Source organism: Rhinoderma darwinii, chromosome 1 (assembly GCF_050947455.1).
Source record: "Rhinoderma darwinii isolate aRhiDar2 chromosome 1, aRhiDar2.hap1, whole genome shotgun sequence".
Taxonomy (NCBI): Eukaryota; Metazoa; Chordata; class Amphibia; order Anura; family Rhinodermatidae; genus Rhinoderma; species Rhinoderma darwinii.
The window spans coordinates 410,088,142-410,232,320 of NC_134687.1; positions in this window are offsets into that span (position 1 = coordinate 410,088,142).

The window sequence follows — 144,179 nt, forward strand, 5'->3', positions numbered from 1 at the left end:
ACGCTCAGCAAATTTAAAAAATATATTAGCCCCTAGCCGGGTCCATAATATTAAGTCATCTATTCCAAAAACCCTCTCCATTTTAAATGGTTCCTTCAAATGTGGACAAAAACGGTGTCTTTGTTGTATCAATATTTCACATAGAAAACATACTTTTAGTTCTAATATTACTAAGGAAATTTTTCCTATTAGGTCATTCCTCAATTGTGGCAGTGATTATGTCATTTACCTCTTGGAATGTTCGTGTCGGTTACAATACATTGGGAGAACTATTCAATGCCTGCGGAGTAGGATTAATAAACATAGGTACAATGTCTCAAAAGGATTTTTAAAACATAGTGTTTCAAGACACTGTGCCTCGGTTCATAATTGTCAATTTAATAAGATTACTATTACTCCGATAGAGCAAATATCTTGTGACATTCCCAATCGGTTCCAGAAATTAAAACAAAGAGAAAATTTCTGGATTTTTAAATTACTAACACTGCAACCAAATGGTTTAAATGACATTTCTGAAACATCCCTTGACTAATTTTATTCTCTGGGGGTCTATGACTGTGGTTTGTGTTTTTTTAACCCCTTTTTTTTTACATATATATATATATATATATATATATGTATGTATTTTTTATATATATTTTTATGTGTGTTTTTTAGATACATGTTTGTTTGGCAAATTTTCTCATCTCATATCTCCTAATTCTCCAGTTTTTATCATCAATTGTAACTTTTATCTGTGTATGAATTTTCCACGGAATAAATATTTCAGTAAATTATAGTTAGTCCCCCAATGAGGCATATTATATTAATTTGTAATGTTTACATTACAGTATTGGTTCTTAATTAATTTTTTACTTAGTGCATTTTTTATCATGATATGTGTATCCTTTTGTATATTTAATATTTTTCATCATATTTTGCAATTGCCGCATTTACATTATTGAGCATCCGTTTGGATGGTTTGAGGGTTTATGTATATTTTTATATATATATGTGGATTATTTCTTCTTCCATTAAGAGAGGGGTGTGTGTATATATATATATGATTATTCCGATTTCAGATATTAAAATAGTTGTCTTCTTTACGGCATCTCAAACCTTCTTTTGAGTTTTTTGATATCTAGTTCCTCAAGTTCATACACGCTGAGAAATACAAAATATACATGTATTCAGAGGTTTATTCGTTTAAACTGATCCTTTTCTTCTTTTCTATCCTATTTATTAAAGTATTAGATGTTTATTTTGATAAAAATCGTTGTGTTTGTAAATACCACACTTACGCGAATAGCAAATAGTATGTATTTTTTTGCAGGTCCCGACTTCTATTTCTCTGAAATTCCTTGATAGCAATTTCATGGTACAATGTTCTTATTTGTATTGTTCTTTATATTTTTTAACCCATGATGTCACTTATTGTGTTACTATTGGTTTTACACTTGTCTTTCTTTATTTGTGTTTTTTTCTTTTTTATCGATGACGTCACTGATGCACTCTGACCTTGATCACATTGGCGGTTTTTTTGGCAGCATGTTGTATTTAAGGTGTGTTGTTTCAACTGAAATTTATATGGCCTGAGGAAGATGCCGGTGCGGCATTGAAACGCGTAGCCTATTGAATAAAAGATCTTATCATTATAACCATTCCAAGCATCATTCTTGAGTTGCAGCGCCGTTCATATCCCATTTTTTCCTCTGCAATCATTTCTACACGGAGACCCATTGGTGTGACCGTCTGGGATTTCGGCTGCAGCACTTACCATCCTACGTGACTGATCTTACTTCTTGTGGTAAGCCTACACCTGTCACATTTTGACTGCTATTTTTGGGCTTACTTACGCTATGTGGCGCCGTGTGTTTTTTCTTGTATCATCCACTTATAGAATAGATAGTCCTAATTCTTGAGGTCAAATCCTGGAACAATTTACCTAAGTTCCCCTTATCCTGGAAATTTTAACCTAAATTTCCCTTATCTAAGTTCCCCTTATCCTGGAACTTTTTTCACTTTAAGAATGGGTTTCTGACTTTCTGGGATCAATATTTCAAACACAGCTGGAAAAACACCACAATTAAGAACAACACTGCAGCTTCTATTTTGGTTAAATCAATGTAACACCCATGGCCACGGGCCGATGGGATTACTCACCTCCTGACGTCCGCAGCAATGGATCTGTGAGCTGTGGCCCACATCTCTTCCTCAGGGATGACAGTGCTCACTTCCGCTTCATTCTGCTGCACGCTCGTGCCCAGCCTTAAAGGGCCAGCGTGCACACATGAAGTAAATATGTAATTAGCTCATACTCACCCTGGACTATAAGAAGGGCCCTGCCCCTTCCCTCATTGCCTGAGCGCTGTTGTGTTTACCCCTGTTAGTCTTTGCAAATGGTCTATTGGTGTTTTCCAGTTCCCAGTGTTCCCGTACCTGCTACCTGTATCCTTTATCCTGTGCTACCTTGTTCCTGTGCCATAGAGAGTTGGAGTCGTATTGTGCCGTATACTACGCCTTCTGTGTTACACCACACCTGGTGTCTGCCTACTGCCATAGTAGTACACGAGCCTACCATCGCTACTGTCTGAATTACCACAGGTACCCTTATTCGAACTATAGACATTGACTTGGGATCCTGTTTGCCAGCTGCCTTCCCGCTACGGCGGTATGGCGCAGTGGGTCCACATACCCACAGATCGTGACAATCAACAGGAGAGTTTACCATAAATGCCTATATATCCTCTTAATCTCTATCTGTGCATATCAAACACTTTGAAGGGATTGTGTGACAAATAAATGTTACATATACTTGCCCAAATGTAGTAAGATCTTGTTCTGATTCAAACAAAATATTTAAATCTACAAATGCCAATACTCACTTAAAAACTATTATTTTCTAATAAAGATAAATAATATACACATACAGGACAAAACACCTATTGATGTCTGGCTGCAAGCACCTTATATGGGAAATTCACAGAACCACAGAGATTACTTAATCATTCAAGTTACACAGCATTATACACCGCCACTTCTAAAGGCCTCACTGAGTAGATATGACTCATATACATTCACAGAATCATACGCCTATGTATCATTGAGCTGCAAAACACAATTAAGACAGTAACGGTGACTAGCAGTCATTTTCATATTCGTACTTCTGGCCGTCTAAGCCTCATATGGGTCAGAGATCGATACCGCAGAAGAGTTTATCCAGAAATAATGGTCAGGCGTGATTACCTGTCACTTCTCACAGAGTTCTACAAGTGTAGTCCCCTCATGTTTCAATCACACATTCAATCATGCACAAAGCCTACATAAAGCATACACATATAACACATACGGGATCCCAGACAAATTCAGAGATTCTCTCTGCACACCATAACCGAACGGGACTTACCCGACTGACGGAGGGAGAGAGTTAGAAAATAGTAAGACAATTTCCTACTTACCACGTTTTTTTTGTCTTTCCCTTCCTCCAAGGGGTGCTTCACACTTGGTTCAGATAAGGCAGGGGTGATGGGGAATCTCATGGGGGCCTCCAAATTGTTAGAGTAACTATGAATCGCTCCAAACGAGTTCTTCTCCATAACAGAATTTGTCCAGGACCACAGAAATTGACAAGTAAGCTGACCATGACCGGTCGAGAGAGAGCACGCAACTATAATGGTGGGAAAGAGACTCTGAATGGCTTCAGAATCTTTCTTTATTTATAACTTCCGTTACACACATTAATCAGAAAATGACAACCATAAGATACGCATGTCTAGCCTTCGTTCTATATGTAAAGTAACACTTTGCTTCTCAGTTACACTTTAAAAATAATACATCTGGGATGTCTTATGACTGTCATTCCACATCAAAGGGAAAAAGGAGGGAGTGCTCATTTAAACTGTAATTACGTGACTTTAGTGTTTAAACGTCCTAACACAAGGTTGCTTAAATTGTACCTCAGTCCATAAGATCATATGGACATAACCTGCTGGTAGTGGCAGGAAGCTATGATGTAATAATCCAGGAAAAACTACACTCTCCCAGTTGGCGGCACTATGTTTTGCGCTCGCCGTACCGGCAGATGGATCACAAAACACCCAGCCTGTGGTTAAGTGTAGCGATACTGCCACTGTCAGCTGTCACAGCGTTGCTGCTCTGAGAGTTCTCTATTGAGCAGCAAGACCAAGACTGCAGCTTGTGTAGTGCTGCTGGCGGCTAGGATGTTTTCCATGAGTGCTTTGTCATCATCAGTACTCAACGGCTAGGCGGCGTGAGCGAGCGGTGAGCGTGCTATTCTCGCTCGCTCTCGCTGCAGTTAGAAGCAATCAATGGATATCGTAGGATTAGTCTATATTTTACTATACTAATCTCTCCCTCTATAATTGCTTTCCCTATTATAAAGTCGGTATTTTCGCGACATATGTTTCGCTGATCAAGGTCAGCTTCTTCCGGGGGCGGGAGCATTTTGTTTATGGGAGCATTTTATAGGCCAAAAGTTGACTGACAGCAGAATCAGCCAATCAGCATAGTGAGGGTAAATTGTTATTAGTTACGTCTTGTAAAGACATAACGTTGTGAATTTAGTTCTAATAGTAACAGGACATTTGCAACAAAGTACTATCCCATATTTAGACATATAAACAAATAGTAGAGTGTATGTTCTATCTTTTCTTGGACACACAGTCATTTATAATAGATAATTTCAATATTATTATAAATATAAGTTACTTGAAGTCTTGGTCTATAATCAGTGTACTTATTTCTTGGTTGTAATAAATCAATAAAGTGTCATTATATTGATCCTTTTGATTTTATTATAAACATGCATGAGTGTTACAGATCTTTATTTTTAACAGTTTCCACATTATGTCCGAAAGTATGAATTATGTAAGGTAGCAGAAATAGCATTGTATATTATGGGCAAAAAGAAGAATCAGTGTTAGCTGAATCTTCCTTAAGTTGGCCCATAAAATTCCCCATTTACTCAAGGGGTATTCATGTTCTAGAGAATGGACCACATATTTAGAGAAAGCAGACAAAATTAAAGGACTCATTGAGTCCATTGGGGCTCACTGCGTTAATTTTATAGATCCACTTGCTTTCCTCTTTTAGCAAGATGGAATCTATATCACCACCTCTTATCCCTGTGGTAAGGTGACATATGGCCCAGCCCGATAAGGATCTATTCTTACACACAAAACTTTTACATATCTCTTAAATGGTTAAATGCAGATATTTTCCTAACAAATAATATGCATTTTATATTTTTACTCTCACACCCCTGACAATTGAAATTCATCAGGGTTTTTTTAACGGCCATGAAAAACGGATGGCAAACCGATTATAAACGGCCTTTAAAAATGGACGGACTGAAAATGGATGAAAATTTGGAGACACATTGATGCAAAATGGCCATGAAAAGCTGACAGCTGATCAGTTTTTAATGCCCATTTATTTTTTCACTGTCGTGTGAATGTAGCCTAACAATAAAGATGATAGAAACAGAAAAATAAGTTTTTTTTTCCACAAGTATACAAGCAAGACAAAGAAGAGATGAAGCAGGTTCAGGAGTATGCAACCAAAATAATTAAGGGAATGCAATACCCAGATAGGTTATCAAAACAGGTTATTCATTTTGTAAAAAAAGATAGTGTAGGAGGGACCTAATCTCTATGTACAAGTATAAAAGGCTAATAAAGTATCTTCACTATAACAGCAGTGAAACCAATGAAGTAGTCTTTATGCCGTTTTGTTTCCTTTCACATTTCAGTAATTTTCTTCCTCTTGTGGTTTTCTATCTCCAGTTAGACACAGCTGGATTTTGTATGATCTCCTCATTAATTTATGTTAATGTGCTTCTCTCGCACAATTATACATTCCAGTGTCTGTAGTCTCCATGTTATTCATCTGGAGATAGACCTGCTTCTTGGAAGAGTCTCTTGTTGTTGTGGTTCTGCTCTTCAGTGAATCAGCAATAGCAGTTGTACCACCAGCAGTTATCTGTGCAATCCATTCCAGTCCTTTCCCAGGAACGTGTCTGATCCAGTGCACATGATATCTGGTTAACTCAAACCCAGAGACCGTACAGGTCAGTTTCATCTGCTGCGAAGGTCCCACAAGTCCTGGACCTGACTCCCGTATTGTCTGACAGAGGATACCTGAATAAAAACAGTGAAAATAATAAGAAAAATGTGTCTTATAATAGGTTATTATAATTATTATTAAAAATACAATACAAGCTCATTATACACTTACTTATTGGGAGAATCACCAAGAGAAGTAATAAAATGTCCATTGTTACTGGAATAAATTACAAATTGACAAAGATTGCTTACAGGTGAATATGCCAAAACTTTATAAGCTTCAGCATATTTTCATAAGAGGCTCCTCCTTGGGTCACAGTGCTGAATGCAGGAAGTATAAATTAGTCACCATAAAAAAAATAAAAAAAATGAGAATTACAGTATTTAGAAATGTGGGTTACCCTCAAGACTGTGCTAGTTATAGGCCCATAGCCCTTTTGAACTCCGACTTAAATATATTTAAGCATACATATTTTGTCAAATACATGACATGTTTGGTCTTATACATATAGTTTAAGTAGATTTCCTTCCCTTTTGTCAGGGTGGCTATAAGGCTAGACGTATTATTGACTTATTGATGCAAGCAAGCAATCTGATGCAGCCCCCTTGTTTAGAGCTCATACACATGATTATATTTTTCTTCAGTGTGCTATCCGCATTTTTTGCAGATTGCAAGTACCCGCATAAACTACTCTTTTGCCACACCTGGGGCTAAGTCTGAGCACACCAGTGGGAGCCAAGAACTGGCCAAATGTTGTTGAACCCACAGCATCAGTATAAAGGAAGATGTCCACATTACCCACCTCCTCCGGGCATCAGGTACGGTATTATAACCAAAAGAATATCCTTCCAGACCACTAGATCAGCTCGTAATGCTTTTTCAATTCATATCCTGTGGCCTGGGGCCGTCCTTCCCCCGGACAGTGATGTAACTATAGGGGTCGCAGCGGTCGCAATTCTGACCGGGCCCAGAAGCCAGGGGGGACCGCGGCCCCCCGCACCACATCAATGAAAAGTTACTATAGTAACTGGGGCCTATGTAACAAACTACATGGGCCCCTGTTGCTATAGTAACTGACAGTACTTACCCCTCCTCTTCCTGGAGCGCATCGGAGGCTCTGACATCACAGCGCTGTGCGCAGCATATAACGTCACTACACTATGCGCTCTGCACAACATCCCGACACTTGATGGAGTGAGGACCTGCGGCCAAAGAGGAGGTAAGTTTAATTTTAGTGTCTTGCTGAAGCTGATGGGTCGGGGTCCGACACCTGGGACCCCCGCCAATCAGCTGTTTTGAAGGGGTTGCAGCAGCGTGTACGAACGCTACTTCCCCTTCATTTCCCTTACTTGCTCACACTGTGAATCGCTGACACGTCCGTGTCGGCGATTCAGTGTGAGAAAGTGACCGGAATGAAGGGGAAGCATCGCTCGTACGAGCTCTGCACCCCCTTCAAGACAGCTGATGAGCGGGGGTCCCGGGAGTCTTACCCCGACCCCTCAGCTATTGATGGCCTATAATGAGGATAGGCCATCAATGTTTAGGGACTGGATAACCTTTAAAGCCTAGCGTGTGTTAGGCTCAGGTACAGGGCCACAGCTTATACTGCATAAGAATACTGTCTGCTGGACCCTACCTTAGGCTTAGATACAGGGTCCAACAAACAGTATCACATATGCACATGGGCCCTATATCTAGGGCCCTGTATCTAAGGGACTGTTCACATCACTGCTGCCCTTCCATTGAGGGGTTCCGTCTGGTTAACCCCTCAATGGAAAGGCAAACGGAAACCTCAGCTTCCGTTTGCATCACCATTGATCTCAATGGTGATGGAAACTTTGCTAATGGTTTCCGTTTGTCACCGTTCTGAACGGGTTCCGTTGTTTTGGCGGAATCAATAGCGCAGTCGACAATGCAAAACAACAGAACCCTGCCACAACGGTGACAAACGGAAATCTTTAGCAACGTTTCCGTCATCATTAAGATCAACGGTGAGGGAAATGGAAGCAGAGGTTTCAGTTTGCCTTTCTGTTGAGGGGTTGACACGACGGAACCCATCAATGGAAGGGCAGCGATGATGTAAACAGGCCCTTTCTAATGGTTTTTTTTTGTGTTTTTTTTTTTTTTACAGGTTCGGTTGTTGGACTACGTCAGATTCGATGATGGCTTTTTTTTTTTTCAATAAAATGGTTAATTTGGGTTGTGTGAGGGTGTTTTATTTCAATAAATATATTTTTTCTGTCTTTGTATTTTTTTTAACTTTATCGCTATCAACTTACTAATGGCCGCTGACAGGTTGACAGTGTCCATTACTAAGGCAGGGCTTAGTGATAGCCGGTGAAAAGGCTAACACTAACCCCCATTATTACCCCAGTACCAACCGCCACCAGGGGTGCCAGGAAGAGCCGGGTATGATCCAGTACCCGACCATCTGTAGTGATGGCTGGGCACTAGGGCGGCCACAGGTTGGTATTATTAGGCTGGGAAAGGCCAAAAACAGTGGCCCTTCCGACCCTGGTAATGCTAGCCTACTGCTGCTATGTTGTATCTGGCTGGTTATGAAAAATGGGGGGAATGCTACGTCATTTTTTTTAATAAATAATTGGACAGCCCGATGCGGGGTTCCCCCATTTTTGTTACCAGCCAGATACAAAATACCAGCAGCAGGCTAGCATTCCCAGGGTGGGAAGGGTCACAGTTTTTGGCCTTTCCCAGCCTAATAATACCAGCCTGCGGCCGCCCCACTGCCCTTCCATAACTACAGATGGTCGGGTACAAGATCGTACCCGGCTCTTCCTGGTACCCCTGGTGGAGCTGGGTACCAGGGCAATATTGGGGATTAGTGTTAACCTGTTCATGTCTAACATTAAGTCCCCCCTTAGTAATGGGCGTTGTCAATCAGCCAGCATCTATTACTAAGGTGATAGTTATAAAGTTTAAACAAATACAAAGACTTAGATAAAATATTTTATTGAAATAAAAATCCCACACAACCCTCGTTATCCATTTTATTGAGAATAAAAAAAAAAACGCAGTTATCGAAGTAGTCCTCGAAGCTGAAGTAGTCCAACAACCGAACTTGTAAAAAAACACAAACACACAAAAATTATTAGTAACACATCAAAAAGGAAAATAATTCTTATACTTACCTTTTCTGGGTCCAGCGCTGGAGCTGCAATGTCAGCGAGCTGGGCCCTATACCTAATCCTATAATGTGTGATACTGTCTGCTGAGCCACTGTATCTAATCCTATCATGTGTGATACTGTTTTGTGAGCTACTGTATCTAATCCTATAATGTGTGCTACTGTCTGCTAAGCCGCTGTATCTAATCTTATCCATAGCTATAGGGTCGTAGTGCTATAGATATGCTGTCTCATATATATATATATATATATATACACACGCACATATTCATACACGCGCACAATTGCTATTTTTTTGAGTGGGCACATATATTTTGGGGCTATTCCCCCTGATGTTTTAATTAATTAGTGACGCCCCTGGCTGCTAGTGCTGCATTGTTGGATCACTTAGGAGATCCAGCGATGCAGCTGAAAGCTGCGGGCCATCGGCCATAAGAAGTTTGGGGGAGGGGGCCCAAGAAGAGCCTTTGCATGGGGGCCCATGAGCCTTTAGCTACGCCCCTGCCCCCCGAGATTGCCAAAATAATGCAATGCTGCCGATAAGCTAGTCTCAGAATGCACTACCCACTCCAGAAACGTACTGAACATTTTGAAGCAGTGACCCGAAATGGAACAAACTATGGGCAGGCACAGATCGTAATAGTAACCATCCACTACTTGGGTTGTCCACTATACAACCCAACAAATGGAAATGTATTTGGCTAATAGGCATAACCACACGTACACGTCAGTATGACAGACGGAACTTCCCAAGTAATTTTTTAGGGACCACCTGTAAAAGGATCATGCGGAGGTTAGAAAATGGGCCCGCGATATGCCCCAAATAGCTGGATTCACACTGCACGGAAATGCTGCAGATTTTCTGTATAGACTTTCTGTGCAGAAAATCCGTAGCAGGTGACAGTCCCAGCCATTGGGATGAAATTTGAATAAATCTTATCCACATGCTGCTGAACATTTTTCAGGCGGAAATCAGAGCATGCTGCAGATTTTTAAATCCAGAGCATGCTCATTCTGTTAATCCTTTTCAATTTAAAAGAAGAAATTCACAACTAAATCCAAGGCAAAATCCGCACGAATACAGCATTATTCTAAAACAATGGAAAAAAAAGATGGGAATTCCCCTTGCAAAAGGATACAAAAGCAAGTAGGAGCAATATCCATTTTATATTGGAAATAACTCATAAAGTTATGTTACACTATGGAGGCGAGCAATGGAACCTGTTAGGCCGTGTTCATACGTAGCGTAAATACTGCAGATGTTCCGCAACTGATTTTATTTCAGAAAATCCACAGAATAATACAGTAGCAGCAAAGTGAAAGAGATATGAACAAATCTCATCCACATGCTAGCAAGTAAAAAACCCACCAAAAAAAAGTTAATAAATTGACCTGTGGTGCGGTTTGTCGATCCACAACGTGTCAATTTATGCTGCGGAATCGCTGGTTCTCCGTTGCGGGTTTTACCCATTCGATTCAATGGGAGGTAAAATCTGCAACAAATAGCAGATGTTGCGATTTTTGCGGAAAAGCTGCAATTCTGCCACAAAAATCTCAACTCGTCAAAAAGTCTGTACTTACCCAGATCTCTATGCTTCTGTATCCAGCCTGGGCTAAAGGGATGACGTTTCATCCCATGTGACTGCTGCAGCCAATAACAGGCTGCAGAGGTCACATGGGCTGCAGCGTCATCCCTGGAGGTTGGATTGCACGACAACGGAGGGACGCGGTAAGTATGAACTTTTTTTTTTATAGCGCTTCTTTCGGCAGCGAAGATTCCGCCCAAAAAACTGGACCGCAATGTGGTGTGGTTTTTCAGCCGGTATGTGCTGCCGGTTCTAGGTCGAATACTCTGTGTAGTTTTACACAGCGTATCCGACCCGTGTGAACCCAGCCTAAGGGTGTTTGCAGTATACAAGGTTATGTGTGAAAAACACCAACGACCCCAATCTTTAATAAATCTCTGTTTGCAGCCGCTATTTTTAACCACTATGGTCCACATAGATTTAATAAATTTGGTGCATCATGGACCATCAGACAGGCAAAAAATCTTTCTATGCCTGTTATGAGCACCCTACATTTATGCTATTTTCCCTTACTCCAATACATTTGGTCTAAAATATCTCTCCAGGCAGACCATGTCCACTTTTCTTGTCAGTTTTTAAATTTGATGATTGAAGAGAAAAATTTGCAAATTACCATGAGTCTGACACATGATTTTACCCTAAACAATCTGTGTCATGGCAACAATAGCCACTTGGTGCTACAATGTAGAAACAATTGCTGTAACAGCAAAAAGCCCCTAGAACAAAAAGGTAAGCAACAAATGTAAACACTATAAGATAGACAAATTTTAATTGTTAAGTAAAAATGTCTTTCTGAGCTTGGTGGTTTAAGTGGCTTGTGAACTAAGTGGAGTTCTAAAACCGGATTGTGTTGCTGTACTTCTGTATTGTGTTGCTGTATTTCTGTGTTTGTGAATCTGTTTTGATTGCTAGCAAATAGAAGATAGCAAAAACTCACACAATTTAAAAAAAAAAAAAAAAATTTGTAAATTTTTTTTTTTTCCCTTGCAGATTCGTTCCAGCTGAACAGCTGACGAGGGGGAAGGGGTTAACTGGACACAGGTGGTATAAATTAGTCAGCAGACCTCATTTTGAGCTTGCTCTTTCTGAGCTTGGTGGTTTAAGTGGCTTGTGAACTAAGTGGAGTTCTAAAACCGGAGTTGAAAAGAGGAGTTGAAGCCCCAGTAAGTACTCTTCTTTTTCTTTGACAATTGTTCGCTGTTTTGGTGTAACTTGGATAATGGATAGCAAGATTGGAGGTTTTCTTCAGTGCACAGTTTGTCATATGTATACACGACTGGAGCCGGAGTTCCAGGGTGAATATCTCTGTGGCAGATGTGAGCATGTTGTTCACCTGGAAGCTCGTATTAGAGATCTGGAGGAGCAGAATGCAACACTGAGGAGGATAGACAATTTTGAGCGGAGCTTGCTGCTCACAGAGCATGCAGTTAGTGGGTTAGAACTGGAGGGTGAAGACATGGGTGAGCAGGATCAGGTAAGTAGCTGGGTTAATGTAGTTAGGGGCAGTAGAAAGGGGTCAAAGACAAGGAAGGCCGATCCGGTTTCTGGCATTCCAAGCAAAATTGCCAGGTTGGGTGATGATGCGAGGGTGTCAGTCTCAGAAAAGGCAGCCCTAGTGGATACTGATCTCCCTAACAGCCGGGAGAACAGCCCAGCTAGTAGTCGGCGGGATGGTAATGCAGGCAAGCCAAGACAATTGATAGTTGTAGGGGATTCTATAATCAGGAAGACGGATAGAATAATTTGTCGCCAAGACCACCTCAACCGAATGGTTTGCTGTCTCCCTGGTGCCAGGGTTCGGCATGTGGTGGAACGGGTGGACAAATTGCTGGGAGGGGCTGGTGATGATCCAGCTGTCGTGGTCCATGTCGGTACCAACGACAGAATAAATGGTAGGTGGAGGAGCCTTAAGAATAATTTTAAAGAACTAGGCTACAAGCTGAAGGGAAGGACCTCCAAGGTTGTATTCTCAGGAATACTGCCTGTGCCATGCGCATCACAGGAAAGACAGCGGGAGCTTAGGGAGTTAAATGCATGGCTGAAGTCTTGGTGTAGAGGAGAAGGATTTGGGTTCCTAGAGCACTGGGCTGACTTTTCATTGGGGTACAAACTGTATTCTGCAGATGATTTGCACCTAAATGGAAGGGGGTCCGCTGTGCTGGGGGAGAGAATTCTAGCTGGGGTGGCGGAGTATTTAAACTAGGGCTGAGGAGGGAGGTCAATGTAGAAAAAAAAGGGGTAGCCAGGTTAGAGAGGGGTCAGACTATATTGGTGGGGGGAGAAACAGAATGTGGGGAGAGGACTAGACAACAAGATAAGGAGATCCTTTCGTTACAAAACATCAGTGTAAATAAAAAGGACCGATTAATGTCAAATCACATTTCTGATAATAAAAGTGAACAACTGACAGGCAAGTTAAAGTGTATGTTCACAAATGCCAGAAGTCTAGCAAGCAAAATGGGGGAGCTGGAGGCCTTGATACTGGAAGAAAATATAGATATAGTTGGTGTTGCTGAAACATGGCTGGACTCTTCACATGACTGGGCTGTAAATCTACAGGGTTTTACACTTTTTCGTAAAGACAGGACAAATAGGAAAGGTGGTGGTGTATGTCTGTATGTGAGAAGTGATATGAAGGCGAGTGTGAAAGAGACAATAGTGGGTGAAGACTGTGAGGAGGTTGAAACCTTGTGGGTGGAACTAGAAAGGGAAGTAAACACTGAAAAAATTACTTTTGGTGTAATCTATAGACCCCCCAATATAACTGAGGAGATGGAAGGTCAGATATATAAACAGATGGAGCGGGCTGCACAGGCGGGTACTGTAGTGATAATGGGAGATTTTAATTTCCGGGATATTAATTGGTGTCATGGTTCGGCTTCAACTGCAAAGGGGAGACATTTCCTCAACCTGTTGCAGGAAAATTTTATGGGCCAGTTTGTGGAAGACCCGACTAGAGGTGAAGCTCTGTTGGATCTGGTCATTTCTAATAATGCAGATCTTGTTGGGAATGTCAATGTTCGTGAAAACCTCGGTAACAGTGATCATAATATAGTTACATTTTACCTATACTGTAAAAAACAAACGCAGGCTGGGAGGGCAAAAACATTTAATTTTAAGAAAGCCAATTTCCCCAGGATGAGGGCTGCAATTCAGGATATAGACTGGGAAGAACTAATGTCAAATAATGGAACAAATGATAAATGGGAGATTTTCAAATCTACTTTGAGTTATTATAGTGCAAAATTTATTCCTACAGGTAATAAGTATAAACGACTCAAATTAAACCCCACATGGCTTACACCTTCTGTGAAAGGGGCAATACATGACAAAAAAAGGGCATTTAAAAAATACAAATCTGAGGGTACAGCTGTAGCCTTTGTAAAATATAAGGAGCTTAATAAAATCTGTAAAAATGTAATAAAATTAGCAAAAATACAAAATGAAAGGCAGGTGGCCAAGGATAGTAAAACAAATCCTAAAAAATTCTTCAAGCATATAAATGCAAAAAAGCCAAGGTCTGAACATGTAGGACCCCTAGATAATGGTAATGGGGAGTTGATCACAGGGGATCAAGAGAAGGCAGAGTTACTAAATGGGTTCTTTAGCTCTGTATATACAACTGAAGAAAGAGCAGCTGATGTAGTCGGTGCCAGTGCTGTTAATATATCAGTTGATATACTGAATTGGATGAATGTAGATATGGTCCAAGCTAAATTAAATAAAATAAATGTGCACAAGGCTCCGGGACCAGATGGGTTACACCCTAGAATTCTTAAAGAGCTTAGTTCAGTTATTTCTGTCCCCCTTTTCATAATATTCAGAGAATCTCTAGTGACTGGTATAGTGCCTAGGGACTGGCGCAGGGCAAATGTGGTGCCTATTTTCAAAAAGGGCTCTAGGTCTTCCCCGGGTAATTATAGACCAGTAAGCTTAACATCAATTGTGGGGAAAATGTTTGAGGGGCTATTGAGGGACTATATACAGGATTATGTGACAATAAATAGCATTATAAGTGACAGCCAGCACGGTTTTACTAAGGACAGAAGTTGTCAAACTAACCTAATCTGTTTTTATGAAGAGGTGAGCAGAAGTCTAGACAGAGGGGCCGCTGTGGATTTAGTGTTTTTGGACTTTGCAAAGGCATTTGACACTGTCCCCCATAGACGCCTAATGGGTAAATTAAGGACTATAGGTTTAGAAAATATAGTTTGTAATTGGATTGAGAATTGGCTCAAGGACCGTATCCAGAGGGTTGTGGTCAATGATTCCTTCTCTGAATGGTCCCCGGTTATAAGTGGTGTACCCCAGGGTTCAGTGCTGGGACCACTATTATTCAACTTATTTATTAATGATATAGAGGAAGGGATTAATAGCACTATTTCTATTTTTGCAGATGACACCAAGCTATGTAATATAGTTCAGACTATGGAAGATGTTCATGAATTACAGGCAGATTTAAACAAACTAAGTGTTTGGGCGTCCACTTGGCAAATGAAGTTTAATGTAGATAAATGTAAAGTTATGCATCTTGGTACCAACAACCTGCATGCATCATATGTCCTAGGGGGCGCTACACTGGCGGATTCACTTGTTGAGAAGGATCTGGGTGTACTTGTAAATCATAAACTCAATAACAGCATGCAGTGTCAATCAGCTGCTTCAAAGGCCAGCAAGATATTGTCGTGTATTAAAAGAGGCATGGACTCGCGGGACAGAGATGTAATATTGCCACTTTACAAAGCATTAGTGAGGCCTCATCTAGAATATGCAGTTCAGTTCTGGGCTCCAGTTCATAGAAAGGATGCCCTGGAGTTGGAAAAAATACAAAGAAGAGCAACGAAGCTAATAAGGGGCATGGAGAATTTAAGTTATGAGGAAAGATTGAAAGAATTAAACCTATTTAGCCTTGAAAAAAGAAGACTAAGGGGGGACATGATTAACTTATATAAATATATTAATGGCACATACAAAAAATATGGTGAAATCCTGTTCCTTGTAAAACCCCCTCAAAAAACAAGGGGGCACTCCCTCCGTCTGGAGAAAAAAAGGTTCAAGCTGCAGAGGCGACAAGGCTTCTTTACAGTGAGAACTGTGAATTTATGGAATAGCCTACCGCAGGAGCTGGTCACAGCAGGGACAGTAGATGGCTTTAAAAAAGGGTTAGATAATTTCCTAGAACAAAAAAATATTAGCTCCTATGTGTAGAAATTTTTCCTTCCCTTTTCCCTTCCCTTGGTTGAACTTGATGGACATGTGTCTTTTTTCAGCCGTACTAACTATGTAACTATGTAACTATGTAATCTATTTATACACAGAAGTAGAAATAACTATTGTTTCCCACTATTTCTCTAGTTTATAATGTTTTGTATGATCTCCTCAATACTTTGTTTTATGTGTGTTTTGCATAACAAAATATTCAATGTTTGTAGTCTCCATTATTAATCTGGAGTTGGACCTGAGTCTTAGAACTATCTCTTGAGATTACATAAGTACCACCATTATACAATGTAACTCCAATCCATTCTAGACCTTTCCCAGGAGCTTGTCTGATCCAGCTCATATCATAGCTGGTTAACTCAAACCCAGAGGCCGTACAGGTCAGTATCAGCAGCTGTGAAAGTTTTATAGGTCCTAAGACTTCTGTAATATCTGAGAGATAACACCCGAAGGAAAGAGAACATAATAAGACACATGTGGCTCACAATAATCTAAAAGTAATATTAGAAAAAGGCAAATAAATTCTAGATCTTATTAATTGGAAGGATACATCTTCAGAAGCAGACTTAGATTTGCGCCATAAATTGAATACAGTTTCCCCAGTTAATAAATTTGTCCTAAACTATGACTTTTGGAGAACCGCACCCACTTTTTTTTTTTTTTTGCAAAATCGCATTTTATACCAAAAACTATGATCTCATACTGTTTACGAAGGACCTACACTGTTGCAATGATAGTGGATGCTCCCACATCTTTTGGGTGTATTCAAACGTTGCGTTTGAGGTGGGGTTAAATATGCATGGAAAACCAGCATCCGAAAACTGCATGCGTTACGTGCTATTATGCGTTTTCCAACGTGATTACGGTAAAACATGCAACATCATTGAAACGTGCAACAGATCGTAGTAAATAATGCTTGCTATTTTCAGAAACCGTTTTTCGATGCGGTTTTATACTCTTTGGAGGCCAGTCAAGAAAATTATGAATAAAGTTCATGACGCAACAGCAGATACCTATAAATACCTTTATAAGGCACATCAAATCTTTCTAGTAGTTGAATAAATGAAATGAAAACATTCATAATAAACCTCTGCCAGGGTGAATATCCCTCATCGCTTCCAGTAATACCCAGCAGCTAAAGACTGAAGTTGTGGGAACATGTGATTACATGGGACATACACATACATTTCATTAAGAAAAAATGGCTACCAAAATGGCTACAAAGGTTTAAATAGCCTTCAAGGGAATGCAATACCCATGAAAGTCAGGTTATTCAGTTTGGAAAAACAGATAGCTTAATAGCTTAGAGATGACTAAAAGTCCTTTTACACAGGCCAATATGGGCCATGAAAACGAGAGCCGATCAACGAGACACCTCGTTGATTGGCGCACGTTTGCTGCTTTCACAAGGAGCAATGCTTGGTTATGTATGGGGAAGAGCGATCATTAATACGATAGGTCGTCCCCATACATTTCCATTGTGTCAGCAGCACATCTCCCTGTATACACAGATATATTTGCTGCCGACAATGATAATATTTATTGCTGCATAAACACTACAATCACCCGATGAACGAGCGTTCGCTTATTCATTGGCTTGTCGTTGCCCTCTTTACACAGGGCAACGATCGGGATCGAGCATTCATATGAACACTGGTTTGCCCGATCTTTGGCCCGTGTAAAAAAATTGCGCTAAAATTATTGCACCAAAAAATGGTCTAAAGTAAGCCAACCAAGAGGTGGTATACAGTTAGACAAAAGTGTCTAAAGATGTGCCATATTTATCATCTAGCATGAGCCACTGCGATAATTTTGATGCAACTTGTCTACTTCTTAGCTGTCTGAATTTAAGAACGTATTCGTAAATCTGACTCACTATGTTTTGCACCATTCAGCTGGTTAATCCCTTCCCGACTTTTGTCGTTAGTATGCATCATGGAAAACCAGTGCTTCCCGCAAAATGTCGTTTACGTACGCCAAATGGATGGCACCGGCTCAGAAGCTCAAATAAAAAGTGATCAAAAAGTCGCATGTATCCAAAAATGGAACCAATAAAAACTATAGCTCGACTTGCAAAAAACAAGCCCTCATGCAGCTCCGTCGATGAAAAAATGAAAACGTTATGGATCTCACAACATAGCGACAGAAAAAATACATTCTTTTTACAAAAGTAATTTTATTGAGCAAAAAGTTGTAAAACATAAAAAAAAGTGCTATAAATTAGGTATCACCGGAATCGGATTGACCCGCAGAATAAAGCTAACATGTCATTTAGATCGCATGGTGAACGCCGTATAAAAAAACCCTAAAAAAACTATGCCAGAATTGCTGTTTTTTGGTCACCTTGCCTCCCAAAAAATAGGAAAAAAACAGATCAAAAAGTTGCATGTACCCCAAAATGGTACCAATAATAACTACATCATGTCCCACAGCAAAACAGTCCTCATACCACTACGTCTATGAAAAAATAAAATTAGTTAAGGCTCCAATAAGTCAGGAAATAAAAATATGCGGTGGTGCAGGCCCGAGGGGAACATTTCTTCTGTGTCAAGAGGCGATTTATCGAGGCCCTAAAATTAGGGAACCAGGAAGGGTAAGGCCCAAACATATCTGCTGGAAGCGAGGGTACCCGTATTATAGCAGGACAACACTTTCCCAGCAAAATTCTAATAAAATCTATGAAACACCTGTAGCGTCAAAATCCTCACTACACCCCTAGATAAATTCCTCAAGGGGTGTAGTATCCCAAATGGAGTCACTTTTGGGGAGTTTCCACTGTACTGGTACATTGGGGCTTTGTGGTGTCAAGAAACCAATTCAGCAAAATCTGTGCTCCAAAAGCCAAATGGCGCTCCTTCGCTTCTGATCCTTGCCGTGTACCCAAACAGCAGGTTATGAACACATATGGGGTATTTCCATACTCCAGAGCAGCTGCTTTATAAATGTTGGGGTTCTTTTTTTCCTTTATTTGTTGAGAAAATGTAATTTTTTTAGCTAAAGCTATGTCTTATTGAGGAAAAGGGATTGTTTTTAATTTTCACTGCCCAATAATTCTAATAAAATCTATGAAACACCTGTGGGGTGAAAATGCTCACTACACCCATAAATTAATTCCTCAAGGGGTGTAGTTTCCTAAATGGGGTACATTTTTGGGCGCTTTCAATGTTTTGGTCCCTCAGGGGCTTTGTAAATGTGACATGTCCTCCGCAAACCATTCCTGCTAAATTTGAGTCCAAAAGGCAAATGGCAATTACTAAGGGATGGACCCCAATAGTTGGTGGGCGCAAGAGATTCAATACATAGAGTGCCTGCCGGCAAACAAAGCCCTTGTTTCCCAACTACCAAAATTCAAATACCAAAATTTTATTAGGTATAACAACCATAGACAGACTACATGAAAGTTACAATTGCTGGTCCATTGCTGATAACGATCAACATAGTGCAATGTGTAAAGACTCAAAGGAAGCCAGGTGCTAGCGACTGCAGTCCGCAGCACCAAAGCTGTCAGTTAAATTCTAGAGGATCAGCAAGACCAATAATTAAAATTCAAAAGAGCCCCCCCGACATGTTTTGCTACCGACGTAGCGTCTTCAGGGGTATCGGGGCTAGTGACAGCGAGCGGCGGAATCCACAGTCATATATACAAGGAGAAGTGTCTACACGTGTGCCTGTAATTAGCTGGGAGCCAATAAGAAACTGAATAGAGGACCGTGCCTCCACTCGGCTGACTGACAGCACAGCAAATCGCAGACGATATACAGACCACCAATGAATGCAGTGCAGGCGCGCATGCGCTGTAAAGAATATAGAGGAAATAGAAAAAATCGGGTAATTAAAAAGATGTTAAAGAGGATTCATCTGGGCGCAAACATCGTTAAGGTGAGATGTAATCGCTAGGTCAATCCGTGACCGGCGATAAAGAGGGGAAAATGTAGACAAATAGACTGGGAGTTATGGCTATGATAACGTGGACCACAGAAGTGGTTTCGCACAGGTATAAACGATGTGTGTGTAATGCCACCTTGAGGATAACATTAGTAGTGGCACTGATTTAATCTGTAGTAGGAGCTAGATTATAAATTTAAAGGAAACCGTCACACTAGTCACTAAAATAGTCTGAATAGTTATCCAAAAGTAAATAGTAAATTAGATTTAAATCCATAAATAGAAACAAATAGCAAAAGGTATAGTCATAATTAGAATTAGTTCAATAATAATGCAGCTTATAACATAAGGTGCTCGAAGAAAAACATAATGATGTATATATACCAGAACGAAAAGAGGAACCGCAGATGATAGTAAAATGCTCATATCAGAGAGTAGATAAATTCACAGAAACGCCGCAAAAGTGAAACCCTCGTTAAGGCCCCCTGGACTGAGAGAACCCAAATGATGGATCCAACGTGCCTCTTCTTGTAGTAACCTGCGATCCAGATTACCTGCTCTGGGGCCAAGTTTAATATGGGTAATACCCCAAAATTGTAAGGCACGAATATCCCCATCATGTGCAGAGCGCATGTGCCTAGAGAGTGGTGTGTCTTCTTTGTGATGAATGGTACTTAGGTGTTTAGAGATTCTCCTCCTCAATTCCTGTATGGTCTTGCCAACATATAATTTAGGACAAGGGCACTTAGCAACATAAATAACCCCCTTAATCTGGCAATTAATAAATTCTCTGATCTGGTAAGATCTTCCATCCAATGGATTTGTGAAATGTTTGACGGTAGGCATGAGATAACAGAAAGAGCAACGACCACATGGGTGTGAGCCAATAATAGATGACTTTAGCCAACATTTCGACATCACATTCGGGCCGGAGTGATGGCTATGGACCAGGTAGTCGCGTAGGTTCCTCCCTCTTGAGTCTTTACACATTGCACTATGTTGATCGTTATCAGCAATGGACCAGGAATTTTAACTTTCATGTAGTCTGTCTATGGTTGTTATACCTAATAAAATTTTGTTATTTTAATTTTGGTAGTTGGGAAACAAGGGCTTTGTTTCCCAAGGGCTTTGTTTGGCAGGCACTCTATGTATTAAACAAAAGGCAAATGGCGCTCTTTCCCTTCTGAGCCCTGCTGTGTGCCCAAACAGCCGTTTATGACCACATGTGGGGTATTGTTTTACTTGGGAGAAATTGCTTTACAAACGCTGTGGTGCTTTTTCTTCTTTAGTCTTGTGGAAATGAGAAAAAAATTGCTAAACTGCTAAACCTACATTTTCTTTAAAAGAATGTAGATTTTCATTTTCACAGCCTATTTCCAAAAATTTCTGCAAATATTTATAGGGTCAAAATGCTCATTGTACCCATACATAATTTCCTCAAGGGGTGAAGATTCCCAAATGGGGCCACTTGTTTTGTCCCCTCAGGGGCTTTGAAAATGTGACATGGCCTCCGAAAACCATTCCTGATAAATTTGAGCTCCAAAAGCCAAATGGTGCTCTTTCCCTGCCGTGTGTCTAAACAGCCGTTTATGACCACACGTAGGGTATTGTTTTACTCGGGAGAAATTGCTTTACAAATGTTGTTGGGATTTTTCTCCTTTAGTCCTTGTGGAAATTAGAAAAAAATTAGCTAAACCTACATTTTCTTTGAAAGAATCTAGATTTTCAATTTCACGGCCTAATTTCAATAATTTCTGCAATAAACCTGTAGGGTTAAAATTCTCACTACACCCCTAGATAATTTCCTTGAGGGGTTTAGTTTTACAAATTGGGTCACTTTTTGGGGATTTCCACTGTTTTGGCACCTCAAGAGCCCTTCAAATCTGACATGGTGCCTAAAATATATTCTAATAAAAAGAAGGCCCTATAATCCTCTAGGTGCTCCTTTGCTTCTGAGATCTGTGCAACCTGAAAACTGCAGAACCTGGGCAATACATATTGATTTGCATTTCTCTGGTAAAACTTTGTGTTAAAAAACAAAATGGATTAAATATTTATTTGTGCAAAAAACATGAAATTTGTAAATTTCCCCTCTACTTTGCTTTAATTCCTGTGAACGTCTAAAGGGTTAAGAAACTTTCTAAATGCTGTTTTGAATACTTTGAGGGGTGAGGTTTTTAAAATGGGGTGACTTTTTGGGGAATACTAAGATATAAGGCGCTCAAAGCCACTTTACAACTGAACTTCTCCCTGTAAAAATAGCCTTTTGAAATTTGCTTGAATATGTGAGAAATTGCTGCTAAAGTTCTAAGACTTGTAACATCCTAGAAAAATAAAAGGATGTTCAAAAAACTATGTCAATCTAAAGTAGACACATGGGGGATGTTAATTAGCAACAACTTTGTGTGGTACAACTGCCTGTTTTACAAGCAGATCTATTTAAATTTAGAAAATGCAAATTTTTGCAATTTTTCACTTAATTTTGGTAATTTTCACAATTAAATACTAAATGTACCGAGCAAATTTTGCCATTAACATAAAGTAAAATATGTCACGAGAAAACAATCTCATAATCGCTTGGATAGGTAAAAGCATTCCCATGTTATTACCACATAAAGTGAAACATGTCAGATTTGAAAAATGAGGCTCTGTCAGGAAGGTCAAAACTGGCCAAAGCGTGAAGGGGTTAATAATGTTTTGTCTGATCTCCTCATTACTTTGTTTTTATGTATGTTTTGTACAGTAATACATCCCAGTGTCTTCAGCTGCTTTATAATGTTTCCTTTTCACACTTCAGTAACGTTCTTCCTCTTGTGGTTTTCTACATCCAGTTAGACACAGCATGATTTTGTATGATCTCCTCATTACTTTATATCTATGTGTCTCTCGCACAGTAATACATTCCAGTGTCTGCAGTCTCCATGTTATTCATCTGGAGATAGACCTCCTTCTTGGAGGTGTCTCTTGTGATTGTGGTTCTGCTCTTCAGTGAATCAGTATAAGCAGTGCCACCACCAGCAGTTATCCATCCAATCCATTCCAGTCCTTTCCCAGGAGCGTGTCTGATCCAGTGCATATAATAGCTGCTTAACTCAAACCCAGAGACGGTACAGGTCAGTTTCATCTGCTGTGAAGGTGTCACAAGTCCTGGACCTGACTCCTGGATTGTCTGAGAGAAGACACCTGTAACACAGAGAACATAATAAGAAAAATGTGTATTATAATAGGTTATAATTTATATTAATAATACAATACAAACTAATTTTATTCTTACTTATTGGGGAAAACACCAAGAGAAGTAATAAAATGTCCATTGTAACTGGAATAAATTTCAATTTGAGGAAGATAACTGAGATATAGAGGGGAATTATCAAACCTTTATAAGCTGGAGTTACACATATTTGCATATGAAGTTCCACCTTGGGTTTCAGTGCTGAATGCAGGAGGTATAAATCACAAACTCCAGAATATTATTTGCTTATTTTACAATGATAAAATTAAAAAAAAATATAAATAAGAAATACAGTAGTTAGAAATGTGGGTTAGATGTATGAAATCACCCCCCCCTTTCTGCAAACTATAAAAATATTGGCAGTCACCAAGGAGATCCATGGCTATTAAAACACAAGAAGCCTACTTACAGACTCTACTTACTCCGACATACTCTTATGATTACCTTAGTCGAATATGTGGTCAATTTGCCGCGTCTTGATCGGGAGTTTTGTTTGTTTGTTTGTTTGTATGTTTCTTTTTTTTGTTTTTCTGTAAAAAAAATAAATATGTGATCCTTATCCCAATGCTTTGTTTGCAATGTTTCATTGCTGTATGTAATGATTAGATGTATACTGGATCAATAAAAACCTGTTTATTAAAAAAAAAAAACACAAGAAGCCGCAGGCGAAGTGCTTTAATGCAGGTTACAGAACTTCTTGGTAAATTCTAACATTCTTTAAATTTTTTTAGTAAGTACATTATTCCTAAGGGTGAATTCACACTGCAGGTGCAGTGTAAGTTTACCATATGCACAGGGAACGTTTCTGGCGTATAAGTTAGACATTTGGATAGGAATTCATTCACCTGACGGAGGCCAAAATAATATCTACTTGGTCTCTGATATACGTTGGTTTACCTGTTTTTCTGCTGTATGGAACAGCGTATTAATTACTAAAATAAATGTGGTCTGATTGTTATCAAAGTCACAATTATAGACAAACACAATGCAACTAAACTAATAACATACAAACAGTTGTATTATTCATGTCCTTTATTGAGTACATTGCGGAACATTCAAAGTGCAGAGAGAAAAAGTAAGTGAACACTTGAATTTAATATTCTGACTTGGTCATTTTATGTGATTTAGGCCTCATTTACACGAGCGTGTGCATTTTGCGCGCGTAAAAAATGCAGCGTTTTGCGTGCGCAAAAGGCACTTGACAGTTCCGTGTGTAATCCGTGTATGATGCGCGGCTGCGTGCTTTTCGCGCAGCCGCCATCATAGAGATGAGGCTAGCCGACGTCAGTCACTGTCCAGGGTGCTGAAAGAGTTAACTGATCGGCAGTAACTCTTTCAGCACCCTCGACAATGAATTCCGATCACCATATCGATCAACCTGTGTAAAAAAAAAGAGGTTCGTACTTACCGAGAACTTCCCGGCCGTTGCCTTGGTGACGCGTCCTTGGTGACGCGCCTCTCTTGACAGCCGGCCCCACCTCCCTGGATGACGCGGCAGTCCATGTGACCACTGCAGCCTGTGCTTGGCCTGTGATTGGCTGGAGCTGTCACTTGGAATGAATTGTCATCCCGGGAGGTCAGACTGGAGGAAGAAGCCGGGAGTTATCGGTAAGTCACAACTTCATTTTTTTTTTTTACACGTTCATGTATATTGTGATCGTAAGTCACTGTGCAGGGTGCTGAACCAGTTTAACTATTTCAGCACCCTGGACAGTGACTGTCTCCAGACGTCGCGTACCGCAACATTTTTTGCCGGGTTCGGTCAAAACGAGTTCGGCCGAACCCGGTGAAGTTCGGTTCGCTCATCTCTAAGACACTCCGTTTGGATGTTTGTAAACAGAAAAGCACGTGGTGCTTTTCTGTTTACATTCAGAGTTTGACAGCTCTTGCGCGAATCCCGCAGTTCGCACAGAAGTGCTTCCGTGCGACCTTCGTGGTTTACACGCACCCATTGACTTCAATGGGTGCGTGATGCGCGACAAACACACGATTATAGAAAATGTCGTGAGTTTTACGCAACGCACTCGCGCTGCGCAAAATTCACGCACATTGTCTGCACTGCCCCATAGAGTAATATAGGTGCGTATGACACGCGTGAAAAGCACGCGCGTCGCATGCGCGTATATTACGCTCGTGTAAATGAGGCCTTAGACATATAATCTGACTTGGTCATTCAAAAAAACAAATCTTTATCTTTTTCCACCATTCTTTATATGATTTACTTGTGTGCTTTGGACCATTGTCGTGTTGCATTACCTAATGTCTCTTCAGTTTTAGGTAATGGACTCCTGCCCTTACATTCTCCTGTAAAATGTTACACCTCAATGATCATAGGGCGTCCAGTCCCTGAGGCAGCAAAATAGACCTAAACTATGATGCTCCCTCTACCATGCTTCACAGTTGAGTTGAGGTTTTGGTGTTAGTGTTCTGTGTTCCCTTTCCTCCAAATACAGCATTCTGCATTTTGCTAAAAAAAAGTTCCACTTTTGTCTCATCTGTCTATAGAACATTTTCCTAGGAGAAGTGTGTAACATCCAGGTGTTCAGGAGGAAAGGATCAGCACTCCAAGTGCAACGCAAAAATAATTATCTTTAATTAGAATAGCCAGCGGATAAAACCAAACAACAATAAGTGGATCGATAACATAAAGCATCCATCCCCTCTGAAGCATTTCTAGCTCTCAAGAGACATTACTCATAGATAGGGGGGAGTGAAAGTGTGTGGCTAAAATAGTAGCCAGAAAAAACACCCACTTTAATCAGGTGTATACAATAATGGAAAAGTGGATGACATATAAAACATACAGAAATATATAAGATCTCAAGAAAGTTACAAAGTGTAACTGATTTTGTTTCTGGCTACTATTTTAGCCACACATTTTTATTTCCTCTCCTATCTATGAATAATAACTCTTGAGAGTTAGAAACGCGTCAGAGGGGACGGACATTTTATGCCATCTGTCCACTTCTTGTTGCTTGGTTTTATCCGCTGGCTATTCTAATTAAAGAAAATTATTTTTGCGTTCCACAAGGAGTGCTGATCCTTTCCTCCTGAATATGGTTTCTGTGGTGTGGACATCGTTGTTTACTTCGTGCACCTGGGAGGGTGAGCTGACATTTCGACTCTTATTTACTGTAACATCCAGGTGGTCTCAGGCAAATTTGAGACAGGCCTCAATGATTTACTGGACAGCAGTGGCTTTCTTTGTGGTGTCCTTCCATGAACTCCATTCTTTTTCAGTGTTTTTCTAATAGAGGACACATGAGCAGAGTTTTTTTGCAGTTTGTGGAGTCTTCAGTAGGTCTTTTGCTGTTGCCCTTTGGTTCTTTCAAACCTTTTCAAGATTTCCCATTGTGCTCTTGGAGTGATCTTAACAGGAAACCCACTCCAAGGGAGAGTAGCAACGGTCTGGAATTTTCTCCATTTGTACATATTGTGGGAAATTATTAAAAATGGCGTGTTACACTAATTTACATTGACGGAAAATGTGGCAAATATATTAGGAGGTGCACACCTCATAGAGTATAGAATCTCCCCTCATTTAATTGTGGTGCAAATACAATTTACAATTGAGCGATTTGTGCCCCCATTTTAGGTTTGTGATATCCTCCCCAGATTAGTTGTGTTGCATGCACCATTTCTACCCAGAAGCTTCTTATTTTCTAATCTTCTTGGCAATATTATCTTATGTTTATTTGTATTGCATATATCATGTACATTTTGAAAATGTTCTAGCTGACTCCCCTGGTTATTTGTTTCCAGATTGTGGGAACACAGGTTCGAAGAAAGGAAACTTTGCAGAATTATCCATCTTGAATATACTGGAACTGGGAGAGATTTTTAAAGTTTCTTTCTCACTTTGCAATTTCTTATAAAGAACTTTCTCTGTATAATATATGATGGCCGAAGGAGCTTGATAGCAACAATGTCCCCTTTCAAGATTTGTGAATCCGCAGGGCAGGGGCGTAGCTAGAGGGGGGCAGGCGGGGCATGTGCCCCGGGCGCAACTTAGAGGGGGGCGCAAGCGCCACCTCCTCCTGCACTATAATTGTAACTGTGTCTATAGGACACAGGTACAATTAGAAGCAATGAATTACTGGGCACGTTCCGTGCCCGGCTATTCAGCACTTTTGCATCAATGAAGCGACTGATACCTTTTGTACCAGTGAAGCTTCCGTCGATGAAAGGCGCTGATTGACAGCGAAAGTTATCCTGCCCAGCCAATCAGTGCCTTTCATAGACTCTGCATTCAACACCCAGGAGACCTGCGCAGAAGAGAGTAGGTCTCCATGGCTGCCGGACGGCGTGAGAGCGGGATTAAGGTGAGTTTGAATATATATATTTTTAAATTGTAATAAAAGTGTGTGGCTGTATCTACGGGGGGGACTTTATCTACGGAGGGCGGACTTTGTCTACACGGGGGGGGGCCTTTATCTACGGGGGGATTTGTCTACGGGAGGACTTTGTCTACACGGGGGGGACTTTGTCTACACGGGGGGCTTTATATACGGGGGTGGACTTTATCTACGGGGGGACTTTGTCTACACGGGGGGGACTTTATCTACGGGGGGGACTTTGTCTACACGGGGGGAGGGCCTTTATCTATCAGGGTGGACTTTATCTACGGAGGGGGGACTTTGTCTATACGGGGGGACTATATCTACGGGGCGGGACTTTATCTACGTGGGGGGACTTTGTCTACAAGGGGGGGCTTTATCTACAAGGGGAACTTTATCTACGGGGGGCTTTATCTACACGCGGGGGGCTTTATCTACAAGGGGGGCTATATACTGGGGTGGGCTATCTATGGAGCACCATATACAGGGGTGGGCTATAGCTATAGGGGGGGCTATATAGTATATAGCCCCCCTGTAGATATAGCCCACCCCTGTATATAGTGCTCCATAGATCGCCCACACCTGTATATAGCCCCCCTGTAGATATAGCCCACCCCTGTATATAGACCACCCTTGTAGATATAGCCCACCCCTGTATATAGTGCTCCATAGATCGCCCAACGCTGTATATAGCCCCCCTGTATATATAGCCGACCCCTGTATATAGTCCCCCTGTAGATATAGCCCACCCCTGTAGATATAGCCCACCCCTGTAGATATAGTCCCCCTGTAGATATAGTCCCCCTGTAGATATAATCACCCTGTAGATACAGCCCCCTCTGTAGATATAGCCCCCCTCTGTAGATATAGCCCACCCCTGTAGATATAGCCCACCCCTGTAGATATAGTCCCCCTGTAGATATAGTCCCCCTGTAGATATAGTCCCCCTGTAGATATAGCACACCCCTGTATATAGTCCCCCTGTAGATATAGCCCACCCCTGTATATAGTATCCCACAAATAGCTCCCCCTATAGTGCTCCACAGAAAGCCCACCCCTGTATATAGCCCCCTCTACATATATCCCACCCCTGTATATAGTGCTCCATAGATCGCCCACCCCTGTATATAGCCCCCCCCTGTAGATATAGCCCACCCCTATATATAGACCACCCCTGTAGATATAGCCCACCCCTGTATATAGCCCAGCCCTGCAGATATAGCCCACCCCTGTATATAGTGCTCCATAGATCGCCCAATGCTGTATATAGCCCCCTGTAGATATAGCCCACCCCTGTATATAGTCCCCCTGTAGATATAGCCCACCCCTGTAGATATAGCCCACCCCTGTAGATATAGTCCCCCTATAGATATAGTCACCCTGTAGATAAAGCCCCCTCTGCAGATATAGCCCACCCGTGTAGATATAGCCCACCCCTGTAGATATAGCCCACCCCTGAAGATATAGTCCTCCTGTAGATATAGCCCCCTCTGTAGATATAGCCCCCCTCTGTAGATATAGCCCACCCCTGTAGATATAGCACACCCCTGTAGATATAGCCCACCCCTGTAGATATAGACCACCCCTGTAGAAATAGTCCCCCTGTAGATATAGTCCCCCTGTAGATATAGCCCACCCCTGTATATACTCCCCCTGTAGATATAGCCCACCCCTGTATATAGTATCCCACAAATAGCTCCCCCTATAGTGCTCCACAGAAAGTCCACCCCTGTATATAGCCCCCTGTACATATAGCCCACCCCTGTATATAGTGCTCCATAGATCGCTCACCCCTGTATATAGCCCCCCTGTAGATATAGCCCACCCCTGTATATAGACCACCCCTGTAGATATAGCCCACCCCTGTATATAGCCCACCCCTGTAGATATAGCCCACCCCTGTATATAGTACTCCATAGATCGCCCAATGCTGTATATAGCCCCCTGTAGATATAGCCAAACCCATGTATATAGTCCCCCTGTAGATATAGCCCATCCCTGTATATAGTCCCCCTGTAGATATAGCCCACCCCTGTATATAGTATCCCACAAATAGCTCCCCCTATAGTGCTCCACAGAAATACCACCCCTGTATATAGCCCCCTGTACATATAGTCCACCCCTGTATATAGTTCTCCACAGATAGCCCACCCCTGTATATAGTATATACAGGAGTGGGCTATCTGTGGAGCACTATATACAGGGGTGGACTATCTAGTGGAGCACTATATACAGGGGTGGACTATATGTACAGGGGGGCTATATACAGGGGTGGGCTATCTGTGAAACACTATATACAGGGGTGGACTATATTTGGAGCACTATATACATGGGTGGACTATATGTGGAGCACTATATACAGGGGTGGGCTATATCTACAGGGGGCTATATACAGGGTTGGGCTATACGTGGAGCACTATATACAGGGATGGGATATATCTACAGGGGGCTATATACAGGGGTGGGCTATCTGTAGAGCACTATAGGGGGAATTATTTGTGGGACACTATATACAGGGGTGGGCTATATGGGGGCACTATCTACAGGGGGCTATATGGCAGACACTATCTACAGGGGGCACAGTGTGTGTGTGTGTGTGTGTGTGTGGGACACGGTGTATGGTGCTATTATAATTAGAGGTGCAGTGTATGGCGCTATTATATTTAGGGGCATAGTGTGTGGTATAATGAGAACTTTATTTATAGGTGCAGAAATGTTGGAATAGTGAAAAGCTGAAGACATGTGAGCGGCAAACTGCAGAAATGGGCTGTGACCAGGATAAGTCATCATAGAGGTCTGGACCAGATGGAGAAAAAGAACTAGAATCTGAGACGTCACCCGTGAGTCACTTAATGTAAATATTTATTCTGCCTCTAACCAGTATTGTAGTCACTGTATAATCTGCAGTGAGATGATTATGATAGGATTTATTTTTTGTGAAACAGCATCTCCCAGCATATCCTATTGTTTGGGCCATACTGGGAGCTGTAGTTTTACGCCATACAAATCTGTACAGCAGGGGTTGCACTAAATTGAGCTGTATTTGTGCTGGTGCTGTATATATGTACTGAGCTTTGTTCTGGTGTTGTGTATAGAACCATATTGCTTGTAAAATGTACAAATGTTTTTATGCTCGCGTTACATAAAAAGAAATAGATCCTGGAGAGACCCTAGTAGTTGGCAGGTATATAATGGATACATGAAAGAAACAAATGTGCCTGGGGCACACTGAAAACCAATTTCCCAACTACTAACTGATAATCTTAAAATATAACTTTTATTATTTTGCCATTAGAAATGTCCATGAGGACACACACGATGAACACAAACGGTTAAAATTTGTAGCCGATGTTGAATTTAGCACACGCTCTATTTATACTCTATCTGCACTGTTGCTAGACAGAGTGTGGAGTGACAGGATTTAAATGTGTCAGACCAGGAGCTGCAGACTGCCGAGCCTACATGGATACACAATGGTATGCGTGCTCTGATTGCTAATCGAACCTGGCTGTTTAAAAAGATAGATTTGCCCCCCCGACATGTTTCGCTGTTAACACAGCGTCCTCAGGGGATCAAAACGGGGCTAGTGAGCGCGTGTACAGATTGTTACTCCTTTTAAAGATTACGATATACGTCATACAGGATTCACCTGTGTGAGAACCAATAGGGACTCTATCTAAAGACCAAGCCTCCGTACTAGAAGATTGGCATATGAATTGGCCAATGCGGAGGATATGTGTGTAGCCAATTAGGGTGTACCGAGCGCGCATGCGCACCAGAATCACGGCTGGACTTAGCCGACTTTTTTGCAGTAGCGGTCTGAATGTGTCAGAGGCGCATGTGCAACTTGACCAGGGCTATACTTAGCCGATTTTGACAGTGTGTAGAGGCAAGTGCGCATGTCTGGGCACTTTGAAGATTCAGCGAGAGAGTGTGCCGAGCACGCATGCGCACCAGGGTTACGGCTGGACTTAGCCGATTTTTTGCAGTAGCGATCTGGATGTGTTAAAGGTGCATGCGCACCTTGTTCAGGGCTAGACTTAGCCGATTTCAACAGTTGTAAAAGCAAGTGCGCATGTCTGGGCACTTTGAAGATACAGCAGCAGCGAAAGTCTAATGAAGGTAAGGTAAGTATTCCCATATATGTATGTATAGGCTATGCCTAGTATAGGCTGAGGTGTCTCTGGCAAGTGTAAAGGTAAAAGCCATAAGACTTCTAGGGGATGATGATATCCCCATGAGTACTCCAATAGAATGAGAATAGTGCTGTGAAGTGATGTATGAAATCCTGTAAATCCCACCTGGACAGCCTGTCAGGCTTTAAGGGGGAATAATTAGGCAACAGATATGTCTTAGCATAGAATATATTGGTTTGGTCAAAAGAGGAGAAACAAAAAGTCCACATGGACAGATTTAGTGATAGCAAGAAAGTTGTAAATGTAGAGATATCATATCATTTTGATAATAGAGATGTAATTGAAGTCATAATGGTTAGATGACAATGTTGTCAGAATACAGTAGGTATGACAATTGTGAGTCAATATAAGGCAAGGAAACTATAGGAAGGCTACCAAAGTGAAGCCTTCATTCAGCCCATTTGGGCTTAGGGATCTAAGCCTATGAATCCATTTGGCTTCTTCTTGCAGCAATTTTTTATCTATATTGCCAGCTCTGGGACCCAACCTAACTTGGGTATTGCCCCAGAATTTAAGGGCATTGGTATCACCTTGATGGCAGAATCTAATGTGTTTAGAAAGAGGTGTATCTTCTTTCGTGTTAATGGTACTTATATGCTTTGAAATCCTTCTGCGGAGTTGTTGGATAGTCTTGCCCACGTATAGATTCGGGCTGGGGCATTGCGCAGCATAGACAATGCCACTACTTTGACAATTAATAAATTGTTTGATGGTAAAGATCTTACCATCAACAGGATTGGAAAAGGTTTTAGTTGTTGGCATTAAGGGACAGAAAGTGCATCTACCACACGGAAAGCATCCATGTGTTGGAGGTGGGAGCCAACTTTTTTGTAAGGTTGATGGTCTGGAGTAATGTCTATGTGTCAAATATTCACAGAGGTTCTTACCTCTCCGATAGGTGATGTTGGGGACGTTGGAGATTGTATCACAGAGGTCAGAGTCTGTCTGTAAAATGGACCAGTCTTTTTGTAGAATGTTTTTAATTTGGTAAGAGCAATTATCAAAGTTCCCTATGCACCTAATGAGAGGAGATTGTTTACTGTTACCAGGATAAGGTTTATCGTTCTCCTTTCTACCATGAAGTAAATCATCCCTAGATGTTGCCCTAGCTCTAGCATAGGCTCTATGCAGAGTCTTCTTTGGGTATCCACGTGCGAGGAATTTTTTATATAATGTGTCACATTGTAGTTGAAAGGTAGTGTCTTCAGAACAGTTTCTTTTCGCTCTTAGGTATTGTCCGATTGGGATGCCTTTTTTAAGAGCTGGTGGATGGAAACTTCCCCAGTGCAGGAAACTGTTTGTAGCAGTTTCTTTTTGGTAGATATTGGTTTGGACAGCCCCACCAGGGTCCAGGGAGATTTTTAAATCCAAAAAGTTAATTTCTTTTGTGTGTATAGTGTAAGTGAATTTCATCCCAATGTGATTATTATTGATGATATCCATAAAGTCAGAGAAGAGAGCAGTTTCACCATCCCAGAAAATAAGTATATCATCTATGTACCTACCCCAAAAAAAATGTGGCAAGTGAAATACAGTAGATCATCATTAAGAATCAAAGTGTCTTCCCACCACCCTAAAAATAAATTGGCGTAAGTGGGTGCACATACAGTGCCCATGGCCGTGCCTTTGAGTTGGTGATAGAATTTGTTGTAAAAAAGAAAGTAATTGTGTGTGAGTAGGAATTTTAATAGAGATACAGTGAAGTTGTTATGTGCCTGAAACTGGGTCCCCTTGGTGCTCAAAAAGTGTTGAACAGCATTGAGGCCCAGGTCATGCTTGATGTCGGTGTACAGTGACTCGACATCAATGCTGGCTATTAAAGTGGTGGGAGAAACATTAATCTCCTGGATCCTGGTAAGGGTGTCTTTGGTATCTTGTAGAAACGAGGGCAAGGCTGTGACAAACGGTGACAAAATTTCGTCTACGTAGGTGCTGATACCTTGTGTTAAGTTATCGTTACCGGAGACAATTGGTCTGCCAGGTATTGGTGTAACATTTTTATGGATTTTGGGCGGGGCGTAAAAGGTCGCCAAAGTAGGGTTTGGATTGTACATAGATTTAAATTCCTCTAGTGATATTTGGGCATTTGACTTTACATCATTAAGTAGGGTGCATAGTTCAGATAAATATCGATCAGTAGGATTTCTATCTATTACCGTGTATATCAATGTATCATCCAGAAGTCTATGGACCATTGAGACATAGTCTGTTCGATTAAGAATGACAATAATAAGAAGATAAAATGGAAACTGATTCCAAGTTTACTACTTTTCAAATATAAAAAGGTCCATTAGTTAGGGGTCCTGGTGTGCAAAAATAAAAGGAATATGACGGTCCAGTCTTGAGGCCTACGCGTTTCAGACGCTGAGCACGTCCTTAAACAGCCATGATTAAGGACGTGCTCAGCGTCTGAAACGCGTAGGCCTCAAGACTGGACCGTCATATTCCTTTTATTTTTGCACACCAGGACCCCTAACTAATGGACCTTTTTATATTTGAAAAGTAGTAAACTTGGAATCAGTTTCCATTTTATCTTCTTATCGCTGGACTCAGACCTTTGCCTCTACCTGCCTACACCCAACGTGTGCCGACACGAGAGCCCGTGCGATGACCACGACACACACATCAAGTGTCAGGTGAGCTGGAGGACCTCTTCCATATACTTTCTCTAAGAATGACAATATTGCCCCCCTTGTCAGATGATTTGAATATAATTTCCTCCTTTTACTGAGTTCACCTAGTGCTATTTTCTCTGATTTACTGAGGTTACTTCAAAATTTTTGTTTGTGCAATTGAAGTTTATTTAAGTCCGCACTAACCATTTTGACAAATATATCGATATGTGGGTATTGTGAAATAGGTGGTGTTAGTCGTGACTTGGGCCGTAGTGAGGAGAAGGGGCCGGTACCATATCAACGGTATATTGATTCTCGTTTGATAAATCTTCTAGTGTGCGTAAGGTAGTGAGTTCAGTGTGACTGAAAGGGGTGATGTCACCGGACTTGTTCTTGAAATATTTATGCAAGGCAAGTTTTCTTGCAAATAAATTGATGTCTTTTGTCCAGGTGAATTAATCAAAATTTGGAGTAGGGATGTTTGATAGACCTTTACACAGAAGTAATTTTTGCTGTGAACTCAGTTTGAATTGTGACAAATTGACTACTTGCATTTCATCTGAAGGGCAATTATCGCTATGTGTTATTTGGTCTGACTCCACGGCAGCATTCGTTTTCTCTACAGAAAACATACCACTGCATCAATTTGACGTACATACTGCATTTAGAGACTTTCAGATAACCTATAAACAGTACGTCAGATCCTGCTGGGAAATCACCAGTTTGGAGACATACATTCAGCAACAAATCATATACAGAGGTCTGTGCATCAATTTAATTCTTAACTTCTATCGCAGTGACGCCAACTTTATTAAGGGATGGGAACAAATACTAACTGATAGTTCTTTGCGTTTAATGCAATACCTGTTGGATTTTGAGAAAAGAGATCTTCTCAAAGTTGGCTCTCAATTAGAAAAGGAAATCAATTCAAACCTTCAGTTCAACGCCAGAATATAACGAATGTGAAACAAAACTGCAAAAAAACATTGAATATCTACAAAGGGAAATCAAGGAGAGGAAACACAGGAAATATATTAGAGATCGTAGAGATTTTGACACAGGTCAAATATATACATATCGTAGCCATGCCTCCTCTACTCCTTTTCAGAGTCGTGCAAATAGATCCACAGATATCTCTGAGACAGTACTTATCTGGTACCGAAGAGTCCAGACTACTTCCCGACAACAATAGACTGGGAGCCAAACGGAAAATTAAAAACAGAAAATACAACCCGTCCAAAAGAACACCTACTGGCCCTAAAAGTACACCATCATCATGGCCAGCTCACGACGGGCAACGCACTGCTATCTCTGCGCCAGTTAACTCCTTTATCTCCTCAGCATCCCATATATATACAACTGGGTCACCCAATACCCAGTTTCCCATGGGGAAAAATAGAGATGGCCCTGTGAGAAATGTCATGACCATAGGAAATACGGGCTCCATAGCCTCGGCACCCACCAAACTTTTTCTGCAATTCCTTTTTTAGGACTGCACAATGCACCGTGGAGTCAGACCAAATAACACATAGCGATAATTGACCTTCAGATGAAATGCAACTAGTCAATTTGTCACAATTCAAACTGAGTTCACAGCAAAAATCACTTCTGTGTAAAGGTCTATCGTACACCCCTACTCCAAATTTTGATGAATTCACCTCGACAAAAGACATAAATTTATTTGCAAGAAAACTTGCCTTGCATAAATATTTCAAGAACAAGTCCGGTGACATCACCCCTTTCAGTCACACTGAACTCACTACCTTACGCACACTAGAAGATTTATCAAACGAGAATGAATATACCGTTGATATGGCTATCGGCCCCTTCTCCTCACTACGGCCCAAGTCACGACTAACACCACCTATTTCACAATACCCACATATCGATATATTTGTCAAAATGGTTAGTGCGGACTTAAATAAACTTCAATTGCACAAACAAAAATTTTGAAGTAACCTCAGTAAATCAGAGAAAATAGCACTAGGTGAACTCAGTAAAAACGAGGAAATTATATTCAAATCATCTGACAAGGGGGGCAATATTGTCATTCTTAATCGAACAGACTATGTCTCAATGGTCCATAGACTTCTGGATGACACATTGACATACACGGTACTAGATAGAAATCCTACTGATCGATATTTATCTGAACTACGCACCCTACTTAATGATGCAAAGTCAAATGGCCTAATATCACTAGAGGAATTTAAATCTATGTACAATCCTAACCCTACTTTGGCGACCTTTTACGCCCTGCCCAAAATCCATAAAAATGTTACACCAATACCTGGCAGACCAATTGTCTCCGGTAACGATAACTTAACACAAGGTATCAGCACGTACGTAGACGAAATTTTGTCACAGTTTGTCACAGCCTTGCCCTCATTTCTACAAGATACCAAAGACACCCTCACCAGGATCCAGGAGATTAATGTTTCTCCCACCACTTTAATAGCCAGCATTGATGTTGAGTCACTGTACACCGACATCAAGCATGACATGGGCCTCAATGCTGTTCAACACTTTTTGAGCACCAAGGGGACTCAGTTTCAGGCACATAACAACTTCACTGTATCTCTATTAAAATTCCTACTCACACACAATTACTTTCTTTTTGACAACAAATTCTATCACCAACTCAAAGGCACGGCCATGGGCACTGTATGTGCACCCACTTACGCCAATTTATTTTTAGGGTGGTGGGAAGACACTTTGATTTTTAATGATGATCTACTGTTTTTCACTTGCCACATTTTGTTCTGGGGTAGATACATAGATGATATACTTATTTTCTGTGATGGTGACACTGCTCTCTTCTCTGACTTTATGGATATCATCAATAATAATCACATTGGGATGAAATTCACTTACACTATGCACACAAAAGCAATTAACTTTTTGGATTTAAAAATCTCCCTGGACCCTGGTGGGGCTGTCCAAACCAATATCTACCGAAAAGAAACTGCCACAAACAGTTTCCTGCACTGGGGAAGTTTCCATCCACCGGCTCTTAAAAAAGGCATCCCAATCGCACAATACTTAAGAGCGAAAAGAAACTGTTCTGAAGACATTACCTTTCAACTACAATGTGACACATTATATAAAAAATTCCTCGCACGTGGATACCCAAAGAAGACTCTGCATAGAGCCTATGCTAGAGCTAGGGCAACATCTAGGGATGATTTACTTCATGGTAGAAAAGAGAACGATAAACCTTATCCTGGTAACAGTAAACAATCTCCTCTCATTAGGTGCATAGGGAACTTTGATAATTTCTCTTACCAAATTAAAAACATTCTACAAAAAAACGGGTCCATTTTACAGACAGACTCTGACCTCTGTGATACAATCTCCAACGTCCCCAACATCACCTATCGGAGAGGTAAGAATCTCTGTGAATATTTGACACATAGCCATTACTCCAGACCATCAACCTTACAAAAAAGTTGGCTCCCACCTCCAACACATGGATCCTTTCCATGTGGTAGATGCACTTTCTGTCCCTTAATGCCAACGACTAAAACCTTTTCCAATCCAGTTGATGGTAAGATCTTTACCATCAAACAATTTATTAATTGTCAAAGTAGTGGCATTGTCTATGCTGCGCAATGCCCCTGCCCGAAACTATACGTGGACAAGACTATCCAACAACTCCACAGCAGGATTTCAAAGCATATAAGTACCATTAACACGAAAGAATATACACCTCTTTCTAAACACATTAGATTCTGCCATCAAGGTGATACCAATGCCTTTAAATTATGGGGCATTACCCAAGTTAGGTTGGGTCCCAGAGCTGGCAATCTAGATAAAAAATTGCTGCAAGAAGAAGCCAAATGTTTCCTTGCCTTATATTGACTCACAATTGTCATACCTACTGTATTCTGACATCATTGTCATCTAACCATTATGACTTCAATTACATCTCTATTATCAAAATGATATGATATCTGTAATGCTGGGGATTGGGAAACAGACAATTGAGCCCTAATCTACCCACCACTCAGTCCCTGCCTACTTGCAACGACCCGCCCTAGGCGACGGGGTACAACTGGGCGACGGTCCCTACACTCAATAAGTGCACGACAGACAGACAGACAGACAAGGGAACACAGAAACTAAGGGAAACGGGGCGGTTGCCAACGGCAACACCGTGAGCAGCAAGAGTAGTAAACGAGCCGAGTCAAACCAGGAGAGTACGAGGTGCCAAACGCAGAGCAGGATAGTAGTGAACAAGCCGAGTCAAACCAGGAGAGCACGAGGTACCAAACGCAGAGCAGGAGAGGAGTCAGCAAGCCAGGGTCAATACGAAGCAGGGACAAATAGTTCAAGAAGCTGCAGCAGGGCCAGGAAACCAACAGAGAAGAATCACAAGCAAGGAGGAACAGGAAAGGCAGGAATACATAGACAGAGGGCGGGAGCTAGCTCCGTCTGGCCAGGCTGTGATAGGCTCTCCCACTCCTAAGCCTGCCATCCTGAGTGGTGGAAGATGGAGTCAGTCTCACAGACATAGAAGCAGGTGCAGGCTGATTACCTATGGGCGATGATACAGAAGCTATGCCTGGCAGATCCTTTACAGTACCCCCCCTTTTATGAGGGGCCACCGGACCCTTTCTAAGTGGACCTGGTTTATTGGGGAAACGAAGGTGGAACCTCCTGACCAATATCCCAGCGTGAACATCCCGGGTGGGTACCCAAGTCCTCTCCTCAGGCCCGTATCCTCTCCAATGGACCAGGTACTGGAGGGAGCCTTGGACCATCCTGCTGTCCACAATCTTGGCCACCTCGAATTCTACCCCCTCAGGGGTGAGAACAGGGACCGTAGATTTCCTCGAGGGAGCCAAGGACGGGGAGCAGCGTTTAAGGAGGGAGGCATGAAACACATTGTGTACTCGAAAAGATGGGGGCAACTCCAGTCGAAAGGAGACAGGATTGAGGACTTCAATGACCTTATATGGCCCTATAAACCGGGGAGCAAACTTCTTGGACGGGACTTTAAGGCGCACATTTTTTGACGATAGCCACACCAGATCCCCGACCATAAACAAGGGGTTAGCAGAACGTCTTCTATCTGCCTGAGTTTTTTGTATGCTCTGGGACGCCTCTAGGTTCTTCTGAACCTGGGCCCAGACTGTGCACAGTTCCCGATCAACGACCTCTACCTCGGGATTGTTGGAACTACCAGGTGAAACGGAGGAGAACCGTGGATTAAACCCAAAATTACAGAAAAAGGGGGAGACCCCTGACGAGTTACTGACCCGGTTATTAAGGGAAAATTCGGCGAGGGGAATGAATGAGACCCAATCATATTGACAGTCAGAGATAAAATACCTTAAATATTGTTCTAGAGACTGATTAGTCCTCTCAGTTTGGCCATTAGTTTCAAGATGAAAGGCCGAGGAGAAGGACAGATCAATCTCCAACTTATTACAGAAGGCTCTCCAAAACAAAGAAACAAATTGTACCCCTCTGTCAGAAACAATATTGACAGGGACCCCATGGAGATGCAGGATGTGTTTGACAAAAAACGTAGCTAACGTCTTAGCATTGGGTAGTTTCTTGAGGGGCACAAAGTGGCACATCTTACTGAAGTGGTCTACTACAACCCACACCACCAACTTGCCTTGAGATGGAGGCAAATCGGTGATAAAATCCATGGAGATATTGGTCCAAGGTCTCTGGGGAATGGGCAAAGAACGTAGTAAGCCCGCTGGTCGGGACCTGGGAGTCTTGGACCTAGCACAAACCTCACAAGCGGCGAAGTAGGCCTTAACGTCTTTAGGCAACCCAGGCCACCAATAGTTTCTGGCAATGAGGTGCTTGGTGCCCAGGATGCCTGGATGACCAGATAGTGCGAAGTCATGATTCTCCCTAAGTACCCTTAGCCGGAATTGCAGGGGAACAAACAGCTTGTTCTCAGGAAGGTTCCCGGGAGCTGAACCTTGATCAGCCGCAATGTCAGAAACTAAATCAGAATCAATAGAGGAAATGATTATACTTGGAGGCAAAATACAAGCAGGATCTTCCTCCGAAGGAGGGCTGGCCATGAAGCTACGTGACAGTGCATCAGCCTTAATATTTTTAGACCCAGCCCTATAGGTAACCAAAAAGTTGAATCTGGTAAAAAATAACGCCCATCGAGCTTGTCTCGGGTTTAGCCTCCGGGCAGATTCTAGGAAAACCAGATTCTTGTGGTCGGTAAGGACCATTACCTGGTGCCTAGCCCCCTCCAGGAAGTGGCGCCACTCTTCAAATGCCCATTTAATGGCTAAGAGTTCGCGGTTGCCAATATCATAGTTACTCTCAGTGGGTGAAAACTTCCTGGAGAAGTAGGCACAGGGACGGAGATGGGTGAGGGACCTGGTACCCTGGGACAAGACAGCCCCCACTCCCACCTCGGACGCGTCAACCTCCACGATAAATGGCTCCATTTGGTTGGGCTGAACCAACACCGGGGCCGAGATAAAGCACTTCTTAAGGACCTCAAAAGCCTGGACAGCCTCAGGAGGCCAGTGGAGGAGATCAGCACCTCTGCGAGTGAGATCCGTAAGAGGCTTAGCGATGACCGAGAAGTTAGCAATAAATCTCCTGTAATAATTAGCGAAGCCCAGGAAGCACTGTAACGCCTTCAGGGAGGCAGGTTGGACCCATTCCGCCACAGCCTGGACCTTGGCGGGGTCCATGCGGAATTTATGAGGAGTGAGGATTTGACCCAAAAACGGTATCTCCTGCACCCCAAACACACATTTTTCGGTCTTCGCAAACAGTTTGTTTTCCCGAAGGACCTGGAGCACCTTCCTGACATGCTCAATGTGGGAGGACCAGTCCTTGCAAAACACGAGTATGTCATCAAGGTACACTACAAGAAATACCCCCAGGTAGTCTCTTAAAATCTCATTTATGAAATTCTGGAAGACCGCGGGAGCATTACACAACCCAAAGGGCATGACGAGGTATTCGAAATGACCTTCGGGCGTGTTAAACTCAGTCTTCCACTCATCCCCCTCTTTGATGCGGATAAGGTTATAAGCCCCCCGTAGATCAAACTTAGAGAACCATTGGGCCCCCTGAACCTGATTAAAGAGATCAGGAATCAAAGGAAGGGGATACTGGTTCCTCACAGTGACCTTATTCAAGTTTCGGTAGTCAATGCATGGCCTAAGACCACCATCCTTCTTCCCTACGAAGAAGAAGCCAGCACCTACCGGAGAAGTAGAGGGGCGAATGTAACCCTTGGCCAGGCATTCCTGGATATACTCTCTCATTGCTTCACGTTCGGGACAAGAGAGATTAAATATCCTACCCTTAGGGAGCTTAGCTCCTGGTACCAAATCGATTGCGCAATCGTATTCTCTATGAGGAGGTAACACTTCGGAGGCCTCCTTAGAGAAAACATCAGCAAAGTCCTGAACAAACTCAGGTAGTGTGTTCACCTCCTCAGGGGGAGAAATAGAATTAACAGAAAAACATGACATCATGCATTCATTACCCCATTTCGTAAGATCCCCAGTATTCCAGTCAAACGTGGGAGTATGCAACTGCAACCAGGGAAGGCCTAAAACCAAATCGGACGATAATCCCTGTATTTACAGTACAGAGCACTGCTCCAAATGCATGGAGCCAACAAGGAAGTCAAAAACAGGGGTATGCTGTGTAAAATAACAATTAGCAAGAGGAGTGGAGTTGATACCCACTACCGGGACAGGTTTAGGCAAATCAATCAAAGGCATAGCTAGAGACATAGCAAATTCCACAGACATGATATTAGCAGAAGACCCTGAACCACGAAGGCACTGCCGGTAGCAGACCTACCACCAAAAGAGACCTGAAAGGGAAGCAAGATTTTATTACGTTTCATATTTACGGGAAATACCTGTGCGCCCAAGTGACATCCCCGATGATCACTTAGGCGCGGAAGTTTTCCGGCTGCTTATTCTTATGCCTAGGACAGTTGTTCACTTGATGCTTGTCATCCCCACAGTAGAAGCAGAGACCATTCTTCCTGCGGAACTCTCTGCGTTGTTGGGGGGACACGGAGGCCCCGAGTTGCATAGGTATCTCCGAGTCTTCCGTGGAAGAACGAAGCAATTGGACCTCGGGAGGCATCATGGGGGAGTCAGAGGAGAAAACACCAAGACGTTCAAGTCGTCGTTCCCTGAGATATCGGTCAAGTCGTACCGCTAAAGCCATAACCTGGTCTAGAGAGTCAGAAGAGGGGTAGCTAACTAGCAGGTCTTTCAGGGCGTTCGACAGGCCCAACCTAAACTGGCACTTTAAGGCAGAGTCATTCCACCGAGAAGCTACGCACCACTTCCTAAAGTCAGAACAATACTCCTCAACAGGTCTCTTACCCTGACGTAAGGTCACCAACTGACTCTCAGCAAAGGCAGCCTTGTCAGTCTCGTCATAAATGAGTCCGAGAGCAGAAAAGAAAAGATCAACGGAGGAAAGTTCAGGGGCGTCAGGAGCCAAGCAGAAGGCCCATTCTTGGGACCCTCCTGGAGCCGGGACATAATTATACCCACCCGCTCACTCTCAGAACCTGAGGAGTGGGGCTTTAAGCGAAAATAGAGTCTACAACTCTCCCGAAAGGAGAGAAAAGTCTTCCGGTCCCCTGAGAACCGGTCAGGCAACTTGAGGTGGGGTTCAAGAGGTGAGGTGAGGGGCACCACCATGGTAGCATCAGGCTGGTTGACCCTCTGAGCCAGGGCCTGGACCTGTAGGGAGAGACCCTATATTTGCTGAGCCAGGGTCTCAAGGGGGTCCATAGTAGTGTCAGTGACCAGGGTAGACTAAGTATATGGGCTTGTGATTATGTAATGCTGGGGATTGGGAAACAGACAAGTGAGCCCTAATCTACCCGCCACTCTGTCCCTGCCTACTTGCAACGACCCGCCCTAGGCGACGGGGTACAACTGGGCGATGGTCCTTACACTCAATAAGTGCATGACAGACAAACAGACAAGGGAACACAGAACCTAAGGGAAACGCGGCGGTTGCCCACGGCAACACCGTGAGCAACAAGAGTAGTAAACGAGCCGAGTCAAACCAGGAGAGTGCGAGGTGCCAAACGCAGAGCAGGAGAGTAGTGAACAAGCCGAGTCAAACCAGGATAGCACGAGGTACCAAACGCAGAGCAGGAGAGTAGTCAGCAAGCCAGGGTCAATACGAAGCAGGGACAAATAGTTCAAGAAGCTGCAGCAGGGCCAGGAAACCAACAGAGAAGAATCACAAGCAAGGAGGAACAGGAAAGGCAGGTATACATAGACAGAGGGCGGGAGCTAACTCCGTCTGGCCAGGCTGTGATAGGCTCTCCCACTCCTAAGCCTGCCATCCTGAGTGGTGGAAGATGGAGTCAGTCTCACAGACATAGAAGCAGGTGCAGACTGATTACCTATGGGCGTTGATACAGAAGCTGTGCCTGGCAGATCCTTTACAATATCTTTACATTTACAACTTACTTGCTATCACTAAATCTGTCCATGTGGACTTTTTGTTTCTCCTCTTTTGACCAAACCAATATATTCTATGCTAAGACATATCTGTTGCCTAATTATTCGCCCTTAAAGCCTGACAGGCCGTCCAGGTGGGATTTACAGGATTTCATACATCACTTCACAGCACTATTCTCATTCTATTGGAGTACTCATGGGGATATCATCATCCCCTAGAAGTTTTATGGCTTTTACCTTTACACTTGCCAGAGACACCTCAGCCTATACTAGGCATAGCCTATACATACATATATGGGAATACTTACCTTACCTTCAGTAGAATTTCGCTGCTGCTGTATCTTCAAAGTGCCCAGACATGCACACTTGCTTTTACAACTGTTGAAATCGCCTAAGTCAAGCCCTGAACAAGGTGCGCATGCGCCTTTAACACATCCAGATCGCTACTGCAAAAAATCGGCTAAGTCCAGCCGTGACTCTGGTGCGCATGCGCGCTCGGCACACTCTCTCGCTGAATCTTCAAAGTGCCCAGACATGCGCACTTGCCTCTACACACTGTCAAAATCGGCTAAGTATAGCCCTGGACAAATTGCGCATGCGCCTCTGACACATTCAGACCGCTACTGCAAAAATGTCGGCTAAGTCCAGCCGTGATACTGGTGCGCATGCACGCTCGGTACACCCTAATTGGCTACACACATATCCTCCGCATTGGCCAATTCATATGCCAATCTTCTAGTACGGAGGCTTGGTCTTTAGATAGAGTCCCTATTGGTTCTCACACAGGTGAATCCTGTGTGACGTATATCGTAATCTTTAAAAGGAGTAACAATCTGTACGCGTGCTCACTAGCCCCGTTTTGATCCCCTGAGGACACTGTGTTAACAGCGAAACATGTCGGGGGAGGCTAAATCTATCTTTTTAAACAGCCAGGTTCGATTAGCAATCAGAGTACGCATACCATTGTGTATCCATGTAGGCTCGGCAGTCTGCAGCTGCTGGTCTGGCACATTTAAATCCTGTCACTCCACACTCTGTCTAGCAACAGTGCAGATAGAGTTTAAATAGAGCGTGTGCTAAATTCAACATCGGCTACAAATTTTAACCGTTTGTGTTCATTGTGTGTGTCCTCATGGACATTTCTAATGGCAAAATAATAAAAGTTATATTTTAAGATTATCAGTTAGTAGTTGGGAAATTGGTTTTCAGTGTGCCCCTATACTCTACAAGATATGTTGGTGCATGCAACAGAGTTTTCCCCAAGGCCCGAAGCTTTATTTTTTTTGCATGCTTATTTTATGCTAGTCTACATATTCTGTTGCTTATTTGTTTGTAGGCTTCCAAAGTGGAAACACAGACTAGGATGAGGCACTTCTCAAACTTGGAAGAAAACTGGGATCTAGTAAGGGGGATGCCATCCGCATTTACTAGAAACTGTTGGTCTGACTACCAAAAAAATACAAAGTCTGACAACAACTGAAATGGCCACACAAGAAAAGGAACAGCATTCAACAAAATGTAAGAACTCCTGCCAAACTTATCTGTTTTTGAGCAGCAAAAACGCAGCCTAACAACATCAGATCACAGGTGGACATCATCAGCTACTAAACTTCCTGGACGCAACTTATAAGGTAATTATTCTCATTGTACCATAAAAAGCCAAACCGAATGATGCGCCAAATAAAGACGTTTTTAAAAGGGAAAAATGATGCGAGACAGTAAGTCAAAAGCAATGGGATGCCTACTCTCCGAAGTAACAAATTCCATCCACCATTTGTGCAAAACTCTCTGTACAATGAATTGCTTGCTAAAATCTTCCCAATGCCTGAGCTGAAAATGAAAGGAAAACCTGTTAACAATCTTCTGTGCAACTACGTCTAATACACCATCCTAGCGCAAGAACAGTAAGTACTCAACCATCACTTCCAATATCTCCACAGCATGCGCAAACACATATTCTCTCCACGCCACTTAGGTGGCCAGAATTGCTGAATTTCTCACCAGGGAAATGAATTCCCTGTTACCAACTCCTGCAGCCCTCCAGATCCGCCTCCGGCCACCGATCACGGATTACCTGGAATTGAGATGAAGAAAGAGCGTCCGCTACTCTGTTGTCCACACCCAGAACATGGGTGGCCAAAAACCATATGTTATGTTCCAAACAACGCAGGTTAAAATAGAGTAGCAGGCCCGATTCCTGAAAGAGAGTATGAAGACAACTTGTTAATAATAAGAACCACAGCCAACCTTCTTATGGTATAGCCCAGCCCAAACCTCTACCGCTACCACATTTGGAAAAAGCTCCAATACCGTCAAGTACCCGCATAAACTACTCTTTTGTCAGGAGAAACAGTAGAAATGATCCAGCGCTAAGTCCAGTTGTAAATTAAAAAGGAAACGATGTTCCCATCTTTATTGGGGTGATATGAATAAAATAGAAGGGAGACGCAGTCCCAAGAAAAAATGCGAGCGGGCAGCAATGCCCTGGCCTACGCGTTTCGAGCAGCTCCTGTGCTCTTAATCATGGCAAAGAAATGTGAGGACACTAGCCGCCCTGTCTGCTTGATAAACGTAACTAATGAGTACGCAGATAGAACAGGTGAATAATTAACCCTAGTTTGAAATTGTCTCCTCCGAAGAGATACACCCTGCGTAAAAAAACTGCATGCAATAGTGTGATAAAGAGGTGTAAAAAGTATATAGAAAAAAAACCTAAATAAATACATTCAGGCACACTAATTGTAATAAGTTGCATGCAGAATATTAGGTTTGGTAATATATACAGCAGACAAGGCTAACATGTCCCCACAGTCCTCACAACGTATATCACAGATATTATACATTCGATATACAAGGTTTAAAAACAACACATATTAACAATTCAGCCAGGTTCCGAATATAGCATCTTCGAACACTTATACAAGCTGATGAAAAATATGTATAATATAAACGTACAAAATCGAACATGTAATTAAAAACATAAACGGGAATATAATTCCCGGTGCAATAAAAATATGAATTGATTTTCACATATATGACCTGGGTGAACCTCATACGTGTAAGAATACACTCTGTAAGTACATACAGGTTCATCTGGAGGTTTCGGAAAATTATGTAAAGTTGCGTACATATTTAATTGGAAATGGTTGGCCAAACTGAATAGGAATAAGGTCTGAATGGAGGTATAATGTGCACATGCGTTTTTATATGAAAAAAAATAATAAATATCTCTCAAAGATTCCTATACTGGTTCATTATAGGGAAAAGATGTTAATGCCCGTCCTTGCACTCTGTTTATTATGAAAATTCATTTTTAGAATTAAATAATTCCTAAGAGTATATAAAGCATAAGTCAACATAAAAAAATCCCTCTTTAAGTTTGATGTCTGCTTAACATTATATACTAATGTGTGATACATGTGGTCCTTCAGATATATAAAATCATCAACTGCAAAGCGTCGTCGGAGAACCACAGTGCAACCCCGCATAGAACGGAGTGTGTCCAAGAAACACGCAACAAGAGCATCCATACACACGAACCACTGGACCGATTGAAAGAACGGACCTCCGTGTTGAAGTACACCGAAAAAACGCGTCAAATAAATATCAGCTGTATTTTGCAAAAACAACTATAAAACATTGATGTCACTAAATAAATGAGACCCGTGCTACAATCTGTCTGGTGTTCAATGATTTTGGATTTCAACTCATAGGGTGAATGTCTTACAGAGAGAATAATACCTGGATAACCCAGTGTAGTTAGTATGCATGTCCAGTTAAATACAACCGGCATTAATATAATATAACTAGAAGTAGCTAGTGTAACTGATGGCGCTGTCCAAGATATGTGGTGCTGAATGTGCTGCAAATGCAGTGTTCGTTATGAGAGAAACCTCACAGTAAATGTTGATAGCAAAGAATATTGAGTTAGCTATGCAAGGTAAGCCACCGTATCATAATCAGACTTTATTACGAATATGATCTCACCACTAAGTACCCGTACTATTGTTGTATAAAATCTCTAGGAATCTACTGTGTTGAAACTGGCTTCCGATAATTCAAGTATGTACATAAATTAATAAACTGACATCATTTGTTTATAATATCGCTGTCTATAGTAGATAGTACTCAGTATGATCTAGACTGTCACAACAATCTGTCCCCTAAGTTGGAAAAAGCTGAATATCAAAATAATGTGCTCTATTGTACTATCCGAAATGTCGGAGAGATATTTTTAAGGTAAAAACATCACATAGTCAAAGTTTACAGTCCACCTTGTGTGGTGCTGAAAGTAATGATAAGCCTAGATAGATGATATTCTAGTGGAGAAAATCATATAGTTGACGATATTAATCCCTCCGTGTACTGAGGGGGCGAAATAGGCTAATTGTATATTAGTTTATGATATCTCTATACATAGTGGATAGTACTTGGTGTGCTCTAGACTATCACAACTATTGGTCCCCTGAGTTGGAAAAGCTAAATATCCAAATAATGTACTCTATTATGTTATCAAGACCGCCAGGGAGATATTTGAAGTAGAAACAACACGTAGTCAATGTTGCTGTCCACCATGTGTGGTGCTGAAAATAATGATAAACCCAGATAGATCATATCCTAGTGGGAAAAATTAAGTAGCTGACGATCTCAATCCCTCAGTATACTGTGGGGACAAAATTGGCTAATTGTATACGGTTTAATGTTTCAGTAATGAAACATGAGTTCCTTTCTGACATTTAGACCTAGTGGAAATCGTGTTTCCAAGTAGAAAATCCAAAAGGCCTCCCTCGTTAGCAGGCGTTGTCTGATGTTACCCCCTCTTGTACTACCTCTAACTTTTTCCACTGCATAACAACAAAATGAATTAGTGCAGCGGTTATGTTGTGAGATGAAATGTCTAGAGGCACTTGAAATATTCAAAAAGTTGGGGTTCCTGATATAGCTGAGGTGTCCCAGAACCCGGAGTTTAAATTTCCTTATGGTGCACCCCACATATTTCAAATTGCAAATAGTACATTCTATAACATAAACTACATTGTCACTATTACAGTTAATGTACGATTTGATGGGGAAATTGATATTGTTTGAGGAATTCGAAAACTCTTTAGTTATCTTTGAAAAATTGCAAACCTTACATGGGTGTGTTCCACATTTAAAATACCCTTTGTGGATTAACCATGAGGGTTTGGGGAGACTGGTTGTCAATAGCGAGGGGGCTAACATGTTCCCAAGGGTAGGAGGTGGAGGTCTCCGTGATACAACACGACAACCCTTACTTAGTACTTCTTCCAATTTAACATCCTCATATAGCAAAGGAATATATTTAAGTACCATATTTCTGATAAGATTAAATTGGTTGCTATATTGTAATATCAGAGTTGGTATGCCGGTATCAATTGTGCTAGAGCATGTGGTGTCTGTGTTACGTTCAATGGACAGGAGACTGTTTTGGCCCTTTCTAATGTCCAGTTCCTATATCAACGAGCTGCGAGCCTACAACATATTCTGGATTCCTCTTTGGTATATCCTGACTGTGTGCTACAGTTTCTCTTAGCTCTCGTCAATTCTCCTACGGGTATTGCTGAAATAGTGTGCTTAGGATGACAGCTAGTGGCATGTAGCAGCGTGTTACCTGATATAGGTTTATGGTAAATCTCCGTGCATACCCTCGAACCTACCTCAGAAACAAACTTGATATCTAAGAAATTGATGGTTGTGGCATTGGTGACATATGTGAATCTGAGATTAAGATCATTGTCGTTAATGAAGGCCATGAACTCCGGTATGGCAGACACATCGCCCTCCCAAATGAATAGGAGGTCGTCGATATATCTGCCATACCAGTGGACATGACCCGCATATGGATTGGACGGGGAAAAAAGAGTGAATTCCTCCCACCAAGACATGACCAAATTGGCCAGAGATGGAGAAAACTTGGCCCCCATAGATACCCCCCTCCTCTGAAGATAAAAGGTGCCTGCAAAATTGAAAAAATTATGTGTCATCAAAAAATTGGTCACTTTGACTATGAAATTTTGCAAGCTTGGGTCGTATCCACTATATTTGAGGAGATGGTGGGTGAGGGCCTTGACAGCGATTGAGTGTGGAATACTCGTGTAGAGAGAGACTACATCACAACTAAGCCATGTGTGGTCTGTGTTCCAGATTTTATTATGAAAGATGGAAAGTACATCCTTCGTGTCCCTCAGATGACCCGGCACCCTCAGAACCAATGGCTGTAAGTGGCAATCAAGCCACTCTGAGATCCTCTCCGTCAGAGACCCTATCCCAGATACTATGGGCCGCATCGGAGGCGGAATAATACCCTTGTGTGTTTTGGGCAATGCGTGCATTATAGGTATCACTGGGAATTCCACATATAGATAGTCATACTGTTTCTTGTTTAATAAACCTTGGCCCAAGCCCTCATCCAATATATCTCTCAATGCATTAGAAAAATCATTGGTAGGGTTATGGCACAACTTCACATAGGTATTAACATCATCCAATAGTAAGAGAATCTGGTCCATATACATAACCTTGTCCATAATAGTAATGGAACCTCCCTTATCCGCCATGCGAATTACAATGTTCTCATCTTCTTTCAAGGATTTGATGGCTTGTTTTTCTGCGATGGCTAAATTATGTGAAGTTTTGTCAAGTCCCGTTTGATTTTTGATTTTGTGTAGTTCTCTCTCCATGATGGATTGAAAAGTGTCCATGGATTCCGTCCGGGACTGAAAGGGATAAAACCTGGGATTTTTGGTGATGAATTGAGGCCTCGGACTAATATCTGTCTTCTGTTTATGTTCTTCTGCAAGATCTTCAAGACAAGTTAATGCCAGCTGTTCCTGGAACATGAGTTTCCTATAGTTGTTGCTCTGGACAGTGGGCTCCGCTATTTGTGTATCCATGGTTGCTTCCGTGGTTAGGAAGTGCCTTTTCACCGTAAGGTTACGGATAAATTGGGCAGGAAGCATAGATCGAATGGACACCACTCAACCCAGACAACTGAGAAATCAGAGATGAACTTAGATGTGATCAATTTATCTTCTGCACCTCTCTCCCCAATTCAACTCAAGGTGTTATCACGGGGACTCAACTTTGTGCCTAATTTAAATTTTGATGTCTTTTCCACCTTACTTGATATTAATAAATTTATCCGTAACCTTACGGTGAAAAGGCACTTCCTAACCACGGAAGCAACCATGGATACACAAATAGCGGAGCCCACTGTCCAGAGCAACAACTATAGGAAACTCATGTTCCAGGAACAGCTGGCATTAACTTGTCTTGAAGATCTTGCAGAAGAACATAAACAGAAGACAGATATTAGTCCGAGGCCTCAATTCATCACCAAAAATCCCAGGTTTTATCCCGTTCAGTCCCGGACGGAATCCATGGACACTTTTCAATCCATCATGGAGAGAGAACTACACAAAATCAAAAATCAAACGGGACTTGACAAAACTTCACATAATTTATCCATCGCAGAAAAACAAGCCATCAAATCCTTGAAAGAAGATGAGAACATTGTAATTCGCATGGCGGATAAGGGAGGTTCCATTACTATTATGGACAAGGTCATGTATATGGACCAGATTCTCTTACTATTGGATGATGTTAATACCTATGTGAAGTTGTGCCATAACCCTACCAATGATTTTTCTAATGCATTGAGAGATATATTGGATGAGGGCTTGGGCCAAGGTTTATTAAAAAAGAAACAGTATGACTATCTATATGTGGAATTCCCAGTGATACCTATAATGCACGCATTGCCCAAAACACACAAGGGTATTATTCCGCCTCCGATGCGGCCCATAGTATCTGGGATAGGGTCTCTGACGGAGAGGATCTCAGAGTGGCTTGATTGCCACTTACAGCCATTGGTTCTGAGGGTGCCGGGTCATCTGAGGGACACGAAGGATGTACTTTCCATCTTTCATAATAAAATCTGGAACACAGACCACACATGGCTTAGTTGTGATGTAGTCTCTCTCTACACGAGTATTCCACACTCAATCGCTGTCAAGGCCCTCACCCACCATCTCCTCAAATATAGTGGATACGACCCAAGCTTGCAAAATTTCATAGTCAAAGTGACCAATTTTTTGATGACACATAATTTTTTCAATTTTGCAGGCACCTTTTATCTTCAGAGGAGGGGGGTATCTATGGGGGCCAAGTTTTCTCCATCTCTGGCCAATTTGGTCATGTCTTGGTGGGAGGAATTCACTCTTTTTTTCCCGTTCAATCCATATGCGGGTCATGTCCACTGGTATGGCAGATATATCGACGACCTCCTATTCATTTGGGAGGGCGATGTGTCTGCCATACCGGAGTTCATGGCCTTCATTAACGACAATGATCTTAATCTCAGATTCACATATGTCACCAATGCCACAACCATCAATTTCTTAGATATCAAGTTTGTTTCTGAGGTAGGTTCGAGGGTATGCACGGAGATTTACCATAAACCTATATCAGGTAACACGCTGCTACATGCCACTAGCTGTCATCCTAAGCACACTATTTCAGCAATACCCGTAGGAGAATTGACGAGAGCTAAGAGAAACTGTAGCACACAGTCAGGATATACCAAAGAGGAATCCAGAATATGTTGTAGGCTCGCAGCTCGTGGATATAGGAACTGGACATTAGAAAGGGCCAAAACTATTGTCAAAAACAAAGATAGAGACAGTCTCCTGTCCATTGAACGTAACACAGACACCACATGCTCTAGCACAATTGATACCGGCATACCAACTCTGATATTAAAATATAGCAACCAATTTAATCTTATCAGAAATATGGTACTTAAATATATTCCTTTGCTATATGAGGATGTTAAATTGGAAGAAGTACTAAGTAAGGGTTGTCGTGTTGTATCACGGAGACCTCCACCTCCTACCCTTGGGAACATGTTAGCCCCCTCGCTATTGACAACCAGTCTCCCCAAACCCTCATGGTTAATCCACAAAGGGTATTTTAAATGTGGAACACACCCATGTAAGGTTTGCAATTTTTCAAAGATAACTAAAGAGTTTTCGAATTCCTCAAACAATATCAATTTCCCCATCAAATCGTACATTAACTGTAATAGTGACAATGTAGTTTATGTTATAGAATGTACTATTTGCAATTTGAAATATGTGGGGTGCACCATAAGGAAATTTAAACTCCGGGTTCTGGGACACCTCAGCTATATCAGGAACCCCAACTTTTTGAATATTTCAAGTGCCTCTAGACATTTCATCTCACAACATAACCGCTGCACTAATTCATTTTGTTGTTATGCAGTGGAAAAAGTTAGAGGTAGTACAAGAGGGGGTAACATCAGACAACGCCTGCTAACGAGGGAGGCCTTTTGGATTTTCTACTTGGAAACACGATTTCCACTAGGTCTAAATGTCAGAAAGGAACTCATGTTTCATTACTGAAACATTAAACCGTATACAATTAGCCAATTTTGTCCCCACAGTATACTGAGGGATTGAGATCGTCAGCTACTTAATTTTTCCCACTAGGATATGATCTATCTGGGTTTATCATTATTTTCAGCACCACACATGGTGGACAGCAACATTGACTACGTGTTGTTTCTACTTCAAATATCTCCCTGGCGGTCTTGATAACATAATAGAGTACATTATTTGGATATTTAGCTTTTCCAACTCAGGGGACCAATAGTTGTGATAGTCTAGAGCACACCAAGTACTATCCACTATGTATAGAGATATCATAAACTAATATACAATTAGCCTATTTCGCCCCCTCAGTACACGGAGGGATTAATATCGTCAACTATATGATTTTCTCCACTAGAATATCATCTATCTAGGCTTATCATTACTTTCAGCACCACACAAGGTGGACTGTAAACTTTGACTATGTGATGTTTTTACCTTAAAAATATCTCTCCGACATTTCGGATAGTACAATAGAGCACATTATTTTGATATTCAGCTTTTTCCAACTTAGGGGACAGATTGTTGTGACAGTCTAGATCATACTGAGTACTATCTACTATAGACAGCGATATTATAAACAAATGATGTCAGTTTATTAATTTATGTACATACTTGAATTATCGGAAGCCAGTTTCAACACAGTAGATTCCTAGAGATTTTATACAACAATAGTATGGGTACTTAGTGGTGAGATCATATTCGTAATAAAGTCTGATTATGATACGGTGGCTTACCTTGCATAGCTAACTCAATATTCTTTGCTATCAACATTTACTGTGAGGTTTCTCTCATAACGAACACTGCATTTGCAGCACATTCAGCACCACATATCTTGGACAGCGCCATCAGTTACACTAGCTACTTCTAGTTATATTATATTAATGCCGGTTGTATTTAACTGGACATGCATACTAACTACACTGGGTTATCCAGGTATTATTCTCTCTGTAAGACATTCACCCTATGAGTTGAAATCCAAAATCATTGAACACCAGACAGATTGTAGCACGGGTCTCATTTATTTAGTGACATCAATGTTTTATAGTTGTTTTTGCAAAATACAGCTGATATTTATTTGACGCGTTTTTTCGGTGTACTTCAACACGGAGGTCCGTTCTTTCAATCGGTCCAGTGGTTCGTGTGTATGGATGCTCTTGTTGCGTGTTTCTTGGACACACTCCGTTCTATGCGGGGTTGCACTGTGGTTCTCCGACGACGCTTTGCAGTTGATGATTTTATATATCTGAAGGACCACATGTATCACACATTAGTATATAATGTTAAGCAGACATCAAACTTAAAGAGGGATTTTTTTATGTTGACTTATGCTTTATATACTCTTAGGAATTATTTAATTCTAAAAATGAATTTTCATAATAAACAGAGTGCAAGGACGGGCATTAACATCTTTTCCCTATAATGAACCAGTATAGGAATCTTTGAGAGATATTTATTATTATTTTTCATATAAAAACGCATGTGCACATTATACCTCCATTCAGACCTTATTCCTATTCAGTTTGGCCAACCATTTCCAATTAAATATGTACGCAACTTTACATAATTTTCCGAAACCTCCAGATGAACCTGTATGTACTTACAGTGTGTATTCTTACACGTATGAGGTTCACCCAGGTCATATATGTGAAAATCAATTCATATTTTTATTGCACCGGGAATTATATTCCCGTTTATGTTTTTAATTACATGTTCGATTTTGTACGTTTATATTATACATATTTTTCATCAGCTTGTATAAGTGTTCGAAGATGCTATATTCGGAACCTGGCTGAATTGTTAATATGTGTTGTTTTTAAACCTTGTATATCGAATGTATAATATCTGTGATATACGTTGTGAGGACTGTGGGGACATGTTAGCCTTGTCTGCTGTATATATTACCAAACCTAATATTCTGCATGCAACTTATTACAATTAGTGTGCCTGAATGTATTTATTTAGGTTTTTTTTCTATATACTTTTTACACCTCTTTATCACACTATTGCATGCAGTTTTTTTACGCAGGGTGTATCTCTTCGGAGGAGACAATTTCAAACTAGGGTTAATTATTCACCTGTTCTATCTGCGTACTCATTAGTTACGTTTATCAAGCAGACAGGGCGGCTAGTGTCCTCACATTTCTTTGCCATGATTAAGAGCACAGGAGCTGCTCGAAACGCGTAGGCCAGGGCATTGCTGCCCGCTCGCATTTTTTCTTGGGACTGCGTCTCCCTTCTATTTTATTCATATCACCCCAATAAAGATGGGAACATCGTTTCCTTTTTAATTTACAACTGGACTTAGCGCTGGATCATTTCTACTGTTTCTCCTGACAAAAGAGTAGTTTATGCGGGTACTTGACGGTATTGGAGCTTTTTCCAAATGTGGTAGCGGTAGAGGTTTGGGCTGGGCTATACCATAAGAAGGTTGGCTGTGGTTCTTATTATTAACAAGTTGTCTTCATACTCTCTTTCAGGAATCGGGCCTGCTACTCTATTTTAACCTGCGTTGTTTGGAACATAACATATGGTTTTTGGCCACCCATGTTCTGGGTGTGGACAACAGAGTAGCGGACGCTCTTTCTTCATCTCAATTCCAGGTAATCCGTGATCGGTGGCCGGAGGCGGATCTGGAGGGCTGCAGGAGTTGGTAACAGGGAATTCATTTCCCTGGTGAGAAATTCAGCAATTCTGGCCACCTAAGTGGCGTGGAGAGAATATGTGTTTGCGCATGCTGTGGAGATATTGGAAGTGATGGTTGAGTACTTACTGTTCTTGCGCTAGGATGGTGTATTAGACGTAGTTGCACAGAAGATTGTTAACAGGTTTTCCTTTCATTTTCAGCTCAGGCATTGGGAAGATTTTAGCAAGCAATTCATTGTACAGAGAGTTTTGCACAAATGGTGGATGGAATTTGTTACTTCGGAGAGTAGGCATCCCATTGCTTTTGACTTACTGTCTCGCATCATTTTTCCCTTTTAAAAACGTCTTTATTTGGCGCATCATTCGGTTTGGCTTTTTATGGTACAATGAGAATAATTACCTTATAAGTTGCGTCCAGGAAGTTTAGTAGCTGATGATGTCCACCTGTGATCTGATGTTGTTAGGCTGCGTTTTTGCTGCTCAAAAACAGATACGTTTGGCAGGAGTTCTTACATTTTGTTGAATGCTGTTCCTTTTCTTGTGTGGCCATTTCAGTTGTTGTCAGACTTTGTATTTTTTTGGTAGTCAGACCAACAGTTTCTAGTAAATGCGGATGGCATCCCCCTTACTAGATCCCAGTTTTCTTCCAAGTTTGAGAAGTGCCTCATCCTAGTCTGTGTTTCCACTTTGGAAGCCTACAAACAAATAAGCAACAGAATATGTAGACTAGCATAAAATAAGCATGCAAAAAAAATAAAGCTTCGGGCCTTGGGGAAAACTCTGTTGCATGCACCAACATATCTTGTAGAGTATAGGGGCACACTGAAAACCAATTTCCCAACTACTAACTGATAATCTTAAAATATAACTTTTATTATTTTGCCATTAGAAATGTCCAGGAGGACACACACAATGAACACAAACGGTTAAAATTTGTAGCCGATGTTGAATTTAGCACACGCTCTATTTAAACTCTATCTGCACTGTTGCTAGACAGAGTGTGGAGTGACAGGATTTAAATGTGCCAGACCAGCAGCTGCAGACTGCCGAGCCTACATGGATACACAATGGTATGCGTACTCTGATTGCTAATCGAACCTGGCTGTTTAAAAAGATAGATTTAGCCTCCCCCGACATGTTTCGCTGTTAACACAGTGTCCTCAGGGGATCAAAACGGGGCTAGTGAGCACGCGTACAGATTGTTACTCCTTTTAAAGATTACGATATACGTCACACAGGATTCACCTGTGTGAGAACCAATAGGGACTCTATCTAAAGACCAAGCCTCCGTACTAGAAGATTGGCATATGAATTGGCCAATGCGGAGGATATGTGTGTAGCCAATTAGGGTGTACCGAGCGTGCATGCGCACCAGTATCACGGCTGGACTTAGCCGACATTTTTGCAGTAGCGGTCTGAATGTGTCAGAGGCGCATGCGCAATTTGTCCAGGGCTATACTTAGCCGATTTTGACAGTGTGTAGAGGCAAGTGCGCATGTCTGGGCACTTTGAAGATTCAGCGAGAGAGTGTGCCGAGCGCGCATGCGCACCAGAGTCACGGCTGGACTTAGCCGATTTTTTGCAGTAGCGATCTGGATGTGTTAAAGGCGCATGCGCACCTTGTTCAGGGCTTGACTTAGGCGATTTCAACAGTTGTAAAAGCAAGTGTGCATGTCTGGGCACTTTGAAGATACAGCAGCAGCGAAATTCTACTGAAGGTAAGGTAAGTATTCCCATATATGTATGTATAGGCTATGCCTAGTATAGGCTGAGGTGTCTCTGGCAAGTGTAAAGGTAAAAGCCATAAAACTTCTAGGGGATGATGATATCCCCATGAGTACTCCAATAGAATGAGAATAGTGCTGTGAAGTGATGTATGAAATCCTGTAAATCCCACCTGGACGGCCTGTCAGGCTTTAAGGGCGAATAATTAGGCAACAGATATGTCTTAGCATAGAATATATTGGTTTGGTCAAAAGAGGAGAAACAAAAAGTCCACATGGACAGATTTAGTGATAGCAAGTAAGTTGTAAATGTAAAGATATTGTAAAGGATCTGCCAGGCACAGCTTCTGTATCAACGCCCATAGGTAATCAGTCTGCACCTGCTTCTATGTCTGTGAGACTGACTCCATCTTCCACCACTCAGGATGGCAGGCTTAGGAGTGGGAGAGCCTATCACAGCCTGGCCAGACGGAGTTAGCTCCCGCCCTCTGTCTATGTATACCTGCCTTTCCTGTTCCTCCTTGCTTGTGATTCTTCTCTGTTGGTTTCCTGGCCCTGCTGCAGCTTCTTGAACTATTTGTCCCTGCTTCGTATTGACCCTGGCTTGCTGACTACTCTCCTGCTCTGCGTTTGGTACCTCGTGCTATCCTGGTTTGACTCGGCTTGTTCACTACTCTCCTGCTCTGCGTTTGGCACCTCGCACTCTCCTGGTTTGACTCGGCTCGTTTACTACTCTTGTTGCTCACGGTGTTGCCGTGGGCAACCGCCGCGTTTCCCTTAGGTTCTGTGTTCCCTTGTCTGTTTGTCTGTCATGCACTTATTGAGTGTAAGGACCATCGCCCAGTTGTACCCCGTCGCCTAGGGCGGGTCGTTGCAAGTAGGCAGGGACAGAGTGGCGGGTAGATTAGGGCTCACTTGTCTGTTTCCCAATCCCCAGCATTACATAATCACAAGCCCATATACTTAGTCTACCCTGGTCACTGACACTACTATGGACCCCCTTGAGACCCTGGCTCAGCAAATATAGGGTCTCTCCCTACAGGTTTTTTCGGTGTACTTCAACACGGAGGTCCGTTCTTTCAATCGGTCCAGTGGTTCGTGTGTATGGATGCTCTTGTTGCGTGTTTCTTGGACACACTCCGTTCTATGCGGGGTTGCACTGTGGTTCTCCGACGACGCTTTGCAGTTGATGATTTTATATATCTGAAGGACCACATGTATCACACATTAGTATATAATGTTAAGCAGACATCAAACTTAAAGAGGGATTTTTTTATGTTGACTTATGCTTTATATACTCTTAGGAATTATTTAATTCTAAAAATGAATTTTCATAATAAACAGAGTGCATGGACGGGCATTAACATCTTTTCCCTATAATGAACCAGTATAGGAATCTTTGAGAGAAATTTATTTTTTTTTTCATATAAAAACGCATGTGCACATTATACCTCCATTCAGACCTTATTCCTATTCAGTTTGGCCAACCATTTCCAATTAAATATGTACGCAACTTTACATAATTTTCCGAAACCTCCAGATGAACCTGTATGTACTTACAGTGTGTATTCTTACACGTATGAGGTTCACCCAGGTCATATATGTGAAAATCAATTCATATTTTTATTGCACCGGGAATTATATTCCCGTTTATGTTTTTAATTACATGTTCGATTTTGTACGTTTATATTATACATATTTTTCATCAGCTTGTATAAGTGTTCGAAGATGCTATATTCGGAACCTGGCTGAATTGTTAATATGTGTTGTTTTTAAACCTTGTATATCGAATGTATAATATCTGTGATATACGTTGTGAGGACTGTGGGGACATGTTAGCCTTGTCTGCTGTATATATTACCAAACCTAATATTCTGCATGCAACTTATTACAATTAGTGTGCCTGAATGTATTTATTTAGGTTTTTTTTCTATATACTTTTTACACCTCTTTATCACACTATTGCATGCAGTTTTTTTACGCAGGGTGTATCTCTTCGGAGGAGACAATTTCAAACTAGGGTTAATTATTCACCTGTTCTATCTGCGTACTCATTAGTTACGTTTATCAAGCAGACAGGGCGGCTAGTGTCCTCACATTTCTTTGCCATGATTAAGAGCACAGGAGCTGCTCGAAACGCGTAGGCCAGGGCATTGCTGCCCGCTCACATTTTTTCTTGGGACTGCATCTCCCTTCTATTTTATTCATATCACCCCAATAAAGATGGGAACATCGTTTCCTTTTTAATTTACAACTGGACTTAGCGCTGGATCATTTCTACTGTTTCTCCTATCACATACCGCCAGCCGTAGCGGGGATCCGAGCAGCAAGTCAGGAGACGCAACAAGCTGGTGAGCTGGAGGTTTCCTCCCTTTACTACTCTTTTGTCACACCTGGGGCTAAGCCTGAGCACACCAGTGGGAGCTAAGAACTGGCCAAATGTTGTTTAACCCGCAGCATCAGTATAAAGGGAGATGTCCACATTACCCACTTCCTCCTCTGAGCAAGAGGTATGGTATTATAAACCCAAAGAATATCCTTCCAGACCACTAGATCAGCTCGCAATGCTTTTGCAATGCTTATCCTGTGACCAGGGGCCTTCCTCCCCCAAAAACCTATTGGTACAGACAGGAAGCAATCTCGCTAATATATGTAGCAAAGAAGAATGTCGTAAACTAAATTAAAGACAAGATCTTTAATAAAACCAAGTATTCATTGGTGCATTGACCCTCAACATCTAATGTATAGCCTATAAAGTGTGGGGTACAATTAACACAGCATGTATGACAACGAAAAAATTGCAAACTTTATTGAAACAAATCACAAATATTAAAAGATGAGTCATGCAAAGCATGAATAAAAGCGTTCATCTAATGCAAGAGATACCTGTACAGAAATGGGTGAAATTACATATGTAAACAATGTATAGCTTTTATATTGGGGCAAACAGACTGATTATTTTGCCGAAAGACATTCTATGATACCGCTAAGAAGCAGACACATTGCAGATAAATGCCACTCTAAGTGAGTGTTGTATAAACAAGGCAGCATAGGAAAAATAAGACCAATCACATACCCATAGTAATATCTTTGCCAAGAGAGATCGTCAGACCCGACGCGCGTTTCGGCGGGATGCCTTCGTCCGGGGGTGGCGTCTCTCCAGCTGAGGTCACCCTTTTAAAGAATCCTCAGTCCAATCGTGTGCATCAGAAATAGGTTGTATAAATTAGTGAAGTCGTAATATCGGCGTCATGCGCCAGGCATGGAAATGGCTGCTGATGTACTTCCGGTCATGTGTCATTAGAGCGGGAGCGGGTCGACAGCGTCTGACGCCGGGGAGCCGTGCCCACTCCGATACAGACGAACCAATCGGAAGGGAGCAAGGCCTCTCCCCCTGACGTAAACGCACAAAGCAGACTCCGGTAAGAAGGTAGTAGTTGAATATGTGGATAGAGCACACGAGTGGACAGATTCATCATGGGGATACTGAGACAATATTAGCATGTTATATTCTGAGACAATAATAACGTGTTACATTCCCTAAGGAATATCGAAACCTATGTATATATTAAAATGGTCATACAGAGAACCTTTTTAAAGTGAATATTATGTAAATTATATGGTATACATCAATCTTCAAATAAACAAAAAATATATATAGAAAACAAAAAAATATAAAAATATAATGATATATCTATACATATATATTTAAAATTATTTTGATATAAAAGAGCGCATCAATACACATAGTGAAAAATCTGAGAAAAAATTTGAATAAATATGATGAATATTTCATTTAGATGACAATAAATGAAAGTGAAGATAATAAATATTTTTACAGATGATATCCAATACAAGACATTAATAATATTAGAGCTCATAAACTCAAAGTATAAACTCAAGTGCAAAAGAGAAGAAATATATATACATATATAATGTGTAAAAATGCAAAAAGCGTGCATAAAAAGTGCTAAAGTGTAAAAAATTAATTTATATATATATATTAAATTTGGAAAATAAAAAGATATATTGACCAATAAATAGAATATGAGATGTGATGATATAAAAATATGGATTTGCATAAATAATATGAAATAATGCATCGAACGAACGCTCAAATGTTAAAACGATGAAAGTGATGCAAGATATATATACAGGAAATATATGTAGTGGTATATATATAAGTACAAAAAAAATATAATTGAAGATAAGACAATAGTATGCAAAATTTCTCGGAAAAACTCAGTATTTTTCAGTTTTTCATAACAGTTCTCATGTCTCAATTCTCTCCAAATATGATCTAGTCGATTAATTCTATAATAAAAAAAAGGGAAATAGTTAGATAAACATAAAGAAAAAATGAATAAAACATACTTAAAATGACCCGCTGGAGGTCAATGGTCAGAGAAACGGAGCGAAATTCAGATTTTCATTGAGTCCCATAGGGCGCATTGTTCCCAGATTCCAGATCCATTTGGACTCACATTTCGCCAAGTTTTTTGCAATATCACCTTTTCGGATGTTCTGTTTAATGCAATCAATCCCTTTTATTTTTAGTTTAGTGGGATCGCAAGAGTGGTGAGCTTTAAAATGTCTTGCGGTTTTAAAGTTTCAATCGTTTCTATCTCTTTCGCCATTGTAATGTCACGTATATGTTCCCTTACTCGAACTTTAAATTCCCTCGTAGTCAGGCCGACATACATCTTGGGGCAAGGACACGTTGCATAGTAAACAACTGCTTTAGTGGAGCATGTAATTGGATGTGTAATATTGTAGGTATGCTTACCTGTTGAGTCAGTAAAGGATGTCGCTTGCTCGATGTTAGGGCAGGCAACACAGTGACCACATGCCTTGCATCCCCATTTCGGGCCTTTAGTACCGAAGGGGAAACTATGGCTCTTATTTTGATAATGGCTTCTAACAAGATAGTCTTTGAGGTTCTTAGACCGTCTCGCTGAGACACTTGTGTATTTGGGGATATATTTCGCAATGATGGAATCTGTAAGCAAAATGGGCCAAAACTGTTTTAAAATTCCTTTCATCTGACGCCAACGTGAGTGATATTCAGTAATGAATCTTACCTGTGTACCGGATTTTTTTTTTGGTTTGGGAAATAGAAGAGTCTCTCTAGAGGTATTTTTAGCACGGTAATATGCCTTCTTTATCGAACGTTTGCTATATCCGCGTGCCAGGAAGCGGTTTGTAAGATTGTATGCCTGTTTCTCAAACCCTTCCAAAGAAGAACAGATCCGTCTGATTCTTAAAAATTGGCCTATTGGAACGGCCCGAACAGTCTGTTTGGGATGAGAAGAAGAGGCAAGGAGAAGGGAGTTAACTGCAGTGGCCTTCCGGAATACGTCAGACTGAAGGAAGCCATACTGGTCTCTGGATAGTTTCTCATCCAGGAATTCTACTTGATGTTTATCGTAATGATACGTAAATCTGATGTTTAAGTTGTTTCTATTTAAATCACCAATGAAAGTCTTAAATGATTCCGATGTACCCTTCCAGATGATGAGGATGTCATCTATGTACCTGGCCCAAAAAATGACCTGGTCCATAGAGACATCCTGCCCCCCTGGAAGAGGTCCCTCTCCCACAGCCCCAGGAACAAATTGGCATACGGCGGGGCACAGGCTGCCCCCATTGCCGTTCCCTGGAGCTGTAGATAGAAATTCTCATTAAAAATGAAAGTTATGTGTGATTGCAAACTCCAACAGTGTGAGTATGAAGCTTGAGAAGGTACTTTCCGTATTCCCTGTAGATTGTCCAAATAATGCAATGCTGCCGATAAGCCAGTCTCACAATGCACTACCCACTCCAGAAACGTACTGAACATTTTGAAGTAGTGACAAGAAATGGAACAAGCTATGGACAGGCACAGATCGTAATAGTAACCATTGTCCACTATACAACCCAACAAATGGAAATGTATTTGGCTAATAGGGCCCCTCAACCGCACGTACACGTCAGCGTGACAGACGGAACTTCCCAAGTTATTTTTAAGGGACCACCTGTAAAAGGGTCAAGAGGAGGTTAGAGAATGATACACCCCAAATAGCTGGATTCACACTGGACGGAAATGCTGCAGATTTTCTGTGTAGACTTTCTGTGCGGAAAATCCGTAGCAGGTGGTTGATTTGAATAAATCTCATCCACATGCTGCTGAACATTTTTCAGACGGAAATCAGAGCATGTTGCAGATTTTTAAATCCTGAGCATGCTAATTCTGTTAATCCTTTTCAATTTAAAAGAAGAAATTCACAACTAAATCTGAGGCAAAATCCGCACGATTCCAGCATTATTCTAATACAATGGAAAAAAAAGATGAGAATTCCCCTTGCAAAAAGATACAAAAGCAAGTAGGAGCAATATCAATTTTACATGGGAAATAACTCAGGAAGTTATGTTACACTATAGAGGCGAGCAATGGAAGCTGTTAGGCCGGGTTTACACGTAGCGTAAATATTGCAGATGTTCCGCAACGGATTTCATTTCAGAAAATCCGCAGTGTAATACTGTAGCAGCAAAGTGGAAGAGATTTGAACAAATCTCATCCACATGCAGAGTAAAAAACGCACCCAAAAAAGTTCATAAATTGACCTGCGGTGCAGTTTGTCAATCCAAAGCGTGTAAATTTATGATGCGGAATCGCTGGTTCTCTGTTGTGGGTTTTCCCCATTGGATTTAATGGGAGGTAAAATCTGCAACAAATAGCAGATGTTGCGATTTTTGGGTAAAGCTGCAATTCTGCCACAAAAAATCTTAACTAAGAAAAAAAAGTCTGTACTTACCCAGATCTCTATGCTTCTGTGTCCAGCCCCGGCTAAAGGGATGACAATTCATCCCATGAGACTGAAGCAGCCAATAACATGCTGCAGAGGTCATATGGGCTGCAGCGTCATCCCAGGAGGCCGGATTGCACGACAACGGAGGGACGCGGTAAGTTTGAACTTTTTTTTTCTAGCGCTGCTTTCGGCAGCGAAGATTCCGCCCAGACAACTGCACCACAATATGGTGTGGTTTTACGAATGGAATGTGCTGCAGGCTCTAGGTTGGATACGCTGCGTAGTTTCATTTTATACCAAAAACTGGCATAAACACATTGATAAATGTGGGCATATTTTCTCATATGGGATAATACTGTTTAGTAAGGACCTCCACAATGATGGTGGATGCTCCCACATCGTTTGGGTGATTTCAAACTTTGCGTTTGAGGTGTGGTTAAATATGAATGAAAAAAAAACAGCATCCGAAAACCGCATGCGTTACGAGCTTTTATGCGTTTTCCAACGTGATTACATTAAAACAATAAATAATGCTTTCTATTTTCAGAAACAGTTTGCGATGCGCTTTTATACCCTTTGGAGGCCAGTCAAGAAAATTATTAATGAAGTTCATGACACAACAGCAGATATCTACAAATTCCTTTATAAGACACATCAGATCTTTCTAGAAGTTGAGTAAATGAAATTAAACCATTCATAATAAATCTCTGCCTGGATGAATATCCCTCATCGCTTCCAGTAATCCCAAGCAGCTAAAGACTGAAGTTGTGAGAACATGTGATTTACATGGGACATGAACTGATATATCATGGGCATTAGGGTTATCATGTGTGTTAGAGGCACACAGGAGCCTCAGGCGCACAGAAACACAGGAGCGGTGCTATGCAGCTTCTATGTATAGTGCATATATAGAAGCTGCAGTGCATAATGTAAATAAATCTTTTCATAAAAGTCATTATAAAAAGTGTTTAAAAATACATAACACATACATTTTATTGAAAAAAATGGCTACAAAGGTTTACGTAGCCTTCAAGGGAATGCAATACCCATCAAAATCAGGTTATTCAGTTTGGAAAAACAGATAGCTTAATAGCTTTGAGATGACTAAAAGTCCTTTTACACAGGCCAATATGGGCCATGAAAACGAGAGCCGATCAACGAGACACCCCGTTGATCGGCGCTCGTTTGCTGCTTTCACAAGGAGCAATGCTTGGTGATGTATGGGGAAGAGCGATAATTACTACGATAGTTCGTCCCCATACATTTCCATCATGTCGGCAGCACATCTCCCTATATACACAGAGAGATGTGCTGCCGACAACGATAATATGTATTGCTGCATAAACGATACAATCACCCGATGATTGAGTGTTGCTTATTCATTGGCTGGTCGTTGCCCTGTTTACACAGGGCAGCGATCAGGATCGAGAATTCATATGAACACTCGTTTGCCCGATCTTTGGCACGTGTAAAAAATTGCGCTCAAATTATTGCACCAAAAAATGGTCTAATGTAAGCCAACCAAGAGGTGGTATACAGTTAGACAAAAGTGTCTAAAGATGTGTTATAATCTAGCATGAGCCACTGCGATAAGTTTGATGCAACTTGTCTAATTCTTAGCGGTCTGAATTTAAGAACGTATTAGTAAATATGACTCAATATGTTTTTCACCATTCAGCTGGTTAATAATGTTTTGTTTGATCTCCTCATTATTTTGTTTTTATGTATGTTTTGTACAGTAACACATCCCAGTGTCACACTTCAGTAACGTTCTTCCTCTTGTGGTTTTCTATATCAGGTTAGACACAGCTGTATTTTGTATGATCTCCTAATTACTTTATATCTATGTGTCTCTCGCACAATAATACATTCCAGTGTCTGCAGTCTCCATGTTATTCATCTGGAGATAGACCTCCTTCTTGGAGTTGTCTCTTGTGATTGTGGTTCTGCTCTTCAGTGAATCAGTATAATCAGCGCCACCACCAGCAGTTATCTGTCCAATCCATTCAGGAGCTTGTCTGATCCAGTTCATATAATAGCTGGTTATCTCAAACCCAGAGACCGTACAGGTCAGTTTCATCTGCTGTGAAGGTCCCACAAGTCCTGGACCTGACTCCTGGATTGTCTGAGAGAAGACACCTGTAATACAGAGAACATAATAAGAAAAATGTGTATTATAATAGGTTATAATTTATATTAATATTACAATACAAACTTAATTATTCTCTTACTTATTGGGGAAAACACCAAGAGAAGTAATAAAATGTCCATTGTAACTGCAATATATTACAATTTGAGGAAGGTAACTGAGATATAGAGGTGAATTAGCCAAACCTTTATAAGCTGGAGTTCCACATATTTGCATATGAAGTTCCACCTTGGGTTTCAGTGCTGAATGCAGGAGGTATAAATCGATAAATCACAAACACCAGAATGTTATTTGCTTCTTTTACAATAATAAAATGACAAAAAAATGGAAATAAGAAATACAGTAGTTAGAAATGTAAGAAACGAGACTAGAAGCAGCACTCAGCAAAAAATGTGAATTTAGTCACCCAACACAGCTAAAAAAAAATCTCATTTTTTGCTGAGTGCTGCTTCTAGTCTCGTTTCTTGGATGTATGCATGAGGAGCACGTCACTCCTTATTTTTGAAGCTAGCACCAACCGTTTTGTTGGCTATTTACACAGTGCTGCTCCTATACCCTGTTCTACGGTGTAGTTAGAAATGTGGTTTAGGCTTCGTTCACATATACATCAGGGCTCCTTTACGATGTTCTGTCAGAGCTTTCCGTCGGAACAAAGCCCTGACAGACACAAATGGAAACCATAGGTTTCCGTTTCCATCACCTTTGATTTCAATAGTGACGGATCCGATGCCAATGGTTTCCGTTTGTCTCCATTGTGCAAAGGTTGCGTGGTTTTGATGGAATCCATAGATTAGTCGACTAGCATAGACTTCTATGCTATGCAACATGCTGATGACATTATTTGCATCCTTCCTCTTTTTTTACGGATCCGTATATACGGATGGAATACAGATGCAATACGGACTGTATTTACGGGCCCCCTTTACGTATATACGGATGAAATACGGATGCCTACGGATCCGTATTTCCGGAAAGTATTTTGGGATAGATGAAAATACAGTTGTGTGTATGGGGCCTAAGATGTATAAAATCATTCCACCCTTTCTGCAAACGATAAAAATATTGTAAGTCGGGGGGCGTGGCTAGCGGAGCAACGGAGCGGACGCATCTGGAGGGAGCTCCGAGAATAATTAACACACTTACCCCAATCACACGGAAAAAGGGTCTACTAGCCCCAAAAAAACGAACCGGAGAGGGTCAAGGAGTACATACCTGCTCCGAGGATCCTTTTTAGAGCGGCCGAGACAGATTGTGCCGCCGTGGCCTAACAACGACCGGAGACCGGGGACTAAATTTGGAGCCGCACCCGGCCAGAAAGCGTGCACACAGCTGAAATAACAGTAGGAGCTCCAGGACATCGCGCTTCTCGCCCCATCTCAGCTCAGGAGAGCTCTCAGGTACCAATAAAGCCATTAGGCCTTTGGCAGAATCGCTTCAAGTAGAAGCCAGGGGCTAGATTTACCAAGAAAAAAAAAAAGGAGGGAGGGAAAAAAAAAAAACGCCTTCAGGCCATTGGACAGGAAGTGCCTACTCTCCTGAAACGAAGGACTCAGCTCAATATAAGAGCAAGGTGAAAGCTACCCAACAGGAACAAAATACCCCTTGCATAAACATAAAGGCCTAACGGTATCTGAATGTACCTGAATATGAATATTCATACATAGATTTATAACCTTAAATAACAAGAAATAGCAAGGCTCTTCCTCCGCTAGACCACATAACTTCTGACTAACTACATAAACCAAACATCTGGATGTTAGTGTAATACCGCACTCAGGACTTGAATTAAAATACAAACTAATTGCACAAACCAATTAACATTTGGACCCTAATAACCCAGAGCTCCAAAGGACATTACCTAAAAGAAACTCAGATTATGTGTTGCTATAAGGACTCCTGAAATGCCCTAATCTCATAATACCTTCTTCCAGCAAGTTGAATAAGGGGAATACAGATCACAATGGGGAAACCCATAAAAGGTTCAAATGAAGAACAAGCCAGGACTGGTAAAACTCCAAAAAAAGGACAAGAGGTTGAAATCACCAGTAAAAAGCTGACCTTTGAAGAAAATCATAGCTCAAGATCGGAAAGGAAGGATAAAACTAAAGATAATTTCGCCATTTCAAGCTTGTCAGATAGCGATGAAGAACAACCAACTACACATGATGCAGCAGACCTCAAAGAATATATAAAAGCACTACCTACAACAGACTGCATAAGGGGACTATTTAAAGAATTCACCCAGACAGTAAAAGAAGAAATATCGGAAATGAGGAACGATGTCAAACAAGCCTTCACTAGAATACAATCACTGGAGGACACTTGTACTCAAGTCATCTCACATGCTGAAAGAATATCTGAGATACTCATTGATAAACAAAAAGAATCATACTTACAAAGGTTACATATAGATGACCTTGAAAATAGGTCTAGAAGAAATAATTTAAGAATAAGAGGTATCCCCGAAACAGTCGCAGACAAAGAAATCACTAATGTACTCACACATATATTCAACGAACTTCTGGGGAAAGAAGGAAATACCGAAGTAGGTCTTGAAAGAGCTCACAGGGTTTTTAGACCCAGATCGGTTGGACCGGACAAACCAAGAGACATTCTTTGTTGCTTACAAAGCTTCAGAATGAAAGAGGAAATACTGCACAAAGCAAAATATGCGAGGAAAATAGAATACGAGGAATGCGAAATTGTCATATTTCAAGACCTCTCCAGACTCACTTTGGACCTAAGCCGGCAATTACAACCTCTAACCAAAACACTAAGAGAGAGAAACATTCCATACAGGTGGATGTTCCCCTTTGGCCTTGCTATATCTCTACACAATAAAACACTGACCATCAAAACACCAGAAGACTTGGAATTTGTTCTCAACAAATTAGACCTCTCTCATCTACAAATACCAGACTGGACTCGCCTAGAAGATGAATTCAACTTCCCACAACTACCAAAACAGGATAACTGGGAAACAGCTACCCCAAAGAAAACAAAGAAGATGAAAAAGACCGATCCGGAAGCTGGGAAAACTCCGAAAAGATGAGGAAGATAGAAAATTACTTCAATATCCTATTGAGAAATTTAATTGATATTGTTATATCTGTATGTTTAATATAATTCTTTAGACTTGCTGGAAGAATTTGGTTCTAAAATGTAAATGACCTCTCTTGCTACGCAAACTTTTTCAGGTTTAGATACCACGACCCCCCCCCCCCCCCCCCACCGGCAGCATCTTTGTGTTGGATATATACAAATATACCAACAATCATACGTTCACCCTATCTAAAACACACCCAATTGTTTAAGATGTGTTTAACTCTTGTTATTACTGTTCTGTCTCTGCTGAATTTTACTATCATAACAAATTATATGTACTATTTAAATAATGGCTGAACTTTAAATAGCTACGTACAATGTTAAAGGCATCAATGTCCCTAGTAAGAGACTACAAATACTTCAATTCTTAGAAAAGGAGAAAATAGACATAGCATTTCTACAAGAAACCCACTTCAAAAAAAAATTATACCCCATTAACAAAAAATAAAATCTTCACGAAATGGTATAACTCTTCAACACCCCTTAAAAGATCTAAGGGTGTCGCCATCATCATTAATAAAAAAGTTTCCTTCACCTGTTGCAGCGCCCATGGCCGCGGGCTGTCGGGTTCACTCACCTCCCGACGCCCGCACGCTCTTAAAGGGCCAGCGCGCGCACATGGAATCAATGATTATTAACCCACGTGATTCCCTGCTCTATAAGAATTCCCCAACCCTTCTGATCCTTGCCTGAGCGTTGTTAGTCTTTCCCTGTCTGTCTCGCAAATGGTCCCTTAGTGTCTCCCGTTCCTGCTGTGACCCGTGCCCTGTTACCGTTCCTGTATTCCGCATTGTTCCTGTGCCTACCCGTGTTCTAGTGTCATCTGCCATGTCAAATGCCATCTGCCACGTCAAGTGCCATCGGCCACGTCAAGTGTCATCTGCCACGTCAAGTGCCATCTGCCACGTCAAGTGCCAACTGCCACGTCAAGTGTCACCTGCCACGTCAAGTGACATCTGCCACATCAAGTACCATCGGCTCATCGGATACTGCCCGCCACGTCTGGCGCCACTTTCCGCACCTGTCTCCATCCGTGCTGAGGCCACAGTCACCGTCCGGACTATTACAGGTACCTAAATATTACTGTCTGCTATCTACTTTCACATAGACTTTGACCTGGTCAGCTGCCTCCCCGCTACGGAACGTGAGGGCCGATGCCCTGTCCAGATCAATCGAAACGGAAGACACGGTGGAGTCCCTTCAGACGATCATAGACCCATCCTGCATTGTCACCGCCAATCCTCTGCAGCTTAAAGATATTCCTCCAGGGAGAACTTTTGTTCGGTTGGCTGACAGAAAAAGAATTCTCCGCTGGGGACACAGTTCTAAACTGGCTGGGCATGCTGGTGTCCGTAAAACCAAAGACCTGGTCGCTCGTCACTTCTGGTGGCCCACGCTACCTTAAGATGTTCTGGACTTTGTCTCTGCTTGCACGGTGTGTGCCTCTAACAAGGTGGCTCACAGCAAGCCTGCCGGCCTGCTTCAACCCCTGCCTGTACCCAGTGCCCCCTGGCAGCACATCGCTATGGACTTCGTCATGGACCTTCCTCTCTCAGCAGGATGCAACACCATCTGGGTGGTGGTGGACCGGTTCCCTAAGATGGCACATTTTATCCCGCTAACCGGCCTACCCTCTGCTCCTCGACTAGCAAGCTTCTTTATTCAGCACATCTTCCGCTTGCATGGCTTGCCTCTTCACATTGTGTCCGACCGGGGGGTTCAGTCTACCTCCAAGTTCTGGAGAGCCCTCTGTAAACTCCTGGATGTGAGTTTGGACTTTTCCTCTGCCTATCACCCCCAGTCCAATGGGCAAGTTGAGAGGATCAACCAAATCATGGAGAATTACCTCCGCGACTTCATTTTTTCACAGCACGATAACTGGGTACAGTTTCACATCGTGTACAGTCAACATCCCAGAGTTCCTCTTCCAGTGTCGACTTCATCTCAGGTACCCGCTGCTGACTCTGCATATGGGGACTTCCTGCAAATCTGGCAACAGACCCGGTCCTCTATTTTGCAGGCGGTCTTCCTGGGACTAAAGTCTGGCTGTCCTCTCGAAAAATTTGCTTGAGGGTGCCTTCATTCAAGTTTGCTCCCAGGTTCCTTGTTCCCTTCGAGATCCTGCAACGAATTAACCCTGTTTCCTATAAGCTGCGGCTGCCCCCTACCCTCAGAAACCCTAACTCCTTCCATGTGTCCCTCCTGAAACCAGTGGTCCTGAACCGCTACAGCAAGACCTCTAGTTCCACAGTTGCTTCCAGCGGCCCTTCCGATGTATTCGAGGTAAAGGAGATCCTGGACCGCAAGAGGGTAGGAGGAAGGACTTTCTATCTGGTGGACTGGAGAGGGTTTGGTCCTGAGGAGAGGTCCTGGGAGCCAGAAGAGAACCTCAGTACTCCTGCTCTTATTAAAAAGTTCCTCTCTCACTCTGGCCCCAAGAAGAGGGGGCGTAAGAGGGGGCATACTGTAGCGCCCATGGCCGCGGGCCGTCGGGTTCACTCACCTCCCGACGCCCGCAGCCATGGATCTGTGAGCGCTGGCCTCCGTCTCCCTCCTAGGAGATGCCAGCGCTCGCTTCCGCTCCGTCCGGCTGGGTCCCGTAGGGTGCGCGCGCACGCTCGCGCACGCTCTTAAAGGGCCAGCGCGCGCACATGGAATCAATGATTATTAACCCACGTGATTCCCTGCTCTATAAAAATGCCCCAGCCCTTCTGATCCTTGCCTGAGTGTTGTTAGTCTTTCCCTGTCTGTCTCGCAAATGGTCCCTTAGTGTCTCCCATTCCTGCTGTTACCCGTGCCCTGTTACCGTTCCTGTATTCCGCATTGTTCCTGTGCCGACCCGTGTTCTAGTGTCATCTGCCACGTTAAGTGCCATATGCCACGTCAAGTGCCATCTGCCAAGTCAAGTGTCATCTGCCACGTCAAGTGCCATCTGTCACGTCAAGTGGCATCTGCCACGTCAGGTGCCATCTGCCACGTCAAGTGTCATCTGCCACGTCAAGTGCCATCTGCCACGTCAAGTGCCATCTGCCACGTCAAGTACCATCGGCTCATCGGATACTGCCCGCCACGTCTGGCGCCACTTTCCGCACCTGTCTCCATCCGTGCTGAGGCCACAGTCACCGTCCGGACTATTACAGGTACCTAAATATTACTGTCTGCTATCTACTTTCACATATACTTTGACCTGGTCAGCTGCCTCCCCGCTACGGCGGAGCGGCCTAGTGGGTCCACAAACCCAGTGCCCGTGACACCTGTAAAGATGTGTTACTGGATACTGAAGGTAGATATGTTCTTTTGAAGGGGTATATACTTGGTAAAATATTCACATTCGCAAATCTATACGTGCCTAATAATAACCAAGAGAAGTTCATCAAACAATTGATGCAAAAATTGGAACAATTCAAGGAAGGTGAATTGATTCTAGGAGGCGACTTTAACATTCCACTCCAACCCTCAATAGACACTTCTAACAAGCGCTGGCCTCCGTCTCCCTCCTAGGAGATGCCAGCGCTCGCTTCCGCTCCGTCCGGCTGGGTCCCGTAGGGTGCGCGCGCACGCTCGCGCACGCTCTTAAAGGGCCAGCGCGCGCACATGGAATCAATGATTATTAACCCACGTGATTCCCTGCTCTATAAAAATGCCCCAACCCTTCTGATCCTTGCCTGAGTGTTGTTAGTCTTTCCCTGTCTGTCTCGCAAATGGTCCCTTAGTGTCTCCCATTCCTGCTGTTACCCGTGCCCTGTTACCGTTCCTGTATTCCGCATTGTTCCTGTGCCGACCCGTGTTCTAGTGTCATCTGCCACGTTAAGTGCCATATGCCACGTCAAGTGCCATCTGCCAAGTCAAGTGTCATCTGCCACGTCAAGTGCCATCTGTCACGTCAAGTGGCATCTGCCACGTCAGGTGCCATCTGCCACGTCAAGTGTCATCTGCCACGTCAAGTGCCATCTGCCACGTCAAGAGCCATCTGCCACTTCAAGTGCCATCTGCCACGTCAAGTGCCATCTGCCACGTCAAGTGCCATCTGCCACGTCAAGTACCATCGGCTCATCGGATACTGCCCGCCACGTCTGGCGCCACTTTCCGCACCTGTCTCCATCCGTGCTGAGGCCACAGTCACCGTCCGGACTATTACAGGTACCTAAATATTACTGTCTGCTATCTACTTTCACATAGACTTTGACCTGGTCAGCTGCCTCCCCGCTACGGCGGAGCGGCCTAGTGGGTCCACAAACCCAGTACCCGTGACACCTGTAAAGATGTGTTACTGGATACTGAAGGTAGATATGTTCTTTTGAAGGGGTATATACTTGGTAAAATATTCACATTCGCAAATCTATACGTGCCTAATAATAACCAAGAGAAGTTCATCAAACAATTGATGCAAAAATTGGAACAATTCAAGGAAGGTGAATTGATTCTAGGAGGCGACTTTAACATTCCACTCCAACCCTCAATAGACACTTCTAACAACAGTTCATCAATTTCATATAAAAAACTTAAATGTATAAAAAAACTACTTGCAGAAGCTCACTTGGTAGACTCATGGAGAATTAAAAATCCTTCTAGCCGAGATTATTCATTTTACTCGGCGGTCCACAAAAAATATTCTAGAATAGACTACCTATTTGTACCTCACTCTCTTATCAGCACGATAACTCAAGTAAAATATGGTTCTATCACACAGTTGGACCATGCTCCACTCTTGTTACTCCTTTCTTTCACCCAAAAACAAAATGGCAACTATTTTAATTGGAAATTTAACGAGTTTGCTCACCAACAAAGAAGACAAAACCTACATACTCTCACGTATAAAAGACTATTTCCTAGACAACTGTCCAGACAACATATGTAACTCGAATATCTGGGAAGCTCATAAAGCCGTAATCAGAGGCTTTGTAATTGAACTAGGCGCTAGGAAAAAAAAAGAAACAAACAAACAAATTACAAACATTTTAGAAAAAATAAAAGTATTGGAATTGAAACATAAAAAATCACTATGCATAAAATCAGAAAAGGATCTATTCAAATTGTGTGCAGAACTGAAGGAGCTACTGAACTATAATACCGAAAAAAAACTTCTACTTCGCGAAGTTCAAAAGGTACATGGCAGCAGACAAATGTGGAAAGAGACTAGCCAATTTAATCAGAAAAGAACATTCAAATACATTTATACCTAAAATAAAAGATAAAAGAAACATACTACTGCATACAACAGAAGATATATCTAGGGAATTCTGTGGCTTCTACTCAGAATTATACCACTTAAAAAACCAAGACCAAACACTGATCAAAAAAACGGATCTAATAAATAAACTACTCGACAATATAACCCTCCCTCACATTTCAGAGACTCAAAGTCAAATACTGACCTCTCCTTTCACAAAACAAGAAATAGAGAACGCCATAAATAATAGCCCAAAAGGTAAAAGCCCAGGTCCAGACGGGTACTCTATGGCATACTATAAAATATTTAGAGACACTCTATCCCCCTTTCTGACACAGTATTTCAACACCATAGATCTTAATAACCCATTCTGTAAAGAGTCACTGACCGCTCATATTACCCTAATACCCAAAGAAGGAAAAGATCCCACCCTCTGCGGTAGTTACAGGCCCATCTCTCTGATAAATAATGATGTAAAACTTTTTGCAAAAATAATCGCAAATAGAATTAAACAATTTCTACCAAACATAATTAACCTAGAACAAGTGGGCTTTACACCAGGCAGGGAAGCTAAAGATAACACGGTTAGGATTCTGAATGTGATTCAAATAGCCAGGAGTAAAAACATTCCTATTGCTCTGCTGACTACTGGTGCCGAAAAGGCATTTGATAGAGTAGACTCGTTGTTCCTAAAATTGACACTACAAAAATTTGGCCTTCCATCTACATTTATAGACAAAATTATGGCTTTTTCCAAAAATCCATCCGCAAAACTCAAAATAAACGGAGAATTCTCACCCCAAATAGAAATAAAGAACGGCACAAGACAAGGATGTCCATTGTCTCCATTGTTATTTATAATGACCATGGAAGTCCTGGCCCAAATGATTAGGGAAAACAAGGAGATTACTGGACTTATGTGTAATAAAGTAGAACACAAGACCGCCGCATTTGCAGACGATATGTTAATCATCTTATCCAATCCAAGAAAATCGATTAAAGCCCTATTACAAGAGTTCAAAATATTTGGAGAGGTATCTAACTTCACTGGATGAATACCAATGGGAATTTTTTGGTTAGAGCCTAACCTTTAATGTAAGATTTATTTCTTTTTTTTAGCAATTTCAGATAGTGATACAATTGTATCCATAAGGTTCGTTCACTAGCGCTTGCGCACTTTACATTGACATATGTAATAAGTTCAGATAGGACAAGGATGAGATTTAAATGGTTAATACCATCACACTCTAGTATTTATAATTTATTTTAGCATTTTCCTGGTTTTTATTTATTTTTATATTTTTATATTTTTTTATATTTATTCTAAAAATATTCAAGTTGGGACCGGTACCCTCCTTGTCACAAGGTGTGTGCCAGGAACTGAAGCAACATGAGCAGCTGCTCTAGGAGTTCCTCTATATGAATCTCTTGTATTTTAGCTACTGCTGCTATAGAGATCTCTGTGCAGCTCTCTTATTAGCAGATCAGCTGCTTTATCAAGCCCAGTGTGTGCCAGTAGCTGATACAGCTTCAGCTGCTGCTGCTGTGGATTTCACTGTGAGGATCTCGTGTTTAGCAACACACTAATCCTGCCTATCTGTAGTTATCTAGCCCTACGCGTTTCCTTACTCATAAGTAACTCTGCAGTAATTCATCAGGGGCTCACAGAGTTAATAGATTAGACCTTCTGGCATTCCAGAGGTCTGTGTAGACAATACACTGATTCTATGATCTATGATCAAACGTGGACATAGTTGCTAGCCCCTATGTCCACGTTTGATTAGCTGATCTGCTAATAAGAGAGCTGCACAGACATCTCTATAGCAGCAGTAGCTGAAATACAAGAGATTCATATAGAGGAACTCCTAGAGCAGCTGCTCATGTTGCTTCAGTTCCTGGCACACACCTTGTGACAAGGAGGGTACCGGTCCCAACTTGAATATTTTTTGAATAAATATAAAAAAATATAAAAATAAATAAAAACCAGGAAAATGCTAAAATAAATTATAAATACTAGAGTGTGATGGTATTAACCATTTAAATCTCATCCTTGTCCTATCTGAACTTATTACATATGTCAATGTAAAGTGCGCAAGCGCTAGTGAACGAACCTTATGGATACAATTGTATCACTATCTGAAATTGCTAAAAAAAAATAAATAAATCTTACATTAAAGGTTAGGCTCTAACCAAAAAATTCCCATTGGTATTCATCCAGTGAAACACATATATTCCTCAGGGGAAAAACCACGTATATTTACTATTGCACAGTGAATAAGGTATCTAACTTCAAAGTTAATACAACAAAATCAGAATTATTAAACGTAAACATAGACCCCAAAAAGTGGAAGGAAATGTCTAAGAACTTCCCCTTTAAAAACAACTGTTCTCACATTACATACCTGGGTACGAAGATAAATAATTCCTATAAAGATCTCTTCGACTTAAATTACAAGCCACTCCTGGCTAAAATAGAAGCGGATTTGGAGAAATGGAATACCTTACCAATCTCGTGGTTCAGAAGAAATAACATTATAAAAATGGTAACACTACCAAAAATACTTTATCTACTACAAGTGCTACCAATTGACATCCCTTTGACATTTTTCAATAAACTGAAAAAGATAATAACGAAATTTATATGGCAAGCTAAAGGATGTAGAATTAAATATTCAACACTCGTAAAAAACAAAAATGCAGGTGGAATTGGCCTACCAGACATAGACAACTACAAAAACGCTGTTCACCTATGCAGATATATGGAGTGGCAAAGCCCTATGAAACGCAAGCTCTGGGTCGATCTCGAGCTGAGTTTACTAAAAAATAAAGTTGAAGATATCATAGGGCCAACACCTTATAATAGATTTAAATATTCTGATATACTCAATCCTTTAACTAACCAAACTATTAGAACATGGCACAAACTGAACAAAAAACACAATTTTATACGTAACATAAGTATTCACACACCAATCTATTATCTGATACCGAATAAACTCAAAAAAATTAAGAAGAAATTATCCACGAACACGAAAGAAGCTTTACTCTCAGCAAGTAAATTTATTTTAAACAAGAAACTGATTACAATGGAAGAAATGGAAATTGCATTTCCTAACATTAAGTTGGATGAGCAGACATTCAATATAATCGCCGATTCAATTAAGGCCTTTCTGCCGGATATTCTGGATACAAATTCAGTTAATTTGTTCACTAACTTTTACTCCTCTAAGATTGTTCCCAAAAAGGCAGTTTCAAAAATGTATCAACTTCTCATTGCTAACTCAGAAACACCCTCATTCATGACAAAATGGGAAAGAGAATTAGGTAAAAAGTTCACTAAGGAACAGACAGACCGAATTTTAAAAAACTCGCAGTCCACTTCCAGTTCTACAAACATACAAGAGCTAAATTATAAAGTAATAGCACATTGGTACAAAACGCCAGAGCTTCTGAATAGAATAGATCTTAAGCAAAGCCCAATATGCTGGCGCTGCAAAAAAGAAACAGGGAATCTGTCACACATCTGGTTTAACTGTGATCTAATCAAGCCATTCTGGGAGAAAATAGAAACAATCATAAATACTGTTGAAGATATCAATATCACTTTGACATTAGAATTAGTAATCCTAAATCTGGACATGTCATACCGGATCATAAACCACAATTCCTTAACTCCCAACCTTCTAAATGCAGCGAAACTTATAAATGCTAGACACTGGAAGGAGATAGATACGCCATCCACCTCGGAATGGATTGCTGAGGTCTGTTCGGTACAGTCATTCGAAAAAACTAAATGGTCAGTTGAACAAAACCTAGATAAATATTACAGGACTTGGAATAGATGGATAGATACCAAGAACACAGATGCTTTGTATAACATAATGGGTTAGATCACATTACAAACTTCCAAACCAAAACTAAATTGGTACCAATAACCAAATATGTATAACTTGAAGTACATGTAAACTTAGGTGGAAAGTATATATGTAGCTTTCTGATTTTGATATAATACAGCAGAGACAACCGTTAATTGTTATTTTATTTCTTTGTATTTGCTTATTATGTTACCCCTGATCCCCATCCATTCCGTTCTGTACCCCTATCCCTCTTCCCTCCTTACTATGTCTCAAAAATGTAAACAAATAAAACATTTACAAAAAAAAAATATTGTCAGTCACCAAGGAGATCCATGGCTATATAAACACAAGAAGCTGCAGGCGAAGTGCTTCAATGCAGGTTACAGAACTTCTTGGTGAATTCTAATATTCTTTACAATTTTTAGTAAGTATATTATTCCTAAGGGTGAATTCACAGGCTGATGCTGCAAATCCAACAAATTACCATTTAGTTCTCTTTACAACCTTTAAAATGTTTTGATCTCTGTTGTGCATAATAATTTGAAACAGTGCATTTTGAGTTTTTAACTTCTAAAAAAAAATCTGTTATCATTAGGAGATTTGTTCAATAAAATTTGCATTATACTCCAACGGTTGATGGCTTGAAGATTATACTGACTGTCATTTGCATCGACTATTTAGGAAAATCAGCAAAAAATAACATTTGCATAATAATTTGGAACGCGGTGTAGAGGACCGGGTCTGTTGCCAGATTTGCAGAAAGTCCCCATATGCAGAGTCAGCAGCAGGTACCTGAGATGTAGTCGACACTGGAAGAGGGACTCTAGGATGTTGACTGTACACAATGTGAAATTGAGTGGAAGTGGTGGATTCACTTGTGTGGTTGTTGTACGAGAATTCGGCCTATGGAAGAAGTTGTACCCAGTTATCGTGCTCTAAAGTGGCGGAGATAATTCTCCATGATCTGGTTGATCCTCTCAACTTGCCCATTGGACTGGGGGTGATAGGCTGAGGAAAAGTCCAATCTCACATGCAGGAGTTTACAGAGGGCTCTCCAGAACTTTGAGGTAAACTGAACCCCCCGGTCGGATACAATGTGAAAGATGCAAGCGAAAGATGTGTTGAATGAAGAGACTCGCCAGTCGGGGAGCAGAAGGTAGGCCGGTCAGCAAGATAAAATGTGCCATCTTAGAGAACCGGTCCACCACCACCCAGACAGTGTTCCATCCTTCTGAGTGGGGAAGGTCTGTGACAAAGTCCATCGCAATGTGCTGCCAGGGGGCATTGGGTACAGGCAGAGGTAGAAGCAGGCTGGCAGGCTTGGAGTGAGTAACTTTGTTAGAAGCACACACCGTGCAAGAAGAGACAAAGTCCAGAACATCTTTTGGTAGCGTGGGCCACCAGAAGTGACGAGCAATCAGGTCTCGGGTTTTATGTACACAAGCGTGCCCAGCCAGTTTAGAACTGTGTCCCCAGCGGAGAATTCTTCTCCTGTCTGCCAACCGAATAAAAGTCCTCCCCGGCGGGATGTTTCTAGCCTGCAGAGGATTAGCAGTGACAATGCAGAACGGGTCTATGATAGTCTGAAGGAACTTCACCGTGTCTTCCGTCTCAAACGATCTGGACAGGGCATCGGCCCTCACATTCCTGTCAGCGGGACGGTAGTGGAGAACAAATTGGAAATGGGTGAAGAAGAGCGACCACCTGGCTTGACGAGGATTTAGTCATTGAGTGGACTGAAGGTAGGTAAGGTTCTTGCGGTCGGTGAAGATCAGGATGGGGTGAGATGCGCCCTCTAGAAGATGTCTCCACTCCTCCAGAGCCAATTTGATGGCCAGTAGCTCCCATCGCCAATAGAGTAATTGAGCTCAGCAGAAAAATAAAGTCTTGAATAGTAGCCACATACTAATGCCTTTCCTATGGAGCTCCTCTGGAACAGAAGTGCACCTGCACCAACAGAGGAAGCATCCACCTCCAATGAGAACTGCCGAGATACATCAGGATGATGGTGGACCGAAGCTGAAGTGAAGGATTTCTTGAGGCTAATAAATGAGGACTCTGCCTCTAGAGTCCACACCTTGGCGTTCACACTCTTCTTGGTAAGGGTAGAGATGGGAGCCATCATAGATGAGAAGTTTGGAATAAACCGCCGGTAGAAATTGGCGAATCCCAGGAACCGCTGTATGGCCCTTAGGCCTTGAGGACGTGGCCACTCCAGGACAGCTCTCACTTTCTCAAGATCCATCGGGAGACCTTGATCCGAGATGATGTATCTCAGGAAGGGCAGAGAACTCCTCTCAAAGACGCACTTCTCCAGCTTGGCGTATAAACGATTCTCCCTTAATCGTAGTAGAACTTGACGGACATGCCTCCGATGAGTCGTCGGATCTGGGGAGAAAATCAAAATATCATCGAAATAAACAACAACGCAGACAGGAGATCTCGGAAGATTTCATTAACGAATTCCTGAAACACTGAAGGAGCGTTACATAGTCAGAAGGGCATCACTAGGTATTGGTAGTGCCCGTCCGGGGTGTTAAATGCCGTCTTCAATTCATCGCCCTAGCGAATCCAGATTAGGTTATAAGCCCCCCGCAGGTCTAGCTTAGAAGAAATGTTGGCTCCTCCTATGCTATCAAACAGCTCGGATATAAGTGGCAATGGGTATTTGTTCTTGACCGTGATCTGGTTGAGACCACGGTAGTCATTGCTTGGTCGAAGGGATCCGTCTTTCTTTTTAACGAAGAAGAATCCAGCCCCGGCCGGGGAGGAAGACATTCGTATGAAACCCCTCTCCAAATTCTTCTTGATATTGGCCGACATGGATAGAGACTCTGGCAAGGAGAGAGGATATACTCGGCCACGGGGGAGAGAGGCATTAGAAACCAGTTCAATGGGGCAGTCATAAGTCCGATGTGGAGGCAGCATCTCAGCCTCCCTTTTGCTGAAAACATCTGCAAACTGGGGGGGCATTCCAGCCAATGACTGAGGCAGGATGGATCTGCAACAGACAACGACCAAGGCACTTGGAGCCCCATTGGAAAACCTCTCCAGAATTCCAGTCCAGGACTGGGGCATGTAGTCGAAGCCAAGGCAGGCCCAGCAGAACAGGATTGATGGCTCTGGGCAAACCAAGGAAAGAAATCAGTTCAGAATGAAGGACTCCAACCTGGAGCTTCATGGCTTGGTTTTAGAAACGATGGGATCAGGCAGAGGCAGTTCATTCACTGAGGCAACAGCCAAAGATGTCTCCAGGGGAACTGTGGGTAACTGAAGATGATCCACCAACTCCTTTTGCATGAAGTTTGCTGCAGACCCAGAGTCAAGATAGGCAGAAACCAGATGTGTCCTCTCGCCGGATACTAGGGTCACAGGAGTAGTCAGCTTGGAACAGAATGCTTTATTAGGTACCGTTCCACCTAGGGTTGTCTCTCCAACCAAACCCTAGGCAATGGGGTCTCTCTGGCCTCTGGGGACACAGACGCACAATATGGCCTCTGAGGCCGCAATACAGACAAAGTCCAGAAGTGCGTCTGTGTTGTTTCTCCTGGATAGATAATTTGACGTGGTTACTCTGAACAGGATCCTCTGGTGGGATGACTGAGGAGGATTGCTGGAAAGTAGAATCCAGGAAGTTCTCTCTCCCGGAGAACCTCTTGGGAACGCTCCTGGATCCTCATGTCAACCCGGGTGGCAAGTAGGATGAGATCGTCCAGGGTAGATGGTAGATCGCGAGCAGCCATCTCGTCCTTAATCCCTGAAGACAGTCCCTGCCAGACTGTGGCCACCAAAGCCTCGTTGTTCCAGGTTAATTTAGAAGCCAGGATACAGATCTGAATGGCATACTCGCCCACGGAGTGGTCTCCCTGGTGTAGGATCAGCAGCAATGCAGCAGCCGAAGAAACTCTCCCAGATTCCTCAAAAATCGAGCTGAAGGTTAGTAAGAAGCACTGCAAGTCATGGTTCTCTGGTCCCTGATGTTCTCACAGAGGATTAGCCCATGCCAGGGCTTTGCCAAAAAGGAGAGAGATGATGAAGGCGATCCTGACGTCATCCGAAGAGAAGGACCTGGCATTAAGTCTGAAGTGGATCAGGCACTGATTAAAAAATCCCCTGCAGGACCTCAGGTCTCCGTCATAGCATGGAGGTAGTGTCAAAAAGCACAGGGGGTCGGACGTGGCGGATGACAGCAGGTGCCACAGGTTGCGCCAGACGTGGCGAATCCCTCCGGACGTGGCAGATGACACAGGAGGTGGCAGATGACAGCAGGTGCCGCAGGTTGCGCCAAATCATGTGGTTGATGATGATGATTGTTTTACAGGCGTACGCGCTGGCCCTTTAAGAGCGGGCACGAGAGTGCGCGTGCACACTACGGGACACAGCAGACCGGAGTGGAAGTGAGCGCTGGCGTCTCCTAGGAAGGAGATGAACAAAACTAATTCTGGAGTCAAGGAAAATGCACCCCCACATCTTTGGGCAATGTATTGTTGTACTCCAGACCAAAAGGGTTGAATCAAGTCACAATGATACCAGATATGTGAGAGAGTGCCTGTGCCTCTACCACACCTCCAGCAGCTGTCAGCTTGTGACAGTCCCATCAATTTGATTTGATATGGCGTCTTGTACCATCTGGTCAATGTTTTGAATGAATTCTCTTGTATTTATATACATCTAGAAAATCCATGTGAACTTGAAAGGATTTTAATAACTTCTGACAAGGTGAATTGCACACCAAGTTCTCTTTCCCATCCGGCTAAATAGCATGGTGCAGTCTGAGAGGATTGCATCAGCAGTTGTTTATAGATATTAGAAAATAAACCTTTAGGAAGTTTGAGAAGTATTAGGAAATTTTCAAGCCAGTTGGTATCCCTTATTGGAGCCACTAGTTGAGCAATTTTTTTTTCTGTTTCAATAAAATATTTTTTTTATGTCCTTGTATGTTTTTTAAACTTTATTACTACTGCCTTATTAATAGCTGCTGGCTGATTGACAGCATCTATTACTAATGCGGGGCTTAGTGTTAGGTGGTGCAGAGTCTAACACTAACCCCCATTATTACCCCGGTACCAACCGCCACCATGGGTACCATGAAGAGCTGAATGTGATCCAGTACCTGACCATCTGTAGGGATGGACGAGCACTAGGGTGGCCGCAGGCTGGTATTATAAGGCTGGGAAAGGCAAATAACAGTGTCCCTTCCCACCCTGGTAATGCTAGCCTGCTGCTGCTGTGTTATATCTTGCTGGTTATCAAAAATGGTGGGAGTGGCCATGTTATTTTTTCCAATTATTTATTTAAAAAAAAAATTAATTAAAAAAATGACGTGGGGTCCCATACAATTTTCATAACCAGCCAGATACAAAACAGCAGCAACAGGCTAGCTTTACCAGGGTGGGAAGGGCCACTGTTTTTGGCCTTTTACAGCCTAATAATACCAGCCTGCGGCCACCCCAGTGCCCAACCCTCACTACAGATGGTCGGGTACTGAATCTTACCAAGCTTTTCCCAGTACACCTGGTGGCGGTGGGTAGCGGGGTAATAATGGGGGTTAGTTTTAGCCTCTGCACCGACTAACACCAAGCTCCACCTTAGTAATGGACGCTGTCAATCAGCCAGCGGCAATGACTAAATCAGTAGTAATAAAGTTTAAAAGAAAAAACAAAGATAAAATATTTTATTGAAATAAAAAAAACCCACACACAACCCTAATTAACCATTTTATTGAAAATAAAAAAGCCATCATCAAAGTAGTTCTCGAATCCGACGTCGTCCAATGACCGAACCTTAAAAAAAAAAAAAAACATTAGTAACACACATGGTAGGCTTAGATACAGGGCCCATCAGACAGGGTCAGACATGGGCCATGTATCTAAGAATATCATGTGGTAGGCTTAGATACAGGGCCCATGTGTGATACTGTCTGTTAGACCCTGTATCTAAGCCTACCACAAGGCATGCTTAGATACAGGACCCCAGCAGACAGTAATCTCATACTGTATAAGATTACTGTCTGATGGGGCCCTGTATCTAAGCCAAACTTAAAAGGCTTAGATACAGGGTCCATGTGTGATACTGTCTGTTAGACACTGTATCTAAGCATACCACAAGGCATGCTTCGATACAGGACCCCAGCAGACGTAATCTCATACTGTATACGATTACTGTCTGCTGGGGCCCCGTATCTAAGCCTAACGTGGAAGGTTTAGATACAGGGTCCATGTGTGATACTCTCTGTTAGACCCTGTATCTAAGCCTACCACAAGGCATGCTTACATACAGGACCCCAGCAGACAGTAATCGTATACTATACTGTATCCTTTTATAAAGGAAATAACTCAGGAAGTTATGTTACACTATGGAGGCGAGCAATGGAAGGTCTTAGGCCGGGTTCACAGGTAGCATAAATACTGCAGATTTCATTTCAGAAAATCCGTAGCATAATACAGTAGCAGCAAAGTGGATTAAATTTGAACAAATCTCATCCACACACTGTGTAAAAAACCTGCCAACAAAAAGTTCATAAATTGTCCTGCGGTGCGGTTTGTCAATCCGCACCATGCCAATTTATGCTGCGGAATCGCTGGTTCTATGTTGCAGGTTTTCACTATTGAATTCAATTGGAGGTAACATACGCAACAAATAGGAGAAATTGCAATTTTGCGGAAAAGCTGCAATTCCGCCATAAAAATTGCAACTCAGAAAAAAAGTCTGTACTTACCCAGATCTCTATGCTACTGCGTGCAGCCCGGGATAAAGGGATGATGTTTCATCCCATGTGATTGCTGCAGCCAATAACAGGCTGCAGCGGTCACATGGGCTGCAGCGTAATCCCAGAAGGCCCGACTGCACGATAACGGAGGGACGCGGTAAGTATGAATTTTTTCGGCCGAAGATTCCACCCGGAAAACTGCACCACAATATGGTGTGGTTTTTCGGGTGGAATGTGCTGCGGGTTATAGGTCGGATACTCTGTGAAGTTTTACACAGCGTGTCCGACCCTTGTGAACCCGGCCTTAGGGTGTTTGCAGTATACAAGTTTATATAATGGATACCAATGACCCCAAATGTTAGTAACTTTCTGTTTGCAGCCACTATTTTTAACCACTATGGTCCACATTTACTAAGACTGGCATGTTTTATGTTAATCGAAGGGGAGAGTGTAGTTAGCAAGATTTAATAAATTTGGTGCATCATGAACTGTCAGACAGGCAAAAAATCTTTCTATGCCTGTTATGAGTACCATCAGGGCCAGCCTTAGGAGTTTGCAAGCTGTGCGAGAGCACAGGGTGCTGCCCCCTCCCAGCATGTAGGGAGCGCCACTAGGCTCTGCCTCTATTCTGTGCTCTGTTCTTAGTTACACACATGGAGTAAATAAGAGACGAGGAACAAGAGAAGAAGAGGAAGCTCCGCCCACGGCCCGTCATGCAAGAAGCCGGTGATCCTGTCAGCAAACAGAGATGGTGAGTATGTGTCTGTGTGTCTCTGTGTGTATACAGTATGTGTCTCTGTGTGTATACAGTATGTGTCTCTGTGTATATACAGTATGTGTCTCTGTGTGTATACAGAATGTGTCTCTGTATTTGTATGTGTATATGTTACAGCGTGTGTGTGTGTGTGTGTGTGTGTGTGTGTGTGTGTGTGTTTGTTTGTGTCACTGCATGTGTTTATAAGAAAACAGAACTGTAAAAAATTGCAGTGTAGTAACGGGCATCGGCGCCAGGCTCAAGAGGATAAGTAAACTGACCTGACGAAGGGACCAGTTCGTTCCAGAAATGCGTCGTCCTTTGAATTAAAGATCTCCTTGATCAAACTCACCTGACTCTGTTCCTTATCCTCCTGAGCCTGGCGCCGATGCCCGTTACTACACTGAAATTTTTTCCTGCTCTGTTTTCTTATACATACCTTGTCCCAGGTACTAAGGTTTTAGCACCGAGGGACCGCAGTGGGTGGCAGCCGGCATCCTATACCTTTCCACTTCACTCATAGTCTCGAAGGAGTGCCGCCAATCCCTCACATTTTTTCCGCTATTCAACTCAACTGCATGTGTTTATGTCTCTTTGTAAAAGTGTGTGTTCAATATTAAAGTAAAACAGATAAAACAAAGATATCTGTGCTTCCTCCTATATACCCTGCTGCCACTTATATATGCTGCTGCCCCCTATATATCCTGCTGCCCCTTATACAACCTGCTGCCCCGTATGTACCCTGCTGCCCCTTATATACCCTGCAGTCTCCTCTTTACCCTGCTGCCCCTTATATACCCTGTTGCCCCTTATATAACTTACTGCCCCTATATACCTTGCTGCCCCTTATAAACCTTGCTGCCCCTTATATACTTGGCTGCCCTTATATATATGCCTCTGTGTGTGTTTATATGTGGCTGTGGGTATAGTTATCATCTACGACATTATCTGTACTCACAGAGTTATCACTGTGTTATCAGCGGTGTTACATAGGACTGCAGGTAACATCTACGACATTATCTTTACTGAGAGAGTTATCACTTCATTATCAGCGGTGTTACATAGGACTGCAGGTAACACTACTACATTATCTGTACTCACAGAGTTATCACTGTGTTATCTGTGGTGTTACATAGGACTGCTGTAATGGCAGGAAGGAGGTGAAGGGAAAGTGAGCCCTAATCTACCCACCGCCCTGTCCCTGCCTACTTGCAACGACCCGCCCTAGGCGACGAGGTACAACTGGGCGGCGGTCCCTACGCTGGCTAAGTGCACAGGAAGACAAACAGGGAACACGCAAGGGAAGGGGCAGTAGCCACGGAACGCCACGAGGAAACGGGGCGGCGAACGAACAGTCAGGACCAGGACGAAGTGAGTACACCCGAGCGGACACGGAGACAGAAGCAAGCCAGGGCAAGCAAAGCAGGTCAAGCAGAACTGCAGCAAGGCAGAAGCACGGCAGAAGCAGGCTGGAGCAAGCAGCAGTGGGGCCAGGAATCCAAAAGAATTACAAGCACTGAGGAGAGCACAGGGCAGGTAATAAAGGGCAGGGGGCGGAGCTAACTCCGAGAGACCAGGCCGCGATAGGCTCTCCCACTCCTGAGCCTGCCACCCTGGTTGGTGGGAGAAGGTGTCAGTCGAACAGGTCTGGCCTCAGGTGTGGATTGATTAATCCCAGGAGTGTAGCTAGATGAAGTACCTGGCAGATCCCTAACAGTACTCCCCCTTTTATGAGGGGCCACCGGACCCTTACTAAGGGGACCCGGTTTAGTGGGGAAGAGGAGGTGGAACCTCCTGATCAATACCCCAGCGTGAACATCACGGGCAGGTACCCAAGTCCTCTCCTCCGGCCCGTATCCTCTCCAATGGACCAGGTACTGGAGGGAGCCCTGGACCATCCTACTGTCCATAATCTTGGCCACCTCGAATTCCACCCCCTCAGGGGTGAGAACGGGAACAGGAGGTATCCTCGAGGGGGACCAGGACGGGGAGCAGCGTTTAAGGAGGGAGGCATGGAAGACGTCATGTATGCGAAAGGATGGGGGGAGCTCCAGACGGAAGGATACAGGGTTGAGGACTTCAATGATCTTATAAGGTCCAATAAATCGGGGAGCAAACTTCCTGGACGGGACCTTAAGGCGCAAGTTCCTGGACGACAACCAGACCAAATCCCCGACGACAAACCGGGGGTTAGCAGAACGTCTACTATCCGCCTGAATCTTTTGTGCGCTCTGGGACGCCTCTAGGTTCTTCTGAACCTGGGCCCAGACAGTGCACAGTTCCCGATGAACCTCCTCTACCTCAGGATTATTGGAACAACCAGGGGAGACGGAGGAGAACCTAGGGTTAAACCCGAAATTACAGAAAAACGGGGAGACCCCTGACGAGTTACTGACCCGGTTATTCAGGGAAAATTCAGCAAGGGGAAGGAATGAGACCCAATCGAATTGACAGTCAGAGATGAAACACCTTAAATATTGTTCCAGGGATTGGTTGGTCCTTTCCGTTTGGCCATTGGTTTCGGGATGGAAGGCGGAGGAGAAGGACAGATCAATCTCCAACTTTTTACAAAAAGCTCTCCAAAATAAGGAAACAAATTGTACCCCTCTGTCAGAAACGATATTGACTGGGGCCCCATGGAGACGCAGGATGTGTTTCACAAACAAAGAAGCTAACGTCTTGGCGTTAGGTAGCTTCTTAAGGGGCACAAAGTGGCACATCTTGCTGAAGCGGTCGACTACCACCCACACCACCGATTTGCCCTGAGATGGAGGCAAATCGGTGATAAAATCCATGGAGATATTGGTCCAAGGTCTCTGGGGAATGGGCAAAGAACGTAGTAAGCCCGCTGGTCGGGACCTAGGGGTTTTGGACCTAGCGCAAACCTCACAAGCGGCGACGTAAGCCCTAACATCTTTAGGCAACCCAGCCCACCAATAGTTTCTGGTAATGAGGTGTTTGGTGCCCAAGATGCCAGGATGACCGGATAGAGCGGAGTCATGGTTTTCCCTGAGTACCCTCAGCCGGTATTGCAGGGGAACAAACAGTTTGTCCCCAGGGACGTTCCCGGGAGCTGCACCCTGATCAGCCGCGATATCAGAAGCTAAATCAGAATCCGTGGCAGAGACGATTATACCAGGGGGTAAAATACAGGCGGGATCCTTCTCGGAAGGAGGATTGGCCATGAAACTACGTGACAGAGCGTCAGCCTTAATATTCTTGGACCCAGCCCTATAGGTAACCAAGAAATTAAATCTGGTAAAGAATAGTGCCCACCGAGCTTGTCTAGGATTAAGCCTCCGGGCTGATTCTAGGAAAACCAGATTCTTGTGATCCGTAAGGACCGTTACCTGGTGTCTGGCCCCCTCCAGGAAGTGCCGCCACTCCTCAAAAGCCCATTTAATGGCTAGAAGTTCGCGGTTGCCAATATCATAGTTACTCTCCGTGGGCGAAAACTTCCTAGAGAAGTAAGCACAGGGGCGGAGATGGGTGAGGGAGCTGGTACCCTGGGACAGGACGGCCCCCACTCCCACCTCGGAAGCGTCAACCTCCACAATAAATGGCTCCTCTTGGTTGGGCTGAATCAGCACGGGGGCCGAGATAAAGCACTTCTTGAGAGTCTCAAAGGCCTGGACGGCCTCAGGGGGCCAATGGAGGACATCGGCACCCTTGCGGGTAAGGTCCGTAAGAGGCTTAGCGACGACCGAGAAGTTGGCAATAAATCTCCTGTAATAGTTGGCGAACCCTAAAAAACACTGTAACGCCTTAAGGGAGGCAGGTTGGACCCATTCCGCCACAGCTTGAACCTTGGCAGGGTCCATGCGGAATTCATGAGGAGTGAGGATTTGCCCTAAAAATGGTATCTCCTGTACCCCAAAGACACATTTTTCAGTCTTAGCAAACAGATTATTCTCCCGAAGGACCTGGAGCACCTTCCTGACATGCTCCACGTGGGAGGACCAGTCCTTGGAAAACACCAGTATGTCATCAAGGTACACAACAAGAAAATTACCCAGGTACTCTCTCAGGATTTCATTAATAAAATTCTGGAAGACAGCAGGGGCATTACACAACCCAAAGGGCATGACCAGGTATTCGAAATGACCCTCGGGTGTGTTGAACGCAGTTTTCCACTCATCCCCCTCTTTGATGCGGATAAGGTTATATGCCCCTCGTAGATCGAACTTAGAAAACCATTGGGCTCCCTGAACCTGATTAAAAAGATCCGGAATCAAAGGAAGTGGGTACTGGTTCCTTACGGTGACCTTATTCAGGTTACGATAATCAATGCACGGCCTAAGACCACCATCCTTCTTCCCCACGAAGAAGAAGCCAGCACCTACAGGAGAAGTCGAGGGGCGAATGAAACCCTTGGCCAGGCATTCTTGGATATACACCCTCATCGCTTCACGTTCAGGACATGAAAGATTAAATATCCTACCCTTAGGAAGCTTGGCACCAGGCACCAAATCGATAGCGCAATCGTAATCTCTATGGGGGGGCAACACCTCGGAGGCCTCCTTAGAAAACACATCGGCGAAGTCCTGAACAAACTCAGGAAGTGTGTTTACCTCCTCCCGGGGAGAAATAGAGTTAACAGAAAGACATGACATCAGACATTCATTACCCCATTTGGTGAGATCCCCAGTATTCCAATCAAATGTGGGATTATGCAACTGCAACCAGGGAAGGCCTAAAACCAGATCAGACGATAATCCCTGCATCACCAGTACAGAGCACTGCTCCAAATGCATGGAGCCAACCAGGAGTTCAAAAACAGGAGTATGCTGAGTAAAATAACCATTAGCAAGGGGTGTTGAGTCGATTCCTACTACAGGGATAGGATAAGGTAAATCAATACAAGGCATCTTTAGAGACATAGCAAATTCCACAGACATGATATTAGCAGATGAGCCAGAATCCACGAAAGCACTGCCCGTGGCAGACCGGCCAGCAAACGAGACCTGAAAGGGAAGCAAAATTTTATTGCGTTTCACATTAACGGGAAATACCTGTGCGCCCAAGTGACCTCCCCGATGATCACTTAGGCGCGGAAGTTTTCCGGCTTCTTATTCTTGCGCCTGGGACAGGTGTTCAGTAGATGCTTGTCGTCCCCACAGTAGAAGCAGAGACCATTCATTCTGCGAAACTCCCTACGTTGTCGAGGGGACATGGAGGCCCCGAGTTGCATAGGTACCTCCGAGTCCTCCGTGGAGGGGCGAGGAGACGGGACCTCGGGGGGAATCGCAGAAAAGTCAGAGGGGAGCACACTGAAGCGTTCTAGCTGACGTTCCCTGAGACGTCGGTCAAGTCGTACTGCTAGGGCCATAACCTGGTCAAGGGAGTCAGGCGAGGGGTAGCTAACCAGCAGATCCTTCAGGGCGTCAGATAATCCTAACCTAAACTGGCACCTTAGGGCCGGATCGTTCCACTGAGAAGCTACGCACCACTTCCTAAAATCAGAACAGTATTCCTCAACCGGTCTTCTACCCTGACGTAAGGTCACCAGCTGACTCTCGGCTAAAGCAGTCCTGTCAGTCTCGTCGTAAATGAGTCCGAGGGCAGAGAAAAAACGATCAACAGAGGAAAGTTCAGGGGCGTCAGGAGCCAAGGAGAAGGCCCACTCTTGGGGCCCTTCCTGGAGTCGGGATATGATGATACCCACCCGCTGGTTCTCGGAACCTGAGGAGTGGGGCTTTAGGCGGAAATACAGTCTGCAACTCTCCCGGAAGGAGAGAAACGTCTTACGGTCCCCTGAAAACCGGTCAGGTAACTTGAGGTCGGGTTCTAGAGGTGAGGTGAGGGGTACTACTAAAGCAGCGTCACCCTGATTGACCCTTTGGGCCAGGGCCTGGACCTGTAGGGAGAGGCCCTGCATCTGCTGGGTCAGGGTCTCAAGGGGGTCCATGATAGCGTCAGCGTAGGAGAAATGGTAGACTAGGTAAGGGCTTGTAATTATGTAATGGCAGGAAGGAGGTGAAGGGAAAGTGAGCCCTAATCTACCCACCGCCCTGTCCCTGCCTACTTGCAACGACCCGCCCTAGGCGACGAGGTACAACTGGGCGGCGGTCCCTACGCTGGCTAAGTGCACAGGAAGACAAACAGGGAACACGCAAGGGAAGGGGCAGTAGCCACGGAACGCCACGAGGAAACGGGGCGGCGAACGAACAGTCAGGACCAGGACGAAGTGAGTACACCCGAGCGGACACGGAGACAGAAGCAAGCCAGGGCAAGCAAAGCAGGTCAAGCAGAACTGCAGCAAGGCAGAAGCACGGCAGAAGCAGGCTGGAGCAAGCAGCAGTGGGACCAGGAATCCAAAAGAATTACAAGCACTGAGGAGAGCACAGGGCAGGTAATAAAGGGCAGGGGGCGGAGCTAACTCCGAGAGACCAGGCCGCGATAGGCTCTCCCACTCCTGAGCCTGCCACCCTGGTTGGTGGGAGAAGGTGTCAGTCGAACAGGTCTGGCCTCAGGTGTGGATTGATTAATCCCAGGAGTGTAGCTAGATGAAGTACCTGGCAGATCCCTAACAACTGCAGCTAACGTTTACTATATCATCTGTACTCAGTTATTACTGTGTGTTATCTGTGATGTTACATAGTACTGCAGATAACATCCACGACATTATCTGTACTCAGAGAGTTATCACTGTGTTAGCTGTGGTGTTATATAGGACTACAGGTAACATCTACAACATTATCTGTACTCAGAGAGTTATCACTGTGTTAGCTGCAGTGTTACATAGCACTGCAGGTAACATCTACTACATTATCTGTACTCAGTTATTACTGTGTGTTATCTGTGGTGTTACATATGACTGCAGGTAACATCTACAATATTATCTGTACTCAGAGAGTTATCACTGTGTGTTATCTGGTGTTACATAGGACAGCAGGTAACATCTACTACATTATCTGTCCTAGGTATATATGGGTCTGTTTGTAATGTGTCTTTGTGCTTGTATATATGTGCCTTTTTTGTATTTGCATATGTTCCTGTCTGTGCATTTATCTGCCGGTGTGTGTGTGTGTGTGTGTGTTATGTGTGTGTGTGTGTGTGTGTGTATGTGTCTGTACGTCTATATATTTACCTGTATGTATATATTCCAGATGTGTGTATGTATATTTGCCTGTATGTCTAAATATCTGTGTTTATGTATGTACAGTATATATGTTCCAGTATGTGCGTGTCTATATATGTGGTTAATTTTTGGTTTGTGTAGGGGGCGGCAATAGAAAGTCTCGCACAGGGCGCCACCAACCTAAGGCCGGCCCTGAGCACCATACATTTATGCCATTTCCCCTTACTCCTGGTAATACATTTGGCCTAAAATATCTCTCCAGGGAGACCATGCCCACTTTTCTTGTCAGTTTTAAAAATTTGATGATTGAAGAGAAAAAGTTGCAAATTACCATGAGTCTGACACATATTTTTGCCCTAAACAATCTGTGTCAACAATAGCCACTTGGTGCTACAATGTAGAAACAATTGCAGTAACAGCAAAAAGCCCCTAGAATATAAAGCTAAGCAACAAATGTAAACACAATAAGATAAACAAATTTTAACCCCTTCCCGACATTTGCCATAAGTATACGTCATGGAAAGCCTGTGCTTCCCGCAAAATGTCGTAAACTCAAATGTTTGGCACCGGCTCAGAGTCGGTGCCATCATCGCCGGATCTCAGCTGTATCTGACAGCTGACATCCGGCTGTAATGGCGGGGACCGAAATTAGCTTCGATCCCCGCCATTAACCCCTTAAGTGCAGCGTTCAAACGTGATCGCTGCACTTAAGGTGTTTGCAGCTCATCGGAACCCCAGCAATGAAATTGCCGGGGTTCCGGTGGCTGCAATGGCAACCAGATGCCTAATACTGGCCTCCTGGTCTGCCTAGCACCAAAGCCGGTCAAGATCCGCCCGGCGGCGGAGGCTGATCGGCTTCCGTAGCCGCCGGCAAGATGGCGCCGGGTCAGGAGCTGATCCGGCGTCATCAGCTGTGGAAGTCAGCTGTATGTTACAGCTGACATCCATCTGTAATGGCAGGAACCGGAGCTAGCTCCGATCCCTGCCATTAACCCCTTCAATGCAGCAATCGAAAGCGATTGCTGCATCGTAGCGGTTACTAGTAGATCGCCAGCCCTGATAGGCAATCAGTACTGGCGACTGCTGCTATGGCAACAGGAGACACAATGGTTTCCTGCTCTGCCATTATGGAAGCCGATTTAGGCCCCGCCGGGAGGCGAAGCCTAATCAGCTTGCTGTCAGTGAATGACTGACAGATCTAATACATTGCACTACGTAGGTAGTGCAATGTATTAGAAAAAAAAAAATCTGACCGTTGGACCTTCAAGTCCCCTAGTGGGACTTGAGAAAAAGTGTAAAAAAAAGTATAAAAAAGTGTAAAAAAAAGTGCAAAAAATAAAAGTTTGAAAATTATAAAAGTTTCAAGTAATAAAATAAAACACAATCCCCCTTTTACTCTCATCAAGTCCTTTATTATTGAAAAATAATAATAAACCATACGTATTTGGTATCGCCGCGACCGTAACGACCTGAGGTATCAAAATATTATATTATTTATTGCACGTGGTGAACAGCGTAAAAAAAAAACTTAAAAAACTTTACCAGAGTTTCTGTTTTTTGGTCACTTTGCCCTACAAACATTAGAATAAAAAGTGATCAAAAAGTCGCACGTATCCAAAAACGGTACCTATAAAAACTATAGCTCGTCTCGCAAAAAACAAGCCCTCATACAGCTCCGTCGACAAAAATTTTTAAAAGTTATGGTACTCACAACTTGGCGACATAAAAAATACATTCTTTTTACAAAAGTAATTTTATTGTGCAAAAAGTTGTAAAACATAAAAAAGTGCTATAAATGAGGTATCGCCGGAATCGTACTGACCCACAGAATAAAGTTAACGTAATTTATAACGCATGGTGAACGCTGTATAAAAAAAACGAAAAAAGCTGTGCCAGAATTGCGGTTTTATGTTTACCTGGCCTCCCAAAAAATAGGATAAAAGGTGATCAAAAAGTCGTATGTACCCCAAAATGGTACCAATAATAACTACAGCTCGTGCCACAACAAACCAGCCCTCATAACACTACGTCTATGAAAAATAAAATTTGTTATGGCTCCAATACGTCAGGAAATAAACAATATGCAGTTGTGCCGACCCGAGGGGAACATTTCTTCTGTTTCAAGAGGCGATTTATCAAGGACCTAAAATTAGGGAACCAGGAAGGGGAGGGCCCAAACATATCCGCTGGAAGCGACGGTGCCCGTATTATACAAGGACAACACTTCCCAGCAAAATTCCCCAAACTGCAAAGTTGCGGAGTGTGGACCAAAAGGGGGATAATAAAGGACGCCATTTATCAGTGCGACACCGGCCTGTGCAGAAAGGATTGCTTCACAGCGTAACACACATCTATGGATAATTTTATTGTTTTTTTACCCCATTATTATACCTCCTGACTATGCCCCTGATATACTCCGCCCGGCTTACATGTACCCCCACATTATAAATGGAAACATCAGCAATACTCAAACAAAACTACTACCAAGCAAAATCCGCTCTCCAAAAGGCAAATGGTGCTCCCTCGGCTCTAAACCCTACAGCGTGCCCAAACAGCAGTTTACTTCCACATATATGGCATTGTTATACCCGGGAGAACCCTTTTAACAATTTTTGGGGTGTGTGTCTCCAGTGGCATAAGCTTGGCACGACATATTTGCCACTGAATGGCATATCTAGGGAAAAATATAAATTTTTAATTTGCACTATCCGCAGTGCAATCATTTATGGAAAAGACCTGTGGGTGAAAATGCTCACTACACCCTTTAATAAATGCCTTGAGGGGTGCAGTTTCCATAATGGGGTCACTTCCCAGGGGTTTCTTTTTATTATTTCAGATCTGAGCCTCTGCAATTGTGAACCAATACTTTGTAAATCGCCAAATTAGGCCTCAATTTTACATGGTACTCTTTCACTCCTGAGCCTGGTCGAATGTCCAGGCAAAATATTAATGCCCCATGTACGGTATTTCTAAAACCGGGAAACCCAGCATAATAATTAGAGAGCTGTCTTGTTATGGTGGCACAAGCTGGGCACCACATATTTGCATATCTACGGAAAAAAATCCCATTTTCACTCTGCAACATCGAGTGCACACCAATTTCTGCCAATCACCTGCAGGGTTAAAATGCTTACTACACCCCTAGGTAAATGCATTGAGGGGTGTAGTTTTCAAAATTGGGTCAATTCAGGGGGGTTTCCACTGTTTTGGGCCCAGAGGCGCCCAGAAACCAATCCATCAACATCTGCACTCCGAATGGCGGTCCTTCCCTTCTGAGCCCTGCCGTTTGCCCAAACAGCAGTTTATGACCACATATGGGGTATTGCCGTACTCTGGAGAAATTGCTTTACAAATGTTGGGTTCTTTTTTTCCTTTATTTGTTGAGAAAATAAAAAAAAATTGCGCTAAAGCTACGTCTTATTGAAGAAAAACGATTGTTTTTATTTTCACTGCCCAATTCTAATAAATTCTATGAAACATCTGTGGGGTCAAAACGCTCACTACACAGCCAGATGAATTCCTCAGGGGTTGTAGTTTCCTAAATGGAGTCACTTTTTGGGCATTTTCATTGTTTTGTCCCCTCAAGGGCTTTGCAAATGTGACATGGCCTCCGCAAGCCATTCCTGCTAAATGTGATCTACAAAAGCCAACAAAAGCTCTTTCCCTTGTAAGCCCTGCCGTGTCTCCAAACAGCCGGTTATTACCACATGTGGGGTATTGTTTTACTCGGGAGAAATTGCTTTGCAAATTTTATGGTGCTTTTTCTCCTTCAGTCCTTGTGGAAATGAGAAAAAAATTAGCTAAAGCTTAATTTTCTTTGAAAAAATTTAGATTGTCATTTTCAGGGCCTACTTCCAATAATTTCTGCAAAAAACCTGTGGGGTCAAAACGCTCACTATACCCCTAGATAATTTCCTCAATGGGTGTAGTTTCCAAAATGGGGTCACTTGTGGGGGGTTTCCACTGTGTTGTCCCCTCAGGGGCTTTGTAAATGTGACATGGCCTCCGCAAACCATTCCTGCTAAATTTGACCTCCAAAAGCCAAATAGCGCTCTTTCCCTTCTCAGCCCTGCCGTGTCTCCAAACAGCCGTTTATTAGCACATGTGGGGTATTGTTTTACTCGGGAGAAATTGTTTTATAAATTTTGTGGTGCTTTTTCTCCTTCAGTCCTTGTGGAAAGGAGAAAAAATTAGCTAAACCTAAATTTTCTTTGAAAAAATTTAGATTGTCATTTTCAGGGCCTACTTCCAATAATTTATGCAAAAAACCTCTGGGGTCAAAACACTCACTATACCCCTAGATAATTTCCTCAATGGGTGTAGTCTCCAAGATTGGGTCACTTGTGGGGAGTTTCCACTGTTTTGTCCCGTCAGGGGCTTTGGAAATGTGACATGGCCTCCGAAAACCATTCCTGCTAGATTTGAGCTCCAAAAGCCAAATAGCGCTCTTTCCCTTCTAAGCCCTGCCGTGTGTCCAAACAGTTGGTTATTACCACATGTGGGGTATTGTTTTACTCGGGAGAAATTGCCTTACAAATTTTGCGGTGCTTTTTCTCCTTTAGTCCTTGTGGAAATGAGAAAAAAAATCGCTAAACCTACATTTTCTTTGAAAAAATGTATATATTAATTTTAACGGCCTACTTCCAATAATTTCTGTAAAAAATCAAAATGCTCACTATACCCCTAGATAATTTCCTTGAGGTGTGTAGTTTCCCAGATGGGGTCACTTTTGGGGGATTTTCACTGTTTTGGCACTGCAAGAGCCCTTCAAACCTGACATGGTGCCTAAAATATATTCTAACAAAAATAAGGCCCCAAAATCCACTAGGTGCTCCTTTGCTTCTGAGGCCGGTGCTTCAGTCCAGTAGCACGCTAGGGCCACATGTGGGATATTTCCTAAAACTGCAGAAACTGGGCAACAAATATTGGGTTGCGTTTCTCTGGTAAAACCTTCTGTGTTATAAAAAAAATTGTATTAAAAATTTATTTCTGCAAAAAAATATGAGATTTGTAAATTTCACCTTTACTTTGCATTAATTCCTGTGAAATGTATAAAGGGTTAAGACCTTTTCTAAATGTTGTTTTGAATACTTTGAGGGGTGAAGTTTTTAAAATGGGGTGACTTTTTGGGGGTTTCTAATATATAAGGCCCTCAAAGCCACTTCACAACTGAACTGGCCCCTGTAAAAATAGCCCTTTGAAATTTTCTTGAAAATGTGAGAAATTGCCGCTAAAGTTCTAAGCCTTGTGATGTCATAGAAAAATAAAAGGATGTTCAAAAAACGATGCCAATCTAATGTAGCCATATGGGGGATGTTAATTAGCAACAATTTTGTATGTTATAACTGCCTGTCTTTCAAGCAGACACATTTAAATTGAGAAAAATGCAAATTTTTGCAATTTTTCGCAAAATTTTTGTGTTTTTCACAATTAAATACTGAACATATCGAGCAAATTTTGCCAGTATCTTAAAGTGCAATGTGTCACGAGAAAACAATCATAGAATCGCTTGGATAGGTGAAAACATTCCGGAGTTATTACCACATAAAGTGAAACATGTCAGATTTGAAAAATGAGGCTCTGTCCGGAAGGTCAAAAGTGGCTAAAGAGGGAAGGGGTTAATGGTTAAGTAAAAATGTCCTAATCTATTTATACACAGTAGTAGAAATAACTATTGTTTCCCACTATTTCTCTTGTTCATAATGTTTTGTAAGATCTCCTCAATGCTTTGTTTTATGTTTCTTTTGCATAATAATATATTTCAATGTTTATAATCTCCATTATTAATCTGGTTTGGACCTGAGTCTTAGAACTATCTCTTGAGATTATATAAGTACCACCATTATACAATGTAACTACAATCAATTCCAGTCCTTTCCCAGGAGCTTGTCTGATCCAGTGCAACAGCTGTTGTCATTCCGCTGAGGGGTTCCGTCAGAGGTTTCCGTTGGGGGAACCCCTCAACGGAAAGGTAAACGGAATCCTTAGCTTTCATTTGCATCACCATTAATCTCAATGGTGACGGAAACTTTGCTAATGGTTTTCGTTTGTCACCGTTGTGACAGGGTTCCGTTGTTTTTGACGGAATCAATAGCACAGTCGACTGCCTTTTGGAAAACCGCACCCACTTTTTTATTTTTAAAAGTGCATTTCATACCAAAAACTGCCATAAACACATTGATAAATACTGTTTACGAAGGACCTCCACTGTTGCAATGATGGTGGATGCTCCCACATCTTTTGGGTGTATTCAAACCTTGCGTTTGAGATGCGGTTAAATATGCATGGAAAACCAGCATCCGAAAACCGCATGTTTTACGTGCTTTTATGCATTTTCTGATGCGATCACAGTAAAAAATGCAACAGCTTTGAAACGTGCAACAAATCATGGTAAGAAATGCTTGCTATTTTCAGATACAGTTTTTCTATGCGGTTTAAACTGCACCTCAAAGCCATCATCTGAATATACCCTTTAGAAGCCAGTCAAGAAAATTATCAATGAAGATCATGACGCCACTGCAGATACCTATAAATACCTGTATGAGGCACATCAAATCTTTCTAGTAGTTAAATAAATGAAATTAAAACATTTGTAATATATGTCTGCATGGATGAATATCCCTCATCGCTTCCATTAATTCCCAGCAGCTAAAGACTGAAGTTGTGAGAACATGTGATTTACATGGGACATGAACTGAGATATGATGGGCATTAGGGTTATCCTGTGTGTTAGAGGCACACAGGAGCCTCAGTTGCACAGACACACAGGAGTGGTGCAATGAGGCTTCTATGTATAGTGCATATATAGAAGCTGCAGCGCATACTGTAAATAAACCTTTTCATAAATGTCATTACAAAAAGTGTTTAAAAACACAAAACAATAAAAAGTTACTGTTTAAAAATCAAAACAAAACACATAACACATACATTTCATTTAAAAAATGCCTACATAGGTTTACATAGCCTTCAAGGGAATGTAATACCCAGGGAGATTTTTAAATCAGGTTATTCCGTTTGGAAAAACACATAGCTTATTAGCTTAGAGTTGACTAAAAGTCCTTTTACACAGGCCAATATGGGCCATAAAAACGACCTCGTTGATCGGCTCTCATTTGCTGCTTTCACAAGGAGCAATGCTTGGTTATGTATGGGGAAGAGCGATCATTACTAGGATAGGTCGTCCCCATACATTTCTATCATGTCGGCAACGCATCTCCCTGTATACACAGAGATATTTGTTGCCGACAACCAGGGCCGGCGTCAGCACCAGGCAAACCCGGGCAAGTGCCTTGGCCCACTCCACTCGGGGGGCCCAACTGGACGCCGGGTGCTGACGCTTTAGATTTTTATTTTCACGGCCTACTTCCAATAATTTCTGCAAAAAACCTGTTAGTCAAAATGCTCACTACACCACTAGATAACTTCCTCAAGGGGAGTAGTTTCCAAAATGGGGTCACTTGTGGCAGGTCTTTCACTGTTTTGGCACCTCAGGAGCTTTGCAAATGCGACATGGCCTCCGCAAACCATTCCTGCGAAATTTGAGCTCCAAAAGCCAAATAGCGCTCTTTCCTTTCTAAGCCCTGCCGTGTGTCCAAACAGCCGTTTATGACTACATGTGGGGTATTGTTTTACTCTGGAGAAATTGATTTACAAAAGTTGTAGAGCTTTTTATCCTTTAGTCCTCGTGGAAATGAGAAAAAATTAGCTAAACCTACATTTTCTTTGAAAAAAATGTAGATTTTTATTTTCACGGCCTAATTCCAATAATTTCTGCAAAAAAACTGTGGGGTCAAAATGCTTACTATACCCCTAGATAAGGGTTGTAGTTTCTAAAATAGGGTCACTTGTGGGGGGTTTCCACTGTTTTGGCACTGCAAGAGCCCTTCAAAGCTGACATGGTGCCTTAAATATTTTCTAATAAAAAGGAGGCCCCAAAATCCACTAGGTGCTCCTTTGCTTCTGAGGCCTGTGCTTCAGTCAAGTAGCACACTAGGGCCACATGTGGGATATTTCCTAAAACTGCAGAACCTGGGAAATAAATATTGAGTTTCATTTCTCAGGTAAAACCTTCTGTGTTCCAAAAAAAATTGATTGAAAAGGAATTTCTGCAAAAAAAAAAAAAAAAAATGTAAATTTCACCTCTACTTTGCTTTAATTCCTGTGAAACGTCTAAAGAATTAATAAACTTTCTAAATGCTGTTTCGAATACTTTGACGGGTGCAATTTGTAAAATGGGGTGACTTATGGGGGTTTGTATTGTGTAGGCCCCTCAAAACCACTTCACAACTGAACTGGTCCCTGTAAAAAAAAGCCTTTTGAAATTTTCTAGAAAATGTGAGAAATTGCTGCTAATGTTCTAAGCCTTGTAACGTCCTAGAAAAATAAAAGGATGTTCAAAAAAACAATGCCAATTTAATGTACACATTAATGCGAGAGAAATAGTATTTTTTTTCCCCACAATTTGGGGGTAAAAAAAAAATGTTTTTACGCCGTGAATATAGGAAAAAGCGATTCTCGGCATAGTTTTTCTTGTTTCATTTTTATCCCATTCACATTTCATGCTAAATAACCCATTAGATTATTTTTTCTGGTTATTACGGTCGTGTTGATACCTAATATGTGTAGGTTTTTTGTTTTTATTTAGTGTAGGGGCAATAAAATCTATTTTATTCAAAATAATGATTTTCTTTGGGACTTTTTTTATTTATTTTTTTCTACTTTTTTTTAAATCCCATTAAGGCATAACTTTATTTATAACTTTTTTTACTTGTAATGTATTAGCATACTCTCGTATGCTAATACATTACACTGTGTCACTATGACACAGGCTGCTGATCGGGCAGCACATAGTGTGCCCGAACAGTAGGCAAATTGAACAGACAGGACAAAGGACCCCAGGGCTGACTGCTTAGGGATTCCCCGGTGTTTGATCGCATCACCGGAACGCTGGTGATGCGATCAAAGAGGGGAATTCCCTTTGATCATGCCGCGGTCACGGATCGTGGCAATCAAAGGGTTAAACAGTTGGGGTCCGAATGTTTTCCGACCCCAGCTGTGTTCAGGAGGCTGCTCTGAGATCAGGAGCTGTTCGTTACAGCTCCTGTTTAGAGAATGAGCACTCACACGAGCGCTCATTAGCCTCAACTACAGCGACGCCAAAAGACATTGTTGTAGCCTGGGGACCTGCACCGCCTGCCGTCTAAGGATGGTGGGTGGTCATTAAGGAGTTAAATTGCATGAGGTACACATATTCATGTAAACCACATGATGTGTATCACAGTTCAAAAAAAGTCTATTCTGTGCATTTTATTATTCAGTAGACTAAATTCTTTAGTTTTTATGCTATATGTACAAACATTACATCTGCTGCCACCGCATTTGAAAAAGTCTTTTTTGGGATAGCCATATTTTATTGGTGACATTGGGTGTAAAAAGGCTTGGTGAGAGAATGTGACCCAGACTTCTACCTTTTTTGGCCACATATATACAACCTTGTGTAATAATTTGGGACAAAGCAGTGTCCTGATTTAACATGGGAATATATTTCTTTATGATATTGACAATTTCTGCATAGTTAGAATTATGTGCAGTGGAAAAGACTATTGGGGATATTGATGAGGAATTAATTTTCCTACTATTTTTCAGAAGGGACTGTTGTGATTTGTCTTTAACATAGTTCCAGCCTTTTCGCCACATTCACTTTTTGTAGCCTCTATGTGAGAGACTCTGCTCTATATCTTTACATTGTGTGGAAAAGGTCAAATCATCAGAACAAGCCCTTCTTGCTCTGATCAATTCACCTTGTGGTATCGATTTTACAGTGTGACAGGGGTGACAACTGGATGCATGTAAGATAGTATTACCTGCCATGGGTTTGCGATATAAGGAAGTGGATACAACTTTGCTTTCAATGTTCCCAGTCAAAAGTAAGTCCATAAAGGGAGTTTAATAATTAGATGTATTAAAGGTAAATTTTAAGTTGAAGGTATTATCATTGATGAAATCTACAAATTGTGGTATGGATGCTACATTTCCGCACCAAACAATTAGTAGGTCATCAATGTAGCGTCCATACCACATAATGGTAGTGCTGAATGGATTAATTTCTGAAAAGATGAATCTTTCTTCCTACCATGACATATAAAGATTGGCTAGGGAAGGGGAAAATTTAGAGCCCATTGGAGCACCTTTGATTTGAATATAAAATGTATTGTCGAAGTTGAAATAGTTGTGACTCAAGAGATATTCTATGGACATTATAATAAACTCCTGTAATTCTAAAGTATATGAACTATATCTCTTTAAATTAAATTCAACAGCATGAAGTGCCATGTTGTGAGGAATACAAGAATATAACCCCACAACATCGCAGTTGAGCCATGATGAGGTATTGGTCCATGTGATGTCCTGAAAAGATTTCAGAACTTCTTTACTATCATTCAAATAGCCTGGGCTTCGTTGGACCATAGGTTGTAACAGGTTATCTATCCATGCACTAAGTCTTTCAATAAGAGATCCTATGCCCGATATAATCGGACGTAGGGGACATGCAAAAACTTCTTTATGGACTTATGGTAGTCCATGAAAAATGGGCAAAATTGGAAAGTTTGGAATAAGATATTTAATAGTTTTTCATTAAGAATTCCCAAACCCAAACCTTCCCTCAATAATTTCTTTAGTGATAATGTACACATTGTGGTTGGATCAGATGTTAATTTATGATAAGTTTTAGTATTTGTTAGTAAATCATTTACTTGTTTTTTATATAAGCAGGAATCCAAGATCACAACTGAAAACGAGAGTTGACCAACGAGACACCTCATTGATCGGCTCTCATTTGCTGCTTTCACAAGGAGCAATGCTTGGTTATGTATGGGCAAGAGCGATCATTACTACGATAGTTCATCCCCATACATTTCCATCATGTCGGCAGCACATCTCCCTGTATACACAGAGAGATGTGCTGCCGACAACGATAATATTTATTGCTACATAAACAATACAATCACCCGATGAAAGAGTGTTTGCTTATTCATTGGCTGATCGTTGCCCTGTTTACACGGGGCAATGATCGGGAACGAGCATTCATATGAACACTTGTTTGTCTGATCTCTGGTCCGTGTAAAAAATTGTGCTAAAATTATTGCACCAAAAAATGGTCTAAAGAAAGCCAACCAAGAGGTGGTATACAGTTAGACAAAAGTGTCTAAAGAAGTGCCAAATTTATCATCTAGCATGAGCCACTGCGATAAGTTTGATGCAACTTGTCTAATTCTTAGCTTTGAATTTAAGAACGTATTAGTAAATCTGCCCCAATATGTTTTCCCCCATTCAGCTGGTTAATAATGTTTTGTCTGCTCTCCTCATTACTTTGTTTTTATGTTTTGCACAGTAATACATCCCAGTGTCTTTAGCTGGTTTATAATGCTTCCTTTTCACACTTCAGTAACGTTCTTTCTCCTGTGGTTTTCTATATCCAGTGAGACACAGCTGGATTTTGTATGATCTCCTCATTACTTTATATTTACGTGTCTCCTGCACAATAATACATTCCAGTGTCTGCAGTCTCCATGTTATTCATCTTGAGATAGACTTCCTTCTTGGAGGTGTCTCTTGTGATTGTGGTTCTGCTCTTCAGGGAGTCTGTATAATCAGCGCCACCACTATAAATAATCCGTCCAATCCATTCCAGTCCTTTCCCAGGAACTTGTCTGATCCAGTTGATATTATAGCTGGTTAACTCAATCCCAGAGACTGTACAGGTCAGTTTCATCTGCTGTGAAGGTGTCACAAGTCCTGGACCTGACTCCTGGTTTGTCTGACAGAGGACACCTGTAGTACAGAGAACATAATAAGAAAGATGTGTCTTATATATATTAATAATACAATACAAACTTAATTATTCTCTTACTTATTGGGGAAAATACCAAGAGAAGTAATAAAATGTCCATTGTAACTGGAATAAATTTTAATTTGAGGAAGATAACTGAGCTATAGAGGTGAATTAGCCAAACCTTTATAAGCTGGAGTTACACATATTTGCATAAGAAGTTCCACCTTGGGTTTCAGAACACCAGAATATTATTTGCTTATTTTACAATGATAAAATTACAATAAAATGTAAATAAGAAATACAGTAGTTAGAAATGTGGGTTAGATGTATGAAATCACCCCCCCCCCCCCTTTCTGCAAACTATAAAAATATTGGCAGTCGAAGTGCTTTAATGCAGGTTACAGAACTTCTTGGTGTATTCTAATACTCTTTACAATTTTTTGTAAGAACAACATTATTCCTAAGGGTGAATTCACACTGCAGGTGCATTGTAAGTTTACCATATGCGAATGGAAAGTTTCTGGCGTACAAGTTAATAATTTGAATAGACATTCATTAACCTGACGCAGGCCAAAATAATGTCTTCTTGGCCTCTGGTGGGCTGGTATACATTGGTTTACTTGTTTTTCTGCTGTATGGAATAGCATATTAATTACTAAAATAAATGTGGTCTGATTGTTATCAAAGTCACAATTATAGACAAACACAATGTAACTAAACCAACAACACACAAACAGTTGTATTATTCATGTCTTTTATTGAGTACATTGCAAAACATCCACAGTGCAGAGAGAAATAGTTAGTGAACACTTGAATTTAATAATGGGACTTGGTCATTTAATCTGAGTTGGACATTCAAAAACACAATCTTCTTGTCCACCATTCTTTATTTGATTTACGTGTGTGCTTTGGGCCATTGTCTTGTTGCATCACCTAATGTCTCTTCAGCTTTAGGTAATGGACTCCTGCCCTTACATTCTACTGTAAAATGTTACACCTCAATGATCACAGGGCACCCAGGCCCTAAGGCAGCAAAACAGATCCAAACTATGATGCTCCCTCTACCATGCTTCACAGATGATTTGAGGTGTTGGTGTTCTGTGTTCCCTCTCCTCCAAATATGGCATTGTGAATTTTGATGAAAAAAGTTCCACTTTTGACTCATCTGTTTATAGAACGTTATCCTAGAAGATTTGTGTAACATCCAGGTGGTCTCAGGCAAATTTGAGACAGGCCTCAATAATTTCTTGGACAGCAGTGGCTTTCTTTGTGGTGTCCTTCCATGAACTGTATTATTTTTCAGTATTTTTCTAATAGTTGGCACATGAGCAGAGGTTTTTGCAGTTTGTTGAGTCTTTAGTAGGTCTTTTGCTGTTACCCTTTGGTTCTTTCAAACCTTTTCAGGACTGCCCATTGTACTCTTGGAGTGATCTTAACAGCATACCTACTCCAAGGGAGAGTAGCAACAGTCTGTAATTTTCTCAATTTGTACATACTGTGTAAAAATATTAAGACTGGCGTGTTACACTAATTTACTTTGACGGAAAATGTGGCAAACATATTAAGAGGTGCACAACTCTTAATATAGTTGGCACATCTTTGGCGGTCCAAAATGCAAATTGACACCTGCTTTAAACAGGCGTGGATTTGTGGCATAATTTACCGAGCAGACAGTATCACACATCCTAGGCTTAGATACATGGCCTAGCAGACATTATGGCATTAGCATCAGTGAATATTAAAATCCGGCCGGAACGTAAGAAGCTTATTCTTACAAACCTTTTTCACTCATTCACTGCCGAGGCTGGAATTAGCTCTCATGACATCACATCTCCTGCACGCAGACATTTATCCAGAAGTGTGAGGTATATTGAAAGCTTTTTGTGTGATGAATGATTGCAGATACGTACGTTATCTTGAGTTGTTGTTACAGATGTGTAAATCTTGAGGTTCATGGTATGAGATAATTTTTGCTGGTATTGAGCATTGAAACTGTTAAGATTGTGAGAACAGAAGCTGTGAGGAGTGAGTGCGTGACCCCCCTCCTGTGGAATGTGATGACATAGTGAGGAAAAACAGAGGAACTTGTGTAGAAGTGGTATGAATCCATGGCGTCCAGCTGTCTGTGTAAAGTGAGAAAGAAAGGATTTGTACAAAGAACCTGCAATGAACTGTGCTGTTTTGATTTGTGTATTGTTATAGGTCTGTTGAAAATTTTGTTTATTATTTGGCTGTTTTGTAGAAACTGTTAAGGATCAAAGGGAATGTTATTCTGTTGCCCGGTTGTTCTGAGAGAGCTGAGTGTCGGGGACGCCCGACTTGGCGAGAGTCACAGACTACTTACTCAGTGGTGCTACATGTGTCCGTAAGTGACACAGTGTCCGTAGGTGACACAATCTGTCTGTAGGTGACAGTCTGTCCATAGGTGACAGAAAGGTAATACAAACTGCCCGTAGGTGGCAGAGTCTGTCCGTAGGTGACAGAAAGGTTTGTTGGATATTCATAGTTAATATCCTGTAGTACTTTTAGTAGCACAAGGACTTTTGCGGTTAAGTCCTGATAATGGAGAACTTGGAGAACAGAGCAACAGGAGAAGCCCCGTAGTGTGATGTACAGCCAAAGAAATTGTGACAAACAGTGGAAGGAAGACGCTGTAATGTCCGTGGCTGCGGGCTGTCAGCTCCGTTCCCCCTCCTGACAGCCGCAGCCACGAGTTGGCAAGCGCTGGCTCCAGCCTCCTCCTCAGGAGACGCCAGCGCTCGCGTCCTCACCTCACCTTGACACGTGAGTACCCTGGACTATAAGAGTGGTCCAGCCCCCTGCTTCTATGCCTGAGCGTTGTTGTTGTTGTTCCCTAGTTTGTCTATGTGATGGCATCCTAGTGTGTTACCTGTTCCTGTTCCTGTACCTGTTCCTGTACCTGTTCCTATTCCTGTACCTGTTCCAGTTCCTGTTGCTAGCATTCTATACCTTCCTGGTCTAGCACTGTGCTGTGCCAAAGTCGTGTCTTGCTGTATCCACGTCTGACCTGCTTCACCTCGCCTGACGTCTGTCTGCTGTCTAGTCCCAGCCGAGCCTGCCCTGCTGCTGTCTGAGCTGCCACAGGTACCTATACAAACTATAGACTTTCACCTGCGCACTGTTGGCCAGCTGTATTAGCACCAAGGCGGTACGGACCAGTGGGTCCACAGACCCTTCGTGATAGTACGCTGGTCGATTCAAGGCCATGACGACGTCACAGGACATGTGAAAGGATATGCTGGACATCCGGTCTCGACAGGACCAACTCCTCCTCCTTGCACGTCGGCAGGAGGCACAAGCTGATGTTTCTCCTACTACACCTCCTGGCAGTGTTGATCCTCAGACTACACCTCTTGGCAGTGTTGACCCGCGTGTTTCTTTGCCACTTCCTGACCGCTATGATGGAGAAGTGCGTGTTTGACAGAGATGCTCTACCCTTCCTGGGCTACATCGTCTCGAATCGAGGTCTCGAGATTGATCCTGAGAAGGTAAAGTCTGTTTTGGAATGGCCACGTCCTCAAGGCTTTAGGGTCATACAGCGCTTTCTGGGATTCGCTAATTTTTACAGGCAGTTTATTCCAAAATTCTCCTCACTGACTTCTCCCATCTCTAAGCTTACTAAGAAGGGTATGAACGCCAAGCTGTGGACTCCCAAGGCAGAGTCCGCATTCAATAGCCTGAAGAGAGCCTTTACGTCAGCCTCTATCCTCAATCATCCGAATGACTCTATGCAGTTCTCGTTGGAAGTGGACGTATCCTCTGTCGGTACTGGTGCACTCTTGTTCCAGAGGGGTCCCAAGGGCAAGTCAAGGGTGTGTGGATATTTCTCTAAGCTCTTCTCTTCCGCAGAACGCAACTACTCGATTGGGGATCGGAAGTTACTGGCCATCAAATTGGCTCTGGAAGAGAGGAGACATCGACTAGAGGGCGCAGCTCATCCGATCCTGATTTTACAGACCACAAGAATCTGACCTACCTCCAGACGGCCCAACAGCTTAACCCTTGTCAGGCCAGGTGGTCACTGTTCTTTACAACATTCCAGTTTGAGCTCCATTATCGCCCGGCCGATAAGAATGTTAGGGCCAATGACTTGTCCAGGTCTTTCGAGACGGAAGACACCTTGGAGACTCCAAAGAATATTATTGATCCATCTTGCATTATCTCTGTCAATCCCCTGCAAGTTGGGGACATTCCTCCAGGGAGGACTTTTGTGCGCCTGGCTGATCGTGGAAGAATCCTCCGCTGGGGACACTCCTCTAGACTGGCAGGTTACGTGGGGGTCCGTAAGACCCGGGATCTGATTGCTCATCATTTCTGGTGGCCCACACTGCCCAAGGACATTATGGACTTCGTTTCTGCCTGTTCTGTATGTGCAGCCAACAAGTCTGCTCACTCCAGACCTGCTGGTCTGCTCCAGCCATTGCATGTGCCCAATGCTCCCTGTCAGCATATAGCTATGGACTTTATTACGGACCTGCCTCTCTCTGCTGGATGCAGTGCTGTCTGGGTGGTGGTGGATCGATTTTTGAAAATGGCCCACTTCGTTCCTCTGACCGGTCTTCCTTCTGCTCCTCAGTTGGCCAAGGTATTCATCCAACACATATTTCGCCTGCACGGCTTGCCGCAGCATATTGTGTCTGATCGGGGGGTTAAGTTTACCTCGAAGTTCTGTAGAGCCCTCTGCGGACTCCTCGGTGTGAATTTGGACTTTTCATCAGCCTACCATCTTCAGTCCAATGGTCAGGTCGAGAGGATTAATCAGATCTTGGAGAACTACCTACGCCACTTAATTTCCATGCAACATGATGACTGGGTGCAGTTGCTCCCATGGGCATAATTCTCCTACAATAATCACACCAGCGAGTCCACAAGGAATACGCCGTTCTTCATTGTTTATGGCCAGCACCCACAAATTCCTCTCCCGTTGCCCGATTCTTCCGAGGTACCAGCGGCTGACTCCACGTTTAGAGACTTTCTGCAGATCTGGCAGCAGACTCGATCCTCCATCCTAATGGCAGTCGACCGCATGAAACGGAAGGCTGACACAAGGAGAAGAGAACCTCCTCAGTTTCTTCCTGGCACGAGAGTCTGGCTGTCTTCCAGGAATATCCGACTAAGGGTACCATCATACAAATTTGCTCCCAGGTTCCTCGGACCCTTTGAGATTCTACAACAGATCAAGCCTGTCGCCTATAAGCTTCGGCTGCCTCCTACCCTCAAGATCCCCAACTCCTTCCATGTATCCCTCCTGAAGCCGGTGGTCCTGAACCGCTACTCCAGGACTCGTAGCCCTGTGGTTGCCTCCAGCAGCCCTTCAGACACCTTTGAGGTTCAAGAGATCCTGGACACCAAAACAGTGAGAGGAAAGACCTTTTATTTGGTGGATTGGAGGGGGTTTGGTCCTGAAGAAAGGTCTTGGGAGCCAGAGGAAAACCTCAATGCTCCTGCTCTTCTGAAGAAGTTTCTCTCTCGCTCTGATCCCAAGAAGAGGGGGCAAAAGAGAGGGGATTCAGTAATGTCGGGGGCTGCAGGCTATCAGCTCCGTTCCCCTCCTGACAGCCGCAGCCACGAGTCGGCAAGCGCTGGCCCTAACCTCCTCCATAGGAGATGCCAGCGCTCGCGTCCACTCACCTCAGCCGGATCCTGTAGGGTGCGCGCACACGCTCGTGCCCGCTCTTAAAGTGGCAGCGCGTGCACCGGACTTCTTGATGATCTTTGACCCGTGAGTAGCCTTGACTATAATAGGGGTCCAGCCCCCTGCTTCTATGCCTGAGCGTTGTTGTTGTTGTTCCCTAGTTTGTCTATGTGATGGCCTCCTAGTGTGTTACCTGTTCCTGTTCCTGTTCCAGTTCGCGTTCCTGTTCCTAGCATTCCATACCTTCCTAGTCTAGCACTGTGCTGTGCCAAAGTCGTGTCGTACTGTATCCACGTCTGACCTGCTTCACCTCGCCTGACGTCTGCCTGCTGCCTAGGCCCAGCCGAGTCTGCCCTGCTGCTGTCTGAGCTGCCAACGGTACTTATACGAACTATAGACTTTCACCTGCGCCCTGTTGGCCAGCTGCCTTACCGCCAAGGCAGTACGGCCCAGTGGGTCCACAGACCCTTCGTGACAGACGCTATAACAACTACAGAGAAGTCCCTTAATAATTAGGTTCTTTGTCAGGATTGTAATGATCAAATGAATATATATGGGAGTTCTTGTGACAAGTGTGATAAGTGAGCATGTACCAGTACCCAGTGCAATAGGGAACATTTTTTATGTTGTATTGAGTATACATTTCTAGCACACACTGGTAGCTTGACATATTGTGTGTAAGGGTCCTTAAAAACCACTAGTTGTGTGCATTGTAAGATTGACATAAGGTTGGAATCAGTACAGACTGATTTCTAGCATGCATTCGATAACTTGGCATATAGAGTGTCACAGTAGTATAACTACCTACACAAATTACAGTGAAGAAGTGAAGCTATTTTGGACTGTCAATTCCTTACAATCTTATAAAGACTGCAATAGGTCACCTAGAGGCTTACGCATATACAAGGAGATCTCGCAATATCAAGAGGATGTGGAATTTGCTACACAATGGAAACAACTGCATATACAACATTCATTGAATTTAATGGAGTTAATACTGACCCGCACTGAAAAAGAATATACTTCTATAAAGGATGAACTTGGAAAAGCAAAAATGGAATTGAAAACGAGACTAATGGAAACACAGTTTCTAATGTTGATTAAAAAAGTTGATAAGAAGATTATCCCTATCCAGTTGGAAACTAAGGAACTAAAGAAAGACAAATTTATCAGATACTTTGATACCGGCCATATTTTCAATTGGGGTAATCGGAGGATACGAAAGTTCAGACGTCAGAAGATTCAACATAAATCTCACGATTTTTGGACTACTGATTCAGGATCAGACTCGAGCCATGGAGATGAAGGGACCAGGCATAGTCCGCCGATGGACATTTCCACCAGTCCTGTGACTGAGGGAAATAGCAACCCTTTAGGAGGCATACCCGAAAGGGTCGCCAGAGGCAGAAAAGGCAACAACGCAGGTGCCAAACGAAAGCAGGTCTCTTGGAGACAATAAGAGATTGTGCCTCCAATGACACCACATCTATGTCCGGTCCAGATGTACCCTATCCAATAAATGAGGTCACTGTGATTAATCTTTCTGATCTCAGACTGACCTCAGACTGCATCTCTCTGCTTTCCAAGGGTTTTAATTATTGCATTAATTCTGAATTAGATCTCTATAAATCGATACGTAAAATTAACTTACATCAAGTATTTTCAAATAATATTTCAACAAACATACCTCCCATTGGGGAAAGGAAAGTTACTGTGGGTACTTTAGGTTTCAGCCTAAGTGATAATTTTTCAGCTGAAGATAGAAAAATGTTACATGTACTAATGGAAGTTCCATTGGAGGAAGTAGGTTATGAACAACAATTGCAGAACACTGAGAAATTTCAGGGTGGAATACCATGTACTTTTAACCCTCCCTTGCCTGCCGGTACACAATTGGATTTATTTCAAAAAGAGGTTTTACGTGATGTTAAATGTTTGATTTATCCGCCAGCCACTCCCAACTTGTCAGTGGGTGAAAGAAAGGCATTAAAATGGCAACTCAATATTTATTGCCCAGATTCTGCAGTTTTGAGAAATACCCCACATGTGGCCCTAGTGCGGAAATGGACTGAAGCACCGGCCTCCAAAGCAAAGGAGCACCTAGTGGATTTGGAGCCCTCCTTTTTTATTAGGCACCATGTCCGGTTTGAAGAGGTCTTGTGGTGCCAAAACAGTGGAAAAACCCCCAAACTGACCCCATTTTGGAACCTAGACCCCTTGAGGAATTCATTGCTGTTTTTATGGGGTGCATACGACTTTTTGATCCATTTTTATTCTATTTTTAGGTGGCGTGGTGACTAAAAAACAGCAATTCTACTATTGATTTTTTATTCAATTTTTTTTACAGCGTTCACCGTGCGCTATAAATGACATATTCACTTTATTTTGTGTGGCAATACGATTACAGAGATACCATTGTTTATCGTTTTTTTTATGTCTTATGGCGTTTGCACAATAAAATACTTTTTGTAAAAAATCATTAACTTTTTATGTTACCTTATTCTAAGAGCCAGAACTTTTTTATTTTTCCATCAAGATAGCCGTGCGAGGACTTGTTTTTTGCGTAACGAACTGTAGTTTCGATCAGGACCATTTTTAGGTACATGCGACTTTTTGATCTCTTTTTATTCCATTTTTTGGGAGGTGAAGTAACCAAACAATTGTGATTCTGGTACGGTTTATTATTATTTTCTTTTACGGCGTTCACCGCGCGGGATAAATAACGAAATAATTTTGTAGTTCAGGCCGTTACGGACGCGGGGATACTAATTATGTATAGTTTATTTGTTTGTTTATATATTTTTATTCATAATAAAGGACTGATAAGGGAAAAAGGGGGATTTTACTTTTATTACTTTTATTTTCTTATTTTTACACATCTTTTTTTAACTTTTTTTTACATTATTACTTTGTCCCACTGGGGGACTTGAGGGCAGGAGGCCCTGATCGCTATTCTAATACACTGCACTACATGAGTAGTGCAGTGTATTAGAGCTGTCAGCTATTCACTGACAGCAAGCATATCGTGTAGCAGGCCGGCGATTGTAGCTTAACCCCTAAAAAGCCGTGATCGCTATTGAACAGGGCTTTTAATGGGTTAATCAGCGGGGACACAGCGATCGGTCCCCGCTGTAGGAGCTGCGGCAGCTGCTGTACGAGACAACAGCTTTCACAGCTCCTGCAAGTGTCGGGAGGACGGCCAAAATGGCCGTTACTCCCGCGACGTAATGTTCCGTCGCTGAGCGCGAACGTATTGGTTAGCGCGACATAATATAACGTCGATGAGCGCGAAGGGGTTAATGACCGAAACGACCTAAGCTCCTTTATAACATAAACCTTGCTGTTTTTAAATAATGTAACTAATAAATATAAATATACCGTTATTTTAACTTGATACAAGTAAGGTGCATCAATCACTATTGTATATTGTGCATTTCCCTGTCTTTTTTTATTATCTTGTAATGTAACTGTCTATACGGATTTGTGAATAAAAAGGCAGGTAAAGGAAGTGACGTCAGGGCCTTGAGAAAGCGTGTACGCACGTGAAACAGCCATAGGCTAATTCCAAATCCTGACCGAGATCTTGAATAAAGAGACTGTGTTGCAAGTCCGGTGAGTGCCTCGATATTTTCTATATGTTTATATCAAGTTGGGTTGTGCTGCACTTTTCGATGAGCATCTCTGGGGCAACTTATCTGCTACAATCCATCAAGGAAAAGAAGCCATTTGATACACTCCAATCTTTATTGATACTCGCTCGACAGTGCCTGCCTTTTCCTTCTTCCTACTAATGCAAGTTATTTAACCCCTTCCCGCTTTGGCCACTTTTGACCTTCCTGACAGAGCCTCATTTTTCAAATCTGACATGGTTCACTTTATGTGGTAATAACTTCAGAATGCTTTCAGCTATCCAATCGATTCTGAGATTGTTTTCTCGTGACACATTGAACTTTATGTTACTGGCAAAATTTGCTCGATACATTCAGTATTTAATTGTGAGAAACACCGACATTTTGTGAAAAATTGCAAAAATTAGCATTTTTCTAAATATAAATGTATCTGCTTGTAGGACAGGCAGTTATACCACACAAAATTGTTGCTAATTAGCATCCCCCATATGTCTACTTACGATCAGCATCATTTTTTGAATATCATTTTATTTTTCTAGGACGTTACAAGGCTTAGAACTTTACCTGCAATTTCTCACATTTTTAAGAAAATTTCAAAAGGCTATTTTTACAGCGGCCAGTTCAGGTGTGAAGTGGCTTTGAAGCCTTTATATATTAGAAACCCTGAATAAGTCCCCCCATTTTAAAAACTTCACCACTCAAAGTATTCAAAACAGCATTTAGAAAGTTTCTTAATCCTTTAGATGTTTCACATGAATTTAAATAAAGTAGAGGTGAAATTTACAAATTTCTTTTTTTTTTTGCAGAAATTCATGTTTAATCAACTTTTTTAGAAACACGAAAGGTTTTACCAGAGAAATGCAACTTACTATCTATTGCCCAGAGTCTGCAGTTTTTAGAAATATCCCACATGTGGCCCTAGACTGCTAATTGACTGAAGCACAGGCCTCAGAAGCAAAGGAGCACCTAGTGGATTTTGGGGGCTCCTTTTTATTAGAAAATATTTTAGGCACCATGTCTGGTTTGAAGGGCTCTTGCGGTGCCAAAACAGTGGAAATACCCCAAAAGTGACCCCATTTGGGAAATTAGAACCCTCAAGTAAATTATCTAGTGGTATAGTGAGCATTTTGACCCCACAGTTTTTTTGCAGAAATTATTGGAATTAGGCCGTGAAAATAAAAATCGACATTTTGACAAATGTAGGTTTAGCTAATTTTTTCTCATTTCCACGAGGACTAAAGGAGAAAAAGTTCTACAACATTTGTAAAGCAATTTCTCCCGAGTAAAACAGTACCCCACATGTGGTAATAAACAGCTGTTTGGACAAACAACAGGGCTTAGAATGGAAAGAGCGCCATTTGGCTTTTGGAGCTCAAATTTAGCAGGAATGGTTTGCGGAGGCCATATCGCAATTGCAAAGCCCCCAAAGGGACAAAACAGTGGAAACTACACCCCTTGAGGAATTAATCTACAGGTGTAGTGAGCATTTTGACCTCACAGGGGTTTTATAGATTTTATTAGAATTGGGCAGTGAAAATAAAAAAAAAATATTTTTCTTCAATAAGACGGATATTTAGCTCAAAATTGTTCATTTTCTCAATCAATAAAATAAAAAAAAAACACAACATTTGTAAAGCAATTTATCCTGAGTACGGCAATACCTGATATGTGGTCATAAACTGCTGTTTGGGCACACAGTAGGGCTCAGAAGGGAAGGAGCACCATTTGGCTTTTGGAGTGCAGATTTTACTGGATTGGTTTCTGGGCGCTATGTCGCATTTGCAAAGCCCCTGTGGGACTAAAACAGTGGAAACCCCCCACAAGTGACCCCATTTTGGAAACTACACCCCTCAAGGTATTCACCTAGGGGTGTAGTGAGAATTTTGACGCAACAGATGTTTCATAGATTTTATTAGGATTGGGCAGTAAAAATAAAAAAAATATTTTTTCTTCAATAAGACGTAGCTTTAGCTCAAAATTCTCAATAAAAAAAAAAAAAAAGAACAACAACATTTGTAAAGCAATATCTCCTGAGTTTGGCAAAACCCCATATGTGGTAATAAACTGCTGTTTGGGCACACGGTAGGGCTCAGGAGGGAAGGAGCGCCATTTGGCTTTTAGAGTCCAGATTTTGCTGGATAGGTTTCTGGTCGCTATGCCGTATTTGCAAAGCCCCTGTGGGACCAAAACAGTAGAAACTCCCAGAAGTGACCCAATTTTGGAAACTAAACCCCTCAAGATATTCACCTAGTTGTGTAGCGAGCATTTTAACACCGCAGGTGTTTTGAAGAATTTAGTGTGAACTCAATGTTGCAGAGTGAAAATTTTATTTTTCCATAGATATGCCAATGTGTGGTGCACAGCTTGTGCCACCATAACAAGACAGCTCTATAATTATTATGCTGTGTTTCCCAGTTTTAGAAACACCCTACATGTGGCCCTATCTTTTGCCTGGACTATCGACAGGGCTCAGGAGTAAGAGAGTACCATGCAAAATTGAGGCCTAATTAGGCGACATATAATGTTTTGGTTCACAATTGCAGAGGCTCGGATGTGAAATAATAAAAGAAACCGCTGAGAAGTGACCCAATTTTTGAAACTACACCCCTTAAGGCATTTATTAAGGGGTATAGTGAGCATTTTCACCCCACAGGTCTTTTCCATAAATGATTGCGCTGCGGATGGTGCAAAGTAAAAATACATTTTTTTTCCTAGATGTGACATTTCAGTGGGAAATGTCGTGCCCAGCTTATGCCACTGTAGACATACACCTCAAAAATTGTTAAAAGGGTTCTCCTGGCTATGGCGATGCCATATATGTGGAAGTAAACTGTTGTTTGGGTACGCTGTAGGGCTCAGAAGGGAAGGAGCGCCATTTAATTTTTGGAGCGTGGATTTTGCTTGGTAGTAATTTTGTTTGAGTATTACTGGTATTTCAGTTTATAATATGGGGGCATATGTAAGCTCGGCAGAGTACATCATGGGCATAGTCAGGTGGTATAATAATGGGGTAAGCAATAAAATAATCCATAAATATTTGTTACGCTGTGGAGCAATCCTTTCTGCACAGGCCGACGTCGCACTGATAAATGGTGTATTTTCCTTACTTATCTCCCATTTGGTCCACACTCCGCACCTTTGCAGTTTGGTGAATTTTTCTGGGAAGTGTTGTCCTGGTATAATATGGGCGACCCCGCTTCCAGCGGATATGTTTGGGCCCTCCCCTTCCCGGTTCTCTAATTTTAAGGCCTTGATAAATCGGCACTTGAAACAGAAATGTTCCCCTCGGGCCGGCACAACTGTATATGTTTGTTTCCTGACTTATTGGAGCCTTAAGTTATTTTATTTTTTCATAGACGTAGTGGTATTTTGGGGTACATGCGACTTTTTGATCACTTGTTATCCTTTTTTTTGGGAGGCAAGGTAATCAAAAAACAGCAATTCTGGCATAGTATTTTTTAGGGTCTTTTTTATACAGCGGTCATCATGCGTTATAAATTACATGATAAATTTATTCTGTGGGTCAGTACGATTCCGGCGATATCTAATTTATAGCACTTTTTTATGTTTTACAACTTTTTGCACAATAAAATTACTTTTGTAAAAATAATGTATTTTTTCTGTCGCCATGTTGTACGAGCCATAACTTTTTCATTTTTTCGTCGACGGAGCTGTATGAGGGCTTGTTTTTTGTGAGACAAGCTATAGTTTTTAGAGGTACCATTTTTGGACACATGCGACTTTTTATTTAATTTTTGAAAGACAAAGTGACCAAAAAAAAAGCAATTCTGGTATTGTTTATTAGGTTGTTTTTTACAGCGTTCACTGTGCGGGATAAATAACATAATATTATTATAGTTCAGGTGGTTACGGACGCAGCGATACCAAATATGCACGGTTTTATTATTTATTTTCAATAATAAAGGACTTGATAAGGGAAACAGGGCGATTGTGTTTTATGTTATTATTTGAAACATTTATTTTATTTTTTACAACTTTTATTTTTGCTTTTTTTACACTTTTTTCACACTTTTCTTTTGTCCCACTAGGGGACTTGAAGGTCCAACTGTTTGATTGATGTTCTAATACATTGTACTACCTAAGTAGTGCTATGTATTAGAACTGTCAGTTATTCACTGATAGCAAGCCAATCAGGCTCCGGCTCCAGTCGGGGCCTAATCGGTTTCCGTAATGGCAGAAAGGAGGCCATTTTTAGGCCTCCTGTTGCCATAGTAACAGTCACCAGCCTTGCCGTCGCATGGCAGGCCGCTGAGTTGCTACAAACCCCTTTGATGCAGCGATGGCATTGGATCGCTGCATCGAATGGGTTAATGGCAGGAATCAGAGCTAGCTCCGGTTCCTTCCGATACATCGGGGTGTTCGCTGTAACATACAGCGGACACCCACTGCTGATGACGCCGGCTCAGCTTCTAAGCCGGAAGCTGAGCCGGCGCCATCTTGCCGATGGTACCGGCAGCCTTTTGGGCCATGCCGACGAGCGGGGCATAGGAGAATTTCGTTGCTGGCAGACCGGGAGGTAAGTATTAGGCCTCTGATCGCCTTTGCAGCCACCGGCAACCCAGAAATCACGTTGTTGGGGTGCTGGTGGCTAAAAACTCCTCACATGCTGCGATCTCTATTGAACGCAGCATCTAAGGGGTTAATCAGCCGGATTGGATGCTAGCTCCGGTCCTGGCCGATACCTCAGGGTGCCAGCTGTAACATTGAGATGTCACCCGGTGGTAATGGTGCGGGCTCAGCTCCTGAGCCCGCACTATCTTCGCGACATTATGGTACTGCGTTTTGCGGGAAACCTGCCCGGCAGCGCCGTATATATACGGCGGATGTCGGGTAGGGGTTAAAAGATAAAATTTTGTTTTGTCAGGAGAAAGTAATTTTTGTTCCAGGCTATTGTGTATTACAGGGGGCCAAACTACTGCCCCCAGTTAGAGTCCCCAACCTCACCATGTTGAAATATGTAGTTTTGAAGCCTGCTACATTACTTCCGCAGAGTCCAAAAAGGAGGGAGTCGTGATGGGACTGATCAGGTACAATTTTGTTTTGTTTTGAATTAATGAATTTTGGAGGTCTACAAAATGTGTATGAGACCCCAATGAGTAATCTAGTTTAAATGTGTAAGAGAGTAACCCAGATTTTGAGTTTTTCTGTGTAGATGGTTCCAGATCCTTCCAGAACAGTAAATATAGCACTGGGTATGCTGTGCTGTAGTCTCCACCCAGTTATTGTGTAAGAGACCATCCCCCTCCAGCAAATCTGCACAGGAGGGCGAGGTGACGTCACTTACAGATGAGTTTTTACAGATTTAGATGGGAAGGAGGTGAAAATTGTCTGAACATTGTTAATTTTATGCCAGATTTTGTAAAATTATTTTTGTTTGTTTTTGTATTAATCAGGTATTTATAAGTGTTCTGGATTATCAGATGAGTGTGGAAAAATAAAACTCCACTCTTTTGAAAAAGTCTATCCATATGCAACATGGGTTTCCAATGTAAATTTGTAATGTAGAGATACTTCATTATATACAGTATGTACAAGACAGGATACGATGCACAAGTTAAATCACCCAGAAACCACTCTCTCCTTCTTGTTCATCTCAAGGAGCAGAGCTGGAGGTGCAGGCTGAGGCTTGTAACCTGGCAAAAGGTAAGACGGCCAACATTTACACTGACTCTAGGTACGTTTTTGGCATCGCCCACAATTATGGGCTCATTGGTATTAGGAACTTTGTTGGATCATTGGGTAAGCCAATTGAGAGAGCAAGAGATGACAGACCTGACAACAAGAATATGTGCAGCCAGGTAACAGGAAACTGGCTTATGCCTGGATTCAATAATGCCACCACTAGGTTTGTAGTAGCGAGCATTATATGCACACTGTATGACATAGGTAAAACAGCAAAGATATCTATGAAAAGTGTACCCTGGCCAGATTACCCATTCCAGCGACTGCAGAACATACAACTACTCGAGGTAGCGGTGTATGAAAATGTGCTTGTATGTGTAGACCAGTTCTCAGGGTTGCCTAAAGCCTGGCCAGTATTTTCCCCACTGCAGAAGTTGTGTGTAGTGACAGGAACAGTTTTTATCTCAAGTACTGAACTGATGTTTGTACAATGATTAAGATGTCAGCAGTTCTCCAGATGCAATCCCAAAGTTAGTTTGATTAATAACGGTATTGAAGAAGTGTTGTGGGAATATTAAATACTGAGGTTACGTTTTATGTAAAGTTCTAGATCAGCATGCCTTAACATTGGACTATTGGAGGCATGTGTCAGTGTTATAACCATTAAATGATAAACTTCTCAGTGCAAGTAGATTCCCATTGCACAATATTGGTTTTGCTGAGGATGGAACCAGCTGTTTGATAATAAAATTCTGTGCAGTATATATATATATATATACACTACCGTTCACAATTTTAGGGTCACTTAGAAATTTCCTTATTTTTGCAAGAAAAGCACAGGTTTTTTTAAATGAAGATAACATTAAATTAATCAGAAATACACTCTATACATTGTTAATGTGCTAAATGACTATTCTAGCTGAAAACGTCTGGTTTTTAATGCAATATCTACATAGGTGTATAGAGGCCCATTTCCAGCAACCATCACTCCAGTGTTCTAATCGTACATTGTGTTTGCTAACTGTGTTAGAAGGCTAATGGATGATTAGAAAACACTTGAAAATCCTTGTGCAATTATGTTAGCACCGCTGTAAACAGTTTTGCTGTTTAGAGGAGCTATAAAACTGACCTTCCTTTGAGCTAGTTGAGAATCTGGAGCATTACATTTGTGGGTTCGATTAAACTCTCAAAATGGCTAGAAAAAGAGAGCTTTCATGTGAAACTCGACAGTCTATTCCTGTTCTTAGAAATGAAGGCTATTCCATGCGAGAAATTGCCAAGAAACTGAAGATTTCCTACAACGGTGTGTACTACTCAGAGGACAGCACAAACAGGTTCTAACCATAGAAGAAAGAGAAGTGGGAGGCCCCGCTGCACAACTGAGCAACAAGACAAGTACATTAGAGTCTCTAGTTTGAGAAATAGATGCCTCACAGGTCCTCAACTGGCAGCTTCATGAAATAGTACCCGCAAAACGCCAGTGTCAACGTCTACAGTGAAGAGGCGACTCCGGGATGCTGGCCTTCAGGGCAGAGTGGCAAAGAAAAAGCCATATCTGAGACTTATTTTTACACATCTTTTTTTAACTTTTTTTTACATTATTACTTTGTCCCACTGGGGGACTTGAGGGCAGGAGGCCCTGATCGCTATTCTAATACACTGCACTACATGAGTAGTGCAGTGTATTAGAGCTGTCAGCTATTCACTGACAGCAAGCATATCGTGTAGCAGGCCGGCGATTGTAGCTTAACCCCTAAAAAGCCGTGATCGCTATTGAACAGGGCTTTTAATGGGTTAATCAGCGGGGACACAGCGATCGGTCCCCGCTGTAGGAGCTGCGGCAGCTGCTGTACGAGACAACAGCTTTCACAGCTCCTGCAAGTGTCGGGAGGACGGCCAAAATGGCCGTTACTCCCGCGACGTAATGTTCCGTCGCTGAGCGCGAACGTATTGGTTAGCGCGACATAATATAACGTCGATGAGCGCGAAGGGGTTAATGACCGAAACGACCTAAGCTCCTTTATAACATAAACCTTGCTGTTTTTAAATAATGTAACTAATAAATATAAATATACCGTTATTTTAACTTGATACAAGTAAGGTGCATCAATCACTATTGTATATTGTGCATTTCCCTGTCTTTTTTTATTATCTTGTAATGTAACTGTCTATACGGATTTGTGAATAAAAAGGCAGGTAAAGGAAGTGACGTCAGGGCCTTGAGAAAGCGTGTACGCACGTGAAACAGCCATAGGCTAATTCCAAATCCTGACCGAGATCTTGAATAAAGAGACTGTGTTGCAAGTCCGGTGAGTGCCTCGATATTTTCTATATGTTTATATCAAGTTGGGTTGTGCTGCACTTTTCGATGAGCATCTCTGGGGCAACTTATCTGCTACAATCCATCAAGGAAAAGAAGCCATTTGATACACTCCAATCTTTATTGATACTCGCTCGACAGTGCCTGCCTTTTCCTTCTTCCTACTAATGCAAGTTATTTAACCCCTTCCCGCTTTGGCCACTTTTGACCTTCCTGACAGAGCCTCATTTTTCAAATCTGACATGGTTCACTTTATGTGGTAATAACTTCAGAATGCTTTCAGCTATCCAATCGATTCTGAGATTGTTTTCTCGTGACACATTGAACTTTATGTTACTGGCAAAATTTGCTCGATACATTCAGTATTTAATTGTGAGAAACACCGACATTTTGTGAAAAATTGCAAAAATTAGCATTTTTCTAAATATAAATGTATCTGCTTGTAGGACAGGCAGTTATACCACACAAAATTGTTGCTAATTAGCATCCCCCATATGTCTACTTACGATCAGCATCATTTTTTGAATATCATTTTATTTTTCTAGGACGTTACAAGGCTTAGAACTTTACCTGCAATTTCTCACATTTTTAAGAAAATTTCAAAAGGCTATTTTTACAGCGGCCAGTTCAGGTGTGAAGTGGCTTTGAAGCCTTTATATATTAGAAACCCTGAATAAGTCCCCCCATTTTAAAAACTTCACCACTCAAAGTATTCAAAACAGCATTTAGAAAGTTTCTTAATCCTTTAGATGTTTCACATGAATTTAAATAAAGTAGAGGTGAAATTTACAAATTTCTTTTTTTTTTTGCAGAAATTCATGTTTAATCAACTTTTTTAGAAACACGAAAGGTTTTACCAGAGAAATGCAACTTACTATCTATTGCCCAGAGTCTGCAGTTTTTAGAAATATCCCACATGTGGCCCTAGACTGCTAATTGACTGAAGCACAGGCCTCAGAAGCAAAGGAGCACCTAGTGGATTTTGGGGGCTCCTTTTTATTAGAAAATATTTTAGGCACCATGTCTGGTTTGAAGGGCTCTTGCGGTGCCAAAACAGTGGAAATACCCCAAAAGTGACCCCATTTGGGAAATTAGAACCCTCAAGTAAATTATCTAGTGGTATAGTGAGCATTTTGACCCCACAGTTTTTTTGCAGAAATTATTGGAATTAGGCCGTGAAAATAAAAATCGACATTTTGACAAATGTAGGTTTAGCTAATTTTTTCTCATTTCCACGAGGACTAAAGGAGAAAAAGTTCTACAACATTTGTAAAGCAATTTCTCCCGAGTAAAACAGTACCCCACATGTGGTAATAAACAGCTGTTTGGACAAACAACAGGGCTTAGAATGGAAAGAGCGCCATTTGGCTTTTGGAGCTCAAATTTAGCAGGAATGGTTTGCGGAGGCCATATCGCAATTGCAAAGCCCCCAAAGGGACAAAACAGTGGAAACTACACCCCTTGAGGAATTAATCTACAGGTGTAGTGAGCATTTTGACCTCACAGGGGTTTTATAGATTTTATTAGAATTGGGCAGTGAAAATAAAAAAAAAATATTTTTCTTCAATAAGACGGATATTTAGCTCAAAATTGTTCATTTTCTCAATCAATAAAATAAAAAAAAAACACAACATTTGTAAAGCAATTTATCCTGAGTACGGCAATACCTGATATGTGGTCATAAACTGCTGTTTGGGCACACAGTAGGGCTCAGAAGGGAAGGAGCACCATTTGGCTTTTGGAGTGCAGATTTTACTGGATTGGTTTCTGGGCGCTATGTCGCATTTGCAAAGCCCCTGTGGGACTAAAACAGTGGAAACCCCCCACAAGTGACCCCATTTTGGAAACTACACCCCTCAAGGTATTCACCTAGGGGTGTAGTGAGAATTTTGACGCAACAGATGTTTCATAGATTTTATTAGGATTGGGCAGTAAAAATAAAAAAAATATTTTTTCTTCAATAAGACGTAGCTTTAGCTCAAAATTCTCAATAAAAAAAAAAAAAAAGAACAACAACATTTGTAAAGCAATATCTCCTGAGTTTGGCAAAACCCCATATGTGGTAATAAACTGCTGTTTGGGCACACGGTAGGGCTCAGGAGGGAAGGAGCGCCATTTGGCTTTTAGAGTCCAGATTTTGCTGGATAGGTTTCTGGTCGCTATGCCGTATTTGCAAAGCCCCTGTGGGACCAAAACAGTAGAAACTCCCAGAAGTGACCCAATTTTGGAAACTAAACCCCTCAAGATATTCACCTAGTTGTGTAGCGAGCATTTTAACACCGCAGGTGTTTTGAAGAATTTAGTGTGAACTCAATGTTGCAGAGTGAAAATTTTATTTTTCCATAGATATGCCAATGTGTGGTGCACAGCTTGTGCCACCATAACAAGACAGCTCTATAATTATTATGCTGTGTTTCCCAGTTTTAGAAACACCCTACATGTGGCCCTATCTTTTGCCTGGACTATCGACAGGGCTCAGGAGTAAGAGAGTACCATGCAAAATTGAGGCCTAATTAGGCGACATATAATGTTTTGGTTCACAATTGCAGAGGCTCGGATGTGAAATAATAAAAGAAACCGCTGAGAAGTGACCCAATTTTTGAAACTACACCCCTTAAGGCATTTATTAAGGGGTATAGTGAGCATTTTCACCCCACAGGTCTTTTCCATAAATGATTGCGCTGCGGATGGTGCAAAGTAAAAATACATTTTTTTTCCTAGATGTGACATTTCAGTGGGAAATGTCGTGCCCAGCTTATGCCACTGTAGACATACACCTCAAAAATTGTTAAAAGGGTTCTCCTGGCTATGGCGATGCCATATATGTGGAAGTAAACTGTTGTTTGGGTACGCTGTAGGGCTCAGAAGGGAAGGAGCGCCATTTAATTTTTGGAGCGTGGATTTTGCTTGGTAGTAATTTTGTTTGAGTATTACTGGTATTTCAGTTTATAATATGGGGGCATATGTAAGCTCGGCAGAGTACATCATGGGCATAGTCAGGTGGTATAATAATGGGGTAAGCAATAAAATAATCCATAAATATTTGTTACGCTGTGGAGCAATCCTTTCTGCACAGGCCGACGTCGCACTGATAAATGGTGTATTTTCCTTACTTATCTCCCATTTGGTCCACACTCCGCACCTTTGCAGTTTGGTGAATTTTTCTGGGAAGTGTTGTCCTGGTATAATATGGGCGACCCCGCTTCCAGCGGATATGTTTGGGCCCTCCCCTTCCCGGTTCTCTAATTTTAAGGCCTTGATAAATCGGCACTTGAAACAGAAATGTTCCCCTCGGGCCGGCACAACTGTATATGTTTGTTTCCTGACTTATTGGAGCCTTAAGTTATTTTATTTTTTCATAGACGTAGTGGTATTTTGGGGTACATGCGACTTTTTGATCACTTGTTATCCTTTTTTTTGGGAGGCAAGGTAATCAAAAAACAGCAATTCTGGCATAGTATTTTTTAGGGTCTTTTTTATACAGCGGTCATCATGCGTTATAAATTACATGATAAATTTATTCTGTGGGTCAGTACGATTCCGGCGATATCTAATTTATAGCACTTTTTTATGTTTTACAACTTTTTGCACAATAAAATTACTTTTGTAAAAATAATGTATTTTTTCTGTCGCCATGTTGTACGAGCCATAACTTTTTCATTTTTTCGTCGACGGAGCTGTATGAGGGCTTGTTTTTTGTGAGACAAGCTATAGTTTTTAGAGGTACCATTTTTGGACACATGCGACTTTTTATTTAATTTTTGAAAGACAAAGTGACCAAAAAAAAAGCAATTCTGGTATTGTTTATTAGGTTGTTTTTTACAGCGTTCACTGTGCGGGATAAATAACATAATATTATTATAGTTCAGGTGGTTACGGACGCAGCGATACCAAATATGCACGGTTTTATTATTTATTTTCAATAATAAAGGACTTGATAAGGGAAACAGGGCGATTGTGTTTTATGTTATTATTTGAAACATTTATTTTATTTTTTACAACTTTTATTTTTGCTTTTTTTACACTTTTTTCACACTTTTCTTTTGTCCCACTAGGGGACTTGAAGGTCCAACTGTTTGATTGATGTTCTAATACATTGTACTACCTAAGTAGTGCTATGTATTAGAACTGTCAGTTATTCACTGATAGCAAGCCAATCAGGCTCCGGCTCCAGTCGGGGCCTAATCGGTTTCCGTAATGGCAGAAAGGAGGCCATTTTTAGGCCTCCTGTTGCCATAGTAACAGTCACCAGCCTTGCCGTCGCATGGCAGGCCGCTGAGTTGCTACAAACCCCTTTGATGCAGCGATGGCATTGGATCGCTGCATCGAATGGGTTAATGGCAGGAATCAGAGCTAGCTCCGGTTCCTTCCGATACATCGGGGTGTTCGCTGTAACATACAGCGGACACCCACTGCTGATGACGCCGGCTCAGCTTCTAAGCCGGAAGCTGAGCCGGCGCCATCTTGCCGATGGTACCGGCAGCCTTTTGGGCCATGCCGACGAGCGGGGCATAGGAGAATTTCGTTGCTGGCAGACCGGGAGGTAAGTATTAGGCCTCTGATCGCCTTTGCAGCCACCGGCAACCCAGAAATCACGTTGTTGGGGTGCTGGTGGCTAAAAACTCCTCACATGCTGCGATCTCTATTGAACGCAGCATCTAAGGGGTTAATCAGCCGGATTGGATGCTAGCTCCGGTCCTGGCCGATACCTCAGGGTGCCAGCTGTAACATTGAGATGTCACCCGGTGGTAATGGTGCGGGCTCAGCTCCTGAGCCCGCACTATCTTCGCGACATTATGGTACTGCGTTTTGCGGGAAACCTGCCCGGCAGCGCCGTATATATACGGCGGATGTCGGGTAGGGGTTAAAAGATAAAATTTTGTTTTGTCAGGAGAAAGTAATTTTTGTTCCAGGCTATTGTGTATTACAGGGGGCCAAACTACTGCCCCCAGTTAGAGTCCCCAACCTCACCATGTTGAAATATGTAGTTTTGAAGCCTGCTACATTACTTCCGCAGAGTCCAAAAAGGAGGGAGTCGTGATGGGACTGATCAGGTACAATTTTGTTTTGTTTTGAATTAATGAATTTTGGAGGTCTACAAAATGTGTATGAGACCCCAATGAGTAATCTAGTTTAAATGTGTAAGAGAGTAACCCAGATTTTGAGTTTTTCTGTGTAGATGGTTCCAGATCCTTCCAGAACAGTAAATATAGCACTGGGTATGCTGTGCTGTAGTCTCCACCCAGTTATTGTGTAAGAGACCATCCCCCTCCAGCAAATCTGCACAGGAGGGCGAGGTGACGTCACTTACAGATGAGTTTTTACAGATTTAGATGGGAAGGAGGTGAAAATTGTCTGAACATTGTTAATTTTATGCCAGATTTTGTAAAATTATTTTTGTTTGTTTTTGTATTAATCAGGTATTTATAAGTGTTCTGGATTATCAGATGAGTGTGGAAAAATAAAACTCCACTCTTTTGAAAAAGTCTATCCATATGCAACATGGGTTTCCAATGTAAATTTGTAATGTAGAGATACTTCATTATATACAGTATGTACAAGACAGGATACGATGCACAAGTTAAATCACCCAGAAACCACTCTCTCCTTCTTGTTCATCTCAAGGAGCAGAGCTGGAGGTGCAGGCTGAGGCTTGTAACCTGGCAAAAGGTAAGACGGCCAACATTTACACTGACTCTAGGTACGTTTTTGGCATCGCCCACAATTATGGGCTCATTGGTATTAGGAACTTTGTTGGATCATTGGGTAAGCCAATTGAGAGAGCAAGAGATGACAGACCTGACAACAAGAATATGTGCAGCCAGGTAACAGGAAACTGGCTTATGCCTGGATTCAATAATGCCACCACTAGGTTTGTAGTAGCGAGCATTATATGCACACTGTATGACATAGGTAAAACAGCAAAGATATCTATGAAAAGTGTACCCTGGCCAGATTACCCATTCCAGCGACTGCAGAACATACAACTACTCGAGGTAGCGGTGTATGAAAATGTGCTTGTATGTGTAGACCAGTTCTCAGGGTTGCCTAAAGCCTGGCCAGTATTTTCCCCACTGCAGAAGTTGTGTGTAGTGACAGGAACAGTTTTTATCTCAAGTACTGAACTGATGTTTGTACAATGATTAAGATGTCAGCAGTTCTCCAGATGCAATCCCAAAGTTAGTTTGATTAATAACGGTATTGAAGAAGTGTTGTGGGAATATTAAATACTGAGGTTACGTTTTATGTAAAGTTCTAGATCAGCATGCCTTAACATTGGACTATTGGAGGCATGTGTCAGTGTTATAACCATTAAATGATAAACTTCTCAGTGCAAGTAGATTCCCATTGCACAATATTGGTTTTGCTGAGGATGGAACCAGCTGTTTGATAATAAAATTCTGTGCAGTATATATATATATATATACACTACCGTTCACAATTTTAGGGTCACTTAGAAATTTCCTTATTTTTGCAAGAAAAGCACAGGTTTTTTTAAATGAAGATAACATTAAATTAATCAGAAATACACTCTATACATTGTTAATGTGCTAAATGACTATTCTAGCTGAAAACGTCTGGTTTTTAATGCAATATCTACATAGGTGTATAGAGGCCCATTTCCAGCAACCATCACTCCAGTGTTCTAATCGTACATTGTGTTTGCTAACTGTGTTAGAAGGCTAATGGATGATTAGAAAACACTTGAAAATCCTTGTGCAATTATGTTAGCACCGCTGTAAACAGTTTTGCTGTTTAGAGGAGCTATAAAACTGACCTTCCTTTGAGCTAGTTGAGAATCTGGAGCATTACATTTGTGGGTTCGATTAAACTCTCAAAATGGCTAGAAAAAGAGAGCTTTCATGTGAAACTCGACAGTCTATTCCTGTTCTTAGAAATGAAGGCTATTCCATGCGAGAAATTGCCAAGAAACTGAAGATTTCCTACAACGGTGTGTACTACTCAGAGGACAGCACAAACAGGTTCTAACCATAGAAGAAAGAGAAGTGGGAGGCCCCGCTGCACAACTGAGCAACAAGACAAGTACATTAGAGTCTCTAGTTTGAGAAATAGATGCCTCACAGGTCCTCAACTGGCAGCTTCATGAAATAGTACCCGCAAAACGCCAGTGTCAACGTCTACAGTGAAGAGGCGACTCCGGGATGCTGGCCTTCAGGGCAGAGTGGCAAAGAAAAAGCCATATCTGAGACTTGCTAATAAAAGGAAAAGATTAATATGGGCAAAAGCACACAGACATTGGACAGAGGAAGATTGGAAAAAAGTGTTATGGACAGACGAATCGAAGTTTGAGGTGTTTGGATCACACAGATAAACATTTGTGAGACGCAGAACAACTGAAAAGATGCTGGAAGAGTGCCTGACGCCATCTGTCAAGCATGGTGGAGGTAATGTGATGGTCTGGGGTTGCTTTGGTGCTGGTAAAGTAGGAGATTTGTACAAGGTAAAAGGGATTTTGAATAAGGAAGGCTATCACTCCATTTGGAACGCCATACCATACCCTGTGGACAGCGCTTGATTGGAGCCAACTTCATCCTACAACAGGACAATGACCCAAAGCACACCTCCAAATTATGCAAGAACTATTTAGGGAAGAAGCAGGCAGCTGGTATTCTATCTGTAATGAAGTGTCCAGCGCAGTTACCAGATCTCAAACCCATAGAGCTGTTGTGGGAGCAGCTTGACCGTATGGTACGCAAGATGTGCCCCTTAATGACCGGGCCTGAAAACACCTTAATGACCAGCTCAATTTTTCTGTTTTTGCCTCTCTGCGTTTCAGCAGACATAACTTTTTTATTTTTTTCATTGACGTGGCTGTATGAGGCCTTGTTTTATGTGAGAGAAATAGTATTTGGTTTTTCCCACAGTTTGGGGGCAAAAAATTTTTTTTTTACGCCGTGAATATAGGAAAAAACGATTTTCGGAATCGTTTTTTTGGTTTCTTTTTTATCCCATTCATGTTTTACGCTAAATAACCCATTAGATTATTTCTTCAGGTTATTACGGTCGTGTAGATACCTAATATGTGTAGGTTTTTGGTTTTTATTTAGTGTAGGGGCAATAAAATGTATTTTATGCAAAATAAAAACTCTTTTTGGGACTTTTTTTATTTATTTATTTGTTTTGTTACTTTTTTTTTTTTAATCCCATCAAGGGATAACTTTATTTGTAACTTTTTTTCTTAACTTGTAATGTATTAGAATACTACTGTACGCTAATGCATTACACTGTGTCACTATGACTCAGGCTGCTGATAGGGCAGCACATGGTGTGATCGTACAGCAGACAAACGGAACAGACAGCCCTGGGGTCCTTTGTAGGTCCCCAGGGCTGACTGGAGAGGGATTCCCCGGTGTTTGATCGCATCACCGGAATCCCAGTGATGCAATCAAAGAGGGAAATTCCCTTTGATCATGCCGCGGTCACGGACCGCGGTAATCAAAGGGTCAAACAGCTGGGGTCCGAATGTTTGCCGACCCCAGCTGTGTTCAGGAGGCTGCTCTACGATCAGGAGCTGTAAGTTACAGCTCCTGCTTAGAGGATGAGCGCTCACACGAGCGCTCATCAGCCTCTCCTACAGCGACGCCAAAAGACGTCCCTGTAAACTTAGCACCTGCACCGCCTGACGTCAAAAGACAGTGGGCGGTCGGGAAGGTGTTAAGCGCTGTCCACAGGGTATGGCATGGCATTGCAAAATGGAGTGATAGCCTTCCTTATTCAAAATCCCTTTTACCTTGTACAAATCTCCCACTTTACCAGCACCAAAGCAACCCCAGACCATCACATTACCTCCACCATGTTTGACAGATGGCGTCAGGCACTCTTCCAGCATCTTTTCAGTTGTTCTGCGTCTCACAAATGTTCTTCTGTGTGATCCAAACACCTCAAACTTCGATTCGTCTGTCCATAACACTTTTTTCCAATCTTCCTCTGTCCAATGTCTGTGTGCTTTTGCCCATATTAATCTTTTCCTTTTATAAGCCAGTCTCAGATATGGCTTTTTCTTTGCCACTCTGCCCTGAAGGCCAGCATCCCGGAGTCGCCTCTTCACTGTAGATGTTGACACTGGCGTTTTGCGGGTACTATTTAATGAAGCTGCCAGTTGAGGACCTGTGAGGCATCTATTTCTCAAACTAGAGACTAATGTACTTGTCTTGTTGCTCAGTTGTGCAGCGGGGCCTCGCACTTCTCTTTCTACTCTGGTTAGAGCCTGTGTGTGCTGTCCTCTGAAGGGAGTAGTACACACCGTTGTAGGAAATCTTCAGTTTCTTGGCAATTTCTCGCATAGAATAGCCTTCATTTCTAAGAACAAGAATAGACAGTCGAGTTTCATCTGAATGCTCTCTTTTTCTAGCCATTTTGAGAGTTTAATTGAACCCACAAATGTAATTCTCCAGATTCTCAACTAGCTCAAAGGAAGGTCAGTTTTATAGCTCCTCTAAACAGCAAAACTGTTTACAGCGGTGCTAACATAATTGCACAAGGATTTTCAAGTGTTTTCTAATCATCCATTAGCCTTCTAACACAGTTAGCAAACACAATGTACCATTAGAACACTGGAGTGATGGTTACAGGAAATGGGCCTCTATACACCTATGTAGATATTGCATTAAAAACCAGACGTTTGCAGCTAGAATAGTCATTTAGCACATTAACAATGTATAGAGTGTATTTCTGATTAATTTAATGTTAACTTCATTTTAAAAAACTGTGCTTTTCTTTCAAAAATAAGGAAATTTCTAAGTGACCCTAAACTTTTGAACGGTAATATATATATATATATATATATATATATATATATATATATATATATATCAAAGGAAACGTCAGTTTGTATGTATCACTTTTAGTTACTGTGAATGTTTAGTATAAATTTGTCATTGTTAATGTTTCTCTTCAACTGAATTATCTGATTAAGATCAATTGATGATTCTGCGATGAAAAGATTGTTCTCCACAGGAAGTGTCCAACTGGGAGTGGAAGGCGTGAAAACCAGATTATAACAGAAACAGAATGCGGATGGATAAGGAAGGTAAACCGGTAGCACCAAAGGCACTCTTGAATTTTACCAGTGAGAGATAGATTATACTAAAAAAAAAAAAAGAAAATCACATAGTCAAAATTATATATATTTATTTGCATTATGCACAGAGAAATAAGTATTTGATCCCGTACCAACCATTAAGAGTTCAGCCTCCTCCAGACCAGTTACATGCTCCAAATCAACTTGGTGCCTGCATTAAAGACAGCTGTCTTAAATGGTCACCTGTATAAAAGACTCCTGTTCACAGACTCAATTAATCAGTCTGACTCTAACCTCTACAACATGGGCAAGACCAAAGAGCTTTCTAAGGATGTCAGGGACAAGATCATAGACCTGCACAAGGCTGGAATGGGCTAAAAAACCATAAGACGCTGGGTGAGAAGGAGACAACTGTTGGTGCAATAGTAAGAAAATGGAAGACATACAAAATGACTGTCAATCGACATCGATCTGGGGCTCCATGCAAAATCTCACCTCGTGGGGTATCCTTGATCCTGAGGAAGGTGAGAGATCATCAGAAAACTACACGGGGGGAACTTGTTAATGATCTCAAGGCAGCTGGGACCACAGTCACCAAGAAAACCATTGGTAACACATTACGCCGTAATGGATTAAAATCCTGCAGTGCCCGCAAGGTCCTCCTGCTCAAGAAGGCACATGTACAGGCCCGTCTGAAGTTTGCAAATGAACATCTGGATGATTCTGAGAGTGATTGGGAGAAGGTGCTGTGGTCAGATGAGACTAAAATTGAGCTCTTTGGCATTAACTCAACTCGCCGTGTTTGGAGGAAGAGAAATGCTGCCTATGACCCAAAGAACACCGTCCCCACTGTCAAGCATGGAGGTGGAAACATTATGTTTTGGGGGTGTTTCTCTGCTAAGGGCACAGGACTACTTCACCGCATAAATGGGAGAATGGATGGAGCCATGTACCGTCAAATCCTGAGTGACAACCTCCTTCCCTCCACCAGGACATTAAAAATGGCTCGTGGCTGGGTCTTCCAGCACGACAATGACCCGAAACATACAGCCAAGGCAGCAAAGGAGTGGCTCAAAAAGAAGCATATTAAGGTCATGGAGTGGCCTAGCCAGTCTCCAGACCTTAATCCCATCGAAAACTTATGGAGGGAGCTGAAGATCCGAGTTGCCAAGCGACAGCCTCGAAATCGTAATGATTTACAGATGATCTGCAAAGACGAGTGGGCCAAAATTCCATCTAACATGTGTGCAAACCTCATCATCAACTACAAAAAATGTCTGACTGCTGTGCTTGCCAACAAGGGTTTTGCCACCAAGTATTAAGTCTTGTTTGCCAAAGGGATCAAATACTTATTTCTGTGTGCACAATGCAAATAAATATATATAATTGTGACAATGTGATTTTCTGTTTTTTTTTTAAAATATAATCTATCTCTCACTGGTAAAATTAACCTAGCCTAAAAATTCTAGACTGTTCATGTCTTTGACAGTGGGCAGACTTACAAAATCAGCAAGGGATCAAATACTTATTTCCTTCACTGTAAATATGCAAATTACAATCTGAGGTGTTTTATGTGGAGTTATGAGGTGAAGGTCACTGGTTGTTGTCACTCATACATAAGAAGTACATGGCAGCAATGAGAATACTGAGGTTATGTTATCTGGGTGTCATTAGGTTTGAGGAAGATGCTGCCCACGAACTGTTATATCTGTAGGGGTAAAGGTCCCATTAGGGCAGTAATTGACAGTCGAACACAATTCTTATGACCAATACATTTACCGTGGCAGGAGAAGTTTGGATTATTTCCATCATTTGTAGGCTAAACAGTAAAGGAAGCATATAATACAGAGAAATTAGCGGAAATATTTGACAATGTTACAGATTATATGTTTGATGTTTTGAATGTAATTTCTGAATTTTTTAGATAATTAATGTACAATAGTGTGAGATGTTTTGAATGCTGCCAAAGGGGTTATGTGCCAAGTAGTTGGCCCAGTATGTTGCCATTATATAGACCTTTTTGGCATTATGCTGGTCAAGTATGACATAGAGCAAGAGTGGCCAGATTGTATGCCATGCCTAGACCCCTCTAGCTGGTTTGAGGGTATTGGGGGATGGATAGTGGGTTGCTCCAGAGTGTCCTGCAGGTTGTTTTATTATGTATTGCATTATATGTGCTTCTGAGCCTCATATTTTGAGGATTGCCAAAACGCTTCAATTGCTTCACAGCAAAAGCTCAAATAATTACCCACCAGCCTGGATCCTTTGATCGAGTATAATTTATGAGTGAAATGAGTATGGGTTAAGTAAGTCCACAAGGGGGATAAGCCCTTCTTTAAGTACCTGGCTTGGATGCAAAATGTCCTAAAATAAACAAAAGGTGGGAAATGTGAAAGTGATTAAAATAATATTTAAATCAATTTATTTTGTGCAGCGGACATCTTGCCTTGAGTTAACATCTTGGTTCTTTTGTAATGAATAAGAAAGTCTTTACTCCTTTAAGACAGGTTTTTATGTTTCTAAGTTGAGCTATCTTTGACATTGGTTCCCATATAAGGCTTGGACGAATGAACAGGGAGTGAGATAGGAGGAGACACATTCACATATGCATGTGAGTATGTCTCCCCATCTTAATAGCACAATCTATTGTATGTTTGCCAAGAAAGATAAGGCCACCTGCAAACCCTGATGTGTAAAGAATTATAATAATGCATTTGGAATGTATCGTATGTCTGTAATTGGCTGAATGAAATATTTTCACATTGCCTCTGATTGGTTAACCTCAAGCCTACACCCATTTTGAATGATATTATTGTAATTGAGTTTGGCAATAAACCTCAGAGGATTATTTTGAGCATACCAGCAGCGTCTGTGTGTTATTCCTCTCCGATATATCGATAAAACAGGATTTGAAAGTGGATAAATCACTGGAGGGCCGGTATCGGTTGACATACCCATTACAAATTTCAGTCTAATATACTTTGGCCCATGATTGCGTTAACAGTATCACACATGATAGGAATAGATACAGCCTGTATTTAATTTTATTGTGTGTGATACGGTCTGCTGAACCCTGTATCTAAGCCTATCATGTGGGATACTGTTTGCTGGGGCCCTGTATAATACAGGGCCCCAGCAGACAGTATCCCACGATAGGCTTAGATAAAGGGCCCAGATCAGAATTCTTATACTTAGCCTCCTCGCTCCTGAGCCACATCCTGTCCATCAATGAGCGTAGCAAGTGTTCTGACGCCATTGTGTCACAAGGTTGTGCGCAGTGCACAAAAAATCGTGACGTAGTGACGCTGAAAGGTGTCACGAACCAGCACAGCACCCCTGACTTAATTCAGGAGCATGGTGGGTAAGTAAACTGCTACTGCAGTAACAGGGCCCCTGTGTAGTTTACTACATAGGCCCGAGCTACTACAGTAACTTTGGATCGATGTGGTGCAGGGAGCCGTGGGCCAGGATGATGAGGAGTGTTGATCACAGCCGAAGGTGCAGGGCGCTCAGCTCAGAACTTCTGCATCTTCGTTTCAGCGACGGTTGGGGTCTCAGCACCCATTCAAACTTTTGATATGTCTCTATAACATATCAAAAATATGACGAAAGTGCAGTTACGGTTTAACTGAAACATCTTTTGCCAATTAGCTCTTTTTGTCTCTGCACTGTAGATATTTATTCAATGTGCTCAACAAAAGACATGACCAGTACAACTGTTTGTGTGTATTAGTTTAGTTAGATTGTGTTTGTCTATAATTGTGGCTTAGATAACAATCAGACCACATTTTATTAGTTATCAATGCAAAAATTCATGTAATTCGAAAGGGTGCACTCTTTGTTATAACTGTATTCCATACTGTGGTACTGTATCCAGTAATTTAAAAAAAGTATGCCGTGCGGTATACTTATTTTTTACACTGACAGCCTATGGATGACATATGCCACAGTATGCCTATAGAGTTGCATATGTCAGAGGCTTATGTTGGAGGTATACGTCAGCAATCTCTCTCTATGTATAGCGCCGATAGACACTGTGAATAGGGCCTTACTTATACACACTAATACGCACCTCAGCTGCTGCAGAACCTCTCTTTTTAAAAATAGGTAAAACTGCAGCATCTGAGGTAATTTTGTTGTTTTACAGCATCGGGAACACAGAGAAGTATAAAACACAGAACCTTTTCTTTGAAAATACGGAGCACTTCATGTTAATCAATGGTTGTTATAGGAGGAAGAACTTCTGCACAAAAATATCTGAACAAAAATCTTTAGTTGCCCTGTTGTCTACCACTAGAGGGAGCTGTTCAGGCCTGATTTTTGAAACTGTATTTATAAGTGTTCTCTTAGGCCTCATGCACAGGTCCGTGAAGTATTCCAGCATACTTTTCATTTTGCTTAAAAAAATGTATATGGATGTTTGTCATGTGACTGATGTGATATATTTAAATTTTGCAAAAGCATTTGATACTGTGTCAAACAACAGTTTTGCTCTGAAGCTAGAGAGGCAGGGACTGGGGGACCATATATGCATGTGGATAAAGAATTTATTAAGGGATAGAAAACAAAGACGGGGTTGAAGTCAGCAGTGGGGTACCACAAGAACTGTGTTAGGCCCAATTCTTTATAATCTCTTTATTATTGACCTTGTGGATGGGATTGATAGTAAGGTGTCAGTTTTTGCTTTGTAGGATACTTAAAACTCAGCTTGATTATAAAATTTTACAGAAAGATCTAGATAAGCTGGCAGCATGGGCAAAAACATGGCAGATGAAAGTTAATGTTGATAAATGTAAAGTAATGCACCTAGGCTGCGATAATAGTATTAATGCATATACATTAAATGGAATAGGACTGGGGATAACGGTACAAGAGAAGTACCTGCGTATTCTGGCTGCAAATAAGCTAAGCAGCAGTACTCAATGTCAAGCAGCAGATGCAAAAGCAAATACTATTTTAGAGTTTATAAAAAGAAAGATAAAAACCTGTAATTGAAATGTAATATTACCACCCTATAAATCCCTTGTAAGGCCACATCTTGAACATGGAATTCAGTTTTGGGTTCCAACTTGTAACAAGGATATAGGAGAGCCGTAGAGGGTTCAAAGGTGGGAAACTTGATCATTAAATGGGATGAAAGGCTAGAAAAACTGGGCTTGGTCAGCTTGGAAAACACACCTTGGAGGTGATCTTATTAACATGTATAAAAATATGTGTAGTTAATACAAAGAACTAGCACATTTATTGTGTGTGGAAGTACAACGTTTCAGACATCAATATAGGAAAGGGTTCTTTACAGTTAGAGTAGTCAAGCTATGGAATGCCCTACCCCAAGAGGTAGTAATGGCAGATACTATGTCAGCATTTAAAAAAAGGCTAGATGATTATTTACTGACCAATGACATTAAGGGTTATAATTACTTAAGCAATGAATGACGGGTAATTTATTGAGAAAGGTTGAACTTGATGGACCTCTGTCTTGATTTAACCTATGTAACTATGTACTTTTGACAAACTTTAAATATAGTGGTTCCATTGTCATACTGTAAGTCTAATATGTCCCACAAAAAAATAAAATAAAAATAACACTTTTTCATTGACTATAAAATAAGAAAAAAAAATCCCTTATTATAACCCTTGGTCCTGAACAGATTTATGCAAGAATAGATCGACTGTGTATAGCTATACCTTTATATAATATCAAAAAATTGAGAACCAAGAGTCATAACGCCACAAATCATAGAAAATATATAAATTTTATTTCATACAATATTATAAACACACAACATAATAAAAACAAAGCGAGGTTCTAAAAAGGAATTTGTGTGTAGATCACTCCGAAAATCATACAACCAAGGGCATGATATTGATGCTACACAGTGGAAAAAGGTATATATAACAAACAATAAGCACAGACCACTTCATAAACTGTATTTAAATCACTACGTATCAAGTTGGTCTACTGTCTATTATTTTAAAGTGTCACAGTGCATAGATTTAGGGTATCAGACAAGTTTCAAATATCCCACATGAAAAAGGTACTCTGCCCACTATACCGGACATAACTCAGTTTGGAAATGCCCTGAAAACGACCAGAGATGTGAGGTTATGCCCACCTGGTATCACCAGGGGGGCCAGTGTAACAGATCTTACCCATGTAGATGAAAGATGGGGCGTTACTCTATTATGTGGACCACCAATTTACTTTCATCTCCATGGGTAAGATCTGTTACATCTTCCTAGCTGTTCTACATCACTACCAGTCTCCTCCAGCTTTCTCGGACATGCCATTGCCTTGTACTCCATAGTCAGGCACCGTGTAGCAAGGTGTACTCTGCAACGGCACAACCGCAAAAGTTGTGGGAGACTTATAGTGACGTAGAACAGCCAGGAGGATGTCAATCAAGATCATTTAAATTTTCACCTCAGACAGCAGAAAAGCTAGAATCGTCCCTGTATACCATCCCAACTTTCAAGTATTGGAAAGTGGGACAACAGATCAAATTTTTTCCCCGTTAAGCTATGCCTTTAAGCTCGCCTAATACTGGCCCATACACACCCAGCCCAGCCCACACAGTATCATGCTCTCATAGTGCCTCCCCACAGTATAATGCCCTCATTGAGCTTCCCCACACATTAGAATACCCCCATAGCGGCCTCTAGACAGTATAATGCCCCAATAGTGGCTGCTACTACACAGTATAATGTCCCCATAGTGGCCCAACACAGTATAATGCCCCATAGTGCCTCCCACAAAGTATATTGTCCCCTAGTGCCTCCCATACACAGTGTAATGCCCCATAGTGTATCCAAACACAGTATAATGCCTCATATTGCCTCCCACACACAGTATACTGCCCCCATAGTGGCCCCCACACAGTATAATGCCCCATAGAGCCTCCCATACATAGTTAAATGCCCCATAGTTTCCCCTACACAGTATAATGTCCCCATAGCAGCCCCACACAGTATAATGCCCCCATAGCTGCCCCATATAGTATAATTCCCCCATAGCTTCCCCCATACAGTATAATGACCTTATAGATGCCCTTATACAGTATAATGTCTCCATAACTGTCCCCATATAGAGTAAAATGCCCCCATAGTGCCTAATAAAAATACTTGCCTATCCCCATTTCCACGACGATTGGAGGAGATTCCTTTCCTTTTCTGGTCTGAGCAGTGTGTGGCTCAATGCAGACAGGCGTGATGCCGTCACTGCAATGCGCCCGTTTCTGCCGTTTCGCTCACAGACAGCGTTACATAGTTAATGGTGGAGTAGGAAGCAGACAGCTACCTGCTCCACCATTGGATTCAACTCTATCTGCATCATCAGGACACAAATACAGTTGAAACCAGGACATACCACTGGCCACACGGGACTGTGGGACACCGCCCTGACTGCGGGACTGTCCTGCTGGATCCGGGACAGTTGGGAGGTATGTATATACTGATCACGCCATTCACACATTGGAAACATGCCTCAAATATCTTACACCCTGGAAACATGCTGCATGTGCCACTCACTTGGAACATACTCTACACACGATACACAAATATTGCATTCCAAATCAAATATATGACACATACGGCACCCACTCCACACCCACTGGAACATACTAAACGCAAGCCAAATTAAACAAATTCCATACACACGCCACTAACACAGTGGACACATGCAATACACACTCCACTCACACACTAGACACATACCACACACACCTGCTTATATCGTGCATTGGATACCACAAAACCCCCTATAGAAGGGGGAAAGAAATAAACCATAATAATATGGTCCCAAGGCTGAGTGATCCTGCTGACTAACAGTATATACAATAGTCAAACACTGCTGCACAATTACTATTTACCTGCTTTCTTTTGTAGGTAACTTGATAGAGGTATTGTAAAGGATCTGCCAGACACAGCTTCTGTGTCGAATCCCGTGGTTAAACAGTCTGCACATGCTCCTAGGTCTCATAGAGTGACTCGATCTGCTACCACTCAGGCTGGAAGGCTGAGAAGTGGGAGAACCTATCACAGCCTGGCCAGACGGTTCTAGCTCCCGCCCTCAGTCTATTTATACCTTCAATTAAGGCTTGTCTTTGCCTGTGATTCTCTCTTGTTTCCTGGCACTGGTGTTCCTGCTATTTCTATTGACCTCTGCTTCATATCGACCCTGGCTTTACTGACTACGCTCCTGCTTTGCGTTTGGTACCTCGTACACTCCTGGTTTGACTCGGCTCGTTCACTACTCTTGTTGCTCACGGTGTTGCCGTGGGCAACTTCCCCATTTCCCTTAGCTTCTGTGTACCCTTGTCTGTTTGTCTTTCGTGCACATATTGAGTGTAGGGACCGTCGCCCAGTTGTACGCCGTCGCTTAGGACGGGCCGTGCAAGTAGGCAAGGACTGAGTGGCGGGTAGATTAGGGCTCACCTGTCTTCTCCCTACCCCGACATTACATAATCACAGGCCCATATACCTTTTCTACCCTGGTTCCTACACTACTATGGACCCCCTTGAGACCCTGGCTCAGCAAATGCAGGGTCTCTCCCTACAGGTCCAAGTCCTGGCTCAGAGGTGCGACCAGCGTGATGCTAACCAGGTAGTGCCCTCCACCTCACCTCTTGAACCCCACCTCAAGTTGCCTGACCGGTTCTCAGGGGACCGGAAGACTTTTTTCTCCTTTTCGGGAGAGTTGTAGGCTCTATTTCCATCTAAGGCCCCACTCCTCAGGTTCTGAGAGCTAGTGAGTGGGTATAATTATGTCCCGGCTCCAGGACGGCCCTCAAGAATGGGCCTTCTACTTGGCTCCTGACGCCCCTGAACTTTCCACTGTTTACTTTTTTTTTCTGCTCTCGGGCTCATTTATGACGAGACTGACAAGACTGCCTTTGCCGAGAGTCAGCTGGTGACCTTACGTCAGGGTAAGAGACCCGTTGAGGAGTACTGTGCTGACTTTAGGAAGTGGTGTGTAGCTTCTCGGTGGAATGACCCTGCCTTGAGGTGCCAGTTTAGATTGGGTCTGTCGAACGCCCTGAAAGACCTATTAGTTAGCTATCCCTCTTCTGGCTCCCTAGATCAGGTTATGGCTTTAGCGGTACGTCTTGACCAACGTCTCAGGGAACGACGACTTGAACGTTTTTTGTGCCTTCTCCTCTGGCTCCCCCATGATGGCTCCCGAGGTTCCGTTGCTTGGTTCTTCCACGGAAAACTCGGATGAACCAATGCAACTCGGGGCCTCCGTGTCTCCCCAACAACGTAGAGAGCTCCGCAGGAAGAATGGTCTCTCCTTCTACTGTGGGCATGACAAGCATCAAGTGAACAACTGTCCTAGGTGTAAGAATAAGCAGCCAGAAAAATTCTGCGCCTAAGTGACCATCGGGGATGTTGCTTGGGCGCACAGGTATTTCCCGTAAATATGAAACCTAATAAGATCTTGCTTCCCTTTCAGGTCTCTTTTGAGGGTAGGTCTGCCACCGGCAGTGCCTTCGTGGATTCAGGGTCTTCTGCTAATATTATGTCTGTGGAATTTGCTATGTCTCTAGCTATGCCATTGATTGATTTGCCTAAACCTGTCCCGGTAGTGGGTATCGACTCAACTCCACTTGCTAATGGTTATTTTAGCATTTTTTTTTTCCCCTTTTTTAACTACTTAATTAATAAAATTATTTATTTTTACTACATTCCCATGTGAGTGCTGATATATCCTAGAGGGTTTTTTTGTTTTTGCTTTTTTGCTTTAATTACTGCCCTGATTTCCTGGTCTATAAGAAGGCCCCAGGCCTTCTGATCCTTGCCTGAGCGTTGTTAGTCTATCCCAGTCTGTTTCGCAAATGGTCCCTTAGTGTTTCCCCATTCCAGCTGTTACCCGTGCCCTGTTACCAGTTCCTGTATTCCATATTGTTCCAGTTCCTGTGCCTACCAGCGTTGGAGTCGTGTCTTTTGCCACATCCAGTGTCTTCTGCCACATCCAGTGTCGTTTGCCACGTCCAGCGTCTTCTGCCACGTCCAGAGTCTTTTGCCACGTCCAGTGTCGTTTGCCACGTCCAGTGTCGTTTGCCACGTCCAGTGTCTTCTGCCACGTCCAGTGTCTTCTGCTACGTCCAGTGTCTTCTGCCATGTCCAGTGTCTTCTGCCACGTCCAGTGTCTTCTGCTTCATCGGATACTGCCGCCACATCTGGTGCCACCTGCCGCACCAGCCTCCATCCATGCTGAAGCCAAAGCCACCTTCCGGACTATTTCAGGTACCCAAGCGTTACCGTCTGCCATTGACTTTCGCATAGACTCTGACCTGGTCAGCTGCCTCCCCATTACGGCGGAGCGGCCTAGTGGGTCCACATACCCTGTGTTTGTGACAGTACGCTCAGGCCATGGAACCCACTGGCCAGCCCAAGACCGAAGTCCAGAAGATACAGAGAGAGATGCATGACCTACGCACACGTCAGGATCAACCCCTTGAGGCTGTGAATTCTATCCTGGTCCTCCTGGATCTACTCGCTGTTCCACCTCCGGTTCTTCCTCCTGAAGCTGTTGCTGTCCCACTGCCCGTTGCTCCTCCTGTTTGTCCCGGATCCAAAGTTCCTCTGCCTCTTCCTCCTCGCTACGACGGTAACCCCAGAGCATGTAGAGGATTTCTCAATCAATGCAGGGTGCATTTTAGGCTACGGCCTTATTTCTTACCCTCCGAGGAGTCCAAAGTGGTGTTTATTATCTCCCTCCTCGCTGGCAAGGCCCTCGCATGGGCGAACCCAATCTTGGAGTAACAAGGACCTGTATCCGCGGACGTAGCCTTGTTCCTGCAGTCCTTTTGTGCCGTGTTCGAGGAGCAGGGTCGAACATCCTCTGCCGCAGCCACTCTGTTGACCCTCAAGCAAGAAGGCTCCACAGTAGGGGAGTATGCTATCTCCTTCCATACCCTAGCAGCCGAGCTGGCATGGAACAATGAGGCACTGGTGGCGACCTTCTGGCAGGGACTGTCCTCTCACATCAAGGACGAACTGGCAGCCCGCGACCTTCCTTCTACCTTGGATGCCCTCATCCTGTTAGCCACCCGGGTTGATATGAGAATCCGGGAGCGCTCTCAAGACGTTCGACAGGAGAGCCGGGTCCACAGACCAGCACCATCAGTCCAGAGACCACTATTGTCCACTCCTAGTGCGCTACCTGAAGAACCCATGCAGGTAGACAGAGTTATCTGAACAGGAGAAGCAGCGCAGACGCTCTTCTGGACTTTGTATGTATTGTGGCCTCAAGGGTCATTTTGTGCGCCAATGCCCACAGAAACCGGGAAACTTCAGTACCTAGGGTCGATTGGAGAGGCAACTCTAGGTAGAACATCTCCAAATGTTAAAACTTCTTCCAGATTATCGATTCCTGTGGCCATCGTCAACGGAGAGACATCACATCCTTCCTCCGCCTATCTTGACTCTGGAGCGGCTGCTAATTTCATCTAGCAGGATCTAGTGGATCGTTTTTGTCTACCCACAGTCCATCTGGAGAGACCCCTGGCTGTTGCCTCTGTGAATGGTCTACCATTGCCTGATCCGATCATGCTCATCACAGAGCCGTTGACACTACGGGTCGGAGCTCTTCACTCAGTACAGATCACCTTCCTGGTACTACCAAAGGCTATCAATCCTATCCTGCTGGGTCTGCCATGGCTCTGTCTACACGCCCCGACACTTGACTGGAATTCTGGAGAGGTTCTTCAATGAGGTTCCAGATGCCATAGCCATTGCCTGTCACAAGTCCGTCCTGTTGTGCCCCCTCTGCCTCAGAAACTTTCCGGTCTACCATCTCAGTATGCCAGTTTTGCGGATGTCTTTTGCAAACAAGAGGCTGAGACGTGGCCTCCACATCGGAATTATG